Genomic DNA, 104,737 nt, shown 5'->3' on the forward strand with positions numbered 1-104,737 from the left:
GTATTCACGTCTCAATCGCCAGCTCTTGGCCCTGTCTGGAACACAATAGGCACTCAGTTAACACTTGAAGAATGGGAAGACCACCATCTCCTGCTACAGAATTACACTTCCAGCCCCTCCCTAGGCAGACATCAATCCCACACCATCCTGTCCTCTGGGAGGAGACCTCAGCCAGTCAGGGCTTGGCTCCCTTGGTGCCCTCTCCTAGATTCATCTCCACTATTTTCTCACTGAAAAAGTTCTCCTGCACAGCAACCCCCCCACCAAGACATGGCCTGTTCCCCTGATCCCTCCTGAATCAGGCAGGGGAAGGGTCATCTGCATTCTGACCTCAATTCAGGGCCCTCTCTACACTCAAGGCCACAGCAGGCTGCCCAGTCTTCACTGGACCCATATTCACATTCAAGCCGTGTCTTCATCTCCACAGACTCCGGGGACCCCTGTCCTCCTGAACTTGCCCCTGTCCAATTCTCCCCTGTCCCTGCTCTCCTGAGTCCCCTCCTCCTCCATTGGGGCTCCTGCTGAGTCTCCCCCAAGGACTCTCCTCTTCAGAAGAAAGACTGGTCAGGTCCACCCAGGCTGCTTCTCCTCCCAGTCCTCACACGTTCCTGGGGACGGCCCTTCTCAAGACACCAGATCTCCTGAACACGCATTACTGCCCTGGTTGTCCACTCTGGGCTAATGACTGCTTGCTGCCACAGGAGCCCTGGACCAGATCCCTGGGAAGCCCACCTGCTCCTTCTTCCTCCTGAGGACACTCCCCTGACTTCCCACCACCCCTGCCCTGGGCCTACCTCCATCTTCTCTCCTCTCAGGGTAGCCACAACCTTCACACTCCACCTTCCCTGATTTCCTGGCTCACCCCTGACCACTGTCCACTCTCCACCCCATTTTCTGGGAGTTCCAGCACACCACCAGTTTGACCTTTTCAAGTCTTGTCTTCAGCCGCCCACACTCCCCGCTCCAGGCATCAGGGCCAAGGCTGTTATTTCGGTTTTCCTCACTCCCAGCCCCGCGGGCCTCAGCTGTCAGGCTGCCCCTTACATCTCAACCACTCAGGCCCCTCTGAGCCTCCTGCTCTCCTCCCATCTCTGCCTCTGATCCCTCCGTGTGCCCTGACCTCCACCTTGGGAAGCCTTCCCTGACCTCCAGCTAGACCCAGCATCTCCTCCTCGTCACCCACACGGCCTGCAGGACAGCCCTTCTGACTGAACCTCAGTGTCTCCCTGTCCAGTGCTCTGGCTGAGAAAGCAGGCTGGGGAGGCCAGAGCTGGGAGAGCATGGCTGGGAAACATAATGAACCAAAATGATGAAGGCGTCTGAAAGCAATGAAGCAAATTCTCATCCATCTCCTTTGACCTGGTCTTGTGACTGTGAGGCCTGTAATATTTCCTGGATTCAGTTGCCTTATGGGACTCTTGGGGACTTGGCCAAAGCCCCTCAGCTGGGTCAGAATGTGCTGGTTACACATCAGCCTTGGGGAAGGAAGGAGAGGTGGGCCTCTGTGCAACCTGGTTTCACAGTCCAGGTATTGCCCCAGTGGCCTCTTGGTCAAGCTATATCCTTTTTCCAACTCGGTGGAGGAAGAGGAATGTCCACGGTAGAAGCACCTGGTAGTACACATGGTTGCTGGCTATTAGGTAAGCCTGAAACACGCCCTGTGCTCTTCTGCCTCTGGGTTTGGGCATTTGCTCACATGTCAAACTCAATTTCCCTCCCCCATCCGCCCTGGAGCCCTTGGAGGGTCCGCGTCTGGGTCCTCAGGCTGCACCTCCTGTGTTGGTGGTGAACCTTCCCTTCCTCGAGCAACCAGCTTTCCTGGTTTAGGGCTCACAGCCTGTCAGAGCTGAGGTCTTCTCAGGAAAGACACCACACCCCCGTCCCCAGGCAGGTTATCCCAGACTCCACATCTGGTCCTTCAGAAATCCGCATGCACCCTTCCCCCCACCTCACTCAGGAATGAGCCAGGATCCTGCATGGCCCCCTCCTTTGTTCCTCTCACCCTTTCTTCCTCTCCAGACCCTCCATGGGAAAGAGAACTGAGCCCCAGGCTGCCGTGCCCCCGACTCTGGGGACACCCACCAGCTCTCCCACCAGCTGAAAAGTCAGTGAGACCCACACGCGGTATCATTCCGAGAAGGACCCCCATGTGCTGCAAACAGGAGGCAGGTCAAGCCATCTGGAGCTCGACTTCCAGGAGGATGGAGTCAGAGAGGGCACTTCACACAGGCACACACACCCCTCCACCCACAGTGGTACTTCCGGGTCCCTGGTACCTGGGTGATCCCTTCCTCCATCCTGGGTTTTCCTTGTTCCATCCATTTGCACATGGATTCCTGGGAAGGCAGAAACTTCCCCTTCAGATGCTCCAGTCAGGTCCACTTTGTAAAGTGATGGAGCAGGGACCAACTCCTGAGCAGAACGACAGATTGCTGACCAGAACACAATTTCCCCAGCCCCACCACTCACAGAAGCCCAACAGACTCGGGTGTCACCTACATTTCTTATTTCCAAAAAGAATTTAGTAGATTTTAAAGGCACCTTTCTGGCCTCTGATTACCAGCTGAGAACCACTGATCATGTCTCCTGCAAAAAAAACTGCCTCTCTAGGTGTATCTTTCCTGCCTGAAATTACCTTCTTGATCAAAGTGAAGTGAAAGTAGCTCAGCCGTGCCCAACTCTTTGCGATCTCATGGACTGTAGCCCACCAGGCTCCTTGTCCATAGAATTCTCCAGGCAAGAATACTGGAGTGGTTTGCCATTCCCTTCTCCAGGGGATCTTCCCAACCCAGGGATTGAACCCAGGTCTCCCACATTTCAGGCAGATTCTTTACTGTCTGAGCCACCAGGGAAGCCCCATCTTGTTTAAACCAACAGACAAAGGAAGAGTCCAGGAAGCTAGGATTGCAGGTAGGTGATGGGGGTGGAGACTGGGAGGGCTGATGGGTGGCAGGAACCATGGTGGGTGGAGCTGAGCTGGTGGGAGCCATGCTGTGATGTGTGAAACCCAAACTATGAGGAGGACATCAGCGAGATCACTCCTGCTATACCTGAAACAGATGACCCCCTCCATTCTCCTGGGAGATCTTGCCCTGATGGTCACTTGTGCACCCTTGGGCAACCTCGTTGAAAGAGTTTTCTTCCAAACAATTTTCCAGTGGCAGCAGCACTGACTGGGGACCCCGGGGTCCATCCTGTCACCAAAAACAACCCTAACACAAATCCTTAGGATGGTCATGGTAACAACACTGGGAGGGGAGCCTGGGGCCTCTTGTGTCCTGCCCCCACCTCACAGCCTCCCATGGCCATGTTGTCTACAGAGTTTGGAGACCTAAGTCCAAGGACATGACCTGGGTGTGTGGTCCTGCAGGGTACAATGGTCTCCCACGCACCCACCCACTCTGAGCTCACAGCAGTCTTGTCAGGAGGCAGGGCACGGCTCACCACCAGTCTCATCAGACCAGGGAGGAAGTTGAGGCCCAGGGTGGGGTGGGGTGTGGCCTTGGGAGGGAGGTCTTGGCCAAGTCAGGGTGGATAGCGGCACCCAGAGCTCTGGTTACTGTGTGAGTCTCCTGGGGCCCACTGGGGCCCCCTTCCCTCTCAGACTAGTCCCGGGTTCTCTGTACGACCCCAGCAAACATCATCCTGACCTGCCCGGCCTCTCTCTTGCAGCCCGGTGCTTTGAAGACTCAGTTCAAAAGCTGATCATCAGTTCAAAAGCACTCTGTGCAGGGAAGGGCTGGTGGGGACCCCTTCTGACTTGTGTTGCCACTCTCTTCCTTCCCTTCCTGGGCTCTCCCCTGCCCTCTGACTGCTCAAGGCTGGGGTCAAGGACTCGGGGATTTTCTGGGCAAGTTTACAGGGAAAGAAGTTTTCTCAGAATGACTTCCACAGACTCCTTCGTGTGTGGTGGGAGGTGTGGAGTCACCACTGGTCAGAACCAGCTACACAACTAGCAAATTGAAATTGCAGGATCCCAGGTCCAAAAGGTATACAGAATTTCAAGACCTCAAGGATATACAGAGCATTAAACCAAGTACCCAGCCCTCTGGAGCCCAGGGTCCTGTGTGACCTCCCTGGTGACACACCCATGATGCTGGCCCTGTCCCCAAACCCCAGAACACAGTCGTGGCAAGGAGGACACCAAGTACTCTTCTAAAGTGCTTCACTGCCCCCACGTGGCCGAACAGGGGAGGGGCCTCCTGGGCTCACACTGCACTTGTCCTGGAGTCACTGGCGAACAATGACATTTCCCCAACTCAGCACCCCGTCACAGTAAGGAGAAGTAGTTCTCATCCTAAAACCTCGCTTTCCTGGCTGTGTGAAATATCCGCCAAATGAAACCACACAGATTAGATTCAAGGGCCCTGGTACGGTCAGTGTTAGTGGCAGCGGTATCTTTGCATCCCGAAAAGGACAGTCTGGTGCCCCACCCTCGCCTGGAGAGGACCGGTCAGAGATCTCATCAGAAGCACGCGGGACCCGCATCCCGTGGAGTGTGTCTTTTTTTACTATAAGACAAAAATGGACCAGCTTTTTGCATATACTTTCATTGATTTATTTTGGCTGTGCTGAGTCGTTGCTGCGGAGGCTTTCCTCTAGTTGCAGCGAGCCAGGGCTACTCTCTCGTTGCGGTGCTCCGGCTTCTCATTGCGGTGACTTCTCCTGGAGTGGCTCCCGGGCTCTAGAGCACAGACTCAGGAGCTGTGGCACTCCACCTTAGTTTCTCCCCAGCATGTTGAATCTTCCCAAACCAGGGATCTAAGCCAGATCTAACCCCATCTGCCAGGCCGCTGCACAGGCAGGCGGATTGTTATCTCCTGCGCCACCGGGGAAATCCTAAAAGTACTTTAAACAGACGTGTATTATACTGGACCAAAAGTGGACATAAAATCGTCAACATGTTTCAAAAGAAGGCAAAAAAGAGGAAAAATATAAATTAAAAATTCAGTCGCTAGAAGGAGCTACAAGACATGAAGTTATCATTTAAATGTGTCATGAATACTTTATATAAGTGGGTCCTGTGTTACCCAGGGTTTCTAGTTTCTGTCTCTGATGTTTTCACATCTGACTGCCCATCCCAAGGTTAGTAATTTCCTGGATTCAGCAAACCCTAGCCCTCAGCACGCCTCTCACATGCAAACTGAGCAGCAGCCCCATCCCCCGCCTCTCTACAGATGAGACTCTAAGCCCCAGTCCTGAGAACCCCAGGGCCAGGCATCAACAAATTCGGCAGCCCCCACATTCACCCCCAGCCCACTGAAATTGCTCAGCTAGCCCTTCCTCAACCTGGTCAGCCTCACCCTCCTGCCTCGCCCATTCCTTCCCTGAGAATCTCGCACAGGCTGTCACTGTCCTCTCCTCTGGGCCAGCACGACCCACTCCTCCTCCCCTGGGGGCTGTGAGTGACAGACTCGCTCTGCACCAGCGATGGGCTCCCCACCTGGTGATCAGACCACAGGTGAATAAAGCCCAAACACTGGGGACCTAGAAAACGCTGGGAGACAGGGACACAGGGAGAGTGGGAGAGAGAGGGAGGGAAAGAGAAAGAGAGAAACAAATACTTTAGGCAAAAGGTAGGTGATCCTGGAAATAGAGAATATGAAAATTTTATATACTATTTTTGCTATTTTTCACAGATTTTATATTATTGCCAGGTAATTTTTTTTTTCATTTTTAAACATAAGCATTGAGTAATAGGATAAGTGGTACATTCTCCTTTGTAAGTTGCTTCTACTTGTCAATCAAGTTCTTCCCCCAGAAGAGCTTCTTACAGGTGCCCCCTTCCCTAGGGAATAATGAGTCAATAAAACACTCTTTCTGTTCATGCTGCTTAAAGCATATTTTAATGAGTATGACTACAACCTTTGGAGATTGGGGCTTCCCTGGTGGCTCAGTGGTAACAAATCCTGCTACCAGTGCAGGAAACATGGGCTCGATCTCTGGTCTGGGAGAATACCACATGGTGTGGAGCAGCTGAGCCTCAGTGTCACAACTACTGACTCTGTGCTCTAGAGCCCCGTAGTCATAGCTGCTGACGCCGTTATGTCCTAGAGCCCAGGTTCCACAAGGAAAGCCTCCGCAAGGAGAAGCCCTCGAACTACAACTAGAGAGTAACCCCCCACTGGATGCAACCAGAGAAAAACCCGCCCAGCAACAAAGACCCAGCACAGCCAAGCAATAAATAACTAAATTGACGTATTTTTAAATAAATAAATATAACCTGTGGAGATTAAAGTGAATACATAAAAATATCTTCATTTACATAAATTATACAGTGTGTTAAAACACACACTGCCATGTACACCCCTATTCTCTAAATATACCTGCAGGAGCACACCCACGACACTACACACACATGAACACCCAGCCATACATCCACATACGCACCCTGAATTACACACCTAGTCACCTTATACCGGAGACGGCAATGGCACCCCACTCCAGTACTCTTGCCTGGAAAATCCCATGGATGGAGGAGCCTGGTGGGCTGCAGTCCATGGGGTCGCACAGAGTCGGGCATGGCTGAGCAACTTCACTTTCACTTTTCACTTTCATGCATTGGAGAAGGACATGGCAACCCACTCCAGTGTTCTTGCCTGGGGAATCCCAGGGACGGCGGAGCCTGGTGGGCTGCCGTCTATAGGGTCGCACACAGTCAGGCACGACTGAAGTGACTTAGCAGCAGCAGCAGCCTTATACACTCCTCATACACACACATTCACTCACACATCCGCGCACATGGTTTAAAAGTCACCATACACACACATCATTCACATATCCTCACACAGAAGACATATGACACACTCTGAAAGCCCACACACACGCACACACACCCAGATACGCATCCTCCATGCACATTTCAAACACACCCTGAACCTATACAGCACAGCCACAAACCCACACCCACACTCCTGTCCGACCTCACATAGACACAACCTAACTCAAACATACATGCAGGGGCATATACATCCCACAGACACATGTTAACCTATGCACACGCTGACACCTTCACAAATACTTCACAACATCTCACATGCACACACACCTCCATACCTAAACACCCAATAATTCAACCCCACATAACAGACAAGCTCACACTCACAAAAACTTGTATGAGAATAAATGGATGCAGAAGGCTGCAGGAATCTTCCACTTTAACGAAGGCAAATGAGAAATGACAAATTTGTATCAGTCTGTTTCCTTTTCTTTATTTATTTGGCTGCACTGTGTCTTAGGTGAGGTATTCGGGACCTGGTATCTGGACCAGGGATTGAACGCTGACCCCCTGCACTGGGAGCACAGAGTCTTAGTCACTGAAACATCAGGGAAGTCCCCGAAAAATGACAAATTTCTGATACATCTGAGCCTCAGCTGGAAGCTGTCCTGGAGGTGAGAAACACTGTAACGGACACAATGGATAGGGCCAGCATGCAAGAAACAGTGTTGTATCCATGGAGATGTATATAGTTGAAAACCACTCCATACTTATGTAGGAGGGTGAATGCATGCCAAGCTGCTTCACGCGTCTCCAACTCTTTACAACCCTATGGACTGTAGCCTGCCAGGCTCTTCTGTCCATGAGGATTCTCCAGGCAAGAATACCGGAGTGGGTTGCCATGCCCATCTCCAGGGGATCTTCCGATCCAGGGATCGACCTGGGTGTCAAGTCTCCTGCACTGATAGGTGGGTTCTTTACCACTAGCGCCCCTTGGGAAGCATAAAAGAGGCTATGCCTAGTCTTAGGGCTTCCCTGGTAGCTTAGCTGGTAAAGAATCTGCCTGCAATGCAGGAGACTCTGGCTTGATTCCTGGGTCAGGAAGATCTGCTGGAGAAGGGATAGGCAACACACTGTCGTATTCTTGGGCTTCCCTGGTGCCTCAGATGGTAGAGAATCTACCTGCAATGCAGGAGACCTGGGTTCCATCCCTGGATTGTCAAGATCACCTGGAGAAGTGAATGGCTACCCACTCCAATATTCTGGAGTATAAAAATGCACCAATGCAGAGTATAAAAATAGCACCAATGGCTATATAACATGAAATGCAGCGTTGAATGTATTCATGTTTGCATGAATGCAGTTTTAAAATGTGTGATCGGAGAACTTCCAGATGTTCAAGATGGATTTAGAAAAGGCAGAGGAACCAGATATCAAATTGCCAGCATCCGTTGGAACATAGAAAAAACGAGACAATTCCAGAAGGACATCTACTTCTTCTTCATTGACTATGCTAAAGCCTTTTGAGAGAGTCATTTCCTAGGCAGGTTGATAAGAAGTCTAGGGGTCCCAAAGGAGAGAGGGGTCTGGAATTCTCAATGAGGAAGAAAGGACAAACATTTCCCCCTCTACATTCCTTAGGATTATATAACCATAATGTATTCTGCCTGAGGACAGTCTCTGGATCAAACCTTCTGGCTAATCCTGTTATCTTTAAATTATGGGAGTAGGTCTGGTGAGGTCTTTACAACCTCCAGACATTCTTTGGATTCATTGGAGAGTATATAACTCCATTGCTAACACTAGCAAGCGGGTACTCTTTCTACTCCCTTCTGATGTCTATGTCAGAAGCTTTCTCTATCCCTTTTATGCTTTAATAAACTCTGTTGCACAAAAGCTCCGAGCAATCAAGCCTTGTCTCTGGCCCCGGATTGAATTCTTCTCCTCTGGAAGCCAAGAATCTTGGCATCTTTTTGAGGTTCAGCAACAACCTTCCATCTTGAAGGCTCATCTGGGATACTTCAGGACAAGGTAAGGATGCTTGGAGCTCTAGTTCTTTGTTCTCCTAGCGAACACATTTTCTACTGTACTTTACTAACTCTACAGTGTGCTTGTGTGAATGAATGAAACACCCTGCATGAAGCAAGTGAGGAGCCCTGCTCTGTGGTTCCGCGGTGACCTCATACGGCTTATGGCAGAAACCTGTCGGGGGGTTTATATCGACCTGCCAGTGCCAAGAAGCACCCAACGTCTCCTTTGGGGACCGACCAGAAATGGGCAAAGTGTGTGGACTGAACTCTCCTTTCTCGGTCAAACTTTTCAGTTTCTTTGACCATTTCATAACTCCTTGGAAATTAGAAGTACTAACCTAATCTGTCGCATCACAGACTTTCAAGGGACTTGTGATCTGTGCTGTCACTGTGTACTGTGACTTAGGTCCCAAACGTGGATTGGCAGTCAGGAAGCACCTTGCCTCGCTAAGAATGAAAGCTCGAAAGTTAGATGGAGCTCTAGCTACACGAGCATCTCTGAGGTTAAAGGTTACCCAGATTGGAACTGCATTGGGTTTTTTTGTTCCCCCTTTGGTAACGCTGGCTCTTAGTGGACCAGAGGAGACTCTTATACTGGTGTGGTGACGCTTGGAAGAAACATCTCAGTTTTACGTTCGTATCGGTCTTATTGTGGTCAGGAATAGATTTAGGGTCGTGCACAGGCACTCCGGTGACCAATGTTTCCCCCAGCGGTTTAGCCTGGGAGGCATTCCGAAAGGTTACTCTGATTGCACCCCGGGTGGCATCAGAGGCAAGCAAGGTTTTAACGGTGAAGAGCTGGACGTCAGTCAGGGATGCCATCAGGTCTACCCCTGGTGCATCTCCACCCCGCCGTCTCGGTGGTAGAACCAGGCAGGACGAGTAGGTCGCCCGCGTCGGTAAGGGACAGACTAAGTCCGACCAGGGAAGGAAAGCTTTGGTGTAAAGTCTGTCTACACCCCCATCTAGAGCAGGGAGGGTCGCCTCCGGTAGAAAGATGCCTCTGGTCGCTTTTTTTCTCTCTTACAGATGGGAGCTAACAATTCCAGCCTCACTCCTTTGAACTGTATCCTGAAAAACTGGGATAGATTTGATCCCCAGGGCTTAAACACAACACACCTAGTCTTCCTATGTGATACTGCATGGCCACAGTATCCATTGGAGGATGGCGAATGGTGGCAGGTTGGAGGCTCTCTTAAGTATAATAACTGTTTTACAATTAGACTGGTTCTGTAGAAAACAAGGGAAATGGGTAGAAGTAGCATAAGTGTTGCCCTTTTTCTCTCTGCGAAATATGCCAGACTTATGTCCTAAGGGTATAGATTTGGGTGTGAAACCTCCAGCTCCCTCCTGTCCTCCTACTTCGCTAAATGAGATGGAGGACAGGAGACAAAGAGATAAGGAAAAGCAGGTTTCTCCAATCTATCCCTGGGATCATATGCGCAGAGCAGCCAGAGAGACTGAGGAACAGCCACACAAGCTGTTGCCTCTTCATGAAGCACCCACCGGGAGAAATAATCAGTCTATGAGAGTTAATAAGCCTTTTTCTTATCAAGAAATACAAAGAATCAAGGAGGACCTGGGAGACTATTCAGAGGACCCAGAAAAATATACTAGAGCTTTTAAAGGTGTTACGCTGCTTTATGACCTTACTTGGAAGGATGTGATGTATATCGTGGGACAAATGCTGACTCCCGACTCAAAAACTCGAGTTCTGGGAAAAGCGGTTGCTTATGGAGATGAACGGCTTGGTAATGAATCAGTAGGGAAGAGGGAGGACAATATGACCGCCCTCCCCACTGGGAAACAGGCAGTCCCAATTACAGAACCAGACTGGGACTACAACACAGCTGAAGGAAGATGGGATCAGAGTCATTTTGTCAGATGTATTCTTCAAGGTGAGAGTGCCTTGGACTGCAAGGAGATCCAAGCAGTGCATCCTAAAGGAGATCAGTCCTGGGTGTTCATTGGAAGGACTGATGCTCAAGCTGAAACTCCAGTACTTTGGCCACCTCATGCGAAGAGTTGACTCATTGGAAAAGACCCTGATGCTGGGAGGGACTCGGGGCAGGAGGAGAAGGGGACGACAGAAGATGAGATGGCTGGGTGGCATCACCGACTCGATGGGTATGAGTTCGAGTAAACTCCAGGAGTTGGTGATGGACAAGGAGGCCTGGCATGCCGCAATTCATGGGGTCGCAAAGAGTCGGACACGACTGAGCGACTAAACTGAACTCAACTGATTCTTGAAGGACTCAGGCAGGTGCATGCTAAGCCTTTAAACTATGACAAATGGGCAAACATAGAACAGGAGGAGAAGGAAGCTCCTGGTAAATTCCTAGATAGACTGAGAGAAGCCCTTCACAGATTCACTGAGATTCATCCCAAAAGTGAAGAGGGAGAAGTGATCTTAAAAGATAGATTTCTCACTCAGTCGGCTCCAGATATCCACCGTAAGCTATTAAAATGGGCATATGGACCAAATCAGTCTTTAGATAATCTGTTACAAGTGTCTCAGACAGTCTATTATGGTAGAGAATATGAGGAAAAAGAAAGAAAGGCAGAAAAAGACAAAGGAACAGGAAGCCTGCACAATGGCTATGAGAACCTTCTTAAAGAGCCTGAGAAAAAATGTCCTGAGGAACCCAGGTGAAAAGGGATGGGCTTGTTATTGCTGTGGAAAGGAGGGGCACCTCAAGCAGGATTGCCCTCAGGCATCCAAGCCACCACCAGCTCCATGTCCAGTCTGCAAAGGACCACTCTGGAAGAGAGACTGCCCCCAGAGGCGGAGGTTTCAGGGGTCAGACTCTCAAGACAATCAGGACTAAAGGTGCCCGGGGGACCCCACACAAGTTCCCATCCTATTTACACCTAAAGAACCCCGGGTATTAATAACTGTGGGGGGCCAATCTGTCAATTTCCTTTTAGATACTGGGGCAACTTACTCTGTGCTTACTGAAGCCCCTGGCCCACCTTCTTCCCGATCCACTTCTACAATGGGACTGTCTGGATGAGCCAAAAGATGGGCCAGATAATCTATGTGAGCCTACTTCTGCTGACTCCAAAAATCCTGAGTCTGCCGTTTGATCCTCAAGACAATGCCTTCCTGTCCTGGGCTCATTCCTACACTGAATTCCACAATCAGTCTAACTGCTGGGTCTGTGGAGCGCTCCCCTCTTCATCAGTGAAAGGCTTCCCATGGTAGACATCCCACTTCAAGGAAAAGACTGTCTTCAAATCTGCAAATACCTTCAACAACAATCACATGTGATGCCTATTAAACTGACGACATCTAACAACCTTAAGGTGGACTGATGTAACTATGGACATAATGTGACTTTTCATTTTGATTTTAACTTGGTTTAATGACTATTTTGCCTTATGTCTGTAACTGTATAATGGGATTTTCTAACCATCTAAAAACTCTTAAGTTAAAAAAGGTTGTCCAAGCTCCTACAAGTGCCACAGCCTCCTCCAGCTTTTACTTGGGGCCCCTGGATCAGAGACCCTCAAAATGAGGGTTAGGAGAATATGTTGCCTCAACAATTTAGGGACCACATGCCTAAACAGCGGGAAGTAGTTACGGAATGAAAACAACGCCCCTTACCCTTGGCAACATAATTCTCCTAAAAGAAAAGGGGGAAATGAGAGAGTCATTTCCTAGGCAGGCTGATAAGAAGTCTAGGGGTCCCCAAGGAGAGAGGGGTCTGGAATTCTCAACGAGGAAGAAAGGACAAACTTTTCCCCCTCTACATTCCTTAGGATTATATAACAATAATGTATCCTGCCTGAGGATGGTCTCTGGATTAAACCTTCTGGTTAATCCCGTTATCGTCAAATGTAAATTATGGGAGTAGATCTGGTGAGGTCTTTACAAACTCCAGACATTCTTTGGATTCATTGGAGAGTATATAACTCCATTGCTCATACTAGCAAGTGAGTACTCTTTCTACCCGCTTCTGATGTCTATGTCATAAGCTTTCTCTATCCCTTTTATACTTCAATAAACTCTATTGCACAAAAGCTCGGAGCAATCAAGCCTCGTCTCTGGCCCAGGACTGAATTCTTCTCCTCCAGAGGCCAAGAATCCCGGCGTCTTTTCAAGGTTCAGTAACAACCTTTCACTTTGACTGTGTGGATCACAACAAACTGTGGAAAATTCTTAAAGAGGTGGGAATACCAGACCACCTTACCTGCCTCGTGAGAAATCTGTATGCAGGTCAAGAAGCAACAGTTACAACCAGTCATGGAACAATGGACTGGTTCCAAATTGGGAAAGGGGTACATCAAGGTTGTAAATTGTCACCCTGCTTATTTAATTTATATGCAGAGTACATCATGCAAAATGATGAGCTGGATGAAGCACAAGCTAGAATCAAGATTGCTTGGAGAAATATCAATAACTTCAGTTATGCAGATAACACCACCCTTATGGCAGAAAGAGAAGTGGAGGTAAAGAGGTTCTCGATGAAAGTGAGAGAGGAGAGTGTAACAGCTGGATTAAATCTCAACGTTCAGAAAACAAAGATCATGGCATCTGGTCCTACCACTTCATGGCAAATAGATGCGAGAAAACTAGAAACAGTGGCAGATTTTCTTTTCTTGGGCTCCAAAATCACCGCGGACAGTGACTGCAGCCATGAAATTAAAAGACACTTGCTCCTTGCAAGAACAGCTATGACAAACCTTGACTGTATTAAAAAGCAGGGACGTCACTTGGCTGACAAAGTATAATCAAAGCTATGGTTTTTCCAGTAGTTATGTATGGATATGAGAGTTGGACCATAAAGAAAGCTGAGTCCTAAAGAATTGATGCTTTTGAACTGTGGTGTTGGAGAAGAGTCTTGAGAGTCCCTTGGACTGCAAGGAAATCAAGTCGGTTAATCCTAAAGGAAATCAGTTCTGAATATTCATTGGAAGCACTGATGCTGAAGCTGAAACTCCAATACTTTGGCCACCTGATGTGAAGAACTGACTTCTTGGAAAAGACTGATGCTTGGAAAGATTGAAGGCAGGAAAGGCAGGAGGAGAAGGGGGCGGTGGAGGACAAGATGGTTGGATGGCATCACCGACTCAATGGACATGAGTATGAGCAAACTCTGGGAGATAGTGATGGACAGGGAAGCCTGGCATGCTGCAGGTCTATGGGGTCACACACAACCGAGTGACTGAACTGAACTGAACTGAGTTGTAAAATGTAGCATGAGACACATTTTTGAGGATGAATGAGTCCACACAGTTGAAGGTGACTAGGGGCCATGAAAGAGGCAATGTAGCTCCCTGCCTCCCCTGACAGCGTCCTACCCTGCTCCAGCTGGGGATGACACAGAGGCAGAGTGGCACACGGGAGAACAGGGGCTGCATGTTTTATCTTACAACTTCATTCATGCAAGGATGGATAAAACCAAGATCCACAAGGTCCTCGCCTAGTAACGGCGCAGCGTGCCTCCTTGACACAGCATGGATAGGGGGATGGAGAAGCCCCTGCTGGTCCACGCTGATTGGCTCCCCTCTTCCTGATCTTTTGATCTCCTCCACTCTGTCTTTGATTTCGGTGCCCCCAACCAAGGAAGCTGCCCCCTGCCCTGAAGGGAGTGACCTTCACACGTACACAAACACTGAGAAACATGAGGAGGCATCTCCCTGGGCCGCTTGACCTCCTGTCCACGCTCACCACGTTGTGAAACCTTCAGTGCCCCTTGGCTTTCAGCACTGTCCCCAGGACGCCCCCTCCCGCACCACCACCCTGGACCCCTCGGGCCCTTCTCTCTTGTCTCCACATCAGGCCCCGCACCTGACCCATATGGAATGAGTAGACAGACTGCACGGTTCCACTGCCACCACGGGCCAGGTTCCCTAGAGTGAGAAGCGTGAGGTTCCTCTAACCTGCCTGAAATCAGCCCCACCTGCTCACCAACACGAGCCGGGCCTGACAGGTAGCAGAGTAAAGGCTCTGGGACATCGTGCCCTCTGTCCCTCTCAGAGACGGCAATCTGTGTCTTGTTCAGGTGGACCCAGCAGGGAACCTAAGACAAGCCTTTGGTGGAAGGAGTTTGTCTGCGAGGAGATTCCAGAAAAAGCCAGCAGAATTGTGTTCAGGGGAGACAGGGCAGAACATGAGTCAGAAGAGGAGGGGTCAATGAAGAGGTCACTGATGGGGGTGGTTGGGGCTAAATCCCGGTGGGGACCTCACACAGGGGTATACATATCTGGGAGTGGGCCACCCAAGAGGGAGGAAGAGGAGGTGTTTTTCCCCCAAGTCCCTCCAATGGTTGGCTGAAGCTGCTACCAGAATACAAACTTCCTAATGCTTCCAGTCTGCCCCAGAGCAAAGGTCAGCTAGAGCATGGGGAGTGGGCAGGACATGGACAGTGTCTGAACACCTGGGGAAAGAGAGATGTGACCTGTGTGTCACTTTCCGCGTCTCCCACAGTGTTCAGCTCATCGCCCCGATGAGCAGAATGCTTCTCTTTTAATGAGAGGTTTATATCATTGGATTCCATCATATAGACCCACCATAAAATGTGGGAGCCAGCTAGAAAGACAGTGATGTGTCTGATGCCACAGGAAAGTCAGGAGGCGTGGACTTTCCAGAGTTAAGACTGTCATGGGGAAGAGGAATGTTCTGGGCACGGTACATGCAGGCTTCACCCTGAGACTGAGCTGCATCTCTGTGAGTGTTTAGCAAGGTGAGCAGCCTGACCCCTCGTGGCCTGTGAGCCCCACGTGAGCAGGAGAAGCAGCCCCACCAGCACTGAGCACACAGCAGGTCTCCTTACGTCCTACTGGGTGCTGGAGGAGGAGGGCAGGGGCGGGTGAAGGGCCCGGGAGGGACCCGAGGGTGGGGACGCTGTCCTGGCGCTCCTGGGGCTGCTGCCTCCCCCGTGCCCTCCTGGAAGGAACATGGGCCTCACACTTCTCTGTCTTCACAGGAGTGATCACACACACACACACACACATACACACACACATACAAAGACACTCCTAAAGGTCATGGTAAGTTGGAAGAGGGGAGACAATTGAAATTGAAAGCTGGAGGAAGTTGTTTTCACAAGATTTTATTTTTTGGATGCTGACTCAGGGCAAAAGAGATCCCAAGAGGTCTTCTCTGGGCTTCTGATTCATCAGAAGCCCTTATCAGGGAGTTATCTGCCTATTGGTCACCGTCTACCGGGAAATCTTGGCCCAGGAAATGGAAATGGGGGTCCAAACGGTGGACCGAATGGTGGACGAAACGGTGGCCCAAACGGTGGACCAAATGGTGGACCAAACGGTGGCCGAAACGGTGGACCAAATGGTGGCCCAAACGGTGGCACAAACGGTGGATCAAATGTTGGAGGAATTCTGACGCTCTGAAGCTGTGAACCAATAAAAACAGGTTTCTTGTGAGAACTGGGTGAAGGTCAAGACAAGACCCCTCCCTCCACACCTGCCCCCCCATTCCTAGTGGACTCCAGGAAACTTGGGGACCCAGAGCACCCTCTGGCTGTGACCCTTGGAGCATATGCTTAAATCTCCGTACCACAGACAGAGATGAAACTGAGGCCCACAGATGATAAGGGGCTTCCCAGTGTCACAAACCTATCCCAGCAAAGAAGGGCATGAAGATCATCACTGAGTCAGTGCCCCTCCAGCTTCTGCACAGTCAGAAGGCCCCGGCAGGCCTTGTGAAAGTACAAATGGCTGGACCTCGCCCCAGAATCGGATTCGGTTGGGTTGAGTGCTGCCGAGAATCTGCCTTCCTGTCAGTTCCCGGGTGGGGACCCCATGAGAGAACCACTGCTGTAAGGGATGCACAGCCAGGCTGGAGACTGGGGCTCAGGGAGGGTGGGACCCAGGCGGGACCCCGGGCAGGAGATCCTTTCTCTGCCCTTGATGGGGCAGCCAGTCATTGGTCCAAAGGATGTTTCACATACTTAGCACCCCCAGAAACCCCACAGTCCAGAAGGGGCCACTCACCTCATTACAGTTTATGTCAAATTGGTCATTTGATGGGTCCAGGGTGACTGTCCCCACACACTGTTTCACCAGCTGGAAGGGGAGGTTCAAGGTCAAACTGGAACCCCTGTGGCCATAACCTCCCGGCCTCCTCCCAGGAGTTGGAAATCATCCCCAACCCCACTGTCCAACCCCTGAGAGGCATCTGCCATTCCCCTCCCCCACTCCCATCCTCACCCCATTCTCCTTGAATTCACACTGCTCCAGGGGCTGCTGGGCCGTCTTGGGGCACACGGTCTCCTTCACTGTGAAGCTCACAGGCTTTCTGGTGCCTGGGTCGACCTCCTGGTCACGGGTCAAAGTAGGGGAAACTGGGTTTGGGCTCATTCTTCTTCCTCTGATCTGTCTCCCTGCCCCACAACTAGCTGGCCCCCTCCCCAGATCCCTTCATAACTCACATCATTGGGTGTAGCGTCTAGCTCCAGGAGGCGGTAGAGATTAGCTTCTGAGGACCGCTTGTTGAACTGATCCACAGCACGAAGCACAGCCTTCCTGTAGCTGAGGGCCTGGGCACTGGCCGAGGGCAGCACCAGTCCCAGCAGCAGTAGCCACAGTGACCAGCGCGCCAGGGCGAGGCTGGCTCCCTGGGTCTCCATGGTCCCCAGTCCTCATCCTCCCAGCCTGAGGGACCCTCCTTTTATGCTTAGCCAGGGCCTGATGCAATCACTCAACCAGGAGTCTTCCTACCCCGCTCCATCCCTGCCCTCCTCCCAGCCTGTGAGGAGGACTTGCCTCAGACCCTGCTGTGGCCTCACAGGACTGCTGAGCAGTGGGCAGGGAGGACCCTGTGCAAGGTGAAGAAATGATTTCTCCATCTCCTGACAGTGTTTCATCCTCTCCTGGACCCCATGGGAAGTGTCAGAGGAAGGCTTGTTCAAGAACATTGTGTCCCCAGGAGAGGGAAGGGCCAGGCACTGTCTACATCCCCTCTGACTCTACACCATGGGCCCCTCAGGATGCAGAGTAAAGCAGTGTATTCACGTCTCAATCGCCAGCTCCTGGCCCTGTCTGGAACACAATAGGCACTCAGTTAACACTTGAAGAATGGGAAGACCACCATCTCCTGCTACAGAATTACACTTCCAGCCCCTCCCTAGGCAGACATCAATCCCACACCATCCTGTCCTCTGGGAGGAGACCTCAGCCAGTCAGGGCTTGGCTCCCTTGGTGCCCTCTCCTAGATTCATCTCCACTATTTTCTCACTGAAAAAGTTCTCCTGCACAGCAATCTCCCACCAAGACATGGCCTGTTCCCCTGATCCCTCCTGAATCAGGCAGGGGAAGGGTCATCTGCATTCTGACCCCAATTCAGGGCCCTCTCTACACTCAAGGCCACAGCAGGATGCCCAGTCCTCATATTCACATTCAAGCCGTGTCTTCATCTCCACAGACTCCGGGGACCCCTGTCCTCCTGAACTTGCCCCTGTCCAATTCTCCCCTGTCCCTGCTCTCCTGAGTCCCCTCCTCCTCCATGGAGGCTCTTGCTGAGTCTCCCCCAAGGACTCTCCTCTTCAGAAGAAAGACTGGTCAGGTCCACCCAGGCTGCTTCTCCTCCCAGTCCTCACACGTTCCTGGGGACGGCCCTTCTCAAGACACCAGATCTCCTGAACACGCATCACTGCTCTGTCTCTGGGTTCTAGACTCCCGTGAACGCCCTGGTTGTCTGCACTGGGCTGTTGGCAGGCTGCTGCCGCAGGAGCCCTGGACTGGATCCCTGGGAAGCCCACCTGCTCCTTCTTCCTCCTGAGGACACACCCCTGACCTCCCACCACCCCTGCCCTGGGCCTACCTCCATCTTCTCTCCTCTCAGGGTAGCCAAAACCTTCACACTCCACCTTCCCTGATTTCCTGGCTCACCCCTGACCACCTCTCCACACCATTTTCTGGGAGTTCCAGCACACCACCAGTTTGACCTTTTCAAGTCTTGTCTTCAGCCGCCCACACTCCCCGCTCCAGGCATCAGGGCCAAGGCTGTTATTTCGGTTTTCCTCACTCCCAGCCCCGCGGGCCTCAGCTGTCAGGCTGCCCCTTACATCTCAACCACTCAGGCCCCTCTGAGCCTCCTGCTCTCCTCCCATCTCTGCCTCTGATCCCTCCGTGTGCCCTGACCTCCACCTTGGGAAGCCTTCCCTGACCTCCAGCTAGACCCAACATCTCGTCCTCATCACCCACATGGCCTGCAGGACAGCCCTTCTGACTGAACCTCAGTGTCTCCCTGTCCAGTGCTCTGGCTGAGAAAGCAGGCTGGGGAGGCCAGAGCTGGGAGAGCATGGCTGGGAAACATAATGAGTCAAAATGATGAAGACGTCTGAAAGCAATGAAGCAAATTCTCATCCTTCTCTCCTTTGACCTGGTCTTGTGACTGTGACGCCTGTGATATTTCCTGGATTCAGTTGCCTTATGGGACTCTTGGGGACTTGGCCAAAGTCTCTCAGCTGGGTTTGAATGTGCTGGTTACACATCAGCCTTGGAGAAGGAAGGAGAGGTGGGCCTCTGTGCAACCTGGTTTCACAGTCCAGGTATTGCCCCAGTGGGCTCTTGGTCAAGCTATATCCTTTTCCAACTCGGTGGAGGAAGAGGAATGTCCACGGTAGAAGCACCTGGGAGTACACATGGTTGCTGGCTATTAGGTAAGCCTGAAACCCGCCCTGTGCTCTTCTGCCTCTGGGTTTGGGCATTTGCTCACATGTCAAACTCAATTTCCCTCCCCCATCCTCCCTGGAGCCCTTGGAGGGTCCGCGTCTGGGTCCTCAGGCTGCACCTCCTGTGTTGGTGGTGAACCTTCCCTTCCTCGAGCAACCAGCTTTCCTGGTTTAGGGCTCACAGCCTGTCAGAGCTGAGGTCTTCTCAGGAAAGACACCACACCCCCGTCCCCAGGCAGGTTATCCCAGACTCCACATCTGGTCCTTCAGAAATCCGCATGCACCCTTCCCCCCACCTCACTCAGGAATGAGCCAGGATCCTGCATGGCCCCCTCCTTTGTTCCTCTCACCCTTCCTTCCTCTCCAGACCCTCCATGGGAAAGAGAACTGAGCCCCAGGCTGCCGTGCCCCCGACTCTGGGGACACCCACCAGCTCTCCCACCAGCTGAAAAGTCAGTGAGACCCACACGCGGTATCATTCCAAGAAGGACCCCCATGTGCTGCAAACAGGAGGCAGGTCAAGCCATCTGGAGCCCGACTTCCAGGAGGATGGAGTAAGAGAGGGCACTTCACACAGGCACACACACCCCTCCACCCACAGTGGTACTTCCGGGTCCCTGGTGTTTGGGTGATCCCTTCCTCCATCCTGGGTTTTCCTTGTTCCATCCATTTGCACATGGATTCCTGGGAAGGCAGAAACTTCCCCTTCAGATGCTCCAGTCAGGTCCACTTTGTAAAGTGATGGAGCAGGGACCAACTCCTGAGCAGAACGACAGATTGCTGATCAGAACACAATTTCCCCAGCCCCACCACTCACAGAAGCACAACAGACTCGTGTGGTGATGTCTACATTGCCAGGGAAGACCTACATTTCTTATTTCCAAAAAGAATTTAGTAGATTTTAAAGGCACCTTTCTGGCCTCTGATTACCAGCTGAGAACCACTGATCATGTCTCCTGCAAAAAAAACTGCCTCTCTCGGTGTTTATTTCCTATCTGAAATTACCTTGTTGATCAAACTGAAGTGAATGGAGCTCAGCCGTGTCCAACTCTTTGAGATCTCATGGACTGTAGCCCACCAGGCTCCTTGTCCGTGGAATTCTGGCAAGAATACTGGAGTGGTTTGCCATTCCCTTCTCCAGGGGATCTTCCCAACCCAGGGATTGAACCCAGGTCTCCCACATTTCAGGCAGATTCTTTACTGTCTGAGCCACCAGGGAAGCCCCATCTTGTTTAAACCAACAGACAAAGGAAGGGCCTAGGAAACTAGGATTACAGGTAGGTGGTGGAGATGAAGACTGGGAGGGCTGATGGGTGGCAGGAACCATGGTGGGTGGAGCTGAGCTGGTGGGAACCATGCTGTGATGTGTGAAACCCAAGCTATGAGGAGGACATCAGCGAGATCCCCCCTGCTATACCTGAAACAGATGACCCCCTCCATTCTCCTGGGAGATCCCGCCCTGATGGTCACCTGTGCACCCTTGGGCAACCTCGTTGAAAGAGTTTTCTTCCAAGCAATTTGCCAGTGGCAGCAGCACTGACTGAGGACCCCGGGGTCCATCCTGTCACCAAAGCAACAACCCTAACACGAATCCTTAGGATGGTCGTGGTAACAACACTGGGAGGGGAGCCTGGGGCCTCTTGTATCCTGCCCCCACCTCACAGCCTCCCATGGCCATGTTGTCTACAGAGTCTGGAGACGTAAGTCCAAGGACATGACCTGGGCGTGTGGTCCTGCAGGGTACAATGGTCTCCCACTCACCCACCCACTCTGAGCTCACAGCAGTCTTGTCGGGAGGCAGGGCATGGCTCACCACCAGTCTCATCAGACCAGGGAGGAAGTTGAGGCCCAGGGTGGGGTGGGGTGTGGCCTTGGGAGGGAGGTCTTGGCCAAGTCAGGGTGGATGGCGGCACCCAGAGCTCTGGTTCCTGTGTGAGTTTCCCAGGGCGCACTGGGGCCTCCCTCTCTCTCAGACTAGTCCCTGGTTCCCTGTACGACCCCAGCAAACATCATCCTCTCTCCTGCAGCCTCCCTCCTGCAGCCTGGTGCTTTGAAGGCTCAGTTCAAAAGCTGAGCATCAGTTCAAAAGCACTCTCTGCGGGGAAGGGCTGGTGGGGATCCCTTCTGACTTGTGTTGCCACTCTCTTCCTTCCCTTCCTGGGCTCTCCCCTGCCCTCTGACTGCTCAAGGCTGGGGTCAAGGACTCGGGGATTTTCTGGGCAAGTTTACAGGGAAAGAAGTTTTCTCAGAATGACTTCCACAGACTCCTTCGTGTGTGGTGGGAGGTGTGGAGTCACCACTGGTCAGAACCAGCTACACAACTAGCAAATTGAAATTGCAGGATCCCAGGTCCAAAAGGTATACAGAATTTCAAGACCTCAAGGATATACAGAGCATTAAACCAAGTACCCAGCCCTCTGGAGCCCAGGGTCCTGTGTGACCTCCCATGATGCTGGCCCTTCCCCAACCCCCAAAACACAGTCATGGCAAGAAGGACACCAAGTACCTGCTTCTGGAGTTCCTCAGATAGTAGAGGTTTTGATTCCCTGGGAAATACAACAGGCACTTATCATTTTGTTTTACTGGTTCTCTAAAATCTTCTCTAAGAAGTAAAGAAGGGGACTTCCCCTGGAGTCAAGTAGTTAGGAATCTAGTTACCAATGCAGGAGACACAAGTTCAATGCCTGGTCAGGGAAGATCCCATATGCAGAGGGGCAACTAAGCCCATGCGACACAACTACTGAGTCTGTGCTCTAGAGCCCAGGAGCCACAACTACTGAAGCCCCGGTGCCCTAGAGCCTGTGATCCACAGCAAGAAAAACAACTCCATGGCCGCAACTAGACAGTAGCCCCACTTGCCACACCTAGAGGAAGCCAGCACACAGCAGCAAAGACCCAGTGCAGCCAAAAGCAAAAAGAAAAGCCTCTTCCTGTGGAAAGTACATTAACTGATTTCTGTTAGAAAAAAAGAGAGAGAGAAAGAGAGAGAGAGGGAGTGAGAAAAAAATAAAGTAGGGCTCTGAACACACAAATACAGGAGAAGAGCGGTGCCTTTGCAACTCCCATTGTCCAGCAGGGCAACCAGGCCCCAGGAGAGCAAGAGAGAGGCGAGCTTAGCAAGGCCAGGGGGTGCACATGGCAAGCCTAGGGCTGGACTCCCAGATCAATGCCCTTTCCACTCCCCACAGCATCTCTAGCGGTCCCACCCTGGGGGCATCTGGAGCTGGTGACTTGGCCCCTGTCTTCCTGTCCATCCCAGCACCCCCTGCCCCACCAGCCTGCAAGAACCCAGGAGGTCCCGCACCGCAAGCTGCTTCCTGGGCTGGGACAGCCTCCCCTCCTGCCCAGCGGCACAGCCCACACATCCACCTTTAACTTAGCTGATCCATCCATGAAGGGCTAGGCATTTTCAGGACCCTGGTGGACCAAAAGCCCCCAGGGAGCTCTGACACAGACCCCACATCTGAGAGAGCCGCATCTAGAACGTGACCGGCCATGTTTCCCTCCAAATGCCCCATTTTCCCGTTTTCGGGGAAAGAGCCATTTTGTTGAGATTTTCACTTTTCACCCTTCCCGTGATAGGGGTGTTGCTCTTTGAGGCTCTGAACATCCACTGATGCCCGGTAACAAGCCAGTGATGCCTCTTGAATGGGCTGCAGTGTCAGGCTTGTGCTGTGTCCAGGTCCACAGGAGGACCGTCGCCTGCTGTCGGCTTCCTTCTGCCCCGGGCTCTAGGCTGTGTAGCTCTCAGTCCCCCATACGTGTCACTGGAAAGGCTCCTAGGACAGATTGGCCTGTGCGGGCGGCAGTCTGTACAACCCGCGAGCTGCTTTCTTGAAGTTCTTCTGTGTCCGCAGCTCCCTAGCTGATGTTTGTCCACCTTTGTCTTCTAAACTGCTTTACTGCCACCATGTGGCCGAGCAGGGGAAGATCCCCTGGAGAAGGAAATGGCAACCCACTCCAGCATTCTGGCCTGGAGAATCTTGTGGACAGAGGAGCCTGGCAGGGAACAGTCTATGGGGTCGCAAAGAGTCGGACAGGTCTGAAGCAACCTGGCACGTGTGTGGCCGAGCAGAGCAGGAGAGCCTGGAGGGCTCCCTCTGGGCATTTGTACCAATGTCACTGTCCTAACTGGGTTTTCCCCAGTGTCAGCACCCCTCAGAGTAAGGGTTATATATTAACTGGAGGATAATTACTTTACCATATTGTGATGGTTTTTGCCAGACATCAGTATGAAGCGACCATAGGTATACATGTGTCCCTTCCATCCTGAACCTCCCCTCCCACCTCCAGTCCCACCCTATCCCTCCAGGTTTTCACAGAGCACTGACTTCGGGTGCCCTGCATCATACATTTTTATTAACTGCATGCTAGTTGGATTAAGTCACTATTCTCTTTTTTTTTTTTTTTGCCCCACGGAATGGCCGTGGAGCTTCCCCAACCTAGGATCAAATCAGTGCCCACTGCATTCGAAGGGCAGAGTGTTAACCATTGTACCATCAGGGAAATCCTGAAAGGGAACATCTGTGACCTAAAAAAGACATCCTATAATACCATCTCAGCCTAAAGAGGAGTCATCACGGATGTCATCAGGACCACGTGGGGCCACAGCCCCATGGAGTGTGGCTTTGTTTACTACGAAGAGAAAAAGGAACCAGCTTTTAAAGGGCATTTCATGTTCAGCACAGGGGTAGTCCTAGTACCAGGAGCATCAAGGTCTTTATCAGTTCAGTTCGGTCACTCAGTCGCGTCTGACTCTTTGCGACCCCATGAACTATAGCAGTCCAGGCTTCCCTATCCATCACGGATTTCCGGAGCCTGCTCAAACTCATATCCATCGAGTAGGTGATGCCATCCAACCATCTCATCCTCTGTCGCCCCCTTTTCCTTCTGCCTTCAATCCCCTTCTACTCCTGCCTCTACTTTATAAAAGGGAGCAATTTCACATGGATGCTTGAGGGGTTCAGTTTTGTGGAAGGCCCTCATGGTTTCAAGAAACTTCACTCAGCGAAAAAGCCTCTGGGTATTGTTATTGTTGTTCAGTCACGCCTGCACTATTGATAAGACAGAAGGCGGAGCAATTAGATGGAAACCTTTGGCTTCCCAACCAACCAACATCACCTACACATGAAAACACTAGACACGGTTGTCAGTATATTGTGGCAAGTCCCTTCCACTGTATGTTGATATATTATTGAATACAGACGCATTGATGACAGATGAATTCTGTCTGTAAACCCTACCACAATCACATAAAAGAATTTTAAACAAAAAAATAATAATAAACTTTCAAAAAAATAATAATAATAAACAAACAAACAAAAAAGAATTTTAAACAGAAGAACAAATAGTAGACCGAAAGTGGACGTAAAACAGAATCATTAAAAAAAGTCCATAGGGGAACTCTCTGGCTGTCCAGTGGTTAGGACTTGGTACTGTCAATGCCAGAGTCTCGGGTTCAATCCTTGTTTGGAGAACTAAGATCCTGCAAGCCAGGATCTTAAAAAAAAATCTAAAGAAGACAGAAAAGGAAGGGAGAATAAGGTACTAACTGAATGAATAAAAGAGCTTTGAGATATAAGATTAAACTCCAGATGTGTCAATGATTACGTAATACAAGTGGTCCTGTGTTACCCAGGGTTTCTAGTTTCTGTATCTAATGTTTTCATATCTCAGTGCCCCAACCAGGGTTGGTAGATGCCTGGAGACCACACACTCTCTCCCTCAGCCCGCCTCTCACATGCAAACTGACCAGCACCTCCATCCCACCCTTTCTATCACTGAGACTCTAAGTCTCTGTCCTAGTAACCCCAGAGCCAGGTACCAACAAACTGGGGAGCCCCCACACCCACACAAACCCACTGAAATTACTCAAGCTAATCCATCCTCAACCTGGTCTCACCCTCCCACCTCGCCCATTCCTTCCCTGGGAACATCACACGGGCTGTGACTGTCCTCTCCTCTGGGCCAGCACGACCCACTCCTCCTCCCCTGGGGACTGTGAGTGACAGACTTGCTCTGCACCAGCGATGGGCTCCCCACCTGGTGATCGGACCACAGGTGAATAAAGCCCAAACAGTGGGGACATAGAAAGTGCTGGGAGACAGGGACACAGGGAGAGTGGGAGCGAGAAGGAGGGAAAGAGAAAAAGAGAAACAAATACTTTAGGCAAAATGTAGGTGATCCTGGAAATAGAGAATTTGAAAGTTTATGCACTATTTTTGCATGCCTGCCTTGAGCACTGAACTGAGCATTATTTCTAATCCTACCACACCGGTCAGTGTGCTTTTTCTTAAGCAATTTTCTCCCCAGAAAACCTTCTTTCCCTCCTACTGGGCTTAGGTCCCCTCCATTGCAGGAGAACTGACAAATCAAGCTTGTCATGGACAGATGCTCAAAGCCATTCATGAAATAGTCTGTCACTTGTCTTCTCAGGGGTAAGAGGTCAAAAGGTCAAGCCACAGACTCACCAATCACTGTAGAAGGCACTGACAAGGCCTCCATGCCTCCCTGCCCGGGACCAGTTCTGTCTCCTTCTCAAGGGTTGAGATGGAAAAATTGTTTGCATCATTTCCTTTCTGCTATCAGAGGTCACATGTGCATGCTGAGTGCCTCCTCCATGGCAAGGAACATCTGGTCAATACTGATATAAAACATGAAAGGGCAAGATAGGCCTGAGGCTACAGCTGGGTTGCCCTGGAAGCAGGATGGGCAATCACGGGAAGGAGCTGAAAACACGTGTGACCTGCACAGATGCCATGTCATCTTGATGAGTGGTCTCCCTCTCCGTTTGGGCAGGAACGTGACAACTGTGACAGGCCTGATACAGAATGTTTGCCGATTTCCATGGTGTAAATATTTCTACCAAGGCTGACTTCAAGCTACCAAGAGTATAACAACCAGCTCAAAAATACCCTGACCAATTAGCAATTGGCTATGGCAAGTCTGTATCTTCGGGCACAGACCCAACAAAGCCCCCTCGGTTTCCTCTGTAGGGTTTCTTCCCTCAACTTGGGGTGACGTAGAGTGAGAAGCATGAGGTTCCTCTAACCTGCCGGGAACCAGCCCCTCCTGCTCACCAAGAGAAGACAAGCCCAACAGGTTACAAAGTAAATGCTCTGTGAGATCCTGCCCTCTGTCCCTCCCAGGAACAGGTTGGCCAGAAGCAGATCTAAGACAAGCATTTAGTAGTTGTTTGGGAGGCGATTCCAGAAAGCACCAGCTAGAGTGTAAAGAAGGGAGACAGGGCAGGACCTGAATCAGAAAAGGAGGCGTCAATGAACACATCAATGAGGAAGGGGACAAGGGCTCAACCCAGCTGGGGACCTCGGACAGAGGTGTGACACTTCTGGGAGTGGGCCACCCAAGGAGGGAGGAAGAAGAGGTGTTTTTCCATCAAGTTCCCTCAGTAGTTAGTTGAAGCTGCTCCCTGGATTCAAACTCCCCAGTGCTTCCAGTCTGCCACAGAGCAAAGGTCAGCTAGAGAATGGGGGGGGGCAGGACATGGGCAGTGTCTGAAACACACAGGCAAGTAGACATGTGATCTGTCTGTCACCCTGTCTCACACCCTCATGCAGAGCTCTTCACCCTGATGGACAAGATGCTTGTATTTAATGGTGCAAATTTTGTACCATGTGATCCCTAAACACGAGCCCACTGCTTCAATCTGGGACCCAGCTGAAGAAACAGTTATGTGTCACAATGCCACAGGAAAAGCCAGGAGGGATGGGCTATTTCAGAATTAAGGACCAGAGGTACGTTCTGGGCATTGTACCTGCAGGCTCCGCCCTGAGACTGAACTGGGTCTCTGCGAGTGTTTAACAAGATGGGAAGCCTGGCCCCTCGTGGACTGTCAGCTCCATGCGAGCAGGAGCAGCGTTCCCACCAGCACTGCATCCACGGCAGGTCTCCTTATGACCTACTGGGTGTTGGAGGAGGAGGGCAGGGGCGGGTGAAGGGCTTGGGAGGGACCCGAGGGTGGAGATGCTGTCCTGGAGCTCCTGGGACTGCTGCTTCCCTGCCCTCCTGGAAGGAGCAGGGGCCTCACGCTTCTCCGTGTTCACAGGAGTGATCTCACACACACACACATAGATACACATATGCACATAGACACACACCCATACACAGACACACACACATACACACAAACACACACACACCCCTAACAGGTCCTGGTAAGTCGGAAGAGGGGAGACAATTGAAAATGAAGGCTGAAGGAAGTTGTTTTCACAAGATTTTATTTTTCAGATGCTGACACAGGGCAAAACATATCCCAAGAGGTCTTCCCTGAGCTTCTGATTCACCAAAAACCTCTATGAGGGAGTTATCTGCATATTGTTCAACTTTGGCCTGGGGAATGGAAATGGAGGTACTATTTCTGGAGCTAACCGTGGAGCAGGGAGATTGGTGGAGGGAACCACCGCCAGGGACTCCTCATGGGATTGAACAGTGATGTGCCAAATTTTCTGAAACTCTTAAGCTGTGAACCAATAAAAACAGGTTTCTGGTAAGAACTGGGTGACAGTCAAGACATGATCCGTCCCTCCTCATCTGACATTCCATTTGTGGTGGACTCCAGGAATCTTGGGGTCCCAGTTCACCTCTGGCTGTGACCCTTGGCACATGCAGTTGAATCCCTACATCCATAAACAGATGAGGAAACTGAGGCCCACAAGAAGCCTGGGCCTTTCCAGGGTCCAAGCCCACCCCAGCAAAGCTGGACGGAACAGAGGCTGAAAGCCCATGAATCCAGTCAGTGCCTGGCATATTCACAACCCCTTGGAGGCTTTGTGAAAATCCAAATGACAGGGCCCCACCCTAGAGTCTGATCCAGGAGGTCTGAGTGGGGCCAAGAACCTGCCTCTCTGTTAGTTTCTTCTTGGGGGCCCCGTTAGACAACACTGCTCTAAGATATGCAGAGCCAGGACTGGAGACCTAGGGCTTAGGGAGGCAGGGGCAAGGTCTGCCCTGGACTAGGGAGGGAGTTATTGATCCAAAACATGTTCCAAACACTGCATTGTTAGCTGCACACCACAGAAGGGGCCACTCACCTCATAACGGCTTATGTGAATACATTGTTCCAATGGTCCATGGTGACTGTCACCCCATATTTTTTCACCACCTGGAGAAGGAGGTTCAAGGTCAAACTGGAACTCCTGGGCTATAACTTCCCAGCCGCACCCCACCTCACCGCAGGGACTAGAACTTTTTCCCTAAAGTTCCAGGATCAGCTCCTGGAAAGCACCCTCCTTCAGTCCCAGGCCCCAGGCTCACTCCATTCTCCTTGAAGTCACACTGCTCCAGGGCCTGCTGGCTCGTCCTGGGGCACACCGCCTCCTTCACCTTGAAGCTCACACGCTTCGGGCTATCCAGGTCTTCATCCTGATCAAGGATCAAAGTGGGGAGACTGGGCTCGGGCTCATGTTTCCTTCTCTGATCTGTCTCCCTGCCCCCACCCAGATGGCAGCCTCTCCAGCCCCCTGCGTGTCCGGCCCTGGGCTTGGTGCTGGGAGCCCAGGGGAGGGACAGAGCCCGTCCCGGCCTCACGGGCACCCAGAGAGCAGGAGTGGACCGCACGGCAGCGCTGAGGGCAGAGCCTCCGCGCAGAGGGGCTGAGGGAGGTCAGGGCCGCCTGCAGAGAGAGCCCTTGTACCTGGAACCTCCAGGCTGACAGAGGCCTCCCTGGCAGGGAGACACCGCAGTGCAGAGGGGCTTCAGCAGGGACATCACCTCACAGAGCCTGTGACCCCCTCCATCCCTGGAGCTCCCGGAAGTCCTGGAAGCCAGATGTGCAGGGCGCCTGATCCCACAGCAGAGATGCTAAGGCAGGAAGCCTGGGGCTGGCAGGGGACCCAGGTCTGGGAAGATTTCCTGGAAGATGTGGGAGCCACCTAGAGGGCAAAGTGCCTTCCTGACAGGAGGTACAGCCTGAGCGAAGGGAGGGACAGTGTGGCCAAGGCTGGGGGGAGATGGCTCCAGGAGACGGTAGAGATTAGCTTCTGAGGACTTCTCAATGGGCTGATCCACAGCACGAAGCACGGCCTCCCTGTAGCTAAGGGCCTGGGCTCTGGCCAAGGGCAGCACTAGTCCCAGCAGCAGTAGCCACAGTGACCACCGTCCCAGGGAGAGGCTGGCCCTCTGGGTCTCCATGATCCCCAATCTGCCTCCTCCCAGCCCGAGGGACCCTCCTTTTATGCTCAGCCTGAGCCCTGATGCAAAGGCTCAACCAGGAGTCTTCCTGACCCACCCCATCCCTGCCCTTCTCCCAGGGTGTGAGCTGGTCTTACCTCAGGCCTTGCTGTTGCCTCATGGGATTTCTGGGCAGTGGGCAGGGAGGCCCCTTTGCAAGGTGAAGAAATGGTTTCTCCATCTCCTGACAACTTCTTGGCCTCTCCTGGATCCCATGGGGAGTGTCACCAGCGGGCTTGCTCAAGAGGGTTGTGTCCTCCAGGAGACGGACCAGGCACTGTCTGCATCCCCTCTGCCTCCACACCATGGGCTCCTCAGGATTCAGGGTAAAGGAGTGTATTCAGCACTCAACCTCCAGCTCTAGGCACTGCCTGGCACACAGCATGTATTCACTTAACATTTGATGAGTGGATGACAGGACCAACCCCTTCTGAGCCTTACCCACTCAGCCTGTCCCTAGGCAGCCATCAACCCCACACCATCCTGTCCTTGGGGCCAGCCCTCAGCCATTCAGGAGCTTGGCTCCATCTGTCCCCTCTCCTAGATTCATCTCCACTGTTTCTCAGTGAAGAAGGTCGCCTCCAGGTTGGAAGAGAATGGATACATGTATACAGATGGCTGAGTCCCTTTGCTGTTCATCTAAAGCTGTCATAACATGGTTTGTTAATCAGCTCTGCGTGCATGCATGCGTGCTTAGTCGCTTCAGTCATGTCTGACTCTTTGAGACCCTATGGACTGTGGCCTGCCAGGCTCCACTATCCATGGGATTCTCCAGGTAAGATTACTGGAGTGGGTTGTTTTGTTTTCCTCTAGCTTATAGTCTTCCTATAGCTGATTAAGCTATACTACAATACAAAGTAAAACACATAAAAAGTAAAGTCCTCCTTCACAGATACCGCCCCCCAACAGACATGGCCTGTTCAGCTGACCCCTCCCCAATCAAACATGGGAAAGGTCATCTGCACTGTGACCCCAATTCAGTGCCCCCTCTCACATTCAAGGCTGGCCAGTCCTCATTGCATCTGCATTCACATTCAAGCCTTGTCTTCATCTCCACAGACTCCAGGGACCCGCTGTCCTCCTGAACTTGCCCCTGACCAATTCTCCCCTGTCCCTGCTCTCCTGGGTTCCCTCCTTCTCCCTGGGGGCTCCTGCTGAGTCTCCTCCAAGGACTCTCCTCTTAGGAGACAGGGCTGGCTCAGGTGCATCCAGGCTACTTCTCCTCCCAGTCCTCACATGTTCCTGGGGACAGCCCTTCTCAAGACACCAGTGCCCATCACACACATACTGGACTGTGCCTCTGGGTTCAAGACTCCCATGAATGCCCTGGTTGTCTGCACTGGGCTGTTGCCTGGGTGCTGTCACAGGAGCCCTGAGCTGGACGCCTGGGAGCCCCACCTGCTCCTTCTTCCTCCTGAGGACACTCCCCTGACCTCCTGCCACCGCTGCCCTGGTCCTACCCCCCTCTTCTCTCCTCTCAGTAAAGCCACAACCTCCAGATTCCATCTTCCCCAATTACCAGGCTCTCCCTGACCAGTGTCCACCCTCCATGTTATTTTCTAGGGCTCCAACACACCACCCATTTGACCATTTCACCCTGCCTCCCGAGCCCACACCACCCCCACCTGGCATCAGGGCCTAGATGGTTGCTGTTCTTAGTTTTCCTCACCCCACAGGTGCGGGCCTCGGGTGTCAGGCTGCCCTGCCCACCCCAACCCCTCAGGCCCCTCGGAGCCTCCTGCCAGTCTCCCATCTCTGCCCCTGATCCCTCTACTTGCCCTGACCTTCCTCCTTGGGAAGCCTTCCCTGACATCCAAGGAGACTCGGCACCTCCACCTCTTGGCTCCCACAGCCTTCAGGAAGTCTCTTCTGATTTGACCCAAAGTGACTTTCCGCCCCGTGCCCTGATTGGGATACCACGCTGGGGTGGCCAGTGTGCGGGGCGGGTTGAGAACACAGCTGGGAGGATAATGAACCAAAGGAATAGAGGGGCCACAGGCCGAGAAGGAAATTCTTGTACAGGTCTTGGGAGGAATGACCATGTAGTTGCGAGGTCTGGGGTAACTCTTGGGCTCAGTTGTTCCTACGGGATCCCTGGGGGCTTGGGCAGGGCCCCTCGGAAGGTGGCAGCTGAATGGATGGCGCCGGTTATACATCAGCCTTGGAGAAGGAAGAAGAGGTGAGCCTCTGATGTCGTTTCACAGTTTAGGTATTGCCTCAGAGGATTTTTGGTCAAAGATGGAAAAGGAGGTGATTACAGGAGAAAATAATTAGCGACATGCCTGGTTACTGGTGTCTGGCACACTCCCTGTGCTTTCCTGCCTCTGCATCACTGCATTTCCTAAACCTTAGCACTGAAGTCCCCTTCCCCATCCTTCCATGGGGACAGGTGGCTGCTCAGGGACGAGGTCTGATGAAGGAATTCACCTTGGAAAAGAACTTGGGAGCACTTGGCCCATAACCGATGCTCCATAACAGCTGTTAATATCAGCGGGGCCAGAAGCTGCCCCCAGCAGCTACCCAGGTCCTTAGACTCTGGAGTCAGGCAGACAGGGGTTTGAATCCTTGGTTTGCGTCTCACCAGCTGCGACTTCCTTGCAAATATTCTGCTCTGGTGGAACTCTCAGCAGCGAGTGAAAGTAAACCCAATTCACATGGCCTCAGACACAGCTGAGAAACCCTCATGGCTCCATTTTCCTGCAGTTCTCTCTCCAGGCTCTTGCTTAGAGAGAGAGAAGCAGGGGGAGAGGGAAAGGAGAGTGCAAATAGCAACCTCAGGAGTGGGAGGACCTCTGTGGCCGCAGTAGCTGTGCCCTGAGATGGTCGGACTGAACCCTGGGATCTCTGCCCACACCCCCTCCTAACCCAACAGAGGATCACCACCCCAGTGTTTGGAGCACACTTCCTGGCAGAGGCTGCTACAAGACTGTTGTCACTACCTCGTCCCCACCCTGGGGCGCCCACCTTTCCCAGTCTTCCTCTATCTCCCCTCCCAGTCTGGTTGAGCCACATGTCCTTTCCCATCATGCTCTGCACTTAAACCCTAACTGGACAAAGCACAGCCTCATCTGTGTTTATACATGTCCTCATTCCAGCCCAGAGCCCAAGACCTCCCAGCAGAGAGCAAAGTGGTGAAGAGAACGAACAAGGCCAAGGCTGAGAGCCTTGACTTCCCATCCCTCCCTCTGCCCAATCTGCTGACCAGTGGTGTGAACATAAAGCCGACTCTCACCAGCTACCCTTCCTTTTCCTTGTCTGCAAAATGCACAGAAGGCCCTCCTCTCCTCCGTGGAGAAATTTTCCCCCTCTGACCTTGAAGCTGAGGGTCAGAGGGGTCAGTTTCCAGAGAGCCTTCTCCAACTCCTGGGGGGAAGAGCAGCTGCCCACTGCATACTACCCCTCAATATGCTTACTAGGAGAAAGCCCATACAGCACAATACATTATCGGGGTCTCCCCAGAAGTCCCACTCTTCAGAAGCCTCCCTCATGGACACTCACTCACATGGCTGAGGACAAAGGAACCAAGATGTCTCCTGCATCTTCTTTTAGCCTTGGGAACTGAAAACCTTCCAGACATGTGTAACTGGGAATGCTATGTCCATTCTGTGCCCTAGGGTGCAACCATTTAAAACCAATGATGTATAAACTCCACAAATATTTCTCAGTAGTGAAAGTAAATATATTCTGATATATTCATACACTGGAATACCAGGTGGTAGTGGTTTAGCCGCTAAGTCATGTCCAACTCTTTGCGACCCCATGGACTGTAGCCCGCCATGCTCCTCTGTCCATGGGATTTTCCAGGCAGGAATACTGGAGTGGGTTGCCATTTCCTTCCCCAGGGGATCTTCCCCACCCAGGGATCAGTCCTGGGTCTCCTGCTTTGCAGATGGATTCTTTACCAAATGAGCCCCCAGGGAAGCCCAGAATATTAAGTCAGCAATAAAAAATTGTCCTACTCTAATTACATACAAAAACATGATGAGTTCTCACAAACATGTTGCATGAAAAAATTGTGCAAATGAGACTATATATGCTACAATATAATTTTGTATGAATTTCAAATCCTAGTTACATTAACCTAAGGGTTCCAAAGTCAGGGCCATGGTTATGGAGATGGGGAAGCAACTAGAAGGGGGATAAGGAGATTTCTAGGTGCAATGCTATTGTGCTGTTTAGTCACTGAGACGTGTCTGGCTCTTTTGCAACCGCATGGACTATAGCCAGCCAGGCTCCTCCGTCCATGGGATTTTCCGGGCAAGAATATGAGAGTGGGCTACCATTTCCTCCTCCAGGGGATCTTTCTGATCCAGGGATCAAACTCACATCTCCTAAACTGACAGGCAGATTTCTTCCCACTGAGCCACCAGGGAAGCCCTTCTAGGTTCATTACACACATGTGTTTGTACATCAAAAACTCTACAAGTTGTGCACTTATTGTTAGTGCCCAATCCCCATGTACATACAATATGTCAACTCCCTGGGCTTCTTCGACTACTGTGCTACTCTGGCCACTTTGTAAAATCCTTGATTCTCCTGGGCTTGCAGCACAGCCCCAACCCTCCCACCTCTTGTACCACCACCCTGGACACCTTGGGTCCTCCTCCACATCAGGCCCCGTACTTGATTCACTGACAAAGCCTGCTGACCTCCCAGCCAGGGGCCAATTACATCTCCCTTCTCAGGGACTGAAATGAAATACATTCATTTTTTGTTGCTGTAAGCAGTGTTCACATATGTGTGTTCATGGTCAGGTCCGGGGCATGGAGGGACCTGAGAATAAAATGCTGTCCTGGTTCTCTTAGCCTGCTGCCTGCCCCCCCCTCCCCTCCTGGTTGTTACAGGAGGTTGTTGTAATGGTTGTTACAGAAATAACAACCATTTCTGTACTGTGCATTTGTGATCTCACACACACACACATACTCACACACACACACATACACACACACACACACGAGGGCTCCCAGAGGTAAAGATCTGGCCCCTCTAAGTGAGAGGACACAAGTGAAATTAAAGCTTGGAGGAAGTTGTTTTCAGAAGACTTTACTTTCTCAGAATCCAAAAGCCTGAGCCAGGGAGGACACACATAGGATTCTTCCACGGGCTCGCAATTTACCCAAGATTGAGTAGCGGGAGGAACGGAATAGCTTTCTTAATATATTTTCCCAGCTTCTTACGAAATCGTCTAAATCTCCCAACACTCTGCAACTGTGAACCAGGAAGAGCCAGGTTACTTGTGGGAAAGGGAACCAGGGTTAAGAGCAGACCCATCTGAACCATACACCAGCTCCCAGGCCCACACTAGGAGATTTGGGGCCCCAGGGTGCCCTCTGGCTGCAACCTTTGAAGCACAAGGTTGAATCCCGACACCTATAGACAGAACAGCAAACTGAGGCCCTCGAGTGACAAGGGGCTCCCCAGGGTCACAGGCCCATCCCAGCGAAGGTGGAAGGGAGCTGGGGCTAAAACATCATTACTCGAGTCAGTGCCTCTCAAATCGTCAGAATCCCCTGAAGGCCTTGTGAAAAGATAAATGGCTGCACCCCACCCCAGAGTCTGAATCAGGAGGTCTGAGTTGGGCTGAGAATCTGCATCTCTGTCAGTTCCTAAGTGCGGACCCCACTAGAGAACCACTGCTCTAAGAGACACAACCACTGCTGGAGACCTGGGGTTCGCGGGAGGGAGTGGCCAGGGTACGAGCGCCCGCCTCTGCCCTGGATGGGGAAGGGGGTTTTGGTCCTAAGGATGTTCCACAACCCATCACCCTAGCAGTTCCTGCAGTACAGAAGGAGCCACTCACCTCCTCACAGGTGATGTTTATTTTGCCTTTCACCGCGTCCAGAGTGACTGTCCCCACACACTGCTTCACCAGCTGGAAGGAGAGGCTGGAGGTCAAACTGGAACCGCCGGGCCATATTCTTCCAGGCTCAGCCCAGGGACTAAAATGCCCTTTGTCCAGCAGCTTGGGAAGCATTCACCCACATCCCCAGCCCCCAGGCTCACCCCATTCTCCTTGAAGTCACACTGCTCCGGGGACTGCTGGCTTGTCCTGGGACACACGGTCTCCTTCACCCTGAAGCTCACAGGCTTCGGGACATTTGGGTTCTCATCCTGATCCAGGAATAAAATGGGGAGACTGGGCTCAGGCTCATGTTTCCTTCTCTGATCTGTCTCCCTGCCCCCACCCAGATGGCAGCCTCTCCAGCCCCCTGTGTGTCCGGCCCTGGGCTTGGTGCTGGGAGCCCAGGGGAGGGACAGAGCCCGTCCCCGGCCTCACGGGCACCCAGAGAGCAGGAGCGGACCGCACGGCAGCGCTGAGGGCAGCGCCTCCCCGCAGAGGGGCTGAGGGAGGTCAGGGCTGCCTGCAGAGAGAGCCCTTGTACCTGGAATCTCCAGGCTGACAGAGGCCTCCCTGGGAGGGAGACACCGCAGTGCAGAGGGGCTTCAGCAGGGACGTCACCTCACAGAGCCTGTGACCCCCTCCATCCCTGGAGCTCCCGGAAGTCCTGGGAGCCAGGTGTGCAGGGCGCCTGATCCCACAGCAGAGATGCTAAGGCAGGAAGCCTGGGGCTGGGAGGGTCCCAGGTCTGGGAAGGTTTCCTAAAAGAGGTGGGAACCCACCAAGTGGGAGAAGTGCCTTCCTGACAGGAGGTACAGCCTGAGTGAAGGGGGCGACAGTGTGGCCAAGGATGTCAGGAGACAGATCCCCTTCCCAGCCCCCTCCCCAACTCACGTCCTGCTCTGGAGGCGGGTCTAGCTCCAGGAGGCGGTAGAGATTAGCTTCTGAGGACTGCTCATTGAACTGATCCACAGCGCGAAGCACAGCTCTCCTGTAGCTGTAGGCCTGGGCGCTGGCCGAGGGCAGCACTAGTCCCAGCAGCAGTAGCCACAGTGACCACCGTCCCAGGGAGAGGCTGGCCCTCTGGGTCTCCTTGGTCCCCAATTTGCCACCTCCAAGACTGCAGGATTGGCCTTTATGCTCAGCCTGGGCCTAATGCAATGGCTCAACCAGGAGTCTTCCTGACCTGCCCCATCTCTGCCCTCCTCCCAGGGTGTGAGGTGGACTTGCCTCAGCCCCTGCTGTTGCTTCATGGAATTTCTGAGCAGTGGGCAGGGAGGCCCCTGTGCAAGGTGAAGAAATGATTTCTCCATCTCCTGACAACCTCTTGGCCTTTCCTGGACCCCATGAGGAGTGTCACAGGCAGTCTTGCTCCAGAGGATTAAGTCCTCCAGGAGATGGAGGGGCCAGGCACTATCTATATCCCCTCTGCCTCCACACCTCAGGATTCAGTGTAAAGGAGTGTATTTGCTATTCAACCTGCTTCACTGACTACGTTAAAGACTTTGACTGTGAGGACCATAACAAGCTGTGGAAAATTCTTAAAGAGATGGGAATACCAGACCACCTGACCTGCCTCCTGAGAAACCTGTATGCAGGTCAAGAAGTAACAGTTAGAACTGGACATGGAACAATGGGCTGATTCCAAATTGGGAAAGGAGTACATCCAGGCTGTATATTGTCACCCTGCTTATATAACTTATATGCAGAGTACATCATGCAAAACACTGGGCCAGATAAAGCACTAGCTAGAATCAAGGTTGCCCGGAGAAATATCAGTAATCTCAGATATGCAAATGATAACCACCCTTACGGCAGGAAGTGAAGAGGAACTAAAGAGCCACTTGATGAAAGTGAAAGAGGAGAGTGAAAAACAGGTTTAAAACTCAACATTCAAAAAATTAAGATCATGGTATCTGGTCACATCACTTCATGGCAAGTAGATGGGGAAACAGTGGAAACATTGACAGACTTTATTTTCTTGGGCTCCAAAATCACTGTGAGTGGTGACTGCAACCATGAAATTAAAAGACGCTTGCTCCTTGGAAGAAAAGCTATGACAAACCTAGATAGCATATTTATTTTTTTTTTTTTAGATAGCGTATTTAAAAGCAGAGACATTACTTTGCTGGCAAAGGTCCATCTAGTCAAAGCCATGGTTTTTCCAGTAGTCATGTATGGATGTAAAAGTTGGACTATAAAGAAGGCTGAGCAGCAAAGAATTGGTGCTTTCGAACCGTGGTGTTGGAGAAGACTCTTGAGAGTCCCTTGGACTGAAAGATCAAACCAGTCAATCCTAAAGGAAATCAGCCCTGAATATTCATTGGAAGAACTGATGCTGAAACTGAAGCTCCATTATTTTGGCCACCTGATGAGAAGAGCAGACTCACTGGAAAAGACGTTGATACTGGAAAGATTGAAGGTGGGAGGAGAAGGGGACAACGGAGGACAAGATGGTTGGATGGCTCAATGGACATGAGTTTGAGCAAACTCTGGGAGACAGTGAAGGACAGGGAAGCCTGGCGTCCATGGGGTCACAAAGAGTAGGACACAACTGAGTGACTGAACAACAACCCCTCCTGTAGGGCACCCAGTAGGCACAGAGGTAAAGTTGGATGAGTGGATGACAGCTCCAATCCCTTTTACAGTCTCACCCATCCAGCCTGTGCTTAGGCAGTCACAAGGTCAGACCATCCTCTTCTTTCTGCAACCCTCAGCCAGTCAGGGTGTCGGCTTCACCTGTCCCCTCTCCTACTCTTCTCCTCTGCCTTCCTCACACTAAAGATGTCAGCAGTTGTGGTCTGTTGGCTACACTCAACCTCTTTATCTTCACAGGCGCTGGGGAAACACTGTGTCTTCCTGAAAATGCCCTCTGCCCATCTCCCCTTGTCCCTGCCCTCCTGGGTCCCCTCCAACTCCGTGGGGGCTCCTGCTGACTCTCCTCCAAGGACTCTCCTCTTAGGAGGCAGGGCTGGCTCAGGTGCATCCAGGCTGCTTCTCCTCCCAGTCCTCACACATTCCTGGGGACGGCCCTTCTCAAGACACCAGTTTTCGTGAACACGCATCACTGCTCTGTCTCTGGGTTCAGGACTCCCATGAACATCCTAGTTGTTCACACTGGACTAATGGTGGGGTGCTGCTGCAGGAGCCCTGAGCTGGAAGCCTGGGAGCCCCGCCTGCTCCTTCTTCCTCCTGAGGACACTCCCCTGACCTCCCGCCACCGCTGCCCTGGGCCTACTCCGTCTTCTGTCCTCTCAGTGAAGCCACAACCTCCAGACTCCATGTTCTCTGATTTTCAGGTTCTCCCACACCACGATTCTCCCTGCATATCAATTTCTAGGTGCTAAGACAAAATGCTGATTTGACCATTGTATCCCCTGATTTCAGCATACACAGATTCCAGCTTGGCAGTCGGGTCTGAACCTTGACAATCCCATTGTCCACAGTGGGGACATCCCTCCAGTTCTCAGGTGTCAGGGTGCCCCACCCACCCCAACCACAGGCCACATCAGAGCCTCCTGCTCTCCTCCCATCTCTGCACCTGATCCCTCTGCTTGACCTGCCTTCCACCTTGAGAAGCCTTCCCTGACCTCAACCACACAAGGAAACTCCTCCTCTTGGCTCGAAGAGATTTCAGGACATCCCTTCTGATTTGACCTCAGTGACTCGCTGCCCAGTGCTCTGGTTGAACACCGATGGGGGTGGGGGGCGGGGCCCACTGGGAGGACAAGAGAGCACAGCTGGGAGAAAGAGTGTGCCCAAGGGACAGAGGAGTCCTGAGACCATGAGGCCCATTCTAAACCATCACCAGCATCACTAATCCATTCTAATCCTCATGTGCCCAGGAGGCCTGGGGTGGCTCGTGGACTCAGTTGCCCTGTGGGACCCCTGGGGGCTTGGCCAGGCTGCCTTGGATGGTGGCAGCCTGGATGGACAGTGCTGGATGCCCGCTCAGTCTTGGAGAAAGAAAGAAAGTTGAGCTTTGTGAAACCTGGTTACACAACCCAGATATTGCCTTGGTCAAGCTGTATCCTTTTCCCAAGTCAGAGGAGGAAGGGGAGATGATTACAATAGAAAATAGCTAGCAATACACATGGTTACTGAAATTCCAACTCTATGGGCCTCTTGACCTCCTGTACCACTCCGACCACTTTGTGAAACCCTCAATGCCCCTTGGCTTACTGCACTGCCCCGACCCCACCCCGCTCTGCACCACCACCCTGGACTCCTAAGGCCCTTCTCTCTTATCTGCACATCAAGCCCCATATCTGACCTGTCTGAGACGAGTGGACGGACCCTGCACCGCTCCGCTGTCATCACAGCCTGTGTTCTCTAGAAGCAGGACCTCGGCAGGAAATTAAGGGGCATGTGAACTTTGAGGGGGGTGGTCATAAGGAGGGAGGGAGAGGGGAGGAGAGGGAAGAGGAAGGAGCTGAGCAGAGAGGTGCTCACCTCGAGACAAGCCTCAGCCTCACCCACAAAAACCCTGGAACTGAAAGTGCACCCCTGCTTTAGGACTGACTGAGGTGGGGGCCGGGCTTTTTTGTCCCCTCACAGTCACATCCACAGGCCGAGCGCAGAGAGGACACAAGCCAAGCATGCCGTGAACTGATGCTCAGTGCCATTCATGAAATAGTCTGCTACCTATTTTCTCAGAGGTAAAACGTCAAAAAGGTCAAGCAGCAGACTATCTCACCAATCACTGGAGAAGGCACTGATAAGGCCTGCAGACCTCTCTGCCCGGAACCAGTTCTGTCTCCTTCTCATGGGTTGAGATGGAAAAATTGTTTGCATCATTTCCTTTCTGCTATCAGTGGTCACATATGCATGTTTAGGGCCTGGTCCATAGCAAGGGACATATGGTCAACACTGATGCAAAACTGGACAGACAGGACAGACCTGAGGCTGGGGACCTCAGGCAGAGGTGTGACACTTCTGGGAGTGGGCCACCCAAGGAGGGAGGAAGAAGAGGTGTTTTTCCATCAAGTCCCCTCAGTGGTTAGTTGAAGCTGCTCCCTGGATTCAAACTCCCCAGTGCTTCCAGTCTGCCACAGAGCAAAGGTCAGCTAGAGAATGGGGAGCAGGCAGGACATGGGCAGTGTCTGAAACACACAGGCTAGTAGACATGTGATCTGTGTGTCACTCTGTCTCTCACACCCTCAGGCAGAGCTCTTCACACTGATGGACAAGATGCTTGTATTTAATGGTGTAAATTTTGTACCATCCACGACCCAGACAATGGGTCCCAATCACGACAATGGTGTGATCACTCACACTCACCTAGAGCCAGACATCCTGGAATGTGAAGTCAAGTGGGCCTTAGGAAGCATCACTACAAACAAAGCTAGTGGAGGTGATGGAGTTCCAGTTGAGCTATTTCAAATCCTGAAAGATGATGCTGTGAAAGTGCTGCACTCAAATGTCAGCAAATTTGGAAAACTCAGCAGTGGCCATAGGACTGGAAAAGCTCAGTTTTCATTCCAATCCCTAAGAAAGGCAATCCCAAAGAATGCTCAAACTACCACACAATTGCACTCATCTCACACGCTAGTAAAATAATGCTCAAAATTCTCCAAGCCAAGCTTCAGCAATATGTGAGCCATGAACTTCCAGATGTTCAAGCTGGTTTTAGAAAAGGCAGAGGAACCAGAGATCAAATTGCCAATATCCACTGGATCATCGAAAAAGCAAGAGAGTTCCAGAAAAATATCTATTTCTGCTTTACTGACTATGCCAAAGCCTTTGACTGTGTGGATCACAATAAACTGTGGAAAATTCTGAAAGAGATGGGAATACCAGACCACCTGACCTGCCTCTTGAGAAACCTGTATGCAGGTCAGGAAGCAACAGTTAGAACTGGACATGGAGCAACAGACTGGTTCCAAATAGAAAAATGAGTATGTCAAAGCTGTATACTGTCACCCTGCTTATTTAACTTATATGCAGAGTACATCACGAGAAATGCTGGGCTGGAGGAAGCACAAGCTGGAATCAAGATTGCCAGAAGAAATATCAATAACCTCAGATATGCAGATGACACCACCCTTATGGCAGAAAGTGAAGAACTAAAGAGCCTCTTGATGAAAGTGAAAGAGGAGAGTGAAAAAGTTAGCTTAAAGCTCAACATTCAGAAAACTAAGACCACAGCATCTGATCCTATCACCTCATGGCAAATAGATGGGAAAACAGCGGAAATAGTGGATGACTTTATTTTTTGGGGCTCCAAAATCACTGCAGATGGTACGTGTAGCCATGAAATTAAAAGACGCTTACTTCTTGGAAGGAAAGTTATAACCAACCTAGACAGCATATTAAAAAGCAGAGACAAAAATAAAAAATAAAAAGCAGAGACATTACTTTGTCAACAAAGGTCCATCTAGTCAAGGCTATGGTTTTTCCAGTAGTCATGTACGAATGTGAGAGTAGGACTATAAAGAAAGCTGAGTGCAGAAGAATTGATGCTTTTGAATTGCAGTGTTGGAGAAGACTCTTCAGAGTCCCTTGGATTACAATGAGATCCAACCAGTCCATCCTAAGGGAGATCAGTCCTGGGTGTTCATTGGAAGGACAGATGTTGAAGCTGAAACTCCAATATTTTGGCCACCTAATGTGAGGAGCTGACTCATTTGAAAAGACCCTGATTCTGGGAAGGATTGAAGGCAGGAGAAGGGGACGACAGAGGATGAGATGGTTGGATGGCATCACCCACTCAATAGACACAGGTTTGGGTAGACTCCAGCAGCTGGTGATGGACAGGGAGGCCTGGCATTCTGTGGGTCATGGGTCGGACACGACTGAGCGGCTGAACTGAACTGAACTGATCCCTAAACACAAGCCCACCACTTCAACCTGGGACCCAGCTGAAGAGAGAGTGATGTGTCTCAGTGCTACAGGAAAAGCCAGGAGGGATAGGCTATCTCAAAATTAAGACTGTTGAGGGCAAGAGGTACGTCCTGGGCATTGCACCTGCAGGTTTATCCCTGAGACCTAACTGTGACTCTGTGAGTGTTTAACAAGGTGAGAATCCTGGCCCTTCATGGACTGTCAGCGCCACGTGAGCTGGAGCAGCAGCCCCACCAACACTGCACACACAGCAGGTCTCCTTACGTCCTACTGGGTGTTGGAGGAGGAGGGCAGGGGCGGGTGAAGGGCTCGGGAGGGACCCGAGGGTGGAGATGCTGTCCTGGAGCTCCTGGGGCTGCTGCCTCCCCTGTGCCCTCCTGGAAGGAGCAGGGGCCTCACGCTTCTCCGAGTTCACAGGAGTGATTACACACACATACACAGACACAAGCACACAGGAGTGATCACACACATACGCATACAGGAGTGATCAAACACATACACACACAAAAACACACACACAGACAGACACACACACATCCACACACCCGACACAGAGGGCCTCCCAGAGTAAACAACTCAGTCATGATAAGTGGGAGAAGGGGAGACAATTTAAACTGAGGTCTGGAGGAAGTTGTTCTCACAAGAGTTTATTTCTCAGAGTCCAGAAGTCTTTACCAGGGCCGGCAGACCCTTAGGACTCTTTCCTGGGCCCACAATTTACCCAATTAATCTGATTATTGGGACAATAATTGGGCCATACCTCTTCCAACCACGTACTATCTTCTTAAAGAGCCTTCGAAGTCCCCTGACACTCTGGGGCTGTGCAATGAGAAGAAACAGGTTACTGTGGAGGGAGGGACCCGGGGTAAGACCAAAACCCTCCCCACTTGGACATCCCCACTAACTGGGCAACTTCAGGAGGTTTTAGGGCCCAGGCACCCTCTGGCTGCAACCGTTGGAGCTTCTGGTTGAATCTCCACACCACAGACATATGAGGAATCTGAGGCCCACAGATGACATAGGGCTTTCTGGGGTCACAAGCCCATCCCAGCAAAGCTGGACAACAGCAGGGGCTGACAGCTCATGACTCAAGTCAGTGCCTCTCAAACTTCAGCACAGTCAGAATCCCCTGGAGGCCTTCTGAAAATACAAATGGCTGGACCCCACCCCAGAGTCAGATTCAGGAGGTCTCAGTGGGGCTGAGAATCTGCCTCTCTGTCAGTTCCCAGATACGGACTCCAGTAGAGAACCACCGCTCTAAGGGACGCAGCCCCAGGGCTGGAGACCTGGGGCTTGGGGGAGGGAGGGGCCGGGGTAGGAGGGCCTTTCTCTGCCCTGGATGGGGCAGCGGGTCATTGGTCCAAAGGATGTTTGACACACTACCCCCAGATGCTTCACAACCCAGGAGGGGTCACTCACCACAGCACAGGTGATGTCAAAGTTGCTCCCAACCTGGTCCAGGGTGACTGTCCCCACACACTCTTTCAGCAGCTGGAAGGGGAGGCTCCAGGTAAAACTGGAAACCCTGGGTCATAACCTCCCAGCTTTACCTCACCTCACACCCCAGGGGCTGGAGATCTTCCCTGAAGGCCCCTGCTCAGCTCCCCGAGAAGCATTTATCCCAGCCCTCAGCCTCCAGCCCCCAGGCTCACCCCATTCTCCTTGAAGTCACACTGCTCCGGGGGCTGCAGGCTTGTCCTGGGGCATACAGTCTCCTTCACCCTGAAGCTCACAGGCTTTCGAGCACTGCGGTCCTCCACCTGGTCAAAGATCAAAGTGGGGAGACTGGACTCGGGCTCGTGTTTCCTTCTCTGATCTGTCTCCCCGCCCCCACCCAGACGGCAGCCTCTCCAGCCCCCTGCGTGTCTGGCCCTGGGCTTGGTGCTGGGAGCCCAGGGGAGGGACAGAGCCCATCCCTGGCCTCACGAGCACCCAGAGAGCAGGAGCGGACTGCACAGCAGCGCTGAGGGCAGCGCCTCCCCGCAGAGGGGCTGAGGGAGGTCAGGGCCACCTGCAGAGAGAGCCCTTGTACCTGGAACCTCCAGGCTGACAGAGGCCTCCCTGGCAGGGAGACACCGCGGTGCAGAGGGGGCTTCAGCAGGGACATCACCTCACAGAGCCTGTGACCCCCTCCATCCCTGGAGCTCCCGGAAGTCCTGGGAGCCAGGTGTGCAGGGCGCCTGATCCCACAGCAGAGATGCTAAGGCAGGAAGCCTGGGGCTGGGAGGGTCCCAGGTCTGGGAAGGTTTTCTGGAAGAGGTGAGCCACCTAGAGGGCAAAGTGCCTTCCTGACAGGAGGTACAGTCTGAGCGAAGGGAGGGATAATGTGACCAAGGCAGGGGGGAGATGGCTCAGCCCCCTCCCCAACTCACGTCCTGCTCTGGAGGTGGGTCTAGCTCCAGGAGGCGGTAGAGATTAGCTTCTGAGGACTTCTCATTGAGCTGATCCACAGCACGAAGCACGGCTTCCCTGTAGCTGGGGGCCTGGGCGCTGGCCGAGGGCAGCACTAATCCCAGCAGCAGTAGCCACAGTGACCACCTTCCCAGGGAGACGCTGGCCCTCTGGGTCTCCATGATCCCCAGTCTGCCTCCTCCCAGCCCGAGGGAGCCTTCTTTTATGCCCAGTCTGGGCCCTGATGCAAAGGCTCAACCAGGAGCCTTCCTGACCCACCCCATCCCTGCCCTTCTCCCAGGGTGTGAGCTGGACTTGCCTCAGCCCCTGCTGTTGCCTCACAGGACTGCAGGGCAGCGAGTGAATTTTGTCTTCTGTGCAAGGTGAAGAAATGGTTTCTCCATCTCCTACAATACCTTGGCCTCCCCTGGACCCCATGGGAAGTGTCACAGGCGGGCTTGCTCAAGAGGGTTGGGTCCTCAGGAGACAGGGGGACCACACACTGTCTACAACCCCTCTGACCCCACATTCTGGTCTCCTCAGGATTCAGGGTAAAGGAATGTATTCACCTTTCAACCTCCACCTCTAGGCGCTGCCTGGCACCCGGTAGACAATCACTTAACACTTTAAGCATGGATAACAGTACCAACCCCTTCTAGAAGTACCCTTTCTACTTACATTTCCAGCCCGTCTCTAGGCAGACATCCATCCTACACTATTCAGTCCTCTGGAACCAACCCTCAGCCAGTCAGGGGCTTGGCTCCATTCGTCCCCTCTCCTGGATTGTTCGCCACCTCCTTTTTCACTCTAAAAATGCCCCATCCCAAGTCCGCAGCAGATATGGCCTGTGTCCCTGATACCTCCCATCCCAGTCTGAAGAAGAGTCATGTAGGTCACTGACTACATTTTTTTGCCCTCTCTCATGCTCAAGACCCCTGCGGGCTTGCTTCCTTGCTGGATCCAAAAGTCACACTCAAGCTTTGCCTTTATCTATACAGACTCTGGGCATCGCTCTGTCCTCCTGAAATTCCCCCTTAGCCGATTCTCCCCTGTCCCTGCTCTCCTGGGTCCCCTCCTCCTCCTGGGGGCTCCTGCTGAGTCTCCTCCTAGGACTCTCCTCTTAAGAGGCAGGGCTGTCTCAGGTGCATCCGGGCTGCTTCTCCTCCCAGTCCTCATACATTCCTGGGGAGGGCCCTTCTCAGGACACCAGTTCTCCTGGACCCGCATCACTGCTCTGTATCTCTGAGTTCAAGACAGCTATGAACACCCCCAGTTGTCCACACGGGACAGTTTGGTTGTACCTCAGAAAGTGGTAACCCAGACGGATGGCACTGGCTGTGAAACAGAGCTTTGGTCTTTAATCTTGCCCTGCATCAGTTTCTTTCCCAATGATGCTTGCCACCCTACCATGTCTTCTGTCTGTCTTTTAGCTATGGAAAACTTTGGTCAAAGGATAAATTTAATCTGAGAAATGCTGAAACAAAGGAGAAACAGTCAAAGGAGACTAAATAATGTAGTCATTAAGCATAGCCAAGGACCTTTAGTTCTTTCCCAAGGGCTGTGGATAATATTGAGTGTATCCTGTGAGCTGTCTTACAGATGCCAAAACCCCAGTTGGAGGAGTCAACTACACGCTGACCAGACTGTTCCCAGGACATGAGCTGCCACAGTTCCAAGAATTGACTGCAAAGAAATGGGATCAAATGGACTCTGGAACTGAAGATTAACTGTACCTAAAACAATCAAGATGATGCTGGTCAGACCACTGATGACCAATTTGAAGATGACTGTTAGAGATGACTGTGCTGTTTCTACATGTAGCCCCTCACCCCCGACTCTTGTCTATTAATGCTCTCAGCACCCCACCACCCCCTGCTTGTCCGGGTGGGCAGAGGCGGGGAAGTTGGCCTTTGGACATATGTCCACCACCCTCCCCGCACAGGTTACCGGCACCTGAAATAAACCAAACTTTCCTTTCCACCAACCTGGCCTGTTTATTGGCTTTTCAGCGGTGAGCAGCTGGAACCCACACACACATTCCTTTCAGTAACAGCTGCATATCAGCCTTGGGAAAAGGAGAGAAATCACCATAACAACTCGTGTGTGAACAATCTTCATGTCTGTTACTTTGTGAACCACTCAGAAAGATCACCAGAGATATTCAAACTGCAATCCAAGAAAACCTATTAGATTGCCACTGTCTGCTCTCACTCCATTTAAAGAGGTTTCAAGCCCAACACCTACAAATCTGGAATTATAATCAGCTCCAATCACTGCTGTTGTTCAGTTGCTAAATTGTCTCTGACCCTTTGCAACTCCATGGACTGCAGCATGACAGGCTCCTCTGTCCTCCACTGTCTCCCGGAGTTTGCTCAAATTCATGTCCATTGAGTTGGTGATGCTATCTAGTCATCTCATCCTCTGCCTTCTCCTTCTGTCTTTAATCTTTTTTTCCCTGCATCAGGTTCTTTCCCAATGCATCAGCTCTTCACTGATCCAATTGCTGACCTTTGTTTTAATTTTTTTTCTTTTGATTGTTTCCATAGAAATGCTTTTAGTTGAATATCTGATTGCTTGTACTCTGTAGGCCTATTAGGTGAAGCCACTCGCATCACTGCCTCCTAAAATGAGACACAACCTTTTACCTAAACTGGTCTTTTCTCCAGACTAAGAGACTGGTTCAGTGAGATATGGAGGAATTTACCCTCTCTGGACAGACTCAAACCTGTTTCACAGGATGGCCCCAAATATAGGTCAGTGATCTTGAAGGCCCCGGGAATTTGTTCAAGGATTTACATAATATTGTGGAGTATTTTCCTGTTTTCATGGTTGAAACCTTCAAATTTGGGACAACGGCTATAGAGTGGACTTCAGACTATTGCCTAATAATTGTTATAAGATTTACTACTATAATTCTATGTAGCTGTGAGTTTCTGGGTTTTAACCCCTGCTCTTTAACATATCAACAACCCACGTAGTTAAGGTTCTCACCATTGGCTCTGAAGCCTGGGCATCACTTGGTGGACTGTAGTATAAACCCTGAATGTTGATCTTTTTTTTTTCCTTTCTTTCTTTTCTTTTTTGTAATGCAAATGCATACCTTAAGCTCTAACTGCCAGGCATCCACTTCAAAGTTCATCTTCAATAAACACTCTGTCAGCCACAGGAGGAGAATAAAAAAGCCAGGCCACCTCCCCCTACAGAGGCTCCTTTGTTTCTGATTTCTTTAACTGACCCTTTGGGCCACTTGTTTTTTCTCTTGCTGCACTTTAAATGCCTCCACTTGTATTATACATTCACAATAAAAAGTGAGCCCTTAGGACATGAGTTTGAGTAAACTCCGGGAGTTGGCGATGGACAGGGAGGCCTGGTGTGCTGCAGTCCATGGGGTCACAAAGAGTCGGACACAACTTAGTCACTAAACAGCAACAACACAATAACACTGACCTTCCTTCCCAAAGGGGAGAGTTCAGGGTCTCAACCAGAACTTCCTGTGATGAAGGAAATATTCTACACCCATGCTATCCAGTATGGCAGCCATTAAACACATGTGACCATTGAGCACTTGAAATGTATCTTGTGTAACTGAGCAACTGACTTCCTAGTTTAATTTTCATTCCTTTCAGTTTAAGTAGCCATCTGGGTATCGAACAGTGGTAAAGATCCTTTTTTCCTTGGTCTTCTTACAAAATTTTTCTCCTCCTTTGTATCTCCATATTCCAAGGTGTTTATGGCAAAAGCATGGCCTTTGACAACCCCAAACTTTGTCTGGCCTTGCCCACTTAGCTCAGGACAAAAGGAGCCTCTCAAGATTTGCATAAATTGGCTGCTCTCCAGTCCACACGGACCAGAACAAAGCAACTTGCTCAAGACACTAAACTACCCAAAGACAGCTGTCAGGCTGAGGTTCCAGCCTCTCCCAGCTTCAGCAGACCCTCTCAACCCCCCTCTTCTCCTGCAGATCGCAGAAGGACAGCCAGGAGCCATTTTGAAAAGGACAAGCTATGACACTTATGGGGCTTCCCAGGTGGTTCACTGGTAAAGAATCCACCTGTCAATGCAAGAGATGCAGGTTTGATCCCTGGGTCAGGAAGATACTCTGGAGGAGGAAATGGCAACCCACTCCAGGATTCTTGCCTGAAAAATCCCATGGACAGAGGAGCCTGGCAGGCTACATACAGTCCATGGGGTTGCAAAGAGTCGGACATGACTGAGCACGCACACTCTGACACTAACATATATCCCAGAAATTCGACATCTAGGTATTTACCATCAAGAAATGAAAGCATTCTTGCATACAAAAACTTGTACAAGAATGTTGATGATAGTCAAAACCCAGGAACAGCCTAGACATCCTTCAGCAAGTTCATCAACAGTGGACGTTCACATGATGGAATGCTACCTGCCAGTAAAAAAGAATGAACTGTTGATACACGCATCGCGAATGAACCTCATAAACATTATGTTAGATATTGTCATAAATGAAAGAAGTCAGAGGCAAAAGACCTCATATTGCATGATTCTATTTATATGAAACCTCCAGAAAAGGCAAAGTTCAGTTCAGTTCAGTTCAGTCACTCAGTCGTGTCCGACTCTTTGCAGCCCCATGAATCGCAGCACTCCAGGCCTCCCTGTCCATCACCAACTCCCGGAGTTTACTCAAACTCAAGTCCATCGAGTCGGTGATGCCATCCAGCCATCTCATCCTCTGTCATCCCCTTCTCCTCCTCCCCCCGACCCCTCCCAGCATCAGGATCTTTTCCAGTGAGTCAACTCTTCACATGAGGTGGCCAAAGTACTGGAGTTTCAGCTTCAGCATCAGTCCCTCCAATGAACACCCAGGACTGACCTCCTTTAGGATGGACTGGTTGGATCTCCTTGCAGTCCAAGGGACTCTCTCAAGAATAGCAAGGAGAGATAAGAAAGCCTTCCTCAGCAATCAATGCAAAGAAATAGAGAAAAGGCAAAAGGGTAGTGCAAACAGTAGGAAACAGATCAGTGGCTGCCAGGGCCACGGGTTAGCAAAACAAGATTGACGGCAAAGGGAATGCTTGGGATGATGAAAACGTTCTACCTCTTGATTTGGTGGTAGCTCAGATTTACATGGTGGCTCAGACAGTCAAGAGTCTGCCTGCAATGCAGGAGACCAGGGTTCGATCCCTAGGTTGGGAAGATCCCCTGGAGAAGAATATAGCAACCCATTCTAGTATTCTTGCCTGGAAAATTCCGTGGATGGAGGAGCCTGGCGGGCTACAGTCCATGGGGTCGCAAAGAGTTGGACACGACTGAGCCACTAACACACACACACACGACTGTACATATTTGTTAAAAACTAAATAATTACACATAAGATTGTGCATTTTATAAATGCTGTGCTTAGTCGCTCAGTCATATCTGACTCTGCTTCCCCATGGACTGTAGCCCACCAGGTTCTTCTGTCCATGGGGATTCTCCAGGCAAGCATACCGGAGTGTGTTGCCATGCCCTCCTCCAGATTTTATAAATCGGTAATTTATATCTCTAAGCACTGGCAATGGGACGGGCACTGATCTCTCTCCCCAGCTCTCCGTGACCGCAGAGCCCAAATTCACATGAGCTGGCCCTTGAGTCACTGAAGATGAAAGAAAGGGGTGAAGGCAAGGAAGAGCAGTAGCGCTGTGGCAGCCCCCACCCGCCCACTCAGGAAGGCTCTGTGTGTGCCCAGGGAGGGGAGGCCCCGGCCGCCCTCGGACCACTAACCTGGGGCTGGGGCGAGCACCTACCCGGCTGCATTTCCATTATCTCTGTGAAAGCAATTTGGGGCCTGCATTGGATTAAGCAGGTGCTTCTCAGAGTATGTTCCCTGAACCAGGGGTCAAGCAAGATTCCCAAGAAAAGGATCTTACATTCAAATAAGTTTGTGAAACCTCCCCTGCTGTTTCTTGACAGTGTTAGTCACTCACTCAGTCGTATCCGACTCTTTGCAACTTCAGCCCTCCAGACTGTGTCCACAGAATTCTCCAGGCCAAAATACTGGAGTGGGTAGCCATTCCCTCCTCCAGGGGGTCTTCCCTACCCAGGAATCAAACTGGGGTCTCCTGCCTTTGCAGGCAGATTCTTTACCATCTGAGCCATCAATGGAGACTCACAATACACTTCAGCTTATTAAAGGCACTAAGGAGTCCTGAAGGAAAGGAACTTGTTTCAATCTGATTGATCCCATTTCCTCGAATGTAGCCCTTTTTCCAGAGACCACACAAACATCCCACAAGGCCCAGGCACGCCTTGGAGTCTGGATTTTAGTTTCAAAAGATTGGAAGGGTCCAGCCCCAACTCCCTCTAGGGCAGGTTTTACTCAGGGCTGGAAAGGGCTAAGTCCTGGAAACTGTCAATGAAAAGAATCAATAAACAGTCATTAAAAAAAAGGAAAAAATCTGTAATAAGAATAGAAAAGTGTTTTATTTGAGAACCAAGGACTACAGCCTGGAAGCCAGCTTCCCAGATTACTCTGAGAAACTGCCCCTGAGAAGCATGGTTCTCAGCACAGTTTTATATCTTTTTCAGAAAAAAAGACCATTAAAGAAGTCAGGAATATATTTCATCAAGGTTCAAAAAAAAAAAAAAAAAAAACCAGACCAAATAAGAAACAAATAAAGCCAAATAAAGTCTATTTTACAAAAAATAGACCAGCACATGCACAGCGAGTCAGTATGGCCTTGGCACGTGGAAGGGGCCTTATCATCAAAGGAGTAAAAGCATTGTCCCAGGAAGCAAAGCATTTAAGGTTTTGTGCTTTGTTTTGTTTTTTTACCACTCGGCTTTGTGATCTCAGTTACCCCACCAGGGATTGAACCCCAGCTGCGGCAGTGAAAGTGCCGAGTCCTAACCACTAGGCCACCAGGGAACTCCCCTAAGCTTTATTTTTAATATGGATATTTATTACTTCTGGCCAATGTGCCTTTTTCTTCAATAATTAAAACAGATATACAATGTATGTTTGAGAAGCCACAAGCAGGCTGCTTTAGTTACCATAAAATTCAAGTTAATTCATGTATAAGCCAGAATGGCTTCCCCATACCTCAATATGTGAAATTTTATTTTATCAAAACCTTGAGCTCAGTGGACTGGTGGTCCAGTGGCTAAGACTCCATGCTCCCAGTGCAGGGAGCTCGGGTCCAATTCCTGGTCAGGGAACTAGATGCCATGTGCTGCAACTAAGATCTAGTACAGTCAAATAAATAAGATAAATAATAATAATAATAAACAACCATGAGCTCTTCCTCCATCTGCCACCCCTCCCCAACAAGGCACCTTGCCTAATGGGGGCATTTGTCAACCAGTCAGCAGCAGGATGGCACAAGAAGCTCTAACTCAGCCAGGACAGAGGGAGCCCCAGGGACAATTTCACCTCCCAGAGGCCCAGGGATTGGGACAAGGCAATGTCACCACAGGCTGAGGTTTCTGGTTTCCAGCCTCTTCCAGCCTCAACACAAAGTGTCTCCTCTCCTCCCAGAACATTCTGTTAGGGGGATGGGGGTGGGGGGAACGGGTGGTGGGGGGCGGAGGGGGTTGGTCATAGCACTCAGGTGCAAACTATAAGGAGGTCCCAGCTGCTATCCAGGATCTCTAACTTCCAGAGGGAGGGCCCCAGGAAACCTCACAAGGAAACTCTGCAATTGGAATGAAGTCACGCACCCTCACTCCAGAACATACTATGGCTCCCAACTGCCCTGGGGTCCTCCATTGCCTAGCAGCTGCCTCGGACCTAACTTTGGCCTCCCCACCTTTACCTGTCAGGGGTTACCTCTCTCAAAATATCCAGTGCTGGACACTCACTCACGCAGTAGGACACATGAGTGTAGGGTCACACACCCAACAGTACTACATTAGCCAGGGACAGGCTGGGACAATGAGGGTCAGCAATCCCGTTTATTTCCAACTTCTGAAAAGTGTTTACTTGCTTTGTTCTCTCTTGCTAATGCCACCTGTGTTGTACACTGCTCGGGAGTCATGCCTCCAATTTCCTTAAGGGGGTGCCACTGAGACCAAGAGTGATCAAGAGGCTGACTCATAAGATATACAGCCAGCTGGGACTAGCAACACAGATTTGGGGCTTCTGCCCCTGAGCATGTCCCACCATGAAAAGGGCTCTAGAACACAGACCCCAGAGACTGGGGTGCCTTCAGTTTTTCACACGTGACAAGTCCCTCTAGCTGCTTTTTCTGCCAACACTCATTAATTCTATTCCTAAGACTATTCTTCTGGGAAACAAGTGCCCTCTGGTGGCCTCCTTGAGTATTACAATAATGCTCAGACCCCAGCGATCCGCCTCATCACCCTGGGCCATAAATTCAGTTTACCTTTTTTGTGGGGAGAGCAGGGAAGAGGAATAATGGTGTCTCAGGGCCCTTTCTAATCCTACTGCCTTCAGGATAACATTCACATTCTTTGTTTTCATTTACTCCACAAACATTTCCCCTTCTTTCTTCCAGCAAGGCTCTAAGCTGCTGCTCCTGCTGGGAACAAGAGAACTGTGAAGAACTTCAAGGCTTCAAAGCTTCAAGGCTCTCTGTGCCTGCTTCCCACCCTTGATGGGCCAAATGACTTACTGCACCATGACCTCTCTAAAGTATTTTTTTTTTTAATTTTTATCGGAGTACTGCTGATTTACAATGTTGTTAAAGCATCATTTTTTGGTTTTTGGAGCAACTGGAGAGGTGAAAAATCTGGAGCAGGGTGTCCTGAAATCTAAGAGCAGCAAATATTTCTTGAAGGGAGTAGTCAACTATATCCAGGGCTCTAACAGGTGACTGCCGGGCAGAGTAAGACAGAGCATGCAAGTTGGTACTAGATTCAGCAAAGGAAGGTCCCTAGAGAACTTGCCAGACCCCACGTCCATGAAATTGGGAGGGTGACTGGTTGGAGTGGGTTCAGGAAAAAAATGGGAGGAGAGGGATTAGAGACAGCTTTTTTGCATTTTACTGTGAAGGGGAGGAATGTAGCTGGAGGGGAAAAGTGGTGTCGAGGAAAAGTTGTTTTATTACTAACAAGAAACATTTCATTCAAATATACTATTCGTGAAGAAAAGTGAACAGATCTGGAGCGAAATTTCCAGAGGGTGAGCACCTTCATGCATAAAGTCATCCTCACATCCCTTTCCAGTCCCGCCACTCCCTAAAATCACCAGGACCCTAACTTCTATCACTAAGGATTAAAAAGTAGGAATTTCTTTTCCTTTTAATTATGCCACAGAGCCAAAGAGTATGTCCTCTTCCGTGTCTGGCTTATGTTCATCATCGATGGTACGGTTTCATTGCTGTTACCCATTCCGCAGTTGACAGGCACTTAGGTTGCTCTCTGCTGGGGCTAAGATGAATAATGTAGCTATGAACCTTTGTGAACTGTACTATGCCCCTGTGCCATCTCTCGCCTTCCCAGAGCCTTCCTGTGGCTGCTTCCTCACTTTCCACCTCCACCGCTCGCTCAGCACGATGAAGCTCTCCATGCGGCCCCATTCAGTGACTCCCTTCAGTTACAAGGATTGAACCACGGACTGGCCGCTCCTGCCTTGAGTGGCTTCTCCAGTCCCACCTTCCTGGGCTTCTCCTTCTGCATCCAAGCCACGATGTTGATGCTTCATAGAACCAGTCTCCTAACACACTCCTCTCACACCCTCTGTGGACTTTACCATCCTTACGCTAATGAACCCCAAATCTCTCTCCCCAGTACCAACCCCAGACAGTAGATAAGCCCCAAACTGAGCTCATCAAATTCCACCAAGAACTGGGCCTCCTATTGTTGAAATTATGCTCCCACCCGCCCAGGTGCTTAAGTCCTTACCTCAAAGTCTTTCTAGACTCCTCCTGTTCCCTCCCCATCTCAAGGATTCTGTTATCAAAACCCAATGAGCTCCATCTCCTTCCCCAGTTCCCAGGGTCACTCGCTCCCCTCCTATTGCAGAACCCCTTACCCCATTTCTGTCTGCATTTAGGGTCTTGCCACTCCTCACTGGCTTCCCCTCTCCCCCACTGATCCACCCTGCAGCGATTCCGATCCACCCTCCACACCCTCTACTGTCCAGAGGAAGAGGCCTCTTTCCTCTCCTTAAAATCACCCCACCTCATCCAACTCCAACTCTCCCCTTTTCCAACAACCTACACCCTCAAGTTTCAGTAGCTTTAATCTCCTTTGGGAAGTCCCTCCACCCTCTCCCCTCCAGCCTTCCTCTTAGCTCCACCAGCCTCCCCTCAGCCAGTATCCTTTATCATGATAATGATTTCAAGGAATCCTCTGTGAGACTACATTGGGCAGAGGTAAGCCTCCAGAGGTAGGGATTGCGGCATTTTATTCCTAGCATAAGCTTTGTCCCAGTAAGCAATGAATAAATGTTTGTTGAATGAATGAATGTGAGAATAGGGATGTTGAGTCAAGTAATAAATGACACAAGAGAAGCAAGGAATTTTTCAGAGATTTAAGGTGGAAAATATTTGAAATATTGAACTGGTGAGGGTAGGGAGAAGGTCATAGCTCTATGACTGAAGTGCCTATGAAGGCAAAAGGAGATGTAGCTTCTTTTTTCTTTGACTGTGCTGTGGGCAGTTTTGTGGAGTCTTAGTTCCCCAACCTGGGGTTGAACCCAGGCCAAGGCAGTGAAAGCTCAAACTCCTAACAACTGGACCACCAGGGAATTCTGCTTTTTTTTACTTACTGCTTTTGAGATGAAAGGTACCATTATCAACTTGCTGAGCCTATCAGCCACTGCCTTTCAAACTGCAGGTCACAGGCCATCATAACACATTAATTTTAGGGGTTTATCTCTAGGATTTTAAAATTTTTTTCATAGCTAAGATTCTTAAGTGATGCAAAATAAAAGAGAAAACAGTGTTTTACAGGTACTATTGAGTACATGATACATTGAAAATTTTTTGATATGTGTGTTCTAGGTCCTGGGTCCAAAATGTATGGGGGCCCCTGCTTTAAGCAATGGGTAGGACAGCTTCAAACTGATGGTGAGATGAGGAGATCAGATTTGCATTTAGACAGAGCATTTTGGGGTCGAGGGTTTGGGAGTCCAGCCAGATCTGGTCAGCAGGAGGAGACGAACAGGCAGGTGAAGGTGCCAGGGCTGTTTCCTGCCGGGGGCACTAGGGAGGGTCACAAGTTCGGTTAGGAAGGAAAGAGAGAAGTGGACTTGAGGCAAGTCCAGTGTAAGTTGCCAGCAGGCCATTCTAGGTGAATTCAGATGAGAGGCAGGAATTCAGGAGGGATATGCCTATCAGTAACAGGAATTTGGTAGTTCTCTGCGATAAGACAGGAGGCTGAAGAAGTACTGAAGGTGGGTGAAACTGTTCAGGAAACACCCATGAAAGAATGGGGGCGGGGCACACTTTCAGCTAGAAAAGTCTGTCATCCCAGAGCAAACATTTAACCAAGAGGCAGGACTCAGCCTGTGCTCACAAAATCATCCTACAAGGCTTGTTATCCAGCACATCCCATGATAAACACAAATTATGTATTAGAACAATGTGTGTGGCCTCTGGAATTCAGTGGCCTTAGAAGTCATTTAGTTACGTGGTTCCCAAACTTGCTTGTTGTAAGGCATGGTTCCAGCGAGGCAGAAAAGGAAAGACGACCTCAACAGAAGTAGGTTACCTTTATTCAGGCAAGGAGGGGCGACAGTCGGCCTAATGACCAGGCTGAGCGCCGAAAGGGATCAGGGAGGCTTCATACTTATAGGGAGGTTTGTGGAAGCGATAAGGGAAGCGTCAATCAAGTGGGATATTTTGAGTATTCTTTTGTGGAGATGACACTTGTAGTTGGGCAGGGGGTGATAAGTCTTCTGGGTGGGTGTAGGGGGTGGTAGGTTTCCGGACAGGGGGTGATAAGTCCCAGATAGATGCAGCTGGCCTGGAGCATCAGGATGGAACTAAAGTTATGCTTTGTTTTCTCCGAAGTTAGATGATTCAGCAAGGGGCCTTTGAGACTGTTGTTCTCTTTTCTAGGCCCAAAAGACTCCTTCACTTGTATTTCAGAACAATTCATAGAGCTTCCTGATTATACAGATTCCAGGAAGGGCCCCACACCAAGCCTATGGAATCAAAATATCCAAAGGAGGGACTTCAGTGGTGGTGGCTCAGTGGTAAAGAATCCAACTGCCAATGCAGGAGACGGGTTCAATCCCTAGTCCGGGAATATCCCACAACTTCCTCAGAGCAGCTAAGCCTGTACTCCACAAGAGAAACCACTGCAATGAGAAGCCCAAGCACCTCACTCAACCAGAGAAAAGCCTACACAGCAACAAAGACTTAGTGCAGTCAAAATAAATAAATAACAATTTTACTAATATATTCGAGGGAGACCAGAGAGTCTGTATTTTCAAACAAGCTCCTCAACTGGTAGCCATTAAAAAAAAAAAAAAGAGGAACTTTATCTGTTGATATTGAACCAACTCCAACATACATGAAGTGGAAAAAAGCGAGATTCAGCACAATGTTTATAACATGTTGCCATCTGTGAAAACTGAAAAGTATATGTGGGAGAATATGTACAAGCACGTGTTAGCACAGACCCAGGTTCTAGGAGACACACACACAAATCTGGCCACAGGGAGGAAAACAGGGTACCTGGGGACAGGGATGGGAGGGAGATTTCATCTAGGCCTTTTTTGGTATCATTTGAATTTGTACCATGGAAATGGATTGCCAACTCAGTAAGTAAATAAATAAATGTCAAAGCTCCCTGGATAATTGTAATGTAGGCCTGGATTTGGGAATTCTTGATTCTAGGTACTCCTCACCCCCACACAGCATCTAAGACACTGGTTATACATTCTCTTGTGGACTGCTCATTCCATCTTGGAAAACTGTTAGTTCTGATTTTCCTTTTTAGTGTTAAACTGAAACCATGTGAGCCTCCAGGGAGGCTCACTGCTGCCTCAGGTAACCATGCAGAATAAATCCAATCTGGCTAACTGCACAGTTGGGTAAAAGGAGAGTGAGCACATGTAAAACATTAAATAAGCTCGGATTATCTTTTTCAAATATAAATGTAAACCTTTCAACGATTTCCCATTGCCCTTGAGATAAAAGCTGAAGAATGTGGTGAGCCCCTGCAGAGTCTGGGCCACCGCCAACCTCCCCTCCCACTCCTTCTCTGCCACACACAGGGAGGGGACTTCTTCCAGCTTCAGAGCCTTTGCTTAGGGTCTGTCCCTCTGCCTTGAGGGCTTCCCTAGTAGCTCGGATGGTAAAGCATCTGCCTGCAATGCAGAAGACCCGGGTTCAATCCCTGGTCAGGAAGGTCCCTGGTAGGGAAGGTCCCCTGGAGAAGGAAATGGCAACCCACTCCAGTATTCTTGCCTGGAGAATTCCATGGACAGAGGAGCCTGGTGGGCTAGAGTCCATGGGGTCATGAAAAGTCGGACACGACTGAGCAACTAACAAACCCACTCTGCCTTGAATACACTCTCTTCCCCTCCTAAGGACTTATCTTCCTGGACACTTTCTGAAGGACTCCCTGACGGTACCAGACCAGATCAAATTCCCTTCTTAAACACTCTCAAAGCAGTCATATTTTTTCTCCACAGCCATATTCAACCTACAGGTACTGAAGGGTTCCCAGAATCAAACACAATAGTAAAGGAAATGGGGGAGGGGTCCCTACCCTTAAGAGTTTATAATCCTTTAGGGAAAGGGGGAATGCACCCTGATTAAATTATCACAGAAAGAAGTGTAAACACTAGGTGCCTGGGGGGTGGATGGTTAGCAGGCGAATGTATCAGTGAGGGTATCTGAGGGTGGAGCCTTCCTGAAAAGGTGAGTATCAGCTGAGTGAAGAAGGGTATTCCAGGGAAGTCTCCAAGGAAGAATTAATCCTGTCTGTTTGGATCTGGAAAACTGGTAGGCTGTCAGTAGAGATTCAATGAGTGAGCAAACATCGACTTGCCTCAAAGCAGAGATGGATTAGAAATCAGACCTCTCAATTCACAGCAAGGTGTTCTTCCCGTCCCCCAGAGCTGCTCCAGGACTTCGGAGAGCATGTCTGAGAGAATAGGGAAAAGGATGTGGTTCAGTTATTCTTTTCCTTTTGCTTTCATTTCACAATCCATGGACCTAAACATAATAAAATCACCCTCAACACTTCATCAAACTTTTAAAAAGGAAAAAAAAAGAAAATGAATGGTTCTCTAACATTTCTGACACTGTTTTCATTCCAATATTTGGATTTGATCCCATTCAGGAAACCTCTGTCTGCTCAGGTTAAGGACTTTCCATTCCTTTAACCATGAAACAAATATTGATTGTAGAATTACAATGCATATACCCATACAAAAAGTTCAAAATGTTGACCACTGTTTCTTTGAAGCTGGTAGAATTACAGATGATTTTTTGAATTATAACTATTTGTATTTTCTAAGGCTGTAATTATTTTGTAGTATTTGCATAATACAAACCTTTGAAACACAAAGCTTTTTGTTTTTTTAGTTGAAGTATAGCAGATTTACAATGTTATGTTAGTTTTAGTTGTATAGCAGTGACTCTGCTATTATATATATATATATATATACACACACACATAGTGTGTATTATATATATCCTTTTTCAGGTTATTACAAAATATTGAGTATAGTTCCCTGTGCTATACAGTAGGTCCTTGTTGGTTATCTATTTTATATATAGTAGTGTGTGTATATGTTAATCCCATCCCCCTAATTTATTCCATGTCCCAAGGAAAAGCTTTTTAAAAAAATATTTGAGCTTGTGGTAGGCCAAAAACAGAGGTAGTGGTCATAATCTTAACCAAACACCCAAAATATTTGAATACACAAGCTAAATAAGCAGAGTATTTGCTCTAAACATGCTACCGAAAGACAAATCCTTTTCAAGACTGACCGCTGTACCTCTGCCTCTCTTATAAAATCATTCATTCTAGGAATCCTCATTGGTGCAAGGGATACTACAACAAATCTGGTCACCTATAAAGTGGGGATAATTTCTCTCTCATAGAATTGTAAGAATTAAACGAATGAATAAATAAAGGCCTTGTAACAGTGGGACATAAGCACTACACAAGTGTTTACTATTATTATATTTGTTGCTGTTTAGACACAAAGTGAAGTATTAGTCACTCAGTTGTATCTGACTCTTTGCGACCCCATGGACTGTAGCCCGCCAGGCTCCTCTGCCTCCTCCTGCCAGGCAAGAACAGGGAAGTGGGTTGCCATTTCCTTCTCCAGGAGATCTTCTGGACCCAGAGATAGAACCCGAGCCTCCAGCATTGGCAAGCAGATTGTTTACCACTGAACCACCAGGTGTTGCTTATCTAGGCACTCCGAATGAAGCCAGAAAGGGTGCAAGAGAAGGAACTGGTTCTGAGAAAATATACCAAAGCTAAAATAGAGGTGAGCAAACAATGCCGAGGCCCACAACGCAGGCCATAGGGTTAAGTCTTGTAATCAGCAGCTCAAGGACAGGACAGCCGGCTGGACAGGAGCCTCAGTGCTCCAGAGTTGGGCCTGTGTTCGTGAGGCAGGGCCCAGTCCTTGGGTCATCCAGTTCTCTCTCATGCTAAAACTGGGGCCTGGGGGCCCAGAGCGGAAGAGGGGACCGAACAGCTTTCTCTACCCTCCACATTTCCTCACCGTGTGGAACACAGAACACACGCCGATAGGGCTTTGGCCTAACGCGGTAAGAGCCGACTACACGCCGGCGCGCTGTGGGAACTACGCTTCCCACCATGCAATGCGTCAAGAGGTGCCTTCCGGTTTCTCCCGGCATCTCGCAGGTTCAGCTGGGAGTTTTCATTGACCTCTGAGCTCCTCGGGTTCGGAGGGCCCCTCTAGGCCCCGCCCCTTTCTGAGAGGGGGCTGACCTCGCAGCGTCCCGCGAGCTGCTTCCTTCTTCCCCTCTCATTGGTCCAGCCTAGCTGCCATTCCTGTGCGAGGAGGAGAAGTTGATTACTGATTGGTGGATTCTGTTTGGCGCCAACTAGGAAAGGGGGGGCGGGGGAGCGGCAGGCCGCAGTGAGCAGCTATTACCGCGAAAGGCCACCCTGGCAGCGACGGCCCGGGAGGGAGGTGAATGTCGGCCTGGTTGTCTGCACTCCCGGGCGAGAGAGTGAAAGAAAAGTGAAGAGAGTGTGAGCCCGCGTCGTTGCTTCGCAGCTCTAGCCGCTCTCCCTCCCCGACGCGCCCCGTTTGTTTGGATTTAATCTTCAGGTTGCCGGCTCCCCCAGCCCTCCAGCCTCGCGGAGTGAGGGGACGCACCCGCGCCTGTGGCTGGCGCCTGCCGAGTCTGGACACCCGCCCGTCCGCGCCTCTTGCCCGCGGCAGCCGCATCGCTGAACCGCGGGGTCGTGTTTGTGTTTGACCCGCGGGCGCCGGCTGCGGGGCGCGCGGCCGAGGCCAGTGCCAGCGGGGCGGGGCGGGCGCGGCGGAGGCGGAGGAAGAGGGAGCGGGATCCCTAGGAGGCCCGGCGCCGCCATGGAACTGGGCCCGGAGCCCCCGCACCGCCGCCGCCTGCTCTTCGCCTGCAGCCCCCCGCCCGCACCGCAGCCTGTCGTGAAGGCGCTGTTCGGCACGCCAGCCGCCGGGGGCCTGTCGCCTGTCACCAACCTGACGGTCACCATGGACCAGCTGCAGGGACTGGGCAGGTGAGGAGGGACCGAGGAGCGGTGCCTCAAGCGTTTGGCCTCCCAGACGGCTTTCGGGTAGATCAGGCCAGAAAACCGGCCGCGAGGGTAGTGCTTGCCTCTCTGCCGCTCGGGGGCGGCCCCACCGACGGGGGCCCGCCATGTGCACCCTCCCCCCAGGCCGAATGTTGGGCGGGAGAGGCCGTTCGGACCCTCCGGGGCCGCCCTCAGCCCCGAGAAGGGCCGGGTAGGGGGTGGGGTACGCCCGGGCCCCCCACCTTCGCCACCCCTTCTTAGATTGCCCTGTGCTCTTCTGTCCCTACCCCACGAAGCTCTTTGAAATCTGCCTCCACGGGGAAAAACAGGCCCTCTTAGTCGCTCACTTCTGTCCTTTGCAGAACCACCTCGTAGTTACCTTAGCTTTCTGTGAGCTCTGTTTCCTTCTCAGCCAAGGGACGTGGCATTTTCTTTCCTTGAGTTTGCAAAAATCGTCGCAGTCCCTCGCCCCGTGCATATTCCTGCTGTTCCCCCGCCCCAACCCAGCCCCATGCTTTCCTAAGACCAGGTCTTTTAACTCAGCTTTCCACTCCTAACATTTTCCTGCACTTTTCCTCATTAAAAAAATACATCCCACCGTTTGGGTTTTGTCCTGTTTTGTTTTTTGGTAAAGCTGCTTTCTCATCAGTCTTGGACGTTCCATTTTCTAAAGAAGCACATGTCTTTTCCAATCTCTGAAAAGCAGGAACTTGTCCTGTTCATCCCCGCTCCTAGCTCAGTACCTAGAACACATGCTTTCATTTCAGGAAGTAGTCCAGTAGTCATTGTCCTCCTCCTATCAACAGTGTGACCAATGCCAACCTACTCTTTTCTCATCTCCTTTTATACCTAAGTGCTAACTGTGTGTTCTGGGTGGCCAAGTGTTTTGTGGTGTGGCCTATAAGTAATGGTTTATGGCAGTATGGCAATGTGCCATGTCATGGGCTGTCTCCTGTGAGTTACTTTTCTTGGTTTCAGTGAGTATGAACAACCCATGGAGGTGAAAAACAGCAGTCTGCAGAGAATGGGCTCCTCCGAATCAACTGATTCAGGTATCCTTTTAGTCTTTTATCATGTGTCTGCCTTATGGAGAGCAGTGCTTGTTTCACCTAGAAGCTCAGTTTGGTGAGTTGAGGTAGTGAACAGAAGTCTGGCATTGAGTGACAGACACCTGTTAGAACAGTACAAAGGAGCCCCTGTGGCAGTGTATGAAGAGAGGAAGCTCAAGAGGTGGTTTATGCTTGGTCTTAAAGATGAGTAGTAGTATGAAATTAACCATACCACTCTTTAAGTGGCATTCGGGAAATCTTACTGGTTAAAATTCTGCGTCAAGTTATTGGAAGTATAATGAAATTATTTCAGTGAGCCTACTTTGGAGAAACTGCCAGTGCATCTTATTCTAACCATAAGTTCATGTTAGCTTCCCTGGTGGCTCAGTGTTAATTTGCCTGCTAGCGCAAGAGATGTGGGTTCGATCCCTAGGTTGGGAAGATTCCTCTGGAGAAGAAAATGGCAACCCATTCCAATATTCTTGCCTGGAAAATCCCATGGATAGAGGACCCTGGTGGGCTGTAGTTCATGGGGTCGCAAAAGAATCAGACACGACTTAACTACTAAACAACAACAAAGTTAATGTTGGGGCAAGGTTTATTTGCACAGATGCTTTAGGGTAAAGAACTGCAAGAGCACAAGTCTTAAAATGTGCTTCTTAAGAACCAGAGATAGGATTGTCATTTGTGGCAGTGTGGCAAGGAAGAGAGTCGTGCCAGGAGCAGTAACACCTAACTTGTATGATTATTTAGACATGGTGGAGGAAAGGTGTGTGCTAGGCAGGCCCTGATGGCTCTGGGCCACGCTAAGCAGCATCTCCTTTATTCTGTTGCCTTTGAGTTGAGCACCTCACTTGGTGGTATCTTGAAGGCAATAAATACTTGCTTGCTTGTCAAAGGACATAATATTTTCCAACCCCCTGAATTATTAGTACATGACCTGACAGGGTATAAGATATTTGAAATAAAAAACTATTCCAGAAAACAAATAATTGTCCTTTCCATGGTTGGAACTCATAGAAAGTTAGCCTGGGTAACCTCTAAATGAATTAATAATCATGATTTAAGATCTTTTTTTTTTTTTGAAGTGTAGTTGATTTACAGTGTTGTGTTAGATTCTGGTGTATAGCAAAGTAATTTACTTATACATATATAATTCTTTTTTATTGTAGGTTATTCCAAGATATCGAATATAGTTCCCTGTGCTATGTAGTAGACCCTTCTTATTTATCTATTTTATATATAGTAGTAGTATTCCCCGAACTGTCCCCTTTGATAACAGTAAGTTTATTTTCTAGTCTGTGAGTCTGCTTCTGTTGTGTAAATAAGTCATGAGGTTTGGTTTAATTCTGTCTCCTCATATCCTATTATCCATGATGGTGTTTGCAAGGAGGAACGCATGAGTAGATATACTATGAAAATGTTTAGACTTGTGCAAATATGACGTTTTGGCAAACATGGAGATTCAGCTTCAATTCTGGCAAAAGTCCGAGCCATGAACCTTTGTTGACTGCCTTAAATAGTACTAGTAGGTTTATGTACTTATTTTAATGAATAAGTGGTGTTACAGTTTAGTCACTCAGTCATGTCCGACTCTTCTCGACTCCATGGACTGCAGCACGCCAGGCCTCCCTGTCCATCACCAACTCTGGGAGTTTACTCAAACTCCTGTCCATTGAGTCGGTGATGCCATCCAACCATCTCATCCTCAGTCGTCCCCTTCTCCTCCTGCCCTCAGTCCTTCCCAGCATCAGGGTCTTTTCCAGTGACTCAGTTCTTCACATCAGGTGGCCAAAGTATTGGAGTTTCAGCTTCAGCATCAGTCCTTCCAGTGAATATTCAGGACTGATTTCCTTTAGGATGGACTGGTTGGATTTCCTTGCAGTCCAAGGAACTCTCGAGTTCTCCAACACCGCAAATCAAAAGCATCAATTCTTTTGCGCTCAGCTTTGTTTATAGTCCAATTCTTACATCCATATATGACTACTGGAAAAACCATAGCTTTGACTAGATGGATCTTTGTTGGCAAAGTAATGTCTCTGCTTTTTAATATGCTGTCTAGGTTGGTCGTAACTTTTCTTCCAAGGAGTAAGCATCTTTTCATTTCATGGCTGCAGTCACCATCTGCAGTGATTCTGGAGCCCAAAACAGTAAAGTCTGAGGTGTTTTTTTTTCCCCCCACACACAGGCTTCTCTCTGGATTCTCCTGGGCCCTTGGATAGTAAAGAAAAGTATGTATTCACTGCCTTTAAATGTTTGTGCTTAGAAAAATAATTTTTCAAATTAAATTCTTCATGCTGTGGACTGAAGCTCTGGATTTAGTGATCCTGATTAAGACTCCTGGATTCTATAAAGTCTGGTATCTTTTGAGATGAGTAGTTTGTGTCAGCAGTTTTTCAGAACTTCCCTTCCTTTATTTTAGCTGTAATTTTGGGGTTCTGTTCTAATGTCACTTAAACCCTTGCTCTGTCTCCTGACATCATTGTCCTAAGAGAACTTTGGTTTGTTTTTTATTTTGTTTTGCCTCACCTGTAGGATCTCAGTTCCCCAACCAGGGATTGAACCCAACCCATGGCAGTAAAAGCCTGGAATACTAACCCCTAGAAAACCAGGGAACTCCCTAGAAGGTGTATATTTTAAGAGAAGATCTGGGCTTTTTTCACTAGAAGCCCAGTTATGGGGCTGCTTGTGAAAACAGAAGAGCTTCAGAAATCTATTCTTCCATCTTGCCTAAAACAGGAATATGTTTGATGCTCCCCTCACCCCATCAAACGGTAGTTTAGACACTATGCATCTACTGATATGAATACCACTTTCCTTGCTTGATTCTCATGATTTACTTTCTGATCTCATTGCAGCCTTGAAAATCCCACGAGGAGAATAAATTCCCTACCTGTAAGTTAGTTCCCTTGTTTCTTTTGAGCTAATAACTGTTATCTGCCCCTTAGCTACCAGTGTAACCTTGATCATAAACCTTAATTTAGACAGACTGCTTTCCCTTACTTTGTCTCATAAGTATTCAAAACATTCTACCTAAAGCAGCTTCAATAATGGTTGCCTCTTGAGGGCTTTTTCCTCCATCTTTAACTACCAGAGTTTTATCCAACCAGGAAGGGGATTCTTTTTATGTAAATGATGTTATTTGGGGGTTGGTTTGGTACCTGAGTCCTTGCAGAGAGGGCTATAGACCTTGTGAAGTTAGGTGTAAAGCCATAGAGTCCTAGTCACGTTGACTGGTTACCCACTGCACTGTCAGGAGCTAGGCCTCCCTAACCTACCACCACCATTTTTTTTTTCCCTTTTACAACTGTGTTTACATTCCATTTTCATTGATGTACCCTAATTCCTTTTTTCACTTTGACAGCAGAAGCTCTTGGGGTGTAGCCCAGCTCTGAAGAGGAGCCATTCTGATTCTCTTGACCATGATGTCTTTCAGCTGATTGACCAGGATGAGAACAAGGAAAATGTGAGTGTAGCATTAACCTACTCACCTAGGGGCAGAGCTCACACCCACAAGGCTTATGGAGAAGTAGCAGGGCTATCTCCTGGGAGACTAAACCTTTATCAAAGTCATGATGGTTTTTGGAGTCAGAGAAACCTGGATTGGAATCCTACTGCTTGCTAGCTGTGACCTTAGCTGTTTTTTTAGGCTTCTGTGTTTCTTTGAGAAATAGGAGTAGCATTCCCTTGTAGGACTATTGTTGGAATTAAGTGAGATAATGTAGATAAAGCATTTAAAATAGTTCCTGGCAGGTAGGAGTTGCTCAAAAGGTGGCTCTTAGGGGGAATTACATCCAAGAACACTTTATGTGGAAGGGTCTGGGCAGGCCTTCCTTGCCTCTTTGTGCTCACCGTGGGATGAGTGAAAAGTTTAGGAAAAGGCTTGTTGACAGTGTTTTCAAGAACAAAGCCAACGAATCCCAGGGAATCTCAGGGTAACTGAAATGGTAGCTTAGAGGGTGAGTTGCAATTATGCAGCCAAAAGCCCAAGAACACCCTGGCCTGGGTTCTCTCAAACCTGCCGGGACGCTGTGCAACAGGGCAGAGTTCAGTGAGTCAGCTCAACTTTCTATGTCTGTTTACTCCCCTTCTTCATCCTCCACTACAACGCGTACTTAGAATCTTCTGGACTTATTACTTACAGAACCTACTGCCTCCATGAACTTTCGTAATGATTCCTTTGGCAACAGGATGTCCTGAGGGAGGTAAAGAAAGAACAGTTGAGTTCCTGTCTTCAGTGCTTGGAACACTGTGTCTGCCTCTGTGTAGTGCTGTTAACCAAACAGTCCAAAGCTATTATTACACTGTTGCCTGGTCTCTCTCCCACATTCCCCATCCCCTTACCCCCAGCTTAGCTTCTCCCAGGGTTGCCTGCTTGTAGCTTCATTCTGAAGGGGAAACAGCGTGGGTTAAAGAGCTCTTGCTCTGGAGTTGTCCCGTCTGGGAAGCCAGACCTTAGGCACATCACTTAACCTGCAGGCCTAGTTGCCTCATCTGTAAAATGGGGATGATTGGATGGATAAATGAGCTCATGCACTGAAAGTACTTAGGGCTGTGTGGGCAAGTAAATACTCTGACATCAGCTGTGCTTGACGAGTTCTTAAGTGGATTTTAGGGGAGGGGAATTATGAGTGTTTCTAAACTTTTAAGTAAAATGCGATCATACAGTATGTGTTCTATCACTTCTGGCTTTCACTCATTATGTGAGATTCATCCATTTTGCTGAATAAACCAAAAGGGTCTTTTTTCCCAGTTTTATTGAGAAATAATTGACATGTATCACTATAAATTTAAGGCATACAGCATGATGGTTTGATTTACATATATCATGAAATGATTACAGTAGGCTTAGCTAACATCCATCTTATATATTGATAGATACAATAGAAGAAAAAGGAAAAAGGGGAAATTGTCTCGTGATGAGAACTCTTAAAATTTACTCTCTTAAACTTACTGTACAGCAGTGTTAGCTACAGTTATGTTGCCATTAGTTTTTTTCTTCATCGCTTTTATTATGGAAAACAACATTAAATGTTTTCCACTTAATTGTCTCCTATTGGCAGGAAGAAGATGGAAAATATAAAGTCCTCAAATACAAGTCTAGACTGAAAAGTTTCAACTCCTGTTCAATTATATTGAAATGAAATTGCTTTAGACTTCAGAAAAAAGTTTTTTAATCGAAATATAATTGATAGAAAGCTGTTGATTTAGTTTGTTGTTGTTGATTTATTTTTTTTTTTGGTTGTTGTTGTTGATTTAGTTTTTAACTCTGCCTTGTGTACCTGGCAAATACTCATGTGTTTGTTAGGAAATAAAGTGTTTGTGGTAAGAGAAAAAAGTTCTGTTATTAGAAGTTAGCTTTTGTCCATGGCCATATCACCCTTAACGCACTCGATCTCATCTGATCTCAGAAGCTAAGCAAGGTCAGACCTGGTTAGTACTTGAATTGGAGAAGTTAGCTTTTGACAGAATCTTTAAAATACCTGTTTTTTTTTTTTTTAATTATTATTAATTTTATTTTTTGTTCTGCTGGGTCTTCGTTGCCGCATGCAGCTTTCTAGTTGCAGCAGTTGGGGGCTTCTCTTGTTCCAGAGCACAGGCTCTAGGCTTGTGGGCTTCAGTAGCTGCAGCTCGTGGGCTGTAGAGCGCAGGCTCAGTAGATATGCCGCAAGGCACAACTTTGTTGCTCCATGGTATGTGGAATCTTCCCGGACCAGAGGACCTATGTCCCCTGCATTGGCAGGCCGGATTCTTATCCACTGCAACACCAAAGAAGTCCTGAAATTCTTAAGTTACACAGATCCAGTGAATTAGATGAGACATGGGTTTGGAGATAGGTGATCAGTACCCACTTTCTTGCCTGCCTTCCAGAGCTGTAGCTGAGACCCAAGAGCTGGTTTTCACAGACAGTGGATGATGTCTCATCTGTACTGTCTTGCAGGAAGTCTTTGAGTTTAAGAAGCCAATAAGACCTGCGTCTCGAGGCTGCCTACACGTTCACGGACTGGAGGAGGGTAAAGATCTCTTCACACAGAGGCAGAACTCCGCCCCAGCTCGGATGGTATGTGCTTTCATACTCCTGGGAGTTCCTGATGGGAAGATGAAAGCCTCCGCAGTCTGGAGTTAAAGACCCTGCAGCAGCTCTAGCTGTCTTTACCTTGACTTTGTCTTTTGAAACTCACATGTTTTGAGACTCACACGTTCGGTGTTTCTGCTGTGTCTGGAGAGCAGACAGGCAGAAGCAGGGGGAGAGGTGGTGTGTTTGAAATACTGGACTCGAGCAAGGTGTATTTGACCTTGTCAGTCCTGGGTCATTCTTCTGAATGTGTGTATGGTGGGATTATCCGTCCTACTGAAAACTTGCTTTCTGAGTGCTGAGAGGTACTTCCCAGAGTGATTTTGTTTGGAGCGAGCACGTGATTTCTACCAAACTTGGTTTATTAAGAACTATTAGGTATTCCAGTGAACCCATTGCCTACAAAGCTATTTTACTCTATTTGGGGCCACTTGTCCCAGGATTGTTTGTTTGTCAGAGATGGTCATCACTTCCAGATTTCCTACTGGTGATCTGACGACAGACAGCTGTGGACTAGAGAGGCCCAACTTGAGCAAAATGACCATGTTCGGTTTCCACGTTTTCCCAGGAACTTGTATCTGAAAATACACCTTTCCAGTCTGGCTTAGGGCCTGAGGTTCGGGTTCAGCCAGTAAAGAGGCTGCTCAGTAAACTTGAAGGTCACTTGAGGATTAATGCATTCATACCCCACCCCAAAGAGATTTACTGTTATGGGAGAGAAAAAAATCTATCTCTGGACTTTTTTACTATCTTTGAAAAGTACCTAGAAAAGAATTCATTATTAACAGTGTTTGTCTGTAGATGGTAGACTTTTGAGTGGGTTTTATAATTTTCTATATTAAATTTTTTTAAGGTTTTTATAGTTTATGTATTTATTTTTGACTGTGCTGGGTATTTGCTGCTGTTCAGGCTTTTCTCTAGTTTTGGAGAGCGGCAGCTGTTAATGGCAGTGTGCAGGCTTGTCATTGCGGTGGCTTCTCTTCTTGCGGGCAGAGGTCGTGTCTGTCGGTCACCTGGGCTTCAGTAGTTGTGGCATGTGGGCTCAGCAGTTCCCAGACTCTAAAGCACAGGCTCAATAGTTGAGGCACATGGATTAGTCGCTCCCAGGCATGTGGGATCTTCCCAGATCAGGGATTGAACCTATGTCTCCTGCATTGGTAGGTGAATTCTTTACCACTGAAACACCAGGGAAGCTCTGTAAATCGTTTTATAATGGGAGTTTTACTGAAAAAACAAGATAGGATTGCCTAATGAGATATACTCTATTTTGACTCCAGGAATGGTCTCTCCTAGGGAGAGTATAATGGGCAGAAAAGCTTGGATTTTGCAGTCAAACAAGTGAGCGGTGTGATCTTGGTAACCTCTCTTAAGCATCGGTTTCCTGATTTGTTAAATAAAAATGGAAAATAGAGGATTAACTACCCTTAGTATGTTGTGAGGCTTAAATGGGACTATACATAAAAGGTTATATCCCAGTCTGAAAACAGGGCTTCCCTCATAGCTCAGTCGGTAAAGAGTCTGCCTGCAATGCAGGAGACATGGGTTCGATTCCTGGGTCGGGAAGATCCCCTGGAGAAGGAAATGGCTACCCACTCCAGTATTCTTGCCTGGAGAATCCCATGGACAGAGGAGCCTGGCGGGCTACAGTCTATGGGGTTGCAAGAGTCGGACACGACTTAGCAACTGAGCACACAGCAGCACCCCCAGCGTCTGGCTAAGTAATTCCTCAGTTAAAACTGAGCAGCTGTCATTTAAATTGTGAGTCTATAAAGAACAAGGATGGGTTTTCTAGAACTTTCTAGACTTTATATCCCGCCGTCAAAACTGGAGTTACAGAAACATTTCTCTAGTCTGTTTTGTGGTCTCCATAGGGACTTGGTATCTTCTCACCCTTCCTCATTTTTAGCAGATTGTCACCTATCACTACCCTCCTGCTGATCCCTGTTCACCAGTAATAATCCTCAGGGAAAACAAGCCTTGCCCTTCATTGGAGGCTAGCCTCAGATCCCACTGTGAGGTGAATTGCTCCTGGGGAGACTTCTTTGTGAAGGCTACTTTGCCTGACTCGACTCAGAACTGTGTGTGGATATTAGTTCATTTATAATCTTAGGTCTTATTTTTCCTTTGATTTGTAGCTGCTAAAATGAATATGGTATATTTTCCTCATAAAAACTAGTAACCCATTCAGGGAAATCAAACCTGATTATTAACAAGCCATGAATTCTGTCTTGTAGCTTTCCTCAAATGAAAGAGATGGCAGCGAACCAGGGAATTCCATTCCTTTTATGCCCCAGTCACCTGTGACTCCCACTTTGTCTGATGAGGATGATGGCTTCATGGATCTTCTTGATGGAGACAATTTGAAGGTATGGGGTGTGTGTATGTGTTTTCCCATCCATTTTTACTAACTTCCCCTGGAAAGCCGTCATCTGAAAAAGAACAGTGATCCCCCAACTGGCTGATACTTAAGATTTTTTTTTTTTTTTTGATTTTTTTTTTAATTTTATTTATTTTTTTTTTCCAGTGGGGATACTTAAGATTTTATTTACTTATTTAATTCATTTTTTGGCTGTATTTGTTCTCTGTTGCTGCACCTGGGCTTTCTCTAGTTGCGGCGAGCTGGGACTACTCTTCTGTTGCGGTGCAGGGGCTTCTCACTGCGGTGGCTTCTCTTGTGGAGCACGGGCTCTAGGCACATGGACTTCAGTAGTTGCAGATCGTGGGCTCCAGAGCACGGGCTCTGTAGTTGTGGTCCACAGGCTCAACTGCTCCACAGCATGTGGAATCTTCTCAGGCCAGGGGTTGAACCCGTGTCCCTTGCATTGCAAGGAGGATTCTTTTTTTTTTTTTTTTTTTTAATTTTTTTTTATTAGTTGGAGGCTAATTACTTCACAGCAAGGAGGATTCTTAACCACTAGATCACCAGGGAAGCCCTGGCTGATGCTTTTATTCATCTCTTGGGAATTTATTGAGACTCTGCTTCTAGCCTGATTAAATTCTATGGAGGTGTTCCAAAGAAAACACCAATGTGATCCTTCTTCCCCTGCAGGAGCTGACAATCGTTGTTGGGTTTTTTTTTCTGGAAGGACATGAATCAGGGACTGGAAGAATGGCTGCCATGTGATATAAAGCTGAGGAGACCAGTGCCTCCTCATGGCCCCTCAGGGGCATTCCCTTAGCTATGCTCAGATATCATCACTCTTACTCTCTTGACCTTAAAATGTTGTGGAGAGGGGAGGCATTGACCCTTAGAAGACTTCCTATTCATGCCTTTCTGGTATTCTGCAAGAAGAAATCTAACTCATTTAAACTAATGTTGTTTCTACTGGACCTTTGGACCTTTATGACACAGTTTTTCTTTGTTTAGAATGATGAAGAGACACCGTCCTGCATGGCCAGCCTCTGGACAGCTCCCCTTGTCATGAGAAGAACTACAAACCTAGTAAGTTCCAGTGTGTCTGGAGGGAGCCACAGGAATCCAAATTGTTTCTTTTGAGATTCTGCGTTTGAGCCTATGGGCCTGTCCCTTGGCTGGTCATTAGTATTTCCTGGTGTTAATGTATGCTGTTTTTTCAAGAGGTTTTTTTTTTGTTTGTTTTGTTTTAATACCCACCTACTTGTGTAGACTGTAGACGTCTGTTTCCATCAGAGACACTTTCAAAGGCTGTGCCTGTAGAGGGACATATCCTCATATATGCAGACTTCCAGGGAAAGTGAGTTCTTATCATAGCACACAAACAGTTACACACCCTTGTATGTGTAGACGCTGAGTACATCTTTAATCATGCCCCTGGATTATAAATATGGAATAAAGGAACTGTTCCAGTCTTGAAGCCACTTACACATTATAGTATATTAATGTGGAAACTTCGGGAGATTAGGCCACCCCAGTAAAAATGGTATGACCAAATTTACTAGGTCCTTTTGAAAGATAACATTATTAACATATACAGTGTGAGAATGCTTGGAAAATGGCTATCAGTTTTATAAGTTGGATGTAAAAACCATGAAACAGTATGTGTAGGCCCTTCACAACGGCAGAGTTTCTTTCACAAACATAGTAGACTCATAATGGCCAGGGGCTGAGTTGGAACTGGGGTTTCTGCCCTTGAAGAGCTTACAGATCCTCTGAGACCTTACTGAAAGCAGTATACCCTCTTTCCAAAAATGCTTCCAGCTCTTCTAGGTTAAAAACAAACAAACAAAACCTGTGATCTTGCGTTTCTGAACAACATCCTGTTAAAATGAACTTCAGAAAAATAAGCAGAAAACCCTTGGTCTCTGAGAGAGGCAATGTGGGGGTGACACACTTGCTGCGAACTATTAGGAACATTTCAAAAGAAGAGGCAACGCTGAAATTTACCAGCCTGAAAGGGAGTGCTTTATGGGGGAGAGGGGGTGCAGGGGGTGTGTGAAAGGATACCGAGCCGTGAATGGGCTGAGATGAGTTTAGATTGCTGAAGTCAGACTGTCCTCTTTACCATTCAAATCAGTGTATTTTAATGAAACACAGATCTCTTTTTTTCCCCCAAAGGGCAATCGCTGCAAGCTGTTTGACTCCCCTTCCGCGTCGTGTAGCTCTACCATCCGGTCAATGTTGAAAAGGCCAGACCGATCACTAGAGGAGTCCCCAGGTGGAAACAGGAAGCGGAGGAAAAGCGTGGCTGGGGCCAGTCCGGAAGAGGCAGCTAGTCCAGAGAAGCCCCAGGAGGTTAGTTCTGCAGCTTCTTTTTCGCTCAAGGATATTGTATCTTTCAGTTCTAAAATGTATGTTTGGTTCTTTTTCTTTGCTGAGACTGGCTGTTTTTATTTTTCATTTGTTTCAGTCCTGTTCAGAATTGCCTGTTGAAGCATTTTTATGATGGCTACTTTAAAATCCTTGTCAGGGGGTTCCAGCGTCTGCGTCTGGTGTGGCTTTCTGTTGATTATCTTTTCCTATCCAGGTTGAGATTTTTCCTGGTTCTTGATATGACAAGAGATTTTTTTTCAGTTGTATCTGTGTACTTTGGATATTATGAGGCTATGTAACTGCTGTTTTAGTAGTACTCCGATACTACAGGGAAAGGGGGACAGAAGTTCAGCCGCCCTTGATGTGCCACTTAGGTAGGTCAGGCCTCGTGGCTGCTGGGCAGGAGTCGGAAGTTCAAGTTCCCTTCTAGGCCTCGCCAACACCATCCCAGTGAGGTCGAGATTGGGACACTTACAGCTGGGCCAGGGTGGAAGTCTTAAGCTCCCCACTTGCTGTTGGGTCCTGGACTGGGGCCATAACTTTTTTCCCTTGGTTGGTTTTTATGTTTTGTTTTGTTTTTTCTTTTTTCTTGTGTCCTGACCTATTTAGGACTACTTTAGGTTTGTCTCACAACTTTGACTATAGTTTTTCATTGTCACTTAGTATTTTAGTTTTTATTTCTCTGTGATGAGAACTCAGGATTTATTCTCAACTACTTTCATATACACCACACATCCGACCTAACTATAGTCATCATGTTGTGCATTACATCCCTGGTACTTGTCTCATAACTGGAACTTGTACATTTTGACCACCTTCATCCGGCCCCCCTCCTCCATTGCTTACCTCTGGTAACCCCACAAATCTGACCCCCTTTTCTACGAGTTTGATTTTGTTCTGGTGGTTGTGGTAGTGGTTAGCATTGGGTGTTTTCAGTTTTTTCATTCCCCGTACAAGCGATGTCATATACTTGTTTGTCTTTCTCTGTCTGACTTACTTCAATTTCTTTTTTTTTTTTTGACTTACTTCAATTTCACTCAGTGTAATGCCGTCAAGGTCCATCCATGTTGTTGCAAATAGCAGGATTTCCTTCTTTTTGTATGGCTGAATAATAATCCATTGTGTGTATGTGTATCCCAGCTTCCTCATCCATTCATCTGTTAGTGAACACTTTTTTCCATGTCGTGGCAATTATAAATAATGCTGCTGTAATGTGAGTGCAGATCTCTCTTGACATAGTGTTTTCGTTTCCTTCAAATACGTTCCCAGAAGTGTTGCTAGATCATATGTTCTGTTTTCGACTTTTTAAGGAACATCCATACTGTTTTCCATTGAAGCCATCCCAAATTTTATAGCCCCACCAATACTGTACAAGTGTTCCCTTGTCTTCACATCCTTATCAACACTTGTTTCTTGTCTTTTGTTTTTTTTGGCCACTCCATGCGCTTAGGAGATCTTAGTTTCCTTGAAGGGATTGAACTCAGGCCCTAGGCAGTAAAAGTGTGGAGTCCTAACTGGACCACCAGGGAATTGCTCATCTTTTTTTTTTTTTTTTTAAGTGATTAATTTTATAATTTGATTTTTTTTTTTTTTTCCTTGTTTGGCTGTGCTGAGTCTTCATTGCTGCTTAGACTTTTCTAGTTGCGGTGAGCAGGGGCTATTCTACAGTTGTGCATGGACACCACTTCGCGGTGGCTTCTCTTGTTGCAGAGAACAGGCTCTAGGGCACTCGGGCTTCAATAGGTGCAACATGTGGGCTTGTTGTAGCCACACATTCCGGGAAACAAACCCACTCAGAAGGACAATGCAGATAGTGGAGTGCAGTTTATTACACTGGTGGGCCCAAGGCAGAGTCTCCTCTTAGCCAAGGACCCCAACCAGTTTTTGTGAAAACTTTATATACCCTAAGCATACGTGCTGAAACCCACCTCCCCAAATTCCCTGAAACTAGTCTGAACAAAGGAAAAAGAAAGATACAATCAAAGTCAACCCGTGATTCATATGCCTTAAACCTAGGTAGTTAACAGTGGACAATTATCAATAGGCTTGTGGTCGTTCCCCAGTAAGCATAATAGAATGTATGATTCTATTTGGTCACACAGACTGTTAGGGTATTCTTTTAGGTGATGGAGAGCCCTAGCACTCTTCCTTCTGGGGGCCTGGCTTTTCCAGGTGGTGTGTCGTTTCCATAGATACTGGGCATAGAGCGCAAAGTGCACGGTCCGGCCCAAGATGGAGTCCTGCTTTCAAGGCTGTTTCCTCCTTCAGGCTCAGTAGCTGCAGCTCCCGGGCTCTAGAGCACAGCCTCAGTAGTTGTGGCACACAGACTTAGTCGCTCCAAGGCACGTGAGATCTTCCCGGATTGGGGATCGCACCCATGTTGCCTGCATTGACAGGCGGATTCTTACCACTGAGCCACCAGAGAAGCCCCATCTTGCCTTTTTGATGATAGTCTCTCTTATAGACATGAGGTGATATCTCACTGTAGTCTGGATGTTGATCGTCTTTTCATGTACTTATTGGCCATTTGTGTACCTTTGGGAAAATGTCTATCTGGGTCCTTTTCTGTTCTTAAAACTGGATTACTTGGGAGGTTTTTTGTTTTTTGGGGGGGTGGTTATTAAGTTGTATGGATTCCTTACATTTTGGATATTAACCTCTTATCAGATAATGTGGTTTGCAGATATTTTTTCCAGTTCTGTAAGTTGTCTTTTCATTTTGTTGATCATTTTCTTTTAATAGGTAGAAGCTGTACTTTAGGATGTACCTTAGGTGTCAGATCCAAAAAAATCATTGCCTAAGACCCACGTCAAGGAACTTTTTTCCTGTGTTTTCTTCTAGGAGTTTAACAGTTTTCCTGTCTCAAATTTAAGTCTTTACTCCATCTTGAGTTATTTATTGTGAATAATGTAAGATGGGGGGCCTAGTTTCATTCTTTCACTTGTGAATATTACATTTGCCTGGCACCATTTACTGAAAAGACTTACCTTCTCTTCATCAAGCATTCTAGTTTCTAGTTGATGGTATCTGTGCTGTTTCTCTTGTGAACATGCACTTTCATTTTTCCTGTGGGCTCTCTGTGCCCTAGGCTAGGCATGTGTTTAGCTTTAGTAGACATTGCCACATAACATTCCAAAATGTTTGTCCAGCCAACCCTCTATATCGGGTCTCCACATCCATGGATTCAACTAACTTTGGAACCCATGGCTACTAAGCACTACTGAGCACCAACTGTACTATGTGCCATTTAATATAAGCATCCTTGGGCACCCTGAAACCAATTTCAGGGATACCAAGGGCCAGCTGTACTCACAACAGTGTGAGAGTTCAGCTCTTCCACACCCTTACCAGTATCTGGTGGTGTTCATCCCTTTTACCCATTCTGGGGCATGTGTAGCATGGGCATGTGCATGCTCAAGTTGTGTCCGACTCTTTTTGACCCTTTGACTGTAACCCACCAGCCCCGTTGGATTTTCCAGGCAAGAATACTGGAGTGGGTTGCCATTTCCTCCTCCAAGGGATCTTCTTAACCCAGGGATTGAACCTGTGTCTCCTGTGTCTCCTGCATTACAGGCAGATTCTTTACCACTTGAGCCATCAAAGGGAAGCCTGTGTAGTATCTCATTTTGCATTTCTCTGATAGTTATTTTTCTAGATTTTCCTATTATCCAACCACCTTTCTAGCCTATATTTCTATTGGGTTATCTCTTACTTGTGAGAATGCTTTATATATTCAGAAATGAATCTTTTATTGAGATGAATTATTTATCTGCCCACTCTGACTTGCCTGTTCTTACCTCATCTTGTTGTTTTGATTAACAGCATTTGTTGATTTCTTTAAAACATGTTTTAATTTACCAGTCTTTTTATGTTTAGTGCTTTTTGTGTACTGTTTAAGATCCCCTGACTTCCCCCCATTAGCCCTTTTGATGCTCTTTGAAATATGAGTGCTTCCTTGTTACTGATGACAAGCTGTTCCAGGTTTATCTTGTAAATTTCTTGTCCCAGCCTGGATTCAGTCAGAAAGCTCTGGCTTCAGTAAATACATGCTATGGTACTGCATGATCTATAGTTGGTTGAATTCGGAGATGTGGAATGATGGCCCTAACCGCTGTGTTCAGGGGTCAACTGTAGTATTTAGGGAACACATTGACAAAGGGGTGCCTACTGCACCCCTGGAGCGTCTCAGTGAGTAGAGCTGAGAAATAATTTCTGTAGACTTAAAACTAATTTTAATCTTTCATTTTTAAAAAGGAAAAAGCCTTTATTCTGAAGCCTGATCTCATTCTCAACCTTTGGTTTGTTACAGATTCTACATCATCAGTCTTTATCCCTAGCATCTTCCCCAAAAGGGACCATTGAGAACATTTTGGATAATGACCCAAGGGACCTTATAGGAGACTTCTCCAAGGTAACTGCAAGCGGAACCACACTGCGATGCAGGATGGGGGGGGTACCTAACACCCCTCCAGCCTTCCGCCCCTGCAGTGGCTGCTGGAGTATGCAGCCTCCCCTCCAACCCCCACTGAGGGGACACAGTTTGAAATTTTTAAAAAATAAGGAAACAAATTCATAATCAGGTATATCTCCATTTCTTGGGGACTATAGACTTTACTGGTACTGATCAGAGGTTTCAAGTAGGGAGCCAGCCGCCTGGACACCAACCCAAAGACCAGTGTCTCTGGGAACTGTGTGATTATAAAAGCAGTGCTGCAGAAGAGTGTAAAGAAGCAGAAATGAACCTCTAGCCTTACTGTATATAAGTCTGTATGTCAAAAGGTCATCTTAGGGGACTTCCCTGGTGGTCCAGCAGCTGAGATTCCCTGCTCCCAATGCAGGGGGCCTGGGTCCAATCCCTGGTCAAGGAACTAGATCCCACACACCACAATGAAAATATTCTGCATGCCAAAGATTGAAGATTCTATGTGCTGAAACTAAGAGTCAGTGCAGCCAAGTTAATTAATTAATTAATTTTTAAAAAAGAAAGTCATCTTAGAATGTCCTGTATGGAGACTAAATTTCTCCCTTGTCCAGAGGAGCATGGTCCTTGTGGGAAAATGCCCCCAGGGGAAGGTCTGCTGATGGCCTGGTTCAGATTAGCCACCTTTGTGCTCTGGTGAAATGTGACACCTTCCTGTGTCAGTAGTAACTTGTTTAGCCATGTGTAACTTGAAGGTCCCCAGACCAGTCTTTTATATATTAATGTAGCTCACATTTACTGAAACACTTACTATGTGTAAGGCAAAGATTCCAAAACAAGACACAGTTCCTTCCTCAAGACACTTAACATGTGGTAAGACATCATGCCACGTGGACATGTACCACCTGGTAATTGAAGTAAACATCAATGTAAGCATTAGACTAAGAAATAAAAGAGTTATGTCAGCTAGGCGGTTGGGGAAGCTCTGGGTCTGGGCTAGACATTTCAACCAGGTGGGAGAGATAAGTGGGTTAAAAATAGAAGACAGGACTTCTCTAGGGGTCCAGTGGATAAGACTCTGCACTTCTAACACTAGGGACCTGGGTTCAATACCTGGTCTGAGAACTACGGTCCCACATGCCAGCATGGCCAAAAAAAATAGAAGACAGTTCTAGTCTGAAGGGAAGAGCAGGCCAAGACCTGGGTGTGGTGTGTCCTCGCTGGTAACAGCTTGCGTCTGAATTGAAGCTGTTGGTTGGTTTCCAGAATGGCCCACACGTGACCACAGGGTTGGGTGAGCACTTGACTCTGCCAGTCACCCTCGTAATTGCTGGTGTGCCCATCCTCCCCCCTCCAGGCTGGGTGGGTCTCGCTTGTTCCGCCTCCAGTGTCTCCTCCAGCGCCGTGCTGCAGAAGTCAGGTGCTCAGTAAACAGTGAAGTCATTCCTCACTGTGTCCTTTTTAAGTGCTGAGCACAGTCTGGCTGCTGACATGAGGGTTCCTGACAAAAGCAGGCAGTAAATCTGAGGTTTCTAGATTCAGGTCTGGCCTGCTTGCTGGCTAACCTTGGACAAGGGACCTAGTTTTGACATCTACAGATGGGGATAATGGACCTCACAGGGCCATACGAATATTCAATCTCAGGATATTAATGAAGTGCTTACACAAATAACCAGTATGTTCTATTAGATTCATGTTTGGGTTTGTTTTTTTTTTTTTAAGCTGCCTTTTACCAGGAAGACAAGCAATATAAATTTTGCCTTTATAAGCTTTCAGATTTGCTAAGTATTTCTTTCTCTTATTAAGGGTTACCTCTTTCATACCGTTGCTGGAAAGCATCAGGATTTAAAATACATCTCTCCAGAAATTGTAAGTTATCCTTCGGGGACCTGCCACCCATGCGATACTGGGATCTAGTCTTTCCTGGCAGCCAGAGTTGACTCTCCTTGGCTCTCTCTCCACAGATCGCATCTGTTTTGAATGGCAAGTTTGCCAACCTCATTAAAGAGTTTGTCATCATCGACTGCCGATACCCATATGAATATGAGGGAGGCCACATCAAGGTATAGATTCCTGGGGCTTGTGAGTAAGCTCTGCTATTGTGGGAGGCATAGCAGGAGCCCTATAGACAGTATCTGTGATTTATTTTTATTTTAAAGGAGGGGGTGATACCTGGCTGCTTGTTATAATGCTCACATGCTGCTTATGAGAACTGTAAATAGAGGCAGCGGGTGTGAAAGGCACTTGATTCCTGGTCACTGAAAGAATGTCCACTGGTGTGCACTAACTGTACAGCAAACTGCTCCCTTTTTGTCCCCATGCCATCACCATCAGGCATTTCAGGGTGGTATCCACTGACTTCTAAGCCATGCCTGAACATGAAGCCGTGAGGTGAAGCCAGTCTCTGGCCACGTGGGCCCGGCCTAGTGATGTCTCTTACATTTATAGTTGAGTTAAACTGTCTGGTGAAGTGGGTGTTGGAGCAGTTCATGTGTAACTTTCCCAGGAAGAAAGCAATTAGGTTGAAATACATTATGTGTGTGTGTTAAGTTGCTTCACTGTGTCTGACTCTGTGACCTCTGCATGGGGGGAGCCTAGCCCGCCAGGCTCCTCTGTCCATGGAATTCTCCAGGCAAAAATCCTGGAGGGGGTTGCCATGCCCTCCTCCAGGGGACCTTCCCAACCCAGGGGTCGAACCCGTGTTTCTTATGTCTCCTGCATTGGCAGGTGGGTTCTTACTACTAGTGCCCCCTGGGAAGCCCATTAAAATACACTAAGAGGTAATTTAAAGACAGGTTCGAGTCTGCCACTCTCTTAAGGCAGTAAAGCCCCTACACTGACAAATACCTCTCACACAGCGGACAGTCATAACAGAATCTTGAGGTACCCGTGTGAAGAACAGTCTGCAAGAATCATTACGCCAGCATGAGAGCTAAGCCTCTGGTGTCTTCACAGGGTGCAGTGAACTTGCACATGGAAGAGGAGGTTGAAGAGTTCTTACTCAAGAAGCCCATCGTACCTACGGATGGCAGACGTGTTATCGTGGTGTTCCACTGCGAGTTTTCTTCTGAGCGAGGCCCTCGCATGTGAGTGGGCTAAGTATCGTTCATGTGTAACAGATGTTCTCTTAAATCCTTACCTATTGAGCAGTCAGTTGATTTCATGAACAGCTTCCTAGAGTGTAGTTTTAGGCTCGACCTAATGGTTTCACCACAGCCGTTGTAAAGGGCTTTGCAGGGCTCTGTGGCCTCCCCCGTCCAGCATATTACACTGGTGTTCCCTCTGCAACATGCCCCAGGGATCGGGCATCTGCTTCATCACCCCGACTCCTGAGTGAGTCCTGGCCACTTCTGGGCTTGGCCCATCGTCCAGCCTGCCTTTATACTGAATTAAACTCTGAAGAAGAAAAAAAAACTCTGGCTCTTTCAGTTCCCTACTGCCCCTAGTTCTGCTTACGGGGCTGCTGTTTGCAGGTGACATCCTTCAGGGACAGTGTGGTGACTCCTTATGCAAATGCCAGAAAAGTCTGATGTCCTGTCGGCAAAACTAACATGACGCTTTCAAACACTTGTCAAATCCATGTTCGCAAAGAAGGGGGTTATGTTACTTTCAGGATATTGCCACACTAGAGGTGAAAAGAACTGCGCCGCCTGCCCCTCCCTAACACAGAAGCTTTTATGACTAAGGCCCTATTATAGTTTACTACAGAGATAAATTTTATACTAAAATAAGTGGAAGTATAGCTACAATAAAGCATCAGATTTTAAAAACTTCAGATTTAAAATAATCGATGGTGGTGGTGGCAGAGAGGACGCTGAATGGGAATCAGACACTGTATAACTGGGAAAGTGGGGAGGAGACCATCCACCTTACAAGACAAGGCAGTGGAACTGGCTGTGAACAGGGTTCCTGAGGATCACAGGTGGTGGAGGAAATCATAGCTGGGCACTGTTGCCAGGAGTGAAGATCAAGTTGGGGAGACGTGTGAGAAGCACTGCTTTCACTGCAGAACTAACCAGACTCTGGCTCTCCTTCGCCTTTACAGGTGCCGATACGTGAGAGAGAGGGATCGGCTTGGTAACGAGTACCCCAGACTCCACTACCCAGAGCTATATGTCCTGAAGGGCGGATACAAGGAGTTCTTCCTGAAATGCCAGGTGAGGTGGACTCTGGAGGGCACAGGCCACCCCTCACCACCCCCTAGCTGGTGGTCATGGCTGTTTCCTGCCCCGGGTCTGGGGGTTTGCCCTGAGCACAGAAGGGGCCTAGAACCGCCCCCCCACCTCGCCCCAGCAGAGCCTTGTGGCCCCCGCAGGGAGGGAGCAGGAGTGTGCGTGGGAGGCCCAGTGTGCCCAGACCTTGTCCTGTCTTCCTGCCAGTCTCACTGCGAGCCCCCCAGCTACCGGCCCATGCACCACGAGGACTTTAAAGAAGACCTGAAGAAATTCCGCACCAAGAGCCGGACCTGGGCCGGGGAGAAGAGCAAAAGGGAGATGTACAGCCGCCTGAAGAAGCTCTGAAGTCTCCCCGCCCTCCCCACTCCCCTCTTTGCTGCAGAGAAACTTGAGCAAAGGGGCCAGCGGCACAACACTTGAAGAGAAGGGCGGAGGCCTCCGCGTCTTAAACCTACCTCCCACCCTCCCGAGGTTGGAGTCCGGAGCCTCCTGCCGCCTCTCCGGCCCTGGAAGACGTCCTTCTTCAGCAGGGCGCTCAGCCAAGGCTGTCACATGCCGCAACGGGGTTCCAAGCAGCAAGTCAAGGCGTTCTGCCTCCTCCGCCCCCATGGTTGGATGGGCCCCCTGCAGCCTCGCTGGGCACTGGCCTTGTCTCCTGAGGGGAGAGACGGAGAGAAGACTGCCAGACGCTGCTGGCCAGACACCAAAGACGGCCCGGGAAGCACAGGTCTTTGTGGGCTAGCCCACATCATTAATTTATTCAACTTCACCAATCACTTTCTTTTCTTTCTTTTTTTTTAAAAAATCAACTCCTGGAGACTTTTATTTAATTGCTTCTTTCAGTTAGAATACTGCCATCCTAGGTAGGATTTTATCATCCTGGGGACTACCTCTGCCTTTCATTTTTAAAGAAAAAAAAGAATAAAGGAGGGGGAAGAAAAGAGACATGAGTTGTGGGACAGAGAACGAGGGGCTCTGTCTGTCTCCCCTGGGAGGCGCTGCAGTACTGGGACCGCTGCTATTTACAGCCAAGGACTGAGACACTGGTGGGAGCAGGCACCGGACTCAGCTTGGCTTCAGGACATAAGCTAAATCTCCCAGACCTACCTCGAAGGCCCCTGAGACCTACTGGAGGGGAGTGACCCTGCTCTTCCTCACCCCAGCTCCCTGTGATGTCACTGGGCAAGAGTCACGATCAGGAAAGCACTGGAGGCAGCTTCCGTGGGGCCACCCCCAAGTCAGTGTTGGAACGTATAGAATAGGCATCCCAGTGTCGGGGGGGGCAAGGAAGAAGGGGGGCTCTGTGGGATAAGGGAAGGGAGTATACTTTTGAGTATCTTCCTTCATTACTCCGATACTCTTTGACAGCTTCTGTTTTTTTAAAAAAAATAGCCCTTTTATGAGTCAAGGAGTATGGAATCAGTGTTGGCTGGGCCCCCCAAGGGTGAAGAGAGGGGCTGGAAGCCCTGGGTATTAGAAAGGAGTGGGTGCTGGCAGAGATGACTACAGAGTGTGTTTTTCAGGAGGCAGCAGCGTGGTGGGTTTTGAAGGTAAAACTTTGAGTTTATCATGTTTTAATTTGAGGGGCGGGGAGAGATGGGTCATCACCAGTTGCCCCTCATCTCACCCCACCGGAGTGGGGATCTCAAAGGAACACCTCCCAAGGAGCTGGGGCTGAGTGGATTGATTGCAGACAGGGCTGTTTGGTGCCTGCTCATCCCCACCCTTAGGTGCTGGCTTCCTCACCATCTCTGCTCCACTGGGGTGTTGCCAAGTTTTTCTTATATTCAAGAGTTAGTCTCCCCTCTTGCCTCAGCTTCCTTTTCTGGGGGTGGGGAGGAAATCAGTGATACTGGAGATGACTGGTTGCGATGTTACGGGTTTGAGTTGCTTTTGACTATAAACAATCTTGTTAGAAAAAGTATATGGTGAGGAGGGGAGCAGGAGAAGGCCTCTACCCCCCCACACACCGAGACCCATCTGAATTGGTCTCCAATCTTGTTTGTAGGGATTCTGTTGGTTGAATGCCTGGAAAGGGAGGTGGGATGGCTTTCAGATCATACCTGCTCAGCTAGCATTGCTAACCAACTGTTGCAGGCTCTGAAAATAAAAACAATCTTGAACCCATGCTCTCTGCCTGCTTCATGATGGATGTAAAGGGAACTGTGAGTCTCTAAAGACCTGGGACCACACCTGGCTAAAAGCACTGGCTAGAGTCAGCGACATTTTCTCAAGATGCCAAAGATCTGTCATGTGGCCTGACATCAGGGTTGGCCGGATGAACTTCAGTTACTCCCCGAGTCCAAAAGCAAACTTGTGATTCAGATTGATTTACAAAATGAAACAGGGATAGGAAAAGCCTGCCTGGACCTCTTGACATTCCCTGACAAGATGTATTAATTCATAGGATTGAGCAACAGGCCAGAGGAGGTACCAGTGTAAAGGAGATAGGAGTTTCAGTTGTGTTCTGAAGGAGCCAGAGAGGATACTGCAGAAGGAAATCAGGCAGATGGTGAGTCATGGGCCCACACGCAACCAGAGAAACTTGGATGTGTGATGCTGGGGGCTACTGCCAGAGTGGATAACAGCTGGAGCAAAAGTCTATTACAAAATAGAGTGGAGCCTGGATAGCAGTGAATTTGCATTCCTTTATATTTCAACCATGGTTCCACCTCAAGTGAAGTTTTGGGGTTTGTTTGGTTTTTTTTTTTTTTGGTCACACCATTTTTGGGATCTTAGTTGCCCAGTCAGCAGAGAAAGTATGGAGTTCTAAACAATGGACCATTCCCTCAGTCTTCTTTTAGACACAATTCCCTTCTGATTTGCCTCTCTAGTAGAGGCCTGATCCCAGTCTTTTAAAAAAAAAAAGATTATAAGACAATTTGTTAAGAAAGGAAATATGTGATACCAAAGTCCAGTGGATATTACTGTTAATGTGCTCAAAGATTTGGGAGGGAGAGCACATCCCCAGAGTGAGCACTAGTCTCCCCTAGTCTCCTCACTGCCTCTCCCAGATGGTTTATTAACCCCAACCATGCAGAGAGATACTACATGTTGAAACACTTCCACCTTACTTACTGTCCACTCTTAATCACACTATTATTTATTATAAGGTGTATATATATATATATGTACATGCTGAGTCACTTCAGTCGTGTCCTACTCTGTGACCCTATGGACTAACCGACAGGCTCCTCTGTCCATGGAATTCTCCAGGCAAGAATACTGGGGTGGGTTGCCATATCCCCATATGTATGTATGTATATATACACATACATTTAAAGAGAGATATAGAGGTGATTTACAACTGCATGTAAAATCACATGGCTGTAGTCTCTTTAACCCATACTGCAGTACCTTCCCAAAGACAAAGACCCCATATTCCTAATGAGAAGATTTGAACATTCTGATTAGTTAGACCACAAACTAAGTTGCATGACGAAAATAGTTAAATATCCACAATATCTACAACTATATTTATACACATTTAAAAGCAGATAAAATACCCAAAACTATCACAGCCTTGTTAATCTGCTATTGCCCAATACAAAATAGAAAGTTCCCCCAAAAAATACTGGGAAAAAAATGAAAGCATATAAAACATTAATTTAGATATGCTTTTCCTCAGTCTTTCACAATGAAATGTTATTAGAACCCTTCAACATCTATTTCTGTATCATTTGCTATTTTTCTTGGGTCTATCTTTTACCCAATTTATATGAAGTGACACAGTACTTTATTCATTTATGAAAAACTTTATGCCAAGACAAAGTATCCATTCTGGTAATTAAGGTTTTTTTACTTGTCATATCAGTGTATATTTATGATTTCTATAAGATGCCTACCTTTTTTAATGAGAAATTTCAGACATATAAAAGTAGACTAAATAGACTTTTCTGCCAATGACACAGCTTCAGTATCTACTCAGCCAGTCTTCTCTTCACCTCATACCACACATTGCTTTTTAAATTTACTTTGAGAGAATTCTCTGGCAGTCCAGTGGTTAGGACTCCACGTTTCTACTTCAGGGGGCACAGGTTCGATCCCTGATCAGGGAACTAAGATCCCACATGCTATGTGACACAACCAAAAATAAAAATTAATTAGCAGGCAGTACTTCTGGATTATTGCAAAAGCCAGCTGGTCTCCTATCTGGCCTGTTGTCACAGTCATCTTGCTAAAATGAATAATTAGTTCAAACTATTCTTGCTTGAGAATGTAATGGTTCTTTATTGCCTATAAAATGAAATCTGAACTGTAGCCCATGGCTAAGATCTAACCCCAGGCTTATCTACGTTCATCTTAAGCTCCCATGACAGGGTGGGATTCTGTTTTCACCTTGCCCTCTGAATTTTGCTTGTTTGAGCTGGAAGCACTCCATGGAGACAGTTTACATTAGCAGTAAACAGTGGGCACCCACAAGTTTGAGGGCTGGTTAACTGAGAACCTTGGGCAAAACAACACATTAAAAAAAAATAGAGGGCAACTGTGTGCCAGGCATGATACCTTGGGACATAAGAATGTATAAAAAATAATTCAACACTCATATTCCACACACAGCTTGAGAATAAAGAGCATGGCTGAAGTCCCCTGCCTATCCCAGCCTGGTTATAAACCCTCTAGTCTTCCCCCATCCTTCTTGAGCTAACCATTATCCTTCACCAGCATGACTATTTCCTAAGCAGGAAGGTACATAATTGTTTTTCATGTTTAGAACTTCACCGAAGTCTCTCCATTTTGTGTAACTCTGCAGAGTCCATCTGCAGCTCTGGTTTTGACTAGCCTGCCGTTCACACTGAACCACATAAGGGCACTTGTCCAGGAAGGTCATGAGTCAGTAGTGACTCACTGGGCCAACCTCTCCAGAAAGGAACCTGCAAGTAAGCCACTTCTCTCTGGGGCCTGATCTCAGGGATCACAAAGGGCTGTTGAGGTGCCCTGTGGCCACCTCTGTCCCAACATTTGGATACCCCAATACCCACTTCAGGTCGACTGGGAAGGAGGAATTATGTAGAAGAGCTGGGTTTTTTTTTTTTCCTGCGCTGGGTACTTGCTGTTTGCTAGGGGCTTCTCTTCACAATGGCCTCTTGTTGCGGAGCATGGGCTCTGGGGCACTCAGGCTCAACAGCTGCGGTGCATGGGCTTAGTTACCTAGAGACGTGTGGGATCTTCCTGGACCAGGGATCAAACCCGTGTCCCCTGCATTGTCAAGGCGGATTCTTAACCACTGGACCACCAGGGAAGCCCACAAAGAGCTGTTTCGATCATGTGCTCATTCAAGAGACATTTGAATTGTGCCAGGCCCTGGACATAAGGAGGTGAGTTCTCTAAGATGCAGGCTCTCCCTCAAAAAGCTCATGGATGGAACAGTCAGTTGAAGATCAGGAGCCCTTGGGAGTAACGCTTGGGTATAACAGAAGCTACAATAAAAGACAGGTTCAGAGGAAATGGCACCCAAGGGGTGTGACAGGAAGCATACAAGAGGTGACCTTTAAGCCTCACCTAGAAGTCTCAGGAGAGGGCATTCCAGGAAAGACTAAAGGGTACAAAGGTGACGGCACACATTCACTGAACATAGGGAAGTAAGAATGAGGTTTAGGGGTCAGGGCAGTGAGGAGGGACATTGCTTCAATGTGGAGCTGGTCGAAAAGAGACATGACCAAGTGACTTTCACTTTCACCTGGGAAGACCTTTGGCACTTAGAGCAAAAAATACAGGAGGAAAGGAAGTATCTGCATTGAGGAACTTTATAAAATTACTGACCTGTATCCCTCATAAATATCAGTGTCACACACAATAGAGGCTAACTTTTCAAGGACACTGAAGACATGACAAGTAAATGAAACATGTGAGCCTGAATTGGGTCTGGGACAAAACAGAAACAAAAAGTGCTAGACAGGACATTTTGGGGACAATTATCCAAGCTGAAATACACACTATTGATTAAGCTAAAATATTGTCTCAATGTTACATTTCCTGAATTTTATAACTATATAAGGGTATCCTTATTTTCAGGAAATGACACTGAAGTTAAAGTTAAGGACTATGATGTAACCTACTTCCAAGGCTTGTGTGTGTGATGGAAACATAAAAAGGTAAGAAAGCAAAGAGAGCAAATGTTAAAAATAAATGACTCTTAGTAAAGGGAGTCGGGCTTCTCCGGCAGCTCAGTGGTAGCTCAGTCGATAAAGAATCTGCCTGCAATGCAGGAATCCGCCTTCAATGCAGGAGACCCGGGTTCAGATTCCTGGGTCCGGAATATCCCCTGGCGAAGGAAATGGCAACCCACTCCAGTATTCTTGCTTGGAAAATCCCATGGGCAGAGGAGCCTGACAGGCTACAGTCCATGGGGTCCCAAGAGTCGGACACGACTTAGAGACTAAATCACCCCCAAAGCGGGTAAGGGACTTCTTTGTACTATTCTTGCGACTTTCCTATAAGTATTATGTTATGTCGAAAGAAAACACGGTAGGAGGAGGGGACAGCAGTGCTGAGCGCCTCCTACGTGGACAGGGTGGGGGTTAGGACAGTGGACTGTACAGATTCTGGGTGGGCAGGGAGTGAACGCGAGGGGACTGCCCCGGAGAAATATCCAGACTGATGATAGCAACTTGTCCCAGACGTGCAAACGGCAGTTGAAAGGACATGTGTAGGACAGACGTCTCGATGGCGGCGGGGACCGGAGGGAAGGGGAGCAGGAGGCGGGAGGGAGGTCAGCTCGAGGGGAGAGAGGGAGGGAGAGGGCGTGGATCCGAAGGCCCAGTGCCCCCAGGGAGGGCCACAGAGATAAGGTAAACGCCGCCGCCTGGGGCCGGAATGTCGCTGAGAGCTTGGTGAACAAAGGCTGCCCACATTGGGCGGAGGTGGGGGCGGAGGCGGGAACAGCGACTGGAGCTGGGTGATCTCAAGCAGTTCTCAGCCCCTGTGACAGTGACCTGGCGGCAGGGATAGGGGGTGGGGATTACCTTGATGATTCTAAGATCTCAAAACTGTGGTCTTTCTAATTTCCACGTGATGACTTACATGATGACTTCCATGGAAGTCGTGTAAGGCCCAGGGCTCCCTGTTTGCACACTCTCAGGACCAGGAGATCAGCTCTTCGGAGGGTAGCACCTTCCAGGGATGGACAAGGCGGTTCAGCTCTTCTCGCGGCAGTCAAATCGCCCAGCCTGGCGCCTCCGCCCACATTTCCTTTGTTCTCTTTCTCTGGGCTTGTAGGCGTGATGGCGGCAATAACCAGGCTACACCACCAGGTGGCGACGGTGCTCCAACGTTAGCCTCCTCAAGCATCTGCCTTCCAGCCGCTCTTCCCGGAATCAGCGACTGGGAGGAGCTGCGGGTCTCCGGGAGCCCCCCACCGCTCCCTGGCTTCCAGCTGCATTCAAGGCCGTCCTGCCTGCTCCAGTGCAGGCGAAACTGTGGCTCCCTTTTCAGGCTGCAATTCCTAGCAGCCTAGTTTGAAAGTGTGTTTCGTGTACCACAAAGCAGGGGCACCAAAAGGGGAAACAAAAAGAGGAGGATTCAGGTGGGTTATCGGTGTATACTTTTTAAAATAAATACGTCAGAGTAGTCATGGAAGAACAACTGATCTTTGCTGGGTCTCTCTGTACTTCATTCGTAGTTTATTTTGGATGACACGGACTGGAATCCATCTCAGTCTTTTCAGTATCTAATCCCTTCCCTCTTGGGTGGTCCTGACCAAATGCTAGACCCTAACCAAGAAATAAGAAGGCCTATGTTTCAATCCTAGCTCTGCCCCTAACTAGCTGAGTGCCTTTCTGGACTTCAGAGGTCTATTTTCTTTCATTTGACCTAGACCTGCTAGGTCTAGAAAGAACCAGACAGCTTGTGATTTCTCTCCTGGGACAGTGATCTCTCTCTTCTCCTGTCTCTAGAAAGGGACCTGCTCCTGCTGCAGGAGAAGCATCTCCATCTTGGAGATGTGCATGGAGATGGAGGACTCCTCCCGTAATCATCTGGAGGGCAACGACCCCAAGAAGGAGGTGGGCCACGGTTTCTGCTTCTCTTTTCACCATTTGAGGGTTCCGCTCTTCCTCCGCAGCCACAGTGTTTTCCCGTCTAGCTCTCAGACAGCATCAGCTAGACCTCCAGGATCTTCAGACTCAACAAAAGCCAAGCCAGGAGGGTCACGCTTTGGAGTGGTCTATAATTAGCCAAAGTGAAAGTCAATCGTGTCTGACTCTTTGTGACCCCATGGACTGTACAGTCCATGGAATTCTCCAGGCCAGAATACTGGAGTAGGTAGCCTTTCCCTTCTCCAGGGGATCTTCCCAACCCAGGGATTGAAGCCAGGTCTTCCACATTGCAGGAGGATTCTTTACCAGCTGAGCCCCAAGGGAAGCCCATAAGAGCCAGAAGCTTGTTCCAATTCGGTCTTGTTACCACTGTTTCCAAGATTACCTGCATTAACTTGACAGTCCAATGGACCAGAATCACGAAGTCCTTTGAGATCTTGGGTTAAAAATGGGGAGGTTCAAATCCACACACCCTAGGCTGAGTCTTCCTGGTCCCCTCCCTCCTGGTACCCCTGGATGCTCTCGCACCCCAGGCATCCATGAAATTGGCTGCAGAGGTCTTACTTAATAAAGAATGGGCTTGGACAGCACCCCCATCCCTCTGACCCAGGACTCCTCTCCCTTCCTTGAACCCCTGTTCTCACCTTTACTGACACCCCGAGGAATGCCCTTCTTTTCCAGGGAATTCATTTATTCTTGTAAAAATGAATAATATAATTATTGAAATCTAAAACTCAATTGATGAGTTAAATTACAGATGAATTAAATTGCCCAACTGAAGAGACAATGCACTGGAGAAATATGCCAGAAAATTCTTTAGAATGTAACAGTAAGACAGATGTTTATTGTACTTATACTGATGAGGAAAGTAGGAAAGAGGTAGAAAGAGAAAAGATACAGAATATAATGAAAAGGTCTCACTACATCAAATTTGAGTCCCCAAAGGAAAGAATAGAGAAAATGGAAGAAATTTAATTTTTAAAGGAAGAGTGCCTGATGAAAAACTTGAATCCACAAAATCAAGAAAACCCATGAATCCTAAACAGAGTAAATGAGAAGAAAGCCACAGCTGGGCACATAATGTGGGCAGAATACCAAAGACGGAGGATCTAGGGCTCATTCTGGATTGAAAGTCAGAGCACTTAACACAGGGACAATTTAACAGCTGTTCACCAGCAACAATGGGAGACTTAAGACCAGAGGAGGCTGTCCACAAAGTATAGATGGTCAAGTTGGAATGTGTAACTGGCAAAACCACCTTGCAAGAATGAGAGTGAAAGGAAGAGAATCACAGATAAACAAAAACAGTGAGTTCCCCACCAAGAAAACCGAACTATATGAACTTCTAAAGGATACACTTCAAAAGCACGGGAAAGAATCCCAGAAGGTCAGTAATGCAACAGGGCCTGGGGACCAAGCACAGTGGTCAATACACAGATGTGAGTGTGGCAACAGGGTAGGTGGGCATTGCTGGCTCACATGCCCCCTCTAGACTGTGTGCTCCAGAGACCAGGGACCATGAACGCATCACAGACAGACTCTGAGAGTGCCCCACAGCCTCACAAGACTTCCACTCAGAACCTGCGCCACCCTGTTCCTTAGAGACTGTTAGGAGTGTTATTTTCAGAGAGAAGACTAGTCAGGTTAACGAAGGTAGCTCTGACATCTGTCTTTCAATATATTCTTGTAAGTGGTGTGTTTCATATTATTGCCATCTTTGGTGTTTTTCAAATACAAACCAAAAAAAGTGATTTTTATATTGAAACCAAAAGCAATGAATCTTGAGATCCAATAGTCATTTGATGCTTATATTTATAACAAACACCCATGGCTTCAGGTTACAAAAAAACAAAGGCTTTGAGTTGGCTGCCAAAGCAAAGCCATCCTCCTCAGTCTAGTTTTAGTGGTTTTTCTTAAAGACATCTTGGGACTTTCCTGGTGGTCCAGTGTTTAAGAATCCATGCTTCCAGTGCAGGGGACCCAGATTCGATTCTTCTTTGGGAAACTAAGATCCTCCATGCTGCATGACTTGGCAAAAAAAGAGACAATTTCATTATTTTTGAAACTGGTTCACTGTAAAAAATAAAAACAGGATGGTAATGCTGTTAAGTGTCATTGTCCTTCCCACCCTTCTTCCTAATCACACATGTCCTTCTGAAGAGAGAGCCTCTGTTAAGTTTGTCGTATCCCTTTCTGGACACTTTTCTATGTACTTATAATATATAATATCTGGTACATATGAATATGGATGTGTGTCATTTCTATTTGTATATATACACACACTTATATCTTTGTATATGTAGGTTGTATATAAGTATCTACCTATATAGTACATGTATGTATATATACATATTACACTAAATATATGCATATATACATGCATCCATATCTGTATGTCTACATTTATCTCTCTATATATATATACACACTTATAAAATTAACAATTTTTATAATTAAATTTTCTTTATTATTAATTGAAGGATAATTGTTTTACAATATTGTGTTGGTTTCTGCCAAGCATCAACATGAATTAAAATTTTTTTTTTTGATATGGCAATTTCACTTCTAGGAATTTATTCCTCTGTAAATACTTACATGAGGTATATATACAAGAATGTTCACTGAAGTGTTACTCATGAATATAAAAAGCCAGACATATGTATATTATATGTGTGTGTGTGTGTGTGTGTGTGTGTGTGTGTGTGTGTGTGTGTGTGTGTGTATAAAGAGAGAGAGGAGAAAAAGTTCTTTTTCTGCTGAAGTGCTCATCTGGGAAGTCTTGCCCATCAGAGTGCGCAGCTGTGCTGTATCCATGGTAACGGCCCAGGCTGCCATATGCATGGTTGCCATATGCATAGACAGTCATCACTCAAATGCTCCCCTAGGGCTGGATGTCTCAATTGTTCACTTTTTTTTTTTTCCCTTTTAGTATTAACACACGATACTTCAGTGAAGATTCTTGTACCTACAGTTCAGTGCAAGCAGTTAGGCAGGATAAGTTCCTAGAAGTGGATTTGTTCCTAGAGACCAAGCGGTGGAGACTTTGACATTTCAATCGGCCTGGTCCACCTGCCTTCCGTGCAGCTGTGTTCGTGCCCACTTCCACCCACCGTGTAGAAGCGTGTTGAAGGCCCACCCGATTTCCAGGCTGCTGCCACCCTTCTCTTAGTCGACTCCTCTCCCCCACGAAAGTGGACAACTCGCCCTTTTCCAAACACCATGGCCACCTGACGCGTGCATACAGGGCACTCAGAGCGCCACCCCCACAGAATGCTTCCTTCCTGGGCCAAGCTGGGGAAACCTGGTGTTAAAACAACTTCCACATACTTTCCTTATTACAGGGCTTCTCCAAATCCCTCACCTGTGGGACACATTTCCAGAGCAGAGAGAGTGTTTTCCAAACCTAGTTGCTCATAGCCCTTTTCCTGTGGAGCTGGGTTGCTGAGGACTGGTTTTGCGGATGCTGGTTTCTCTCCTCTGTGGTCATCCTCGCTTGATCCTCACGCCGTGGGGTTGCTCCCATCTCAGGGATGAGGACACTCATGCTCATCAATAGGTGAGTCACTTGTGCTTACTTGGCCACAGACTGCAGAGGTGGGAGTTGATGTTTGTGCTTCAGTTCCCTGACTTTGTCCTCCCACGTCCAAGCCGCCTTCCTAAGACTGTCAGTTCTGGATTTGGGCTTCAGCTCCCTGAGCCCAGAAGCCACTTCTAGGTGACTGAAACACCTCTCAATTCCCGTGAGACTTCACTTTCTAATTTATCCGGGGAAACTCTCCCTTGCCTTTTCTTCCTTGGGTTCATGCTGGGTTCTGAACAACTGGTCAGAATAAGAGGAGAAGTTGGGAACACCTGGTTGAAGTTCAGAGAGGGAAATAAATTGTGCCCGCACCTGGGCAGAGGACACCTCCTGGCCACTCATGTTCCAGGGATGCTGGGTCTCTCCCTGGACATGCATAGGTGTTTGTTTTCCTGAGCCCCAGTTCTGGGCTTCCCTGGTTGCTCAGATGGTAAAGAATTTGCCTGCAGTGCAGTAGACCCGAGTTCAACCCCTGAGTTGGGAAGATCCTTTGGAGAAGGGAATGGCATCCACTCTAATATTCTTGCCTGGAGAATCTCAAGGACAGAGAAACCTGGCAGGCTACAGTCCTTGGGGTCACAGAGAGTCGGACACGACTGAGCGACTGACACACACAATTCTGGGTGAGTTAATGCTGTGATTCAGCTGCAGTTCCATCTCGGCAATTCCCAGCCTGGGAGACACCCTGTCTCTCCCCTACTCCCTGCCCCACGCCTACCCTGCACCTTGAGGGCAGCTGGGCCGGTGGAAGCTAGGGCTGCTCACCAGCCTGGCATTTGCCGGCACCCAAACAAGTGGGTTGTGGGGGGGGGGGGGGGAGCTTGACAAGCCTTGGCAGCCACCAAGCTAGCCAGGTGAGTAGGAAAAGTGGCCAGGCGGGGCCGAAAGAGGGTGCGACGACAGGTCTGGGAGCTGCAAGGCCTGCCCAGACATCTGGCTGGCTCGGGAAGCCAGGTGTGCTGACGAGTGTGGGCTGACCCGGAGCCCAGGCCACCGGGCATCTGATGAGCCGTGCTGGGTGAGGGAATGGGTGGATGGAAAGCTCACATTCATTATCTGCAAAACACAGCTAATAGCAGGGTGGTGTGAGAACGAAATGACACTAATACACATAAGGAACTTAGGACAGATCCAGTAAGTGCTCAAAATTGCCAGATCTGACTATTGTGAATCCAACACAGAGGGTCCAGTGGGTTCATCTCTCAACCTCCACAGAACTCGGAAACAACAGACAAAATCCAAAGAGCAGCAAAAATCACCTTCCATGGAGCCCTCAGGAAACCCCACTATTGAACCCATTGTTCAGACAGGTAAATAGGCCTGGGGGCTTCCCAGGTGGCTCAGGCGTAAAGAATCTGCCTGCCAATGCAGGAGAGGTGGGTTCAATCCCTGGGTTGTAAAGATCTCCTGGAGGAGGAAATGGCAACCCACTCCAATATTCTTGCCTTGGAAATCCAAGGGACAGAAGAGCCTGGTGGGCTACAGTCCATGGGGTCGCAGAAGAGTCAGACACGACTTAGCGACTAAACAGCAAAAACAAACAGGCCTGGAGGGGCTGGAAGTCACAAGTAACAGCTGAGGCTGGCGCATAGCTCCAGAGGGTCTGGTCCACACACCGGCTCAGGGAGGGCTGCTTCCTTCGCTCCCTCCACCCTCTCTCAACACCCACCACCTCGGGCAAGCCTGCTGAGGCAGGAGAAGCGCAGGGGGAACAGAGCCCTGAGAGGTGGGGCCACCTCCTTCCCCCGAGAGCCCTCTCCAGGTGACCCCCCCAGACCCCTCCTTACTCCCGAGCCCCACCCCTCCCCCCCACTCCCAGCCCGCGCCCCACCCCCGCCTCGTGGGGAAACCTAGGCTCTTGGCTCTCCTACTCCAGGAAGCCTTCCCCCGCCCTGACTCAGCTGCCTGGGGGCTCCAGCCGCACTCTCACTCCTGGGCGGCACCATGGAAGTGGAGGGGGGCCCCATCCCCTCCCCGTGACTTTGGTGAACCAGAGAGACCAGGAGTTACTTCCTGAGGTGTTGGCTGCAGCCAGGAGACAACCGGAAGAATCCTTTGCAGCAAGCTTCATCTAACAGCTCTCACTGAGCGGCAGGCACTAGGCACATGGGCGCTGCTGCTGAGAAGCCTCAGTCCGGGGGATCGGTGATGGGTGACCCGTTCAAGGTGCTGGGCTCGGTGACCTTGGATGGCACTATGGCGGTCCAGAGCAGCGACCCAGGTTTAAGCACACCCTTTAAATGTTTATGGATTGATTTGACTGCGCCAGGTCTTTGTTGTAGCACATGGGATCTAGTTCCCAGAACAGGGATCGAACCTGGGTCCCCCGCACTGGGTTCTTGAGTCTTGGCCACTGGACCACGAGGGAAGTCCCGAACTCTTTTTCCTTTCAAATGCAAGACGCCTCAACTTCCCAGGCAGCTTGGTCTCTGTCTGAAGGTCACGGCAAGGTCTCATGTTCCGGTTTGCCCTACTGGCCTTTCCTGCCTGCTTCCTGCCTCCTGTCCATCCCCAGCGCGCCTCAGTGATTTGCCTGTTTACAGCCCACTGTTCCCTCCTGTGAAACACCTTTCTTTCCCATGCTTTGCATAGCAAATTTCTGCCAGTCCTTCTCACCGGGCCCAGTCCTCCTCCCCAGCATTCTCAGGCCCCTGGGCAGCATTAATCATCTCTCCTCTGTTCTCTCATGGGTTTGGCCTTGCGACTGTGTGCTCAGCCGTGTCCAGCTGTTTGTGACCCCATGGACGGTAGCCCACCAAGCTCTTCTGTCCATGGGATTTTTCAGGCAAGAATACTGGAGTGGGTTGCCATTCCCTTCTCCAGGGGATCTTCCCAACCCAGGGATCAAACCTGCAACTCTTGCTTTGTGGGCAGATTCTTTTTTTTTTTTTTTGTGGGCAGATTCTTTACCCGCTAAGCTATCAGAGAAACCCTGGCCATGTGACTATATCATGTTTATCATAGCTTATCATAGTTTATCATAGCTACCATTTCTCTTACTTATTATCTTCGTGTTTCTGTGGCTGTCCGTATTCTCAACAGTGTTTGCCTTAGAGAAACTGAGCTGGGCAGAGGAGCTGTGTACTTTTTAGGGTGGGGAACGGGATCACCCCCAGAACCTGCAGCTTAGCTGGGCGCTGTTAGTGGAACGCTCAGTGTCAGACTCGATGACGCCTCCCAACGCTGGTGTCTAGGCAGGAGCTGCACGGGCCTCTAGGTATTGAGGCTCCCACTTCGCCTGGGAGTGGCCAGATGCCAGTGAGTCCTGCCCCTGCACGTGGCTGGGGCAGGGCCAGGAGCCCATGTGTCTCCGTGACTGTGCAGAGTAAGGCCTTCTGTCCAGGACCAGCTCAAAGGCCTCCTTGGCCAGGACTCTGTCTGAACACAGAAGCCTTAGATCCTGACCCTGAGCCCCCATAGAGGCACTGAGGCAAAAAGTAGAGTTACTCTTTAATTAGGATAAATGTTTATAGGTCTCCCCAGCCAGGCAGAATCAAATTCAGGCCAGGACACAGCACCCATGGCATGCTCTGTGGCTTCCCAGAACCTCTGAACACTCCCCACTCTGAGTCCCGCTCCTCCAGGTAGAAGCCAGACCTAAGCTTTCTCAGCCTCTTTACAGCTGGGGCACCGCCTGGGCCCTGGGCCCTGCCCATTGGCATTGGCAGCTGAGAACCCAGCTGGACACAGGCATCATGCAGAGGCCATACTGTGTTCTGGGCAGGCTCCTCCTGGCATACGGAGATGAATCAGAACCAGCAACTCCCAAAAAAAAAAAAAAAAAGAACCAGCGACTCCAGTAGGGCCGTGGGGAAAAGACTACAATGAGGGGAGGCGTCCTGTGTCCTGGGAGCACAGACTGTGGAGACTGGCGGGGAGAGGCCCAGTCTTACTCATTTATTAATGACCCTGTCCTTCCAGCAGTGAAGTGTCCTGTAAAGTAAAATGCATTGTATGTCTGAAAACATTCATTGGAGGCTGTTGTGCCACCGTTTAGTCGGGATCTTGGACAAATCACCACATCCTCAGAGCCTCTGTTCTCCTATCTTCAGACTGAAAGTAGTAAGAAGGTAAAACAAGGCAATGCATGGAAAAGAGCTTTAAAAATGGTCCAGCACTGTACTAGTTTTTAAAGTTTACTTATGTTTTGGTTGCACTGAGTCGTCTTTGCTGTGCGTGGGCTTTCTCTAGTTTCGGCAAGCGGGTGCTACCTTTCCTTGCCATGTGCAGGCTTATCATTGCGGTGGCTTCTCTTGTTGCAGAGCACGGGCTCTAGGTGCCCAGGCTTCAGTAGCTGCCGCATGCAGACTCAGTAGTTGAGGCGTGCTGCTCTAGGGAGGGTGGGCTTCAGTAGTTGTGGCCCATGGGCTTAGTTGCTCCTTGGCGTGTAGAATCTTCGCCCAGCGATTGAACCCCTGTCCCCTGCATTGGCAGGTGGATTCCTATGTACTGCACCACCAGAGAAGTCCCAGCACTGTACTATTTTTATTTCTAGTGCATTTCATAGATTATGGCACATTGTTGACACTTGAAGGTTTCTGTTGACTAGATGAACAAATGAATGAACAAACCAATGGATGATCGAACGGATAGCAGGCACTCAGGAAATGCTTTTTTTTTTCCCAGAATACTTCATTTACAATAATATCCCCCCTTATTTGTTTTTCTTGTTATTTATTTGGCTGTGCTGAGTTTTAGTTGTGACATGTGGGATCTAGTTTCCCTGACCAGGGGTTAAACCTGGGTTCCCTGCATTGGGAGTATGGAGTCTTAGCTACTAGACCACCAGGGAAGTCCCAGTAAGTGCTTTATTAAAAATAAAGTATAAAAAATAAATAAATAAATAAAGTATAAACAAGAAAAGTGCCACTTTTGACACATTTACTATCAGCTAACGATACATTTACTGTCAGCTGATGGGCTTTCCTGATAGCTCAGTTGGTAAAAAATCTGCCTGCAGTGCCGGGGACCCTGGTTTAATTCCTGGGTCAGGAAGATCCGCTGGAGGATAGGCTACCCACTCCAGTATTCTTGGGCTTCCGTTGTGGCTCAGCTGGTAAAGAATCTGCCCGAAATGGGGTAGGCCTGGGTTCGATCCCTGGGTTGGGAAGATCCCCTGGAGGAGGAAATGGCAACCCACTCGTGTTCTTGCCTGGAGAATCCCATGGACAGAGGAGCCTGGCGGGCTACAGTCTGTGGGGTTGCAAGAGTCGGACACGACTGAGCGACTTAGCACAGCACACAATGAGCTGAGAATTTCACAAACATTCTCTCACTTGACTTTCACTGTAACCTTGTAAGATGATTATTTCCACCGTATAGATAAGAAAACTGAGGCCCAGAGATGTTAAGTAATTTGCCTAAGGTCACACACCTAGTAGGTAGCAGGGCTAGGATTCACACTCCAGGCCTTCATTCTCAGCTACTTGTTATGATCCATCCTGCACTATTGTTGTTACTATTGTTCACCCCATGGAGTGTAGAGCACCAGACTCCTCTGTCCTCCACTATCTCCCGGAGTTTACTCAAACTCATGTCCATTGAATTGGTGATGCCATCCAGTCATTTCATCCTCTATCGTCCCCTTCTCCTCCTGCCTTCAATCTTCCCCAGCATCAGGGTCTTTTCCAATGAGTCATCTCTTCGCATCAGTTGGCCAAAGTATTGGAGCTTCAGTTTCAGCATCTGCACTGTATGCACAGACATTTTCCAACCTGTCACCCAGCCTCTTATTACTACATAAAAACACAACTATAATCCACCATTCTGATGCATCTCTATGACTCCTGGCAGGGCCACCGTTTGACTTGACAAATCCAGAGAGCAAGTCAAGGATGGCAGTTTCCTGAGAGCCCGTTTCCCTGAAAGGGTCCTTGTTTCTACCCACACTGGTGCCAGCAGTGAAATCTTTACGTCTCTCTGAATCTCTTTGACCTGGGGCCTGCATATCCCACATGGGTCGCCAGAGCAGCTGCAGGCAACCGATCTCTACCTCTTATCTCATCTGCACCCGGAGGCTGGCGGGGTGAAAAACATCACCTTCATCATAGGAAAGAGCCCAAGTCCGCACAGGAATGCAAGCCCAGATCTTTGAACTCTGAGGCCAGAACCTCCTCTCCCAAATGCTTAAGATTTGAGCCCAGAAACTACCTGGACACAGAAGAGGTTTCCTGGAGCGGGAGAAGGGGATCTGGCTCAGGGCAAAGGGCCTCAGCCAATCAGCCTTTGCTCTGTTGATTCCTCTGGGGCCCTTGCAAGGGACAGTGTATGTGTCCAGGGTAACAGCTTTGGTGTCCCCCTTGTGTGGCAGATGTAAGGATTCAGGAGTGGAGAGGAAAAATACTTTCCTGTACAGCAGCTGGGATGCCCCTGTGTCAGATATGAAGTCAGCCAAACCAGGGGAGCCGAATAGCAGCCAGAATCAGGGGGTGTTGGGATTAGAAGGCCAGCGTTTGGGTCCTCGGTTTGCTCTGACCGCTGTGCATATACACAGGATGCTCCCTTTGGACCAGACTCTGCTGCATCCATGGGGACACCTAGGCCCGGTGATGCTCAGGAGGGATGAGACACTCCAGGACTATCAAGAAATCTGGGTCAATCCTGTTTTCATTCCCTTCCCTGCTGGCTGCTTTGAGCAGTTTAATTTAACTGAAAGGTAAAATCCTTTAATCACCAGTTCTAAATCAAAGCATGACATTTGGGGTAATAGCGGGGGAGAGCGATCACCAGTGGGTAAGGTGAGGCTGCAGGGAGACAAGGCCTGAGGAGGAGTCCAAGTTTGGTCTTAGCTGCCGGCAGGAGAGCCTGGCCCTCCCTTTTGCCCTTAGTCACTAACAGTATTGGCGGCAGACACCCTGAGGACTCGGGAAGAGAGACTTGGTAAATTATGGTTTACCTCTAAGGACAGCTTTGGAGGCACATGTCCACACAAAGGGCTAGTATGGGAAAGCTCATAACAGCATTATTCATAATAACTCAAAAATTGGGAACACTTCAGGTGTCCACCGTTGCACTCAGTCACTCAGTTGTGTCCGAGTCTTTGTGACCCTATGAACAGTAGCCCTCCAGACTCCTCTGTTCATGGAATTTTCTCGGCAAAAGTACTGCAGTGGGTTGCCATTTCCTACTCCGGGGGATCTTCCCGACCCAGAGATCGAACCTGTGTCTCCTGTGTCTCCTGCATGGCAGGCGGATTCTTTACCACTGCGCCACCTGGGAAGCAAGATAATAAACCAACTGTGTTGCACCCACACAGTGGACTAGTACCAGGCAGTAAAGAGGAATGAACTCTGACATGTGCTATAGCATGGATGACCCTCAAAAACATTATGCTGACCAGAAGAAGCCGGACACAAAAGACCACAAATTGTTGAGTCCGTGTATATGAGATTTCTAGAAAAAGCAAAACTTAGAGACAGAAAGCAGATTAGTGGTGGCCTGGGCTTGGAGTGGACACAGATTGGCCACAGATGGCCCTGGGGGAATTTTTTGGAGTGGTGGAAATGTTTTAAAACCGGATTGTGGAGATGGTTGCACAATTCTGCAAATGTCACTAAAGCTTATCAATGTGCACACTTGAAATGGGTGGATTTTTTGATATGCCAATTATACATAATAAATACTTGAAGTGTTTCACTTTTGCCAAGTCCATCCTGGAGCTCCCCTGTATGCCAGGCTCAGAGTAGAGACCTTCCACCTCCTCCTCACAGGGGAGAAGACTTGGGCTGTGTACAGTGGTTCTCAAAGACTACCCTCTGAAACACCGGAGCAGCAGCCCCTGGGGGCTTGTTAGAAATGTAAATCTCAGAACTGCTGAATCAGAAATCTGAATGGCAGAATCAGAACTGATGCTCTGGTGGTGGGGCCCAGCAGTGGGAACTTGGACCACCCTCCAGGGAAGTGAGAAGCATGGTCTGATGAAAGGGGAAGAGGAGAACAGGAAGGTCGTGGATGTTGGGCACCCACCACGTGCAGCCGCTGGCCCGGCCCTGAGTGACACAGCCTCACAGCATCCGTGTGATGTCAGTATTATTGGCCCCATTTTGCAGACCAAGAAACTAAGGTTCAGAGAGGCTGAGAGACTCGCCAGGTAACGAGAGGGTGGGGCTGGGATTGAGCAGCCAAGTTTCGGACCTGACACATTCCCGCTGCGCTCGTGTGAACCTTGGGAAACGTGAGCACCATGTCCAGGGCCTGGAAGCCCCGGGCAGGGGAGAGGGGATGGCGATAAACACGGTCCCTCAGGTTCTATCTTGGCAGAAAGCGTGGGTAGGAAGAAATAAACAGTCAGCAGAGCCCTGAATCCAGCCCAGTATTTTCCTCAAGGCTGAGGCAGCGGTCTTTGTTTAAAGTTATATTGTTTACTCCCAAGGGACGAGGGGGTGGGGGAATTTAGAAGGAGCTGCTTGGACGGAAGCCCAGGAGGTCCAGGCTGAGTTCCTTGGAAGCCTGGAATGTGAAGGGTTGGGGATAGAGAGAGAGAGCGGAACTCGGGGATCCTGGCCAGAGAGCCTGAGAGCCGCTGGGGACCCAGGAGGGCGGGTCTGTGGTTTCCAGATGCACAGATGACATCATGTCTGCCTGGCCTGCAGACTCCAGGCCTGTTCCGAGTGGCCCTTCCAGGCTGCCGTGCCAGCTTTGTCCCGGACCCGCTCAGGAAACTGAGGCTGAGCTGAGGCCTCCCTGCTTAAACCCAGCACCGCCAGAAGCTTGGCTTGGTGCCCTACCTCAGGCTGCCCCCATGTGAGGGCTTTTCCTGAGGCCTTTCAGCCAGCACTGGTGGCTGCTGCCCATTTGCTGTGTGGGGTCCTCCCACACAGGGTTCACAACCCCTGCCTTTCCCACCGTGATCCCATTGAGCATCAGACTGGATCAAACTGAGAAACTCCTCTAGCCCAACTGTTTAAATAGGCAGAGAGTGAAGGGACTTACTCTAGGCAAAGGTGAGGACAATCCCAGAATCCAGAACCTCTGGCCATGGAGTTATTCGGTGCTTTGTTTTGGCCATGCAGCACTCGAGATCTTCCCCAATGAGGGATGGAACCCATGCCCTCTGCTTACGGAGCCCAGAGTCTTAATTCACTGGACCACCAAGGAAGACCACTGGAACTATTTAATAATAATAACACCTATCTGTTGGCTCAGACAGTGAAGAATTTGCCTGCAATGCAGGAGACCCAGGTTTGATCCCTGGGTCAGGAAGACCCCCTGAAGAAGGGAATGGCGACCTACTCCAGTATTGGTGCCTGGAGAATTCCGTGGACAGAGGAGCCTGGCGGGTTACAGTCCATGGGGTCACAAAGACTTGGACACAACTAAATGACTAACACTTTTACTTTATTTTTTCACTTTTTTTTTTCCACGATACCTGTCATTCATGTAGAGTTCAGTCATTGACAATGTGCTTTCATGTGTTATCTCCCTTGACCCTCTCACTAACCCTTTGCTTGATTTATAGATGAGCAGCTTGGGGTTTATAGAGGTTAACCGACTTGCTCAAGGTCACTGCCTGCTAACGGACCACGCCAGTGCTCACAGTCGGGTGCTTTAGCTCCATGTACAGTGTTTCATTCCTGATGATGTGAGTAACATCTCCGGCACCCAGGGAGGAGCTAAAGGAATCACAGCCCCCTTTGGTTCTACTTTGGAACAAAGTGTGGGTCTTTTTCTTGTCCATAGGCTGATCAGAGTCTTCCTCAGTGACTTTCCAGACTGAACTGGGCAGGCGAGTCCCCAGTTTGAGCAAGTGACCTGGACAAGAGCTGCTTCTGACTGCTGAGAATGGGACGGGACTGGCGAGTGTGTGACCTGCCCTCCCCAGGCCCATAGCAGCCAGGGAAACAGCTCTCTGCTCCTGCCCGCTAGGTTCCTTTCCATTGGTCTTCTCCGTTTTTTTTGCGTGTTATGAATGACAAAACCCACAGCCTCTCCTGGTCAACCTGCTCTCCCTTCCAACAAGGCTGAAACATGATGATGCCGGTGATGAGCCTTGATTCTACTTCCCAAGGGCATGTTGAGTTCTGTTGTTCTGGTACTTCATCCGAAGACCTCACAGCTCATCACGAAGGAGCTTGGACTGGAGCCCAGCTACAAAGCGATGCTGGTGTGTACAGCATCATATTCTCTCCCACACTTTTAAGGAAGGCTGCTGAGCCCACCCGTGGGTCTCAGGTCTGGGACAGGCCGGTACAGAACGTGGGTGCCTGCCGTATCCCATCATGGGATCTCAGGCACGTTGTCTGGAGCAGGGGCTTCCTCCCATACATAAACTGTTAACCAAGCCTCTGGCAGTGTTTGTCTCCCCTGGGTGCCCGGAAGAGCCAGACCAGACTGCCATGTTCCTCTCTGCAGGCAGGGTCTTGGACCTGAGTGACGGTAGCCTGGGATTCCCCACTGACATCAGTGCTGATCTCTAGCTGGGTTCTGGGGTGATATGTGCCAGGAGAAATGCCTGGAAGTGATTTTCAGCCAACCTGCTTGAACAGGGAGGGATGTGGCCTGTCATGATGAGAGTGTCAGATGTGTGCTCCTAGCTATGGCTTCAGACTCCCTGAGTTCATCTCCTTAAACTGTGCCCCCCCTTTTATTTTTCTTATGAAAATTTTTTTAGTTGAAAGAAAAAATGAAAAAAAAGAAATTTTTTTAGTTGAATAAACTTTATGTATAACATTATATAAGTTTAAAGTATATAAGATGTTACTTGGATACATCTATATATTGCAATATGTTTGCTGATATAGCAACATTTATCATAATTATTATGATAGTACAATATTACTGTTTATGTTTATCATACTGTGCTTATCCACCCCTTATGATGGGCTTTCCAGGCCAAGAAAAGGTGCTGCTCAAAGTTATATCCCTTCCCTGTCTAGAGAACTCACAATCTCCCACTCCTGCATAAGGAGAGAGGGAGTCAGGGCCTAAGACTTCAAGGAAGGCAAAAGCCACAGTCATAGCCATAAGGAAGACCCAAGTGAGCCATTTCATTGTAGAGAGAAACTGAGGCACTGGCAGAGGTAGAAGGATTCGGCGTGTCAATGCTGAAGCATCAAGAAATATTCGCTATAAGGATGCTCATAAAAGAATCATTTTTATCAAAAAGCATTTGGTATTTCCTTAGTGGTCCAGTGGTTAGGACACCATGCTTCCACAGCCGAGGGCCTGGGATTTATCCCTAATGGGAGAATTAAGATCTCCTTGCGGGGGGGAAAAAATCATTAAATGCAACAGAATATTATCATTGAGCCTTAAAAATGAATGCAGTTCTAACACTTGCTATAACACAGATGAATGCTGAAGACATATGCCAAGTGAAATAAGCCAGTCACACACACACAAAAAAATACAGTACAATTCTGCTTATGTTTGATACCCAGA

General features: G+C 48.9%; 4 protein-coding genes and 1 long non-coding RNA gene across 10 annotated transcripts; 2 read left to right on the forward strand and 3 right to left on the reverse strand.

The window, feature by feature from the left end:
* Nucleotides 1–15,819: 15,819 nt before the first annotated feature.
* LOC122682873 (cathelicidin-2-like) lies at nt 15,820–17,645 on the reverse strand. The gene is made up of 4 exons (XM_043886173.1): nt 17,145–17,645; nt 16,924–17,031; nt 16,708–16,779; nt 15,820–16,106 (listed from the first exon to the last, which is right to left on the reverse strand). Exons 1-4 carry the CDS (start codon nt 17,340–17,342, stop codon nt 15,909–15,911), a joined length of 576 nt encoding a protein of 191 aa, XP_043742108.1. The 5' UTR covers nt 17,343–17,645; the 3' UTR covers nt 15,820–15,908.
* A 9,997-nt stretch (nt 17,646–27,642) lies between these two features.
* LOC122682877 (cathelicidin-5-like) lies at nt 27,643–29,537 on the reverse strand. The gene is made up of 4 exons (XM_043886179.1): nt 29,334–29,537; nt 28,662–28,769; nt 28,439–28,509; nt 27,643–27,867 (listed from the first exon to the last, which is right to left on the reverse strand). Exons 1-3 carry the CDS (start codon nt 29,535–29,537, stop codon nt 28,450–28,452), a joined length of 372 nt encoding a protein of 123 aa, XP_043742114.1. The 3' UTR covers nt 27,643–27,867; nt 28,439–28,449.
* Nucleotides 29,538–34,603: 5,066 nt separating this feature from the next.
* LOC122682876 (cathelicidin antimicrobial peptide) lies at nt 34,604–44,840 on the reverse strand. Of its 3 annotated transcripts, XM_043886178.1 has the most exons (6): nt 44,631–44,831; nt 43,911–44,018; nt 43,678–43,749; nt 43,019–43,077; nt 35,580–35,687; nt 35,377–35,448 (listed from the first exon to the last, which is right to left on the reverse strand). In XM_043886178.1, the coding sequence occupies exons 1-5, from the start codon at nt 44,829–44,831 to the stop codon at nt 35,657–35,659; spliced, it is 471 nt and encodes a 156-aa protein (XP_043742113.1). In that variant the 3' UTR covers nt 35,377–35,448; nt 35,580–35,656. The 3 variants fall into 3 exon arrangements, with proteins under 3 accessions (XP_043742112.1, XP_043742113.1, XP_043742111.1); XM_043886177.1 differs by lacking the exons at nt 43,019–43,077; nt 43,678–43,749; nt 43,911–44,018 and adding an exon at nt 34,604–34,784 and having other exon boundaries at nt 44,631–44,837; XM_043886176.1 differs by lacking the exons at nt 35,377–35,448; nt 35,580–35,687 and having other exon boundaries at nt 42,890–43,077; nt 44,631–44,840.
* A 15,796-nt stretch (nt 44,841–60,636) lies between these two features.
* CDC25A (cell division cycle 25A) lies at nt 60,637–83,872 on the forward strand. 4 transcript variants are annotated; one of them, XM_043886168.1, is made up of 15 exons: nt 60,637–61,278; nt 62,272–62,345; nt 64,531–64,573; nt 65,201–65,237; nt 65,707–65,808; nt 68,284–68,403; nt 70,653–70,784; nt 71,786–71,860; nt 72,932–73,129; nt 77,457–77,558; nt 79,374–79,436; nt 79,532–79,630; nt 80,523–80,653; nt 81,613–81,724; nt 81,947–83,872. In XM_043886168.1, the coding sequence occupies exons 1-15, from the start codon at nt 61,109–61,111 to the stop codon at nt 82,085–82,087; spliced, it is 1,599 nt and encodes a 532-aa protein (XP_043742103.1). In that variant the 5' UTR covers nt 60,637–61,108; the 3' UTR covers nt 82,088–83,872. The 4 variants fall into 4 exon arrangements, with proteins under 4 accessions (XP_043742103.1, XP_043742105.1, XP_043742104.1 ...); XM_043886170.1 differs by having other exon boundaries at nt 72,953–73,129; XM_043886169.1 differs by having other exon boundaries at nt 65,710–65,808.
* Nucleotides 83,873–88,084: 4,212 nt separating this feature from the next.
* On the forward strand, nt 88,085–91,955 carry LOC122682878. The gene is made up of 3 exons (XR_006337560.1): nt 88,085–88,141; nt 88,961–89,267; nt 89,638–91,955. It is a non-coding gene; the product is annotated as an uncharacterized LOC122682878 (long non-coding RNA).
* The last annotated feature ends 12,782 nt before the right edge of the window (nt 91,956–104,737 follow it).

The sequence above is a fragment of the Cervus elaphus genome, chromosome 24, assembly GCF_910594005.1.
Source record: "Cervus elaphus chromosome 24, mCerEla1.1, whole genome shotgun sequence".
NCBI lineage: Eukaryota > Metazoa > Chordata > Mammalia > Artiodactyla > Cervidae > Cervus > Cervus elaphus.

What these genes read in the sequence shown, in the direction of transcription:
- LOC122682873 (XM_043886173.1), bottom strand. Translation starts at nt 17,342, where the DNA reads ATGGAGACCCAGGGAGCCAGCCTCGCCCTGGCGCGCTGGTCACTGTGG. An exon ending in TAGACGCTACACCCAATGAT is followed by an intron (nt 17,032 to 17,144) that starts GTGAGTTATGAA and finishes ACCCGTGACCAG; the next exon opens with GAGGTCGACCCAGGCACCAG. An exon ending in TTGACATAAACTGTAATGAG is followed by an intron (nt 16,107 to 16,707) that starts GTGAGTGGCCCC and finishes ATTGGTTCACAG; the next exon opens with CTTCAGAGCGTCAGAATTCC.
- LOC122682877 (XM_043886179.1), bottom strand. Translation starts at nt 29,537, where the DNA reads ATGGAGACCCAGAGGGCCAGCCTCTCCCTGGGACGGTGGTCACTGTGG. An exon ending in CCCCCAGCCTTGGCCACACT is followed by an intron (nt 28,770 to 29,333) that starts GTCCCTCCCTTC and finishes ATCCTTGATCAG; the next exon opens with GATGAAGACCTGGATAGCCC. An exon ending in GTGACTTCAAGGAGAATGGA is followed by an intron (nt 28,510 to 28,661) that starts GTGAGCCTGGGG and finishes CTCCTTCTCCAG; the next exon opens with GTGGTGAAAAAATATGGGGT.
- LOC122682876 (XM_043886176.1), bottom strand. Translation starts at nt 44,831, where the DNA reads ATGGAGACCCAGAGGGCCAGCGTCTCCCTGGGAAGGTGGTCACTGTGG. An exon ending in GTGACTTCAAGGAGAATGGG is followed by an intron (nt 43,750 to 43,910) that starts GTGAGCCTGGGG and finishes CTCCCCTTCCAG; the next exon opens with CTGCTGAAAGAGTGTGTGGG. An exon ending in TTGACATCACCTGTGCTGTG is followed by an intron (nt 43,078 to 43,677) that starts GTGAGTGACCCC and finishes CTCATTGCACAG; the next exon opens with CCCCAGAGTGTCAGGGGACT.
- CDC25A (XM_043886168.1), top strand. Translation starts at nt 61,109, where the DNA reads ATGGAACTGGGCCCGGAGCCCCCGCACCGCCGCCGCCTGCTCTTCGCC. An exon ending in CAGCTGCAGGGACTGGGCAG is followed by an intron (nt 61,279 to 62,271) that starts GTGAGGAGGGAC and finishes TCTTGGTTTCAG; the next exon opens with TGAGTATGAACAACCCATGG. An exon ending in TCTGAGCGAGGCCCTCGCAT is followed by an intron (nt 80,654 to 81,612) that starts GTGAGTGGGCTA and finishes TCGCCTTTACAG; the next exon opens with GTGCCGATACGTGAGAGAGA.